Source organism: Pantherophis guttatus, chromosome 5 (assembly GCF_059756535.1).
Source record: "Pantherophis guttatus breed Tessera chromosome 5, ASM5975653v1, whole genome shotgun sequence".
Taxonomy (NCBI): domain Eukaryota; kingdom Metazoa; phylum Chordata; class Lepidosauria; order Squamata; family Colubridae; genus Pantherophis; species Pantherophis guttatus.
In genome coordinates this window covers 26,157,278-26,301,456 of record NC_142067.1, presented here as the reverse complement: position 1 = coordinate 26,301,456, position 144,179 = coordinate 26,157,278, and the positions used below count along the sequence as shown (strand labels likewise).

General features: G+C 36.7%; 1 protein-coding gene and 1 long non-coding RNA gene across 14 annotated transcripts; one reads left to right on the top strand and one right to left on the bottom strand.

Annotated features, from left to right (window-relative positions):
- Positions 1-1,573: 1,573 nt before the first annotated feature.
- LOC117662012 (uncharacterized) lies at positions 1,574-9,146 on the bottom strand. Its single transcript, XR_004590242.3, has 3 exons — positions 8,947-9,146; positions 2,521-2,660; positions 1,574-1,696 (listed from the first exon to the last, which is right to left on the bottom strand). It is a non-coding gene; the product is annotated as an uncharacterized LOC117662012 (long non-coding RNA).
- Positions 9,147-32,606: 23,460 nt separating this feature from the next.
- On the top strand, positions 32,607-143,753 carry STARD13 (StAR related lipid transfer domain containing 13). 13 transcript variants are annotated; one of them, XM_087894751.1, is made up of 15 exons: positions 33,716-34,068; positions 36,613-36,689; positions 110,481-110,552; positions 111,453-111,534; positions 113,444-113,507; positions 116,728-118,109; positions 120,880-121,053; positions 128,011-128,170; positions 135,252-135,450; positions 136,939-137,146; positions 138,031-138,145; positions 139,438-139,659; positions 140,889-141,106; positions 142,701-142,877; positions 143,591-143,753. In XM_087894751.1, the coding sequence occupies exons 5-15, from the start codon at positions 113,475-113,477 to the stop codon at positions 143,706-143,708; spliced, it is 3,006 nt and encodes a 1,001-aa protein (XP_087750877.1). In that variant the 5' UTR covers positions 33,716-34,068; positions 36,613-36,689; positions 110,481-110,552; positions 111,453-111,534; positions 113,444-113,474; the 3' UTR covers positions 143,709-143,753. The 13 variants fall into 13 exon arrangements, with proteins under 13 accessions (XP_087750878.1, XP_087750872.1, XP_087750884.1 ...); XM_087894752.1 differs by lacking the exon at positions 36,613-36,689 and having other exon boundaries at positions 32,607-33,721; XM_087894746.1 differs by lacking the exon at positions 36,613-36,689 and having other exon boundaries at positions 33,539-34,068.
- The last annotated feature ends 426 nt before the right edge of the window (positions 143,754-144,179 follow it).

Below are 144,179 nucleotides of genomic sequence, written 5' to 3'. Positions count from 1 at the left end.
GCTTGTGTAACAGGAGTGTAATATGGTCAAACTGTGGAGTGCCCAGAACAGTGTATACTGCTACATTTTTCCCAGTTGTACTTTCTGGTTGGTCTTCAAGGACAATGCCATGTACAGCATGATACAGTAGTATAAAGTTGCATAACATTCTCAGAGACTCTTCCCATCCTGCTTACAATCATTTTGGACTGTTGCCTTCTGGCAGAAGATACAGAACAATTAAAACTTGGACCACACGTTTTCTGAATAGTTTTTATCCCAGAGCTATAATTGCACTCAACAATGAACTAAAGGGCCACCACCATCAGTGAGCTGTTGGACAGTATTACTTGGTCTGTTGTGTGGATGTTTGGGTGGTTTAGGGGTGGAGAACTGTGGTGGGTGGAAGTGTGTTTGGGAATTGTTATATGTGTTGGACCTGGTCTTTGGGTGTTAAATGAATTTCGTTGTATGGGTATACTGTGTATACACATACAATGACAATAAAGTTATTTTATTTATTTATTTATTTATCACTGGGAAGTAACCAAATTATGAGTAACTGTGAGCAAGGCCTCCTGGTCCGGGAATGGGATAGTTGACACACCCAAAATAGATCTATGCAAAGGAACCCTTAACCATGGCTGCTACCCTCTCCTTGAGCAGGAGCCATAAGTCCAGGAGGATCCCGAGCAGTGGTGGGATTCAAATAATTTAATCGGTTCTCTGTCCTAATGACTGGCTGGGTGGGCGTGGCCATGGTGGGGTTGGCCAGGGGGTGTGAGAGGCAGCACTCAGCCTCCTGCACCCCCCTGAGAGCAAAAAAGGGGCCATGGGGGCATGCACCACCCCTGTGCCCCATTTTGGGCCTAGGAGGCCTCCCTGCAGCCTCCTGGGAGTGAAAATGGGCCATGGGGTGGCGTACCACTCCCCCGCGCCCCATTTTGGGCCTAGGAGGCCTCCCTGCAGCCTCCTGGGAGTGAAAATGGGCCATGGGGTGGCGTACCACTCCCCCGCGCCCCTTTTTGGGCCTAGGAGGCCTCCCTGATGCCTCCTGGGAGGGAAAATGGGCCGTGAGGTCTGCGCTGCACCCCCCCATGTCCCATTTTGGGCCTAGGAGGCTTCCCTGCAGCCTCCTGGGAGCAAAGACGGGCTGCGGGGGGCCGCTGCACCCCCATGCCCCATTTTAGTCCTAGGAGGCCTCCCTGCACTTACCTAGGAGCCAAAATGGGGCTGAATCCCACCACTGACTCCAAGTTATGCATCAGCTATGTCTACTGACATAGACAAGAACCAAAGACGATCTGACCAGACCCATATGCAAAACAACCGGAAAGATAATAGCCTTCTTAAAATACAATGCTCTGGTTTAAAAATCCAATTCTCTCATACTAGCAGCTGTCCTCTATGGTTGAGGAGGGATTAGCCCAGATGGAGCCTCTAGATGTGTGTGTGTCAACATAGCCAAAGTGATAGCTCATGTTTATCAGTGAACAAATTGACCTTAGATCAGAGCAGTTATAATGCTTATCTAAACAAAAGTATGAATATTTCACAAATTTGGGAAGGAAAAAACCCTCAAATGCAAATCCTCATGTTTCTGCATATTTATTTTATTTTATTGCACACTTTTAGACCCAATCCATAAAGAAGTGTTAATGCTTCTATGTTGATACTGAATTTGGAAATTCAAGAGGCCCCTCTTCTTCTGGAATTCCTTTTAATAAAAGGCACAAACAGATGGTGAGAGAATGGTGCACATGTCAATGGTTGGGGGAGACACTTTGTCAAACAATGCTAATTTGATTAACTTGCTTTTAGCTTCTGCAAGAGCCCTCTTTATCCTGACTGCTCAGAACACCCCAAAGCTCAACATTTCTCAACAATTAGACACAATTGAATGAAAGAAAAAAATAATATTATCCTAATGTCTGACATCAATCTGAATAGTAAAACTGATTTTTATTATTGCTGCTTTACAAGATGTGTGAAGCCTGAGGGGCCGCTATTATCCGTTTGTTTGTTTGTTTGTATGTTTATTTGTTTGTTTATTTATTTACTAGATACTGTCTTCACACTGTACCTCACCCCCAAAAAAGAAATGATGTGAGCCAGAAAAAAACTAAACTTGATTCTTTCTCTTTTACATTCCTTTGAATCCAAGCTAACTGACAGTATTGCTTTCTATCATATAAGAAATGATTGTCCTTTTTAATCTCAGTATTAGAACTGGTAATAATTTTTGAAAATCTATGGGAGCTACAGCCAAATCTCAAGTAAATCTATTATTTGAAATTTTTATAAAAGAATAAGATAGCTTACCCACGGTGAGTATATAATTGATCGGCCACCAACAGCTAGCTTATTGTATAATTCTGTGTCTTGCATAATACATTGTAAGCCTTTCATTGCTGGTGGGAAACTGTTCTTACACCCAAGCAAATAGTAAGGTGTTTTTGTTGTTTCAGCAGTTGTCTACAGTATAATACACATTACAAACAGACTTCAGAAGAAGGTTCATTGCCCTTATTCCATACTCACCACACCTTCTTTTGCTGGCTTCACTGCTTGAGCAAAGCAGACGTACAAATAAAAATTTGATGAGATATCTACAGGGGGAGCTCAATAGGTATTGTTTCCATTGGAATGGGACATCCCACAACTCATGTAATGCTCTCCACCTAAGTAGAAAACAAAGTTAGGTATACATTGCAATTTCTCTTCTAAATTAGAAGTTACATAGCCTGCACAGTATAGTAATGAAATGCATGTGATCCTGGACTGTGGGTATTTTTCTTTTCTTGGCAAGACATTAAATAAAAACAAGAAATTCCAGGTTGCTGTAAAGGATCACCTGGGGCCAGGAACTTTTTAATTGTCCTGGGATGAGAAGGTTTTGTTGTTATTCTGTTTTGTTGCTTGCTAAAAATAATCTTTCCCCAGCTGATTTCTTTTTTGCATGAAAAAAACGGATGATTTTTTTATAGGAAACCTGGTAGAGTAAATGAATTATATATTTTTTTTCTCTTTCCAGTCCACCCAGTGTTCTAGTACACATCCTAGATTGCAATCTTTAATATGTTTAATGGAGAAAAACCATGTGACGTATTGATTGGCCTTTAGCTGCAGAAACAGAAATGGAATACAATATAGTTGAAGCTGATTGGCTGTACTGCTATGATCCAAAATTCTTTAGCCTTGCTAGTTCATTTTAGCTAATCCACCCAGGATTAATACTAACCTGAATAAAACATTCTAGTACTAAAATACTGGTTGATTCTGAATGTGACAGTGGAACTAAGCACTGACCTTCATGCTATATATGCTACATGACTTAATATATCCTGCATTAGTCCTATTCTCCAGGCTCCTTTACTTATAGAACTGTAACTGTATGCATTATTGTACTTGTTCGTATATGGTTTTTTGCTTTTTAAATCCTCATTTAGTCTGTTGACCTCACTCAAATGTTTGCATTGGCATATCTCCTTCTCAACTCAGCATAACTTTATAATTCTGAGATGCTGCCATGGTTTGCATTATTTATTCAACTCTTGACAATTTTATCCCTTATTGCTTAGGCTGCTGGGAATAATTGCAAGAATTTGCAAAGAACAAAAATAGCCCTGTCTTTGTTTTACAGACAAATCAGCTATGCCATATGCCTATCTGGCCTATGCAAAACAAATTTAAGTGGCTGCTGTAAAAGGAGAGCTGCAAAGGAGTCAAACCATCATTCCATTTTAAAGACCTTGAAAGAATATTACAGTAACTGAAGCCTGGATAGCTAAGGGTTGCCATCTATGAGCAAGTGAGAAAGCCAACCATTTACAAACAGAACTTCATAGCTACAAATAAAAAAATCTCATTTTCTCTCTCTTTCATATATATTACATAGAAAGTATCTGGTCCAGTAATTCAATATAGACAATTCTAAGGGTACAAAAAGGTCCATGATTTATTTTAAAACTGTAATAAGATCCCACAAGGAAATCCTATGATTTTGGTCAGTTGTGCTGCCCTCAATTAGGGATTACACTTAGTCATGTACTTTACACAACAGAGTAACTAGAAATGGCAATAAAGGCCAATTTGTGAAAGCAAAGCTATCAAACACTTATTAAATGAATTTATGAATCCAATTCTAAATATTTTCAATGAAAGGTTTTTAAATCAAGGTCATTGCAAGTTTAAAATGGAGATAACTCTATTTGCACCAATTTAGCAAAAACTGATATCAGAAAGGACAAATATTACAAAAAAGTTATAATAAGCAGTTGTTAATAATAGCAATGATTATATGATAGTTACATTTAAAGTATTTTCAATAAACTACTAAAATCCTCAATGTGGGTCAAGGCCCCAGGTAAACCAAACAGAAACATGACATGATGAACTAATTCTACTTTATTATAACGCTACACTAAACCAATCTTACAAGTTTGAAAATACAAACTTTGCACCACCACTTTTAACTGTTTAATTCATTAGGGTAGGTACTTCATAAGTTTCTTTCTCTGTCCATTAATTCAATAGGGCCCCATGCCTGTATTGTCTGACTGTTTCTTAAGCAGCATCTTTCTCCCCAAGATATTCACACATTCCATTATATCTCTTTGTCTGTTTGCACCCTGAAGTTAGCCCAAATGATGCATTATACCACAACAATTATTGTGTTTCCCACTATTCCAGTGGAACCGAAATTTCCAGGATGATCAAGTATTTCACTTAGCTTTATTGAGTAGCCTATAGGCTGTATCAAAGCACAAGGTGCAAACACAAATCACCAATAAAATCTTATACAAACAATTTAAAATAAAAGTAGGGTAAAATACAATAGTTATAGGATAAGATACAATATAATTTAATACATAAATATAAAAAATATAATAAAATTACATAAAATTACATTTCGATGTCACCCTTACAATCTACCCCAATCAGTCCCACGTATGCAAATCTCAGCTGAACCATTTTGTTTAAGTACTGTGCTGTGTTAAATGTTATTTTCAGGTTCTGACCGCACATAAAGTAAGTTGTTTTGATATGGGATCCCAATGGGTCATTCAACAGAAGATCATTAGATCAGGAAAGCCTGAGTCAGAGAGACATATTCTATCCAGAATAATCTGAACTACATCAGAGGATAGAATGGAAATTTGGTTGGAAAAAGACCAAGCGGTACAGAGGTATAACTAAGTATTATGATTCTATCACACACTCTTTGTTAAAATCTGTCTTGAATAGAGAATGTCAAGTGTTTTATAAATGTTGCCCTTAACAAACTGTTCTCTTTTATTTTTCCCATCTCGTGCTTTTATTTCTTCAATTTATTGTTGGTTATTTCTTCCTGCATTCAGGATAATACGTCTTATCCCAAAAGGAAAAACATGCATGTCTCAGTTATAACAAGGCTACAAACATCTAGACAATTTGCTGTTATAATCTAATGATGGGGTAGAATGTTGCACTCCAGACCAGGTAACCCTAGTTATAATGATGTCTTCTTCATAAGGAGTGCAATGTGCAATATATTGAAAGTGAGATGGGAAAATTTATGCAGCCTATTGTTTATTTCTGAAAAAGTTGCATGAACCAGTTATCCCAAGGCTCAGTAGATACACTAGAGTATTGATAATTAAATATAACTGATATATTTAACTCTTAAGAAAATTTAATGGCATGAAATATGAACATATTTCCAATATATGCACAATGGACATATGAAAGTTTAAAATATTCAGTATTTTTAAGATGTCTATTTTGGAAATAAAGATAAATTCCACTTCTTCTGTATTCATCTTCTTTTAAATTAGTCTGGAGTTGGGAAGAAAACACAAATTAAAATTTACTTGATTTTGCACTGCAACTCCCTGGATTTAAACATTATGTTAGACCATAGTTGTTTTTATCCATGGTTTAAAGAAACCATAGTTATTTGCACATCACATTAAGCCATAAATCCTAGTTAATGAACCAAAATAGCTTGATTTTTTTCTCACCCCTGGTTTTGGTCCATCCAGTATTTCTTTCAAGCCTATTACTATTTGCATGTGGCCCCAAACATATTGATTCTGAGGGAATGCAGCATTATGGGGAGATTACTGGCTTTAACTCAGTTTAATGCAGTTTTGGGAAAGCTCAAACTTTCTATTTCTCTCAGAAATGCTGTGGTAAAGACCTCGCAGGGTGATACAGACCTGTAAAGCCAGTTCCCACTGAAAAAACTCACTAACAGTTAACATCCAGGTTTATAATTCCTTGAAACATTCTTTGTTTAATACTTCTCTCTCTGAAGCAAGACAAGGTACTGCCTTTTTAGATGATTCATCAAAAATAATGTTTCTTTTTATATCCCATTTCCCTGATATCCTCTCAAGAAGGCAAGCATTCTGTGTTCTTTAGCAATAAATCACAACGGGTGCTTCTGGGACTTGGTTATACTGATTACCCATCTGTTGAGAATTCAGTACATTCCCTCTTCATTATATATTTACTGTGGGGATACTTATTCTATCAATTACTATCTGGTTGTTTCCCCATGTGGTTTCAGTCATTTCATAAAAATGCTAAATCTCGTCTTGGACATAGATATTTCCAAGGTTTGAACAGAAGCAATATGTAAAATTAAATTTTGTTTCTCATGACCACATCAGCAGATGTGTAATGTCTAGGGAAACAAGAAATCATTATCTATCTATATAAGTTCCCAATAAGTGCAGTTCTTTCCAAAATCTACAGATGTTAGGGGATTTTGCGTGTGTGCACATATTAGAGGCAAGGAGAAGAAAAGAGAAGTACAGTATATGCAGTGCTAACAAAGAAGGCATTATCTCTCAATAGAAAATTATTTGCAGCTTAATTGAATTTTTCTGTTAAGCTTCTTCAAGTATTATGTGATGCATTCTTAGAAATATCAAGGTAATTTTTATTGCTTCAATTCACAAAAGACAGTTTTTTAAAAGTCAGATCATTATTGAATTGTACATTTTGCCCTCAGCATTTTTATGTATGAAAACCTTTATTAGGGAAGGAATAACATTTTACATAATTTGAATATTAATAAGGAAGTAAGAATATTATTAAACTTAGTCAAGTAAATAAAATCGATATTAGCATGCAAAAAATAAAACATTTTTAGAAGTCTGTGATTTTTTTCTTCCACTCTCTTCATCTTCATCATTTTAATTAGGCATAGATAATTTTGGAATGCCAAGAGATATAGCGTGCCTTTACAGATTATCTCCAATCCGGTTCTAATCATTGATTATAAATACTTTCTTAGCAAGTCTCACCAGCTCAAAGTTGACTTTCTATCCTTCCAAGGTCAGTAAAATGAGGACCCAGATTGTTGGGGGCAATATGCTGACTCTATAAACTGCTTAGAGAGGGCTGAAAAGTGCTGTGAAGCAGTATATAAATTTAAGTGCTATTGCTATTTTGATAAGGAATAATTACTACCTCTAAAGAACAGAATTCTCAACCTTCCTTTGGTACATGGATGATTGTTGTGGTACCGTACTAGTATTTAGGTGCACGTGATACTGGAAAGGAAATTATAATAATTCAGCTCTAAATGTTGGTCAATAATGTTTTGTTGATCATGTAATCCAGGACTGTTTCTTTATGGCTTTCAAAAGTCTTGCTGATTTTCAATTCCCAATGTCTTCAAAACGATGGGTAGTTTGCTATGATTCAATTACATCTGGAAGGCTACACTTCCTTCCTAGGCTCTTGGTAATCTGTGCTTCCTGTACACTACAGAAGTTTTACCTTTAATTTGAGTGGCAACCCATGCTGGGCTTGCCTTACATGGAAACACAGAAGCCTTGTTGCCAAAAAGAATGTTTGTTTCTTTCCAAGTCATGGGATGAGAAATTGCAGATGTTATAATCAGAAGCTGAAAAATTCAGGGAAGGAATGGATGCAACTTGTGCAATCAATTCTTTCCCAACAGTTACAGCACAGATCATAGATTATACAGACATGTTTAACCAAACTACAGGTTTAACCAGAAATGTATCTTTGTCAAGCACATGCCTGCCCAGAATGACTATAGCAGCAGTGAGAGATCTTTTCAAAGAAGAAAGGATGAGAAGGGTTCATCAGTCTTTCCTACTTTCCTACCCAGTTATCTTCAGCAAATCTTTCCTTGAATAATGTTAGAAGAATATCACGCGTTTAGGCATCTTCATAAATATGCAATTTATGACATTATTCTTTGTGTAGCAAATATGCTGAATTTTAAAACTATAAATTGAGAATCCTCATAATTGGGGGGTTATACTTAGCTCCCAAAATGCATATTTAAGAATGTCAGAATGAACGCAAAACCAAGTCAGAACATTACAAGGTCAAACAATATCCGTCAGCAATTTACCTTTCTTATTGGTGTTGTTTTTTGAAAGATCAACCTAATAGCTACTGTATGACACAATGGTCTACTCATCTTGAAATTGTCCTTTCATATTAAAGGGTATCTAGCAGATCTAGTTCAGGGTATGAAATATTAGGTCACCCCCTCACAATGTAAACTGGATATCTCCAGCCAGGACTTTAGCATGCAGATTTTCTTGTATCATAGCTGTCTGGAGAGCACCAAGATGTAGAACACAAAAAGAAAATAAGTTGATGAAGATTGATATATAGATATATAACCAATGGTCAGAGTGTATTATCTTTCCTATAAACGAAAAGGTTTCTTTGACTGTTGATGTAGTGAAATCAAGTAAATATTTATACATTGTGTTAAGGCATATTAGAATTTATTTGTTTTTGGCTCAGCATCTTCTATGAATCCTGCCTTTGTAGTTTACAATTTAATGCCTTATATAAACTCAGCCAAATATGTACAGTATTTGGAGGCACTGGCTTGTTCCAACCTGAAAATGGAAGCTTTACATTTCCAATCTTGATGTGCAAATGAGAAGAAAACAGGAATAGGAAGCATATAAGGCTGAAACTTACCATGACATATTCTGGAAGACCACACAGTAAAATCCATACGTAGAACAACAGTCTTGTGCTGGTTACAGCATTCTATTGTTGATATCAGATAAAATATATTTGCACTGGTGTTCTTTCTTTGAATGAAGACATTCCAAGCATTTGATGATGCTGGAATATTTCATCTTTTTTCAAATCTTGTTTTTCCTAAGCTCTTGCATTTCTGCACTGTGGTGAGATTTATAACCACCATAAAGGGGTCTGATGTAAGTCTCACTTATGTTGTCACAGGACATCAGAATGTTGCCAGAATTCTGCAATCATCACTTGACTTTTCTACTCAGGCCATCTGCTCTCATACAGCCTACTGATGGACAATGATAGGTGCCATGTTGCTCCATTGTCTCCTTTGCCTTTGGAAGAACAGCCATCACCAATTCTGCTCATTTTCTGCCACCGCTGCTGTCTGGAGTTTGATTCCACCAAATTCCATTGATGGACCTATGTCCAGTCCATTTCACCACTTTTCCACCATTGCCAGTCTCCCTCCTACCAGCATCTCTTCCCTAATTAGCAATTCCTTTCATTTCATATGTCATATAACACCCAATACCTTCCTAAACCTTATTCTTCTTAAAATACAATCTGCTTCCTTCCTCTCTAACAAAACATCAGCTACAGATGCTTAGAGAAAGCAAACATCTGGATACCTATCAACAGGATTCTTGCCCCAGTCATGGGAGAAAAACAGTAACGGTTGCACTGATGGATGACTTTTTCAAGATCCAGAGGTAAGGACTTTTGATATTTAGCAAATACCCCAGTCAAGAAACTGCCGAAGAGCCATCAGCAAACAGCCCAAATAATCTCTTAAGACTACCCCCACTGACACAGACAAGCAAGTCACCAGAATATAAACTGACAGCAAACAGCACTCTTTACTAGCACTGATGATGTTACCCAATTTGAGTAATGAAACGTCTGCAAGAAAACAAGCAAGCTCAGAGAGCACCAAGGACCCTTCATTTCAACCCTAAGCTACAAATATTCTCCTTTATTGGTACATGTGGTATTACCATATCATCAACCTTTTGCATGCCTGAAGAATTGAGAGTTGGGAGTATTGTTATGGAATAATTTCACTTCTACCTAAGTGATGGTCTTATCTGGTAGTCATTGGGGAAAAGTGGTCACGCCCACGGTTGCCTCAGTGTGGAGCAGTGTACCACAGGATTTGGTTCTCTTCCTCATGTTATATAAAACTGTGAGAAGTCATACATTGCTTTAGAATACTCTTGTTCAGAACTCTCAGTATACTATTCCCAACCCTGTCTGGGCCCATGATGTAGAAATTTGATGCAGAAATTTACAATAGAGATTGTAAGGGACTGCATTGGAGAAACAAGTTCAACTCAACCAAGGTAAAGATGTCATTCACCCATGAAACGTTGGTCTTGGTAGTTGCTTTAGATGGATTCACATTCTAATAAATAATAAATAAATAATAAATAACATTATTGTCATTGTACGTGTGTACACAGTATACCCATACAATGAAATTCACTTAACACCCAAAGACCAGGTCCAACACACATAACGATCTCCAAACACACTCCCACCCACCACAATTCTCCACCCCTAAACCACCCAAACATCCACACAACAGACCAAGTAAAACTGTCCGTCAGCTCACTGATGGTGGCCCTTTAGTTCATTGTTGAGTGCAATTATACAGTAGCTCTGGGATAAAAACTATTCAGAAAATGTGTGGTCCAAGTTTTAATTGTTTTGTATCTTCTGCCAGAAGGCAACAGTCCAAAAAGATTGTAAGCAGGATTGGAAGAGTCTCTGAGAATGTTATGCGACTTTCTCAAACAGCGAGATTCAAAGATGTCGCCCAGGGCTGGTAGCTGGAGTCCGATGATATTCTGGGCAGTTTTAATGATTCTCTGTAGAGCATTTTTGTCCGCTACAGAGCTGCTCCCATACCATGCAAGAATGCCGTACATCAGGACACTCTCAATGGTGCTGCAATAGTAGGACAGAAGTAGATGCTGAGATAGATTTATCTTCCTGAGCATTCTCAGGAAGTACAGCCTCTTCTGTGCTTTCTTCACAAGCATGTTAGCATTCATAGTCCATGAGAGGAGTTAGTAATGAAGGAGTTGATTAGTAACTTGAAATATTTTTTTTCAAATTGAAACTCCTGTTTGACAGCCGATGGAGGCCATGGTTGGGGAGGCCTTTGCCAGCTTCTACTGCTGCACCAATTATAGCCTTCCTGAACAGGATTTGGCAAAAATAAACCATGCTGTGATCAGTACAAGATTGGTGATGGTGGGAATGTCTGAAAAGAACCTGTAGGTGTAGCTGGTGAAGAATGAACAAACAAATTCCTAGCTCAGAAACCTGTTTTAATAAAGTCATCCTCATTTTATATTGAATACCAGTAGGCTTCTGAGCCCAACTTAAAGTGCTGGTTAAAACCATACAGAGTGTGGTGCCAGGTTACATAAAGGAGCACTTCACCAAAATTGACTCTGCATATCTGGTCCAGCCGTCAAGTGAAATCTTATTGAATTTCCACCCACTCTACCATGAAATAAAAGTGGTATGGATCAGACTGAAAAATCAGACTGTTACTGTGAAATGTGTTTTCCTCAGAGATGCATATAAACCTTATTTTTCCAACACTTTGGAAGTTACTTAAAAAACTAGTCTTTCAAAAGGATAAAACCTCAATAACTACCAGTCTAGTTCTCCTTCTGTTTATTTTTGTTTTTACTTGATTACTACTTTTAAAGTGTCTGCGGTCTGTGAATTCGAGTGGTTTATAAATGCTGCCAAAAAAATAACAAAGCAATCATATTTTATCATTAAACTTTGTTGCTGCCTTAGAGGTTAGGCACCACAGTCTGTCCCATCAGCCAAAGAAGCATGACATCACTACTAACTAAGCTAAACTCTGACCTAGGTTAGAGAGCCAAAGGAAGTATGATCAGGAAGTGAAGCGTTTGTGAGTCATGTCATGGGAATATGTGTAGCGAGCCATTCCTGATAAAGTTCAGCCAAACCACAATGTTGATGTTGGACGATTTGCCATGGGAACTATAAGTACAATCCTGACCCTTAGCATTTTATTTTTATTTACACGTATGGTAACATGGTTTTTCTTAGATGATCCTCTTTTTTGTTTTCATTTCCTCAGACTTTATTTATTTAACTGTTGTTATTAAAACAAAGGACCCTAAGGACTATAATGGCATATGTACCAGGAGAATCAACATTTTCCAGAGATCTTCTCCTGTTTTCTATACTGTAAATATACCATATTTTTGCGAGAAAGCCTAGTTTTGTGATAATTGCTTCTTGGTGAGCTCAAATCTTCATGTTGGCCTTTGTCAATCTTTGCAATTAAATACACATGGCTCTGTTTTGAACTATTGGTGTTTGTAGCATTGATTTTAAATATCCAAATTCAATTAGGAATATTTTTTTTATATTTGCAATTTCAGTTTACTATATTTCTCCAACTTCATTAATTCTACAAATTAATTAAACATTCTACTGTCTTATCCAATACTGTGCAGATTGCAGCATTATCAAAAAGTAAATGTAATTAATTTTTATTTATTTGACAAATTTGTATTTCATCTTTCCTCTTAAGAATTGAAAGTGGCATGCATATTATTCTGTCCTTAATTTTCTTTTCTCACAGCCTGGAAAGTAAGCTGGGCTGAGAGATAGCAGCTACCGCAAAGTCACCCCTTGTGAATTTCTATGGCTGAGAGTGATTTTGAACCTGGGTTTCCTCAATCTTAGTTCCAAATGGGGCATTTCACATTGAACACCACTGGACTCAATTGTATTGAGTCACATCATACAGGACTGCATATTTATATAGGCTTTACTGGCATTTTTAGAAAAAAAAAATCACCTACCGTAGAAAAGGTGAAAAGTAGCAGCCTAATAAAATAAGTGAATAATTTACCATGGATGTTTTGTGAATAGGCAATTATAGCTAAGTTCTGAGTTGCCTCTCCATTTTCATTTATCTGCATCAGTGGTGGGTTTCAAATTTTTTTACTACCGGTTCTGTGGGTGTGGCTTGGTGGGCGTGGCATGGCATGGCATGGCTTGGTGGGCGTGGCTTGGTGGGCATGGCAGGGGAAGAATCTGTAAAAACTTCATTCCCACCCCACTCCAGGGGAAGGATAATGTAAAATCCATTGCCACCCCAATCCAGGGGAAGGTTACTGCAAAATCCCCATTTCCTCCCGATCAGCTGGGATTTGGGAGGCAGAGAATAGATGGGGGCAGGGCCAGTCGGAATTTTTACTACCGGTTCTCCAAACTACTCAAAATTTCCGCTACCAGTTCTCCAGAACTGGTCAGAACCTGCTGAAACCCATCTCTGATCTGCATATATACAGTATGTATTCATTTTTCCTCAATATTTGCTTTGATGGGGTCTTCATGAACTCAACTGAATACTTGCACGAAATATGAGATTTTCATGAACTCTATTTGAGACAGTAATAGAGAGGGAAATGCCTTCCTCATTTAAAACTTATTGGGGCAGCCAGTTTGAGGAGGGGAGAGAAAACCAAGCCCTTTCTTGAAAAATTTTCCTCCATTCATCAGAGAAAACCAATAAAAAGAGTATAGTCCACAGTAGCTCAGATTGGAAGGCGTTAACCTTGTATAACCACAGAAAGGAGAAGAGGAAGTCCAATGCACCCACAAGACCCACAAGTATAGTTCTCAAGAAAACAATGGCATTTCGTAGCAACTATTGAAAATCAGAAAAAATGTCACAGGAATATAGGGACTAACTCTTCGATGGCCAACTTTTTTTGATTCACACTTCACACTGAAGAAACTATTGACTGAATTAATATGTTGTCCTAAGGCTAAGCTAATATGTAGTTTGTTTTCGACTTTTCATTTTATGGAACATAGCCATTAAGGTTTGAAAAGGACACATTGTGTCTTTAGATGTTGTATAAATACATCTAATATCTAGTAGATAAAATCTGAAGTTTGTGACTACCCCCATTTGATACCTCTGTACATGCTAATAAGGTCAGATTAACTTTATCTATAATGGGGGCCACATACAGTCTTTTAGCCATAAGGCAGCTTTTTGTTCCAAACGACGTATCCACTTAAGAGTTTCTTCAAAAAACTGTGCTGTTGAATTTTAATTTGACAGAGGGTGCATGTTGAATGAGTTTATATTAAAATGATTATAATATGTTTTGCATAGGCAATAATAACATTACTCAATGATTGGGATAAATGTTGTGAATGAATTTATTAAAATAAGTGTTACAAAAATAGTGTAAGTTCAGTGTCAAAGAATCAAAAAGGTCAGGTTGGCAACTCAACTATACATTTGAACCCCAATCCGTTCTTTTGTGTGTCACAATGGAAAGGGTGAGACTTTGGTTATCTTGACTTTTTTGATCCCACACCGTCTGGGGAAAAAATTCTTATCTATCTAAATTGCAGAAAAATTGTAAAATTTCTGTTCTGGTTGTTTATTCTCAACAAAAGTCATACAATTAAGACTACAACATTTGGGGTCATCAAATCCAAATGACAATAACATGGCAGCCATTTTTGCATCTTGTGTGATCATCTAAAACTTTACAGTTCACATAAAGTAGCTCTGTCAAACTATTATTTATGCAGTGATTTTTGGGGGGGAAGAGAATCAAATCAAAGTCTTTTGAATTCAGTGGGATTTACTTCCTGCCAAGCATTTGTAATTGATAATCCTGATTACTTATAGCATAAAGTCAGACTCAGACTTTGAGTCTTATTATTTTGCTCAAAGCAATATGCTGTTAAAATTCTGATATGGACATTAAGTGTGATTTTATGATGACTTCTTGACAGTAAGTGTGTTTTAAACCAAGGACCACTTAATAAATCAGGTATTTTGATATCATCCCTCTTCATTTTTCATTTGGATGTATAATGCTAATTTATAACTGGTATGTTTGTTTCCAGCTTGACATGATGGGTGAACTCAAGCATGATTTATAGTATAGTAGTAATATGTGAATTGTTGTAGCATATTTCCTCAAAAGGAACATGATCATGAATTTAAGATACTCCTCCCATAAAAAGAAGAATTTGTGTGGATGGGGAGTTCGTGCACTCATAAATATGTATGGGTAACCACAATGAGGAAGGAGTGGCAAAATGTATGTAATAATGACACCCTTTCATTTGTGTGTCCTGATATATGTATGTTGTCCCTTTAAGATAATGATATTCAAAGATAGCTGCAGGCTGTGTATAATCTGTTGTTACTGTGCTACCCATTACATCAGAGGCACAGTCATCTGATCAGGAGTGGATGGAATCAGAGAGGTGCTTATTGGCCATTTCAGGCAGATGCAGGCACAGCTCCCCTTTCACCATTCTTATTCAACTGTTGTCCTCCTAAAGAGCTGGCCACAATAGAAACCCAAAGAAAACTATATTCAAGGCTTGAAATAGCATACAGGTGAAATATTGGAGAAGTGAAAGAGCACACAGGTAAAATGGTCTATGTGACATGATGCAGCAGTGGAATAATGCAACGGATAGAAAAGGCCTTAAGCGTGAGAGGATGGGACCACCATCCCTATTGTTAGCAAACAAAGAAAAGGGAGATAAATTTGAAATATATATTCTGCTTCTAGCTCTGCAGAACCTATTCCCATTGATGGTGTCCAGAATGTATAGTACCATGGTAATAGTGATACTGTAGCACTTGTTGGAATTTAAAAAACTCTTTATAGTTAATCATATAAATACTTCCATGTGGTTATTTGATTGATTTATTTATTATATTAAATTTATATATCACCCATGTTGCTTAGAGGTGACTCTAAGCAGCTAGATTTATTCCACAAAAATGCAGATATGGTTGAAAAAGATTGATCATCTGGCTCTACCATATCCTAGTCCAATATGTTAGCAATTATTTATTTATTTATTTGATTTGTCAAATACATATTAGATAATATATATAGGTATAAACATGAATACATAAAATGAATTCAAATAAAGGGAACATTAGGACAGGGACGATAGGCACACTGGTGCACTTATGCATGCCCCTTACAGACCTCTTAGGAATGGGGTGAGGTCAACAGTAGATAGAATTAGGTTAAAATTTTGGGGTCTTGGGGATGAAACCACAGAGTCAGGTAGTGTATTCCAGACACCAACCACTCTGTTGCTGAAGTCATATTTTCTGCAATCGAGTTTGGAGCAGTTCACTTTATGTTTGTATCTATTGTGTGCTCATGTGTTGTTGTGGTTGAAGCTGAAGTAGACATTGACAGGTAGGACATTGTAGCAGATAATTTTATGAGCTACACTTACATCATACCAAAGGCGACGTAGTTCTAAGTTGTCTAAGCCCAGAATTTCAAGTCTAGTGGCATAAGGTATTTTGTTGCAAGAAGGGGAGTGGAGGACTCTTCTTGTGAATTTTACTACAATTGCACTACATTGCTTCTCTTGACAGCAGCATATAAATAGTTTGCCACTGCCTTTTTTCCAAGATGTTCTTAGATCTCTGGGTATAAACTGAGATATCCTGGTGGTCTTCCATCCAAATACCAATCAAATACCACCTACTTTAGCTTTCTCAAAACCAGCCAAAGTTGTTAGGGGCTGTCAGCAATTAACATACCCATAACTTGTGAGTTCGGTATACCTACTAGTATTTATCTGTCTGACCAGGCATCAAATGAATATGGCTAGTACTGATCTCATAATGTTAATTTGTATGAGCTGAGGATGAAAGGAGCTTATCTAAAAGCCAGTCGTTAAACCCGCAAATATTCTGCATGCCTTCTGCAGTATATCCATTTTTTAAAAAGTGCTTTAAATCTCTCATCTTGCCAAGGCTTGCTGTGCTAAATCTATCTAGGAAAAAAAATGGATGGTTCATTTAATTTGCATAAGATAGACTTGATTTTTTTAACGCCAAGGAGAAAATACAGTGTTTTCTTAGAAATGGGTTTTTAAATTGCCTCTGTCATTTTTCAGATACACATCTTTGTTAAAATGAACCAGCTCAGTACCTTTTGCTCCTTTGGGAAGCAGCTGAGTGACTGAATAATTTTATAGCACTCTGCAATGCAGATAACGTTCCTTTCTTTCTACCGTGTTTTTTTTTTTTTTTAAAGTGCAGCCAAACAACCTTGCTGAGAAGCATTCAAGAGCCCTTCTAGGTATTCATCAGTGTTTTAATTCTAGACAGGCATAAGACAACTCTGGTTTGTTTTGTGAGATTACGTGTTTTAAGCAATTGATATTGTGGAAATGAAAATAGATTAGAAGTTTCCAGAATCTCTATAGATAGCCTTTTTGCAAGGCTAATGTTCATATGCAGGTTGAATATTTTGAATGCAATAATGTGAGAAGAATGCAATAAGGAACTTGAATTTTGCACCTCCAGGACTTTAAATCACTCATTGCTGTTTTAATCTAATTCATCTAAATAGAAAATATTATTTATTGTTATGGTTGGTCACATAGTCAGTTAGGTGTTTAGATTTCTGGGCATTTCTGTCCACATATTGATTTCTTCCTAAGGACCTGGGATAGGCAAATGCTGTTTTTTATTTCTGTAATAAGGATCAAGAGATCATTAGATAAAGAGGCCACAATCTTGATGCCATAAATGCATATTGGCTGCATTTGTATATTACATTAAGGCAGGCTTTTAACCATGATTATTAAATAAATCACACACAATGCTAAGTCACACTGAGTGGATTGTTCACACAAATAAATTATGGCTTAGTATGATATTTGAACTCAGCTAATATTCTTATTTCTACCTATTGTTGGAAGAAATGGAGAAAGAGAGAGAGAGAGAGAGAGAGAGAGAGAGAGAGAGAGAGTGAGTTATACCCTCTCTTGCCCACCCCCCCTTTGGAACTTCCTGTTCCTGTATAAGAGCAGATATCCTTATTGGTTGTCAGACTCCCATGGGGCCATGCAGGGGTAACTTTGTAGGTTGTCTTGAGTCCCAGGCTTGGTTACTGGGTGATGATGTAACGAAGACGATTTTGGGCAATTCCTATTATGTCTGAGGGCTAATCCTACCTTTGTTGGATCTTGGGTGACGGTATTTGCTTATGAATAGACCTAGCCATCTCTTTATCTTTTAAGTGTTCAAATATGCTGTGGGCTATTGAGGAGGGTGGGGGTATTAAGAGTGAGTCTGCTTCCTGCTTTAAAAAAAACATGTTTCTCCATTTCTCATCCAGGGAAATATAATATTCTGCCTTTTTAATATTTCTTAGAATATTTCATTCTTCTAGGAGATGGGTGGGTGCTAACTTTCTTACACTATGATCCAGTATTTGTAATCAGTTGCAGCTTTCATCATCTTCTGTCTATCACCATTAAGGCAATGGTATAGCGTTACATCATCCTGCACTGTTGCTTAATCTTAGCAATAAATTAAATATTTTATTTTTAAAAAAAAATACATTTCAAAACCTGTTATGTCCCTTCTATTTTCTACTTACAATGTTGGAAGACTTTCTCTCAAGACTAATATCAATAGAGAAGTCAGGATTAACTCCTTACCTAACCATAAAATCACTTTATCATCCCATCACATACTTGCAAGTGACATTTAGCTCTTTGACCCCATACTAATTCCCTGAACTTAAATATTGTCTTCCTACTGGCTCTCACGGTTTTGGCAAAATTGACCATCCAGAACAAATGAATTTAAAGTGGAAGGCAACTATTGTTGTTGCTCTTCTGTTATTTCAATAAATCGGGTGGCAAACGGGCTCGGTATTTTAATGCATGGTCTTCTGCTGCTTATTTTAATTGTATCTAGGAAAATTAAGAATAGCATTAAATCCGGTGCCTTATCTCTAAATAGCAGTTGAGGCACTGAACTAGAAAACAAGTATAGCTGCATAGTTGCATAGTTGTATTGCTCAAAACTGCAGGTGTCCTGTCATCATTTTCCCTTCTCACCTGACTAAGACCTGTGCAGATATGCCCAGCTGGATAACAGGACCTAGCTGATCTCAGCCAGGGATGGACCTGGTTAGTTCTTGAGAGGGAAACAGACAAGAATTATTAATCACTTAAAAACATTAATTCATTAAAAATATTATTACTCTAGACTAGAGACATTGAGAAGTTGACGGCAAAGGCAAAATATAATACATAATTGCCAAGAGAATAATGTGATATGTTAAGTTACTGAAGTCAACCTTAGTAAAAAAAAAAAAAGGTCTTTATTTTAGACATGTATATTTATTGTGGTTTAGATTAAATACTTCCATATAGAATAGATGAAATGGTAGTACTCCATACATGTTTGTTATGATATCGTATACTGTAATAATATGCATATTGTTTCTATGTATAAAACAAGCATTCTGATCACCTTTTTAAAAAATAAATCATTTTTAAGCTCTAGGATTTGTGAACTTATCTAAGGTGCTTCTCTTTATATCTTTTGCTTTAAAATCCAAACATTCTCAATTATTATTTCATTTATAGTATTCGTATGGCTCTTAGTAGCAACCTTGGGCAGCAAAATTAAAAACAAGCAAACCCCCCCCCACAACATTCCCTCCCCCACCCCCAGTACCCAAGGATGAATTGTTAATTATTAACCTTCAATAGTAGCAAAATGTATCTCCCCCTAGCCTAAATGCCTTGGGGAATAGCCAAGCCATCAATGCCTTATGAAATGCTAACAGGATTGGATTCATCTGAACCTCCATGAGGATTTATATGAAAAGAGCCCTAGGCTATTCCACTTATGAGGCCCTTTCACCTATAGTGAAAGTGTAATTTTAATTTTGCTAACAATTTGAATGTAGGCCCCTCTTGATCTTGAGGCCCTAGGCTGAAGCCTAGTTAGCCTATAGGAAAATCCGGCCCTGGTGCTGCCACTGAGAAGGCATGACTCCAGGGTCCAACAAGATGATACTGTGTAATAGAAGGAGTCTGGAGCATGCCCTCTCTGCTATCTTGGTGGAGCAGGCAGAAACAATAGGAAAAAGGTTATCCTGCAAGCAGCTTGTTTCCAAGCCATGGAGGGCATTAAAAGCTATTAAGACTAAAATCTGCTATCATCTGGAATGAGTGCTATAAGTTTTCTTAGAGACAATCTGGCACAGTGAACTATGCTATGGAGTAGCCTCATATTGGCAATGTTGCAATGCACTTTACATGGGGCTGCCATCAGTGGTGGGATCCTCCCGGTTTAACAACTGGTTTGGTGATCGTGTGCATGCGCGCCTGATGTGCACTGCGCACGCATGCACAGTTTGAAGAAATCTTCACTTCCGCATTTCTTCAGAGGAGAAACACAGCTGAGGCGCCTCAATCTGCTCTGCCACGTGAATCAGCTGAGAAGATGAAGGTAGGAAAATAGTGTGGGCGGGCAGGTGGGCCCATCTGATCATTCAGGGTGAACCGGTTTGCTCCCAGATGATCGTCAGAGCTACTGGTTCACCCGAATTGGTTTGAACCGGTAGAATCCCACCACTGGCTGCCATCTTGAGAGCAGTAGTTCGAAAGTGCAGGATATTCAAATTCTTTGGTCTTTCATTTTGAAGAGAATACCTTGCTTTATGATGCCATGATCTCTTGATTTGAACTTGACAGTGATGTAGAGAAAGGTGCTGTTTTGTGCCCAGTGTGTGTACTTTTACCTTGAAATGTTTTCATGTACAGACTGTCTTCTTTTTTTAGGCATTAATTTAGGCAAATTTAGTTTAGTTTAAGCAAAACTAAATAGTTTGCTAACTTAGAACACTACTTCTTCTTCTTTTTAAACAGATCCTGCCTCAGGTGTTGGACAGGGAAAAAGCAGGTAAGAAGCACTGATGCAGTGAGAATATTCTTTGTTGAACAGTTCTTAGGAAAATTGATAGCTTATTTTGACAACCTGGAAAACCCTCTGAAAATTAGTGTACAAGGGATATGGGAGGTAATTTGGGGCATTGATTTTGAAATAACTGATAGAGTTTATCAAAGCAATTCTTGTACTTGGTTATTTTGATAATGGGAAATTTGGCTATGTTTTGCCAGAGATTAATGAAATAGAACACATTTTGTGCTACTGCTTTCATGTTTCTCATCCCTTACAAGAAGACTTGGTTCAGTTCATCTAGATAATGTAATTATTTATTTTTGAAATATATACACTAATCATGTGATTGGCTTGATTTTGGCACACTGAGTGAACCCAGCCAATTATAGTTTATTAAGTCAAATCACAAACTTTGGTAGCCGATTTTTAGAAAAAAGTAAAAAAAAAATTGCTTTAATTTATATGTATGGATGGTATATATATTAATTTGTATGCCATACTGTACTATGAATCAAATCCTCTTCAATATCTCTTCCACAACAAAAGTTATCCTGAATAATAAACAAAACTTGAAATGGTTTCACATTGTCTGATAAATTAAATTTCAGATCCTTAACTCAATAGATCAGAAAAAGAAGGGGACTCAGGGCAGCTTACAATGCGTTAAGCAATAGCCTTCATACTTTTGTATATTTATACAAAGTCAGCTTATTGCCCCCACAATCTGGGTCCTCATTTCACCTACCTTTGAAAGGATGGAAGGCTGAGTCAACCTTGAGCCTAGTGAGATTTGAACTTGCAGTAATTGCAAGCAGCACATGTTAATAACAGTGCTTAGTCCACTGTACTACAGGCTCTTGTTGTCTCTTCTTCCAAATGTCTCTTCTTCCAAGGATTCACAGATATTTCTTCTTCCAGCTTCCTTATTCATCATGTCAAAAAAGTAGGGATAGTAAATATTTGACAGTAAAGAATAATTTGCCAATATCCTTGTGAGTTTCTGGAAGAAAACCTATCCAGTATATCATGGCATAAAGTTCCAGGAATAAATAACCTTAAAACAAAATCCTGCCGTAGCAATGAAAAAACCTGATTTTTTAGTTTCTAAAAGCTACTTGTAATTCATGGGCTGTTGTTCAAAGACCATAGATTGATAGCATCTAAAAGTGACAAGAAATATATATCAGAAAATAAATGTGAGAGACAGTATGGACCTGAAAAATATGAAAAGAAAACTTCTCTGTTTTTCCTGAATAGAATTAAATAGCAAACAATATATGTCAAAGTAATGTAGGGAACAGAAAGTACCCACTTGGTTAACTGATAAAATAATGGTGGTGCAACTAACAAAGATTTAAATATTACCTGACTATTGCCACTAATCTGCAAAAGCCATGTTAAGAATTTGACAAATCAAATCTTATCATATATTTAAAAATTATTGTTTTTCAAGGTATGGCATGCTGTGTGTCAGGAAATGGTTTCAAATTCACTGAAAGTAAATTAAAACTATCATTTTAATGACTGCATTTTCTCATAATGTTAAATCAAGATTTAAGGGTGTTTTTTAAAGACATGCTAGAATGATTCTTTCAGGTAAGCAAACGTTTATCTAGCAAATTCTAGAGCTCATTTCCTTCTACCTGTATCTCTGACAGTATTCATTTGATATATAATATTTCTAGTAGCAGTAAAAAAATATTGCCACTGAATTTGTAGGAATGCCTTTTTTTATTCTTAATGCACAAAGTGAGTTTTTTGCATGCTTTTTGTGTGCAGGACTGCAAGTTTCCCATGTTTATAGTGAACCTTTTTGTGTTGTGCATTTCTGTAATTTTTTTTAGACCCTGTCAATATTTCACTTTACTTTCATGAAGAGCGATGTTTATGCATTGTTTTAGGAATGGGGTTGTAAGATTTCTTAGGGTGTTTTTTCCCCTAGTTGTTGTAAGCATATGTTTGGGTTTATGTGTTTAATTGAACATTGTTTGTGGAGTTTTGGTGAATTAGGCAAGATTTCTGTATTTTGCTTCAATACATTTTTCTTATCACTAATTCCATTTTTTTGTGCAGTGTGAGAGAAATTGTCATTTGGCATTTTGAGTTCAGATCCCATTCTCTGCCTTGTGCATGGAACCAGCTGCATATAAAAATAATATTGCCAACACAGAAAAGCAAACTCAGGAAATAGAGACAAGTGCAATTTAACTTGAGGATTGATCCCCTTTTTGACTTTTTCTGATCTATTGAGTTAAGGATCTGAAATTTAATTTATCAGACAATGTGAAACCATTCCAAGTTTTGTTTATTATTCAGTATAACTTTTGTTGTGGAAGAGATATTGAAGAGGATTTGATTCATAGTACAGTATGGTAGAAATATAAATCCTCTCAATCTAAAAACATGTGGATTGCCTCAGAAATAGATTTCCAATGCTAAAACAGCAACCAATTGAAGGGTAAAAAGCATTTGCAGTTTAGCTAGTACAGATGCTGATACCTGTTGATCACATTTCAGAAAGATGGAACTTCTAATCCATCAGATCACAAAGGAATGATTTATTGGATCAGGTTTCACCCAGGCTTGGGCTAATTACCAGAGGACTTTAGTGTTTAAGTGAATGGCTGAAGTAATTCATATGATTAGGACAGCAAGATTAAATTAGAAGGTCTGACGTAACATGCAAACAAATTGGCTTTGGGGATAGAATAGAATATGTTGCCTTGCATCTCTGTGAACTGGTGAGGCACTTGGTTGAGTTGAAAAATAGTATAAGACTCTTAACAGTGGATTTTTAGACTACTTTGTTATGTCAACAAACTAGATGAAACGTAACAACAGACATAACAAACTAGTTTAAAAAAATCAGACTTAAAGAACTAATCTCAAGTTATGGCTTTAAATTTGTATTTTTTGCCCAAATTGAACTTAGTTGGCTGTCTGAACCAGTTTCAGGTATTTACACCAATCAGAGCTGGCCTAATTGTGGTTTAGTACTAATATGTCATATCAATGCCACGTTAAACAGAAATAGCTTTGTAGAAAACTAAGGGTTAACCCTATCTGCCATTTATGCTTGGCAATATTATCATATTTAGGATATTACTTTTAGTAGCTAAAAAGGCTGTATTTGAAAAAGGGTCATAGAAAACTGAAACTCAATTCTAAAAAGCTAAGTATGCTTGAAATAATTCTTTCTTGGTTTTTTTAAGAGGTTTTTCTTGAGACATATACTTATACAGGTAGTTCTTGACTTATAACCATTTATTTAGCTACTGTTCTAAGTTATAATAGCACCGAAAAACAGTGTCTTATGAGTGGTCCTCACACTTGCAGCATTTCCAGAGTTTTGTGATCAAAATTTAGGCATCTGGCAACTGACACGTAATTTATGACAGCTGCACCATCCGATATTTTGTGATTGCTATTTGTGACCTTCCAGCCAGCTTCTGACAAGAAAAGTCAATGGGAGAAGCCAAAACAGTTTAACAACCGCATGGTTCACTTAACAACTGCTGTGATTCGCTTAACCATGGCAACAACAAAAAAAAATATGGGTGTGACTTACTTAATAACCATCTTACTTAGCAACAGAAATTCTGGTCCCAATTATGGGTAATAAATCCAGGACTACCTATAGCCTGAATGAGTCCTCCAGTTCAAAACTGCTGAGAACTTTTATCTAATACCAATTCATTCAATTCATCTAATACATGACACAATTAATCAGGTAATCCTTTATTTTAAAAGTTGTTTATGTTTAATTTTAAAAATTAGAAAATCTTACGAAAAGGTATTGTACTTTTATAATTACAGTATAGAGAAGGGATTACTTCTTTTCAGAAAATAGCTATTATAATCTATATTGTAAAGCCGTGGTGGCGCAGTGGTTAAAATGCAGTACTGCAGGCTACTTCTGTTGATTGCCAGCTGCCTGAAATTTGGCAGTTCAATTCTCACCAGTTTGACTCAGCCTTCCATCCTTCCGAGGTTGGTAAAATGAGGACCCAGATTGTTGGGGGAAACATGCTGAGAGAGGGCTGTGAAGCGGTATATAAGTCTAAACATTATTGCTATGCTATTGCTATATGCACTACAGTATTTGCACAAAGAAAGGTTTTTAAAACTAATGCACAGCTATTGTTGTAGTCCTCTGCTAATTCATGCAGTTTAATCTGTTAATTAAAACTAATTGATTCAACGTCTTTAGTTAGGTATTACTTTTAAATTTATTATTAATGGATTTAATAATAATGAAAGCATTCACTATTAATGGTGAAAGTCATATAGAGAATGTGAAATATAGGGTTAAGAAGAAATGAAGGATCCTCATGGGATAAATATCTTTTCTTGAGCAGCAGCTAGTTTCAGTTTGCAAACTATTTACTTAGCTAAAGTCAGGTCTCACCAGAGTGAGAAGCCTGAGGATTGCGACCAGAATCCCTTCTGTGCTTTCTATATAAAACTATTCCCATGTAGTTAGAACAAAAGTTTGCCAAGTTAGTTCAGTATCTTCTTCTTCTCATTTTGTCTAAAGGGAAATGTGCCTCTCTTTGTAGAGCATCCTGCCTTGTTTGTATTTCATTAAGCTTTTAAAAATAAACCAGCATGTTCAGCATGCCATTTCTTGAACAGTCCAAAAGATCTTCCAATGTATTTATCAGTATCCTTTGAATGTTTCTAAGAAAAGCTGCAGCTGCACATAACTATACAGCCAATCCCATTCCTCAGGGAAATCTTTTATAGTATACTTAGATTTAATGGAAAGGTGGCTTCACACTTGAAATTGATTATTTCAAAACAGAATTCCATTAATGCAATACTGGAACATGAAATCAATTAGTTAAAAGTGTGTATGTGTACTAAGTAATGATTTGACCTATGCTTCTTAACAATTACATAAATTAGGTCTACATTCCGCATTTCCTCCAAGAGCTTAAGGCATCTTACAAGCAGACCTCTCATAATTTTGTTCTCATAGCTCCTTGTAAGGTAGGTTGGGCTGCAAGAAAGTGCATTGACTTTCATTGACTTTCCATGGCTAAAACTACACTTCAAACTGGGTTTCCCTGGTCTGGTTCAATATTTTAGCTATCTAATCCTAACTCATTAACAACTTTATCATAGTGCTTTTCAAAGTTTGACAAATATATGGATATAATAGTTTATATCAGACTTTCGTTTTCAGTTATGGATGCTAATAGGTGATACATTGCTTCCAATGATATAGTTTGTATTCTAAGAATGTTGTAGCACAATATATGACTCACTAGATTTGTACATTCCAGTGACTCATGAGCAACAGAATATCCACATTTATTTGGAAAAGAATTCTTTGATTTCTTAATATTTGCTCATTGCATTTACATCCAACATATTCTCTGAGAACTCTGCAAATGGTAAATAATGGTCTATTTAATCTTATCTCCACAATAACATCCTTGTTAGTTTCTGCTCTTTTATTGAAATAATAAACTGTTCAGTTATACATTGAAGATTAGTATAGTGTGTTTATTTTTTCCTTTTTTATTTAAACTAACAGATTTTTAGAAAGTTAAAGACACAACCACAGAACTAAAAACACAACTAAGAAAAAAAACATTATAGAAAGACTTTTTAGTAATACTTTCTACCCTTACTTTCCATTTGTTTCCCAATTGCTCATCTAAATATTTCTATTTTACGTTGAACATTGAAGGTTATTACTAATAACTGTTGTACTCATTTCATAATTAGTGATCGCATAACTCTTTTCTTAGAAACCATATTCCAAATGTATAATTGTGCCTTGTTGTGTGATGGGTAGTATATAAAGGAGCCATTCCTGCTTACATTTGAAAAGGCTCCTATTACAGAGATATATATTGTGGGAGTTGAAATTCACACATCTTAAATTTGCGGAGGTTAAGAAACACTGACACAGACTGTTCTGTTCCCAAGAAGAGACAAATAGTGAAGAGATCCAGCATACATACATCTTAGAATACATACAATGTGTCTCGGGAATGTTATTAAAAATAAAACACAAAAGGCCATTCATATTACTGTTTTAGTTTCTAGTATAGCATTCAAACATTTTCTGTAGATTGACTTCCTCTCTAAGGTATTGCTTCAGCAGCAAAGGAAATATGCTCAACCCTAAGGCATTTACTTGAAAGGCTTTGGGTTTTATTTATATATTTCACACATTTTGATCTTAAAATTGCAGGGAGAATAATGTTTTCTTTTACATCTACCTGAAGGTTTATTTTCCTTGCTTTCAGTAGAACTAACACTAAAATTCACACTGATTTGCAAGAGGTACAATCTGTCTATTCTACTACCCAGATTTATACCGCATGGGCGTTCCAAGAACCCAAAACCCATTGAAATTACTTGGTTTGTATAAAATGAATGATCTATCTGATGCCGAAAAACAGCTCCTGTCTTTTTGGCAGAAAAATAAGCATCTACTTGTAGATACCTCTCTCGCACTTTTCCTGAAAAATAATACCCCCATTAAAATAAAAAAATACTTGAGAAGGTTTGGACCAGGAATTGAAGCTAAATATCATGCTATCTATTTTCATTGCTGCTTCGGAAAAGTGGGAGGAGAGGAAGGAGAGAGAGAGGGGGGAATAGCTACTGTTAAGATGTCCAGATCTGTTTTTCCATTATGGGCTACTTGAACGCTAGTGTGAGTTTTGCTTCTCTGTTTTTCCCACAGTCAGTAAGACTTATCTGACAATGGAGTTAGTGTCAGCTGTCCAAAACGAACTAGGAGATACATTCCTTTCACCACTGCCATTGCTTATCATCAACACCCTCATTTTTTAAACTCCAGTTAATTTACAGGCATAGAAGGTCTGGCTTTTTTTTTTTTTTTTTTTTTTGCTATTCCTGTTGCTGGTTTCTGCCTTCACTATAACTCCACAAAGTTTTATGGAATTGCACAACAATTAGATTAGGTTCAAAGAGCCTACTGTAAGAGGTGAACAGTAATATACTACAAATGTAGTAATACACGTTTATATTACATAAACAATACAGGTAGTCCTTGACTTACAGCCACAATTGAGCCCAAAATTTCCCATTGCTAAACAAGGCTGTGGTTAAGTGAGTTCTGACTCATTTTACAAAGTTTTTTTTGCCATAGTTGTTAAGCAAATCACTGTGGTTGTTAAATGAATTGTGGTGTTGTTAAGTGAATCTGGCTTCCCCCATTGCCTTTGCTTGTTGGAAGCCAGCTGAGAAAGTTGCAAATGGCAATCACATGACCCCAGGTTTCTGCAACCATCATAAATACATCCCAAGTGCCAAAATTTTGATCACATAACCATGGGGATGCTGTGATGGTCGTAAGTATGAAAATTGATCATAAGTCACTGTTTCAGTGCAGTTGTAACTTCAAATGTCACTAGTGAATAGTTGTAAGTCAAGGACTACCTGTAATACATTTAATAAACAAATGTTTATGAATCTATACAGTTATTTAAATGACAACAGAACTTTAAGCGATTCTGCTGGATTTATATGTCAGACATTAGCATGAAGCTACAGTATATTGTCAAAAGGAAGATAGAACTTTCTTTCGTTTAGGATCTTTAGTGTGACCCACGTTCTTGTGGTAGCGATACGCTGTCTTGCCAGAATAGCGATATATTGGGGTGATCTTAGCAAAACATATTTTGGAAGGTTGAGAGGCATGTTTTGCTGTTGGAAATTCTGGAAGGAAGTCACTGCAACACATCTGAAGGGCAGCCGTTGGGAAAAATGGAATAGAATTTCTCTTCTTTGCCACTTCTGTTTTATTTCAAATAAATTATTAAATGATTAGCCCCCTTCCAGAAGTATGTACCAAGAAAGGACAGTACATTCAGTGATAAAAGGAAAAATAGTCTCAGTTGAAGAAACATGAAAACATGTTGTCAACCTGCAAACAAGAGTTACACAATGGTAAGATGGGCAGTCAATGCATTTGATAAGAAATTTATTTATTTAGCGTATGGTTGGTCACACACAGTATTAAAACACTTCATTTTTACAGGTTAAAAACAATTAAAACAATAAAAAAAATCAGTAAGAAAACCTAAAAGGAAAACAGAAATAACATTTCAAAGTTTAATGTCGAGTTTGGAGATCCAGTCAGTAGCTGCCGTTGTTATGCAGAGGAAGTCCCTAGAATCTCCTGGATACCTTCTGTTAGGGCATTCCCTCACTATGTGCTGGATAGTCTGTCGAGGGGCCCCGCAATCACATTGTGCTGAAGGTGTCTTTCCCCATTTATACAGGGAGGCAGCACACCCCATGAGTTGATAAGCAAGCAAACTACTGACAGGAGGAACATCCTTCACTGGATTTTTAAGCAGCATCACTCACATTTTATTTGTAGAGCTGGTGTTTCTGTTCAAGAAATAGCTTTCCTTCTATCTTTCCAGAATTATCTTTCTGTCGTTTGAAGTAAGCCAACTAACGTGCTCAAGTCTTAATTGGAACAGGCCATTAAGCATGCAACTGAAGCACAATACAGAGTTCTCAGCTAAGCCTTAAAACACTGAGATTACATTTCTTTTTGCCGACTTGTTAATATAACAGAGGCATTGATATTTCCTGCTGACTATAAACAATGAAATGCTTTTAAAGCTAATGGAATACATATGTTGGAGTCTACTAAAAATGTTAGAGGAAAAGACTTTTAGAGATAGGAAAAAAAAACACGTTTTGATCCTTCCATGGTGCATTTAGAGTAAATTGACTTGGTTTTCTTTTTAGGAAGACCTTGATTTCTCATGTATTTCTATTTATTGTTTTATATATGTGTGTGTATAAACATAGAGCTCAAACTGCATGGATAATTTTTCTTCAGTCCTAATTCCAAATTAAATTTATAGAGTATGTGTGTTTTCCCCCAACATATTTGGATTACGCCAAATTAGAATAAAGCAGTAGGCTTAAAATTTTCACAGTAGGTATACACATGGATATTTGCCAGTGTGGTGACATCTGTTGCACTTCAGAATCACCTGACACATTCTCCAGCTTGTTGCCCTAGATTAGAATGTCCAATATCAGTTGCTGGGTGTATTGTGACATCACCTGTGTGCTCCAGGCAACAATGGAGCTTGCCAGGCAAAAATGCTCTTGTCATTCTGATAAATGGATCAAGATTTTGTGGATACTGCTGAACCCAGCATCTCTTTTTATACTAGCTTTGGAAGACAATTGAGTTTCTGTGTTCTTCCAATAATGTGAGTTTCAAAAATTCTGTTTAATGTCATAATGGGATTAATTAGAAGACTCCATCATAATTTTTTAAGGAACAAGAGGCAGACAGGTAGGTATGTGGAAAGTGATTTGTCAGCTTGCATGAATTTTGGAAAGGAGAAAAGTTTCAGGTCACTGAAAGCTGGGGTATCCTATACGGACAATAAAGTTTAAATTCCTATGCAGTTTTTTCAGAGATGTATTTTATCTGGAATTTTATTTGAAAGATATTTGAATCGTCCTACCCTTTCTTGGAAGCTGGACTGCATAGAAGTCTTAGGCTGTCCTACTGAAATACAGGTAGTCTTCGACTTATGACCGCAATTGGGACCAGAATTACCCTTGCTAAACAAGGCAGTTGTTAAGTGAGTCACATCCAGTTTTGTGACCTTTTCTACCACAGTGGTTAAGTCAATCATGCAGTTTCTAAGCTTCCTCCACTGACATTGCTTCTTGGAAGTTGACTGGAAAGGTCAAAATGACAATCACATGATCCTTGGACACTGCAACTATTGTAAATATATGTCTCTTGTCAAGTGCTCATATTTTGATCGCATGATTGTGGGGATGCTGCAAAGGTCACAAGTTGTAAGTAATTTTTTTTAAGTGCCATTATAATTTTGAAGAATCGCTAAACAAATGGTTGTAAGTGAAGGACTATCTGCATCAAAGGACGAAGAATCAGCAACAATGTTTGTCCTACTATTTCATCAGGCAGGAGATGCTCTTTCTTGAACCCAGCACTGGATGGTTCTTTGGGGACTAGAATGGGGTAAAGAGGTCATTTTAGCAGCCCTGCTAAAATGCCTTGCTTCCAACCTGTTTCCTGCAAAGACTGGTTGGCAAGAAAGCATGAGTCTTTTTTCTTTTGTTTTTGTAAACTGACAAATAAATGGGTATCAAATGGTCAGGAAAGATGATTAAATCTTGCCCATGTTTGCAGACAGAAAATTGGACTATAAAATAAGTAACTTTTACAGCAAACATCCAGCAGTAGCAATCATGTTGTCACCAAAATATATGAGCATCTATCATTTCCTACTTGCCCTTTTATAAAGTGTGTGATTCAGGTTCATAAAGTGATATTGTGTTGTACTATTTGTCATATATCTGGGATGCTGTTCATTTTGCCCAGAGGTCTTCGAACTTGGCAGCTTTAAGACTTGTGGACTTCAACTCCCAGAATTCTCCAGCCAGCTATACTATGCTGGCTGGAGAATTCTGGGAGTTGAAGTCCACAAGTCTTAAAGCTGCCAAGTTAGAAGACCTCTGGTTTTGCCAAATTATAGTTTTGTGCCTTAGACACTAAAGAGATCCCACTGTAGAGCCTGACTTATAATGCGTTCCTGACTTTATTGCTCAGGGCCAGTATTATAGCTAATGATCCATAATAACTTTGACCATATTTATGGTGCCACAACTATTATTTCTTAATCTTGAATTGGTCACTATCTAATGGCTTAAGCTACTTTCCAAGATTGTTGTAAGGATAAAGTTTCATGAATAAAAAGTGGAATAAAAAGCATACTATTTCATATCTTACAGAGATGTTGATCTTCCCTGCAGCACACAAACTAATCTTTTAAGAACTTAAATGTCTCCTTAAGAATCTTAGTTTTCCAGGAAGATACCAGATTTACTCAAGACATAACTTGATGCAATATATACTAAATTGTAGTCTCTAAAACTTGTGTGGTCCTAATGTTACTAATGTAGTGGTTAAAAAGTAGCTTTCCGATCTATGCCTGGACAAAGGCCTAGCAAATTCCATAATAAAACATGACATTTTTCCTACCATTTAGTTAGCAGTTTCAGGGGGAGCCACATGTAGAACAAATCACGGTGGTTATGTTTCTGGGTTATGAAGATTACAAACAGATCAGTACCATTTATCTGCTGCATTAATTGATTAAAGATGTTGACTAATTACAAAGTTTCTCCTTTTACATCATTATCGTCACTGAAACTTTTGAGGAAACTATAGCTGTGAAAAGAAAATTCATTTATTTGTATCTTTCAAATTAAGGACACAAAAATATAACAAGAATTTGTTTATAATGAGCACCATTATATATACATAGATGCAAGTCGTCCTAATTTAGTAACAGTAATTGGGACTGGAATTTCTAATTTCTTAGAGAGATTGCTGCTAAGGAATATAGTCAGAAAGCACAAGATCACATGATTGCATTGCTTAGGAATGGCAATCCCAGAAGTTCCTGTTGTTAAGTGAAAATCGTGAGTTGTTAAGTGAAGACATGGCAATTTCCTCCCAGCTTCCCACAAGCAAAGTCAAAGTCGGGCCAGAGGGCACTGTGAATTTTCCACTTTCTGGCACCCTAGAAAGCTGGCTAAAATGGTTTTGAGAACTGCATGACTTTACCACTGTTTTAGAATTCCATCCTCCACTGTCAAGGCTAGTGCAGAGCACTAAACTGGGCTCAAAACAAGGCTGCTGAACACATGCATGGAAGTTGGCAAGGAGATTCTTTCCCCTTTTTCCATGCTTAATAAACCAGGATATCCCCCCTATAAAAGCTTAACATCTCATTCCTGTATCACTGTCCTGATTAGTAGATGTTTTCCTGCATGATAAAAACATCAGGGAGGAAGGCAAATTCTGAGGATTTAACCAATCGTTTTCCTCAACATGCCTTTTGCACCCCAGATAGGATATTTTGTTTAGAGCCAGTCAGATTTAGTGATTAAGGCACCAGGCAGGAAACCATGAGTTCTAGTCCTGTTTTAGCCATGAAAACCAGCTGGGTGACTTGAGCCTGTCATTCTCCCAGCCCAACTCACCTCACAGGATTATTGTTTGGGAGAAAATAGGAGGAGGAAGATGTGTTTGATAGGTTTGCTGCCTTGAGTTATTTGTAACAAATAATAATGGCTGGAAACAAACAAAAGAATCACCATCTGATAGCAAGCCAAAAGAGAAGCAACAGATGCAGGATAAGGATCACCAATGGGGGCAACTAATTATATGCTGGTATGGTTATCGATTTACTCAAGGATGGTGGCTAATACTCTTAACATGGCAATAGCAAGGGCCATAGTATAATTTCTTGATTGGTATCCTAAGATTGAATTTTAAGAATTAACTTGACTTTTAAGAAAAGAATGGGCCAAATCCACCGGAAATTAATTTCACAAGATCTTTCTGCTTTCGTGTGACATTTCCTGAGTTCCTGGTTATTTTAGGTTGGCTGTTGCTTCCAGAACATTTATAATCGGGTGCTTGCATGTATGGCCAGAAAGGGCTGTTGACCCCTCACTAAATATAGGACCAGGCCTAGCCTTCTCTCTGTGTGGTTTGTGTCCTGAATCTTGAGTTTGGAGAACCGAAGAAGCTTCTTGGATGAGAAGCTAAAAGCCTTCAAGGAAAAAACAAAAGTCCAGTTGTGTTTTGAAAAAGCACTTTTGGGAGTTTGGGGATATTTCTAACCAAGAAGGAAGCCTAAAAGTCTGAAGTTGGTTGGGAAGGCGGGTCCCACGCTCGAGCGAAGCTTTCAGCCCGGCAGGAGAAGAGAATTTGGGACTGGAAGTGGCGCGAGGCTCTTGCTAAAAGGAAAGGACCCCGGCCACTATGGCAGTGACCCCTTCGGGGGCGGTTTCCTCAAGACGCGCTGGAAGGAGGCGACCGGAGAGCGCAGCCGAGAGAGGAGAAGCGGAGAGGTACTGAGGAGCTCCAACCCCGCCGCACATCTACCCGGAGCCCTGGCGGGACTCCAGAGCTCGGGCCAGCCGCCAACCAGCCGCTAAGGAAGCTTGCCGCGCGGATCTCTCTGGGCTTGAGTTGGCTTGAGTTAGGCGTCGGGGATTGCTTGAGCGGCTGAGCGTCTCCGGGATTCTGAGGTGAAACCCGGCGCGTCGGGCATGCGAGGCGGAGGCTGCTAGGATGAGCTGGAGGAGGCGAGCTGCTCAAGCCCAACTCCGGAGGACTTTCAGCGAGCAGCTCCGGGACTCCACGGCCAAAGCTTGGGATTTACTTTGGAAAAGTCTGGGCGAGAGGCGGCTGGCAGGTCAGTCGGAGGTCAGCGAGTCCGCTGCTCCTTCCTGAGGGACGGGGCAGCCCCAGGTGCCTGCTAGCCTGAGGCGGAGCCGCGCGCGTTGCGCCGCAAAGTCGCTTTACTTGTTTCTTTCCCGCGTCCGCTGGGTTGGGCGGCGGGAGAGTGACGGGGCAATGTGGCCCCCGCGGGTTTGAGTTTTGCGGCGATTTCCTTGAGGGGTTTGCCTTGCCGTCTTGAAAACGTTCAGAAATCCGGGGAGCGAGCGAGCGATCCAAACGGGCCAGTCGAATAGCAATAGGACTTCGATTTATATACCGCTTTTTACGCAGCTCTTCTCTAAAGCCCTTTACACGGAGTCAGCACATAGCAGCCTCTTCACCTAGGTGCGGGGACGGACAGACGGGGGGGGGGAGTCGGGTCGAATATGTAAGTCTCGGCTGGTGCGTTATAGGGCTACGCTGTGGCTGCGTGTTTACAAGCGGAGATGGCTCTGCGCTGCTCTGGCATGGAGGAGTAGAAATCTAGCAGCCGGTTTTAGGACACCCTGGATTTTTGGGGCAGGAATAGTAAGGTAAAGCTTTGGTTAGTCGGCTTATTATTACAATATTTTTCTCGACTCAAAAGGGTATATTTACTACCTGTGGACATATAAAATGTCTGTTATATATGTGGGTGTAAGCAATCTGATATTTTCTGGTCTTGTTTTTTTTCCTGCCTCTACTCGTATGCTAGAAGCTGAACATTCAGAGTCTGGCAGCACTTTTTCCAATTAGAAATGTTCGTTAAAAGGCATAAAGCTACAGCTCACAAAAAAGGTGCTTCTTCTTCTTCTTCTTCTTCTTCTTCTTCTTCTTCTTCTTCTTCTTCTTCTTCTTCTTCTTCTTCTTCTTCTTCTTCTTCTTCTTCTTCTTCTTCTTCTTCTTCTTCTTCTTCTTCTTCTTCTTCTTCTTCTTCTCCTTCTCCTTCTCCTTCTCCTTCTCCTTCTCCTTTTTCTCCTTCTCCTTCTCCTTCTCCTTCTTTTTCTCCTTCTCCTTCTCCTTCTCCTTCTCCTTCTTCTTTTTCTCCTTCTCCTTCTCCTTCTCCTTCGTATTATGGGTTACCATAACTTTTCTCCAATAATCTAGGCTGGGCTCTGTATGACTCTGGCTATTCATCTCTATTTGGAGGGAATTCAGACAACACAGGACACTTTTTAAACCACCTGTCCCAGAATTTGAGGAATATTAGCAGAAGAGGTGTAGTCCCTACATAAGGATGGTCACATTCTGGAAATATTTGTTGAGGGGTAATTTCTGTGTGGCCATGGCAGTTAAGAATAAAGTTGGATAAATCTCTACATATCCATGAAACATGAAGTTGGACTCTTGATATGTTTGCCTATGTTATTTTCAAATTATTTGCTTCAGTTGACAATCTTGAATTTCTGTCCATCTGTCACCCCACATGTGGGTTATGCACTTATGTAATGCCCTGTTCTAAACCTCCTATAGTTTAGGATTGTTTGGTGGGAACCCCACCCATGTATATTACTGACTAAGAAGAGCTGCTGAACCAACTTCAGTTTGTTTTTGAAACCTCACAGATCAACACACTTATCCTTCAGCTTGTTCTGTAAAATTCTTGTCCTTTTCTATCTAACTATACTGTAGTTATTCCTCTTGACTGATCCAATTTTATTTGCCTTTTTTTAAAATTCAATTTTCTGCTTCCAAATCAAAGTTTGTCTTTCCTTTCGGCCTGTGGTATTTGTTCTTTAGATAGTTGCAGACACACATGACAAAATAATCTCAGTTTCTTGTTTTGCAAGTTCACATAAACTAGAAGCAGACAAAATATCAGAATGTAAATATATAGATGCATTGATGAAATCAAAATATATTAAATCTGTATCTTCCTATTAAAGGAAATTTCCCACACAGACAAGGAAGAGTCTTGTCAACATTTTAAAAATAGTCCCTGCTTTGGATCATGATGGGATGAGTGGGAACAAAGAAGGAAGGGGCCTAAAATGGAGTAGCTTACATCATTCAGAGCCACTGTATATATATTTTTTTCTTCATTTGGGTCATTTTCAAACTTGATCTTTCTTTTGCTGGCTTTGGCTCCATTTTGTTGTTTCAGCACAAACAGGGTTGGGGGGTTTTTTGTCACAGAGAGAGACCAGCACAGTCCTGACCCTCTTTATATAATTTATTTTCAAGTTTCTATTGGATTAAAACACATAAGATTTGTCTGATAAGACTTGGTGTGAGTAGATCTACACTGGCCAATGGTAATTGCCAAATTGTTGTTTACTGTAAGTATTTTTGTCCTGCTCCAGCTCAAACAACTCTTGGCAGTTTACAACAGAATAAAAGCATAATGAACACTTCCTAAAAAAAACCTTAAAGTTAAACATGGGTGGCTGGTTATTACAGCAACCCAAAAAACTCTACCTCCAAATGACCATTCAAATAAAATAGTCTTTACTGCCTTATAGAAAACCAATGGAGGCAAGTTATTCCCCAGCATACAAGGACTCTGCCCTTAGATCCATTTTCGCTTGACTTCTCATAGGGACTGGACCTTCAGCATTCCTTCACTGCAAGCGTGTACATGCTGGACAGATTCTCCTGGAGAAGACAGTCCCCAAGGTATCCTGGAGCCAAGCCTGATACTTTTAAATCTATGCTAATCTTCATATTTTCCAATTTTAATACATGTGCTACTTAGGTTTACAAATGAACCTCTGTATGATCTGCTTTAGATTTTTTCCCAGGATCACCTTCAGACTGATTGATCAAGTAGTTTTATAGTATATCTCTGTGTGTGTGTGCACGAACACACGCAGTATGTATGAATGTATGTACCGAATTTTTCCATCTATAAGACAACCCCATGTTCTCTCCACTTTTCTTACCCAAAATTCAGAAATCAATATTTTAAGCAATCGGAAGTTTCGCTAGTGAGGCTAGATTGCAGAGATAAGGTATCGGTAGTTTGGCAACCGCAGTTCTCCTCTCGCCCCCACCCCATGTATAAGACGGCCCTCCATTTTTAGGTAAATATTTTAAAGAAAAAGTACTGTTTTATACAGGGAAAAATATGGTATGTATCTTCACAACACTTTTTCTTGAGATGAACTGGTTTCTTTTGATACCTTCTTTTAGTTTTGTTTTTTTTCTTCATTGGAACTATATGTAGTTATACTTCTGTTTTTTAGAAAGTCCTGCCCAATTTCCTTTCAAATTTGCTTCTCCTTCTCCCGAGTGGAATGCATACTACTTTCAAGCTAAATTTATTCTGTAAAGAAGACATACTTTTCCTTGGTTTCACGCATTACATTTTCATTGTAGCACTGAATTTTAATTTCATAGTTCAAGTCATTTCAGTCATATTATATTTAAACATGAGTCAACTATCGTTAAATGTCATTTGAGCCCTTAACCTAATTGTCAGAAACTCTATATATACACAAATAGATATTTAGGATACATTGAAATAGTTTCTGTAAAAATATCCTTAGGACATACATACATTTCATGGTAACTTAACAAAATACTCTTTTATTTAACATAAACAAATCTAATAAAATAAAAAATACCCTTAACTTTTATATAGAAAATTATCTAGTAAATACAGGTAGTCCTCGACTTATGACCACGATTGAGCCCAAAATTTGTGTTCCTGAGACATTTGTTAAGTGAATTTTGCTCCATTTTATGACCTTTCTTTCCACAGTTGTTAAGTAAATCCCTGCAGTTGTTACATTAGTAGCATAGTTGTTAAAGTGAATCTAACTTCCCCATTGACTTTGCTTGTTAGAAGGTTGCAAAAGGTGAGCACATGATTCCAGGACCCTACAATAGTCATAAATATCAGTGGTGGGTTGTCCCATGTTCGCACTGGTTCTATAGAACCGGTAGTAAAACCGGCGGGAGGCTCCGCCCACCGACCCCAATGTCATCAAAACACTTCTGCGCATGTGCAGAAGAGCATGCGTGTGGCCCTGCTGCGAACCGGTAGTAAAGGTAAGTAGAACCCACCCCTGATAAATATGAGTCAGATGCCAAGAATCTGAATTTTGATTGTGTGACCATGGGGATGCCACAGTGGTCATAATTGTGAAAAACAGTCATAAGTCACATTTTTCAGTACCATTGTAATTTTGAACAGTCACTAAATGAACTGTTGTAAGTCGAGGGCTACCTGAACTAAGAACTTGTCACTCATGCTTTATATATGATTAAGGTGAAGACATAAACATGAACTAGCAATTTTTTTATGGCTGACCAAATATTCAGTGGGTTGCATTAAAAAAGATATAATATTTTCACACTGCTATAAAAATAGTCCTTAAATTTATGGCCACATTTGGGGCTGGAATTTGCATCATAATTGTTTCTTGTCATAACTTGAATCATCACATGACTGGACCCATTTCACAACTATTTTTATCATTGTCGTAAGTCAAATCACACAGTCATAAGTGCAAATCCAGTTTAACCAATTGTGTTTTTTGCCAGAAACAGATGAAATAGTCACTAATTGTGATCATGTGGTTGCAGGATGCTGTAACCAGTCATAAAAATGAGCCAGTTGCCAATCATCTAAACTGTGATCATATGAATGGAGAGTTGTAACTGATTTTTCAGAGGCAACGGTTAATTTGAACTGTCATTAAGCAAGTGATGGTCAGTCAAGGATTAGCTGTACTGGGGAGACTGCATCGTTACAAGGATATTGTGGTCCAGTTGTGGTTGCTACAATACAGGATGGATATTGAGGAATTAAAAAGAGTAAGAGGAGAATGATAATAATGGCAAGAGACTTGGAAGCTAAATCACATGAACATTGGTTTTTAAAAATGGAATATATTTAGCCTGAAGAAGAGAAGCCTATAGGGAGAGATGTTAGCAGTCTTCAAATACTGTTCTTGATGGGTTAAGGTGAGGGATGTGGATTGATTTTTTTGTAAGTCCCAAGGATAGGACATGAACCAAAGGATAGAATCTTTAGATAGGAATATCCACACTCAAAAAAAGGAAGAATTTCCTAACCATGAAAGCGATTGAACAATGCAACAGCCAATCTTCTGGATTTGTGAATGCTCCAACACTGGAGGTTTTCAAGCAAAAGTTGGATGGGTGTTTGTCCGAGCTGGTATGAGAATTTTTCAACTTGAAACTTCTTTTCTTAAACTAATCTGTAGAAGCTATTTTGATTGCATTGATTTCAAACTGGCAGGACTGGGGCTAAATCCAAGAGGATGATTTGTTCTTTATTTCTCCTCCCTTTGAAGGTGTTTGTGATTGATAGGTTTGGCATCAACCCTGCTTTCCAAGTTCTGTTTTTGTTTTCTTTCATTAAAAAGATTTTAATTACAAAAATGGGGAAATCTTCCAAATAAGATAATACATGTGTAACAGGGAAGGGAAAAAAACCATGGTAGATGCTGAAGATAGTTTTTGAAAAGAGTATTGCTTGTTGATGTAATTCAGTACATGAAGATGTAGATCAAGGTGAAAGGTGACAGTTTTCACTTAAGCATGAAAGCTTTTAGTGTTGTAATGTTATCAATTGATTTTTTTTTTTCAATTCTATTAAATACATGAAGGTGGAAGTAGCATGACTATTACAGATTTAGCTCTCATTTCTTTCAAAAACAGAAGCTGATGGGACCAAATGCTTTCTTCTGTATTCATCTGTGTGCATGCTAAGAACATTTTTGCAAATTCTCCAAAAGTTTACAGAGGAGAATAAATTAGTTAAACAGAATTTTTCTATGGTGGGATTTGGATGTGTTTCAGAAAACTTACCTGATGCCTAGCTACTTATTCTTTTGGTATTTTTCAGACAAATTATATCTCTGACTTTTTAATGGATGTTATTAATAGGTTATCAAAATTGTTTTACATGGGCATTTTATCTTGTGTGTTTTTAATCAGATTGGCAACTTTACATTAGAATTACTGATATTCTGTTTTTCTCTACTAAATAATAATAAGTGATAATCTAAGTATATGATTTCAATTATGAAAGAAACTGAATGGCAGTGTATTCTATTCAGATTGATTTTGGAATTAATGTTAATTTTTGAAGCATCTGAATGTATTGATATAATGCGGTGGATGGTATTATGATATTACGTACATTGAGATGATATCAGAATCACAATGTGGAGGAAGAGCATCAAAAGAATCCTTCCCATGGGAAATACTTAACGCCACTCGTGTTTCAGATATTCTGCACATTGTAAGTGTGTGTAAATGTGCACGTTTTGTGCCTAATGTGGGACTAGAACTCATGGTCTCCCAGTTTTTAGCCTGATGTCTTACCTTCTACACTAAAATTACTGTTTACATGCCTTTCACTTAAATCAATGAAAATGAATTTTATGATGTGCAGAGTATAATAGAGAGGCACATAATGCATTAGGACTCCTTTGGAAGGAGTTACAAGTCCCAATAGATTTTCATCAGCATTTCTAGCCATATCAGTAGGCGTGAATGACCTGTAACTTTTTAAAAGGCTTAATAAGGGTACAGAATATATGTAAATTACAAATGAATTAATAAATGTGCAATCCATTCATACTTGTCTTTAATTTTATTTATTTACTAATCAAATTTACTCATCACACAAAAAGCTATTCTGGGCAGCATACAATAATCCAGTAAAACAACAAATATATAAAACAACCATATAAAATATAAAAATCCACATTACTAGGTAAATATTATCAAAACAAATATATATATATTTTAATACCTTCTTGATTGCCTGCATCATATTGACATTGATTTGTTGATATTTTATATGTTCTTTGACTGACCTTTTCATAAATGCAAACAGAAGAAGTAAAACTATTCTTTTCAGCGATTTAGTTGTTCACATATAAAATGAAAAAGTATTTCATAGCAGACACCATTTTCAACAGGGAACGTGGGAGCTGTGTACTTAAAACATGCTATTCATCATTGTGAACTCTGTGTACATACCCTCCTACATACCATACTCAATTATATCCATATGTTTTCAGGAAGCCAACCAAGGATATTTTGTTCTGTTTTCTGCTTGGTACACTGGGAACTTGGAAAGCTACTAACTCTGGTTAACTTCAATAGGAATTTAGTGTCTGAATTCCTTGTCACACCAGTGGGAAAAATAGATGCCCTTTGTCCAAGAGAGATCTTCTGAAAGAGTCTCATTATATAATCTTGGGTGCTTCTGGGAAGAAAAAGATTACTTATGATTAAGTGCTTTCATGCAAACAGCTAGAGAATGTATGTGGGAGGTTCAATCCTATCAGAATTGTCCTGATCACCAAAAGGTCAGTGATTAATAACATGCCACAGATATTCACAGATATGACATAATAATAACTTTTAAAACAATTCAATAAAAGAAAAAGCTCCACTTTCTATAATCATATTTCAAGAAAGTTACTGAGTAATGAAGAAGTGTTTACGGGATAGAAGAGCTTAAAGGACTGAAAGGAGGAACAGTGGTGGTAGGAGAACTGGAAAATGAACAGGGCAGGTAAGACATACAAACAATACTATTCTAATGCCTATGTAGTTGTTCATCTTTCCTGGCTCAGATATAATCTTCAAGCCTGGGCCACTGCTATCTCCCTAATTTAGCTTATTTATTTAAGGCTGCAAATATTGGAATACGGGGATCCCAAACATTCAGGAGGCAACAAAACATCATTAGTAATTCTTACGAAATGAAAGCCAAATTGAGCTCTGCCCTATGTGGGGAGAGCAGTGAAGCCACTGTTAATGCCTGTGATAGATTAAAGTTAAATAATTGTTTGTGTTTACTATGCAAAAGCAGGTTTAGTAGAACAGAAACAAAAGACGGAGTTCTTATCTCCATCTTTCTGAACAACAAGGTTAAGTCTATTACATTTTCAATATTTCATGGTTTTGTTTTGGATGCAAAGTAAAATGGGCAGAATTCAGATGAGACAAACGGTGTTCTAATTCCCTTTTACTACCTACTAAAAAGCATTAATGGGGTATGTGGAATGGCTTAGGAAGTGGTGTAAAAGACTGCACTGGAAGGAGAAATCAGCAAATGTATGTGAGCATCAATTTAGCTTTAGCCAATTATCTTTTTGTCCTCTTTCCTAAAAAAGGAAAGCTTATGATTTAGAGTAATGACTCTCTGAGCCTTTCCAAATGTTGCCACTAAGTTATCATTTGTAATGTGATGAAGGGGAAATTATTAGATTGCATTAATTAAATTTAATTTTAGTCCTGGCCCTGCCCAGTTCTGTCTTGGCTGTACTTGTATCGAGGAGGAGTACAATCTCTGGCATGCCTCCCAAGCTTAAGCTAAAAATGCTGTGTGCCCCTGTTAGACTACTTAACACTTATTGTAGCATGCATCAGCCTGGAGATAATATATTACATTCAGATTAGTCAGGTTAGTAAATATATCTGATCTCCTCTCAGGTAGCCTAGAAGAACAGAAGGAAGAATAATGACTGAGCCCAAGCCTTGATCACATATCAATAAAATATATGTGTGTGGTTAATTGAGAGCCTGTTTGGTCTAAATCAGAGCTGTTAATCTAGCAGCCCGCAGGCCGTATGCATCACGTGCTGGCCACACCCACACCCAGTTTAGCAAAGGGGGAAAATGTCCCGATATGTCACATGACATCATCATGATGCTGCGAGTTTGACACACCTGGTCTAAATATTAAGGCACCAAGCATTAGGAGACTGTGAGTTCTGGTCCTGCCTTAGGCATGTAAGCCAGCTGGGTGACTTTAGCCAATCATTGTCTCATAGCACATGATATAAGGTTCAGGTGACAAGTCAGTCAGTCAATTCCTGACACATCTATAGATAACACTCAATTGATCTGAAAAAAAGCAGACTCCGTGCTGGTGGGAAAATGCCAAGAAGGAGAGAAAATGTATGTGCAGTTGATGTACAAAAATGTACTTGGCAAGGAAACTAAATGGAATGAGTGGAGGAATTTTGTATTTTCAATTTATGGTAAAATTATGATATTGAAGGACTACAAGCACAATTTCCTTTGTCTGAAGTAAAATACAGTAAATTATCAACAACACGACATTTTCGTCTGCGTGTATTCTGCCTACAGAAAACATAATATTTTGAGTGTATCAGTACTTGTAGTACTTGAAGATATAGGCTAGAAGAAAGGGTCATATGTCATCCTTAGACATCGGAGGACTGATGTTACCAAAGGAGGAAAAAGTAGAGTTTTTCATGCTGATTTTGCTTTTTTGAAAAAGTACTGGAAAGTGAAATTAAACATAATATAAGTGAATTCAGCCTAACAGAAGCTTAATTAGGACTGTCAGGTGGCAGATGTTAGATGACAGGAAAGGATTAGAGGTCTCTCAGTCTCTTTTCTGTCAGTCCCATTCTTGCTATTCAGAACTGATAGTTCATTTAAGGCTCTCATTTTCTTGCAGTAGAATCGACTACTTAGACATTAATACTTTTGACCTATTCAGTGCAGTAGTAGAACAAGAACGGATTCTAGTATCAGTTTGTTTGTTTGTTTGTTTATCAAATTTGGAGATTGCCCATCTCACAGTGTGACTCAGTTCAATCTCATGTTCAGGGCTATTCCATCCACAATTTATTGCTTTTGCTTTTTCATCAACATTTTTCATTTTATTATATTTACTTTTCCATTTCCCTTCATTTTTAAAATCTCTGTGCCATCAATTGGTACCTAAAGGATAGTAAGATACTTTAATGGAATTTTCTGATGGCTAAAATGAATGAGTGATTTGACATCCAATTTCACAACAACTTGATTCCTCCACAAAGTTGCAATAAAATCTGTGGCATCCAAGTCACCAGCCATAAATGACATGCTTATTTTCAGGAGTCAGACAATCCAGGCACCAAAAGGGATGGAGGCTGTAGATTCCCTATCATCTTGCACTGATTCCCCTCATCAGCCTTTACTGATAGAACAGCAGTAAGTGAATATCTACATTTGTTTTGCCAGATAATGTTTCATCCTGAAGGCCAATGACTTTCCTTTCTTGTGAGATTCTTAGGAAAGATCATGGAGCACCTAATGTGACATCAGCTCTGATGGAGCAGGCCCACTCCTGTGTGGCTTATACCTGAGTTGCCTACCAGGTATAAACCACACAGTTGTATATTGCATCCTGATGGTAAAAGCATGGGAATATTTACTGAAAAAGTCCCCCCTTGGGCATATGGGAATTATTGAATTTCTATTTAGGTTGAAAATTCAAAATGAAATAGTGTACATCACTTACAGATAATCCATATCCATATTGCTCCTGCTACAAGCTTTTTTGCTAAGTTTATAGAGATGACTGCATTATATAACGTGCAAATGCCCAAAGTTTAGTTCCTGGTCGAGGACAGGTTGAATCACATAGGCTCAAATACTGAGTTCCAATAAGGATATACCTGTTGTACTTCCCAATGATCAATAATGTGTTGATCCCACATGTTGCTTGGGGCTAGCAAAGGAGAAGAAGGGAGTAAGTGTTTGGATACCAAATTTCAATGTGTGATTTTGGAAGGTTTAGGGAGACTAAAATAGGAGATTGGTGGTGGTGGGGTGTCTATTTCTATTTTAAACCAAATCTAAGGTAGGTAGATAGGTGGGTGGATGGATGGATGGATAGAGAGAGAGAAGGAGAGAGAGAGAGGTAGTATAGACTTTATATTAAACATAGTTTAGATAAAAGGGGATACAGCTTCTTCCATTTCCTCTTTCAATATTTTAAGTTTCCTTGCCCATATTTTCCATTGAGGCACTTAAGCACTGCACAGTGAATTGGGGGTTTATACATGCTGCACTTTCCCTGGAAAGGGTCTATCTGTGTGGTTGTTCAGAGTCAAAGCTGACTGTTGGCACATAATCAGTCCATCAGTATATTGCATTATATATATAAACCTTTTCACTTGAAAGCTTGATCGATTCTAATAGTAATTATTTCCAAGCAGTTATTTTTGAGCCAAACAAGGAGCCATAGGGATAGTGAAATGAATTACAAATAAAGACTTTAGAATGATTTAGAATGAAATGGAAATGAGAGAATGATGGTAAAAGTATTTTAAAGATTTGGAGAGGAATGGTTATGTCAGAGTGGTATTGAAACAAACATTACATACACATTAATTCATTGGATTTATTACCCACTGCAAGGCTCAGCAGATCATTGAAAAATGTTTATATTGTATTGATATAGAGAAAGCATATGATAAAATGAATAGATTGAATTATGGAAAGTTTTACACAGCTATGGCATTGATGATTGGTTACTGAATATGACAAGAGAAGTATGGATTGATTGCTGACATGACAAGGAAAATTGAATAAGCAACCAAAAGTGTACATAAATGGCAAAAAGTAAAGCAAGTAAATGAATATGGGTACTATAGTAGAATATTTACTAATAGGTGGATAAATTTGAAGAAGATTATAAGTGCTCATAGAAAGCAGGTGATTAATATGATCAGTTATGAAGAATAAATGTTTGTTGAAATAAATGAAAATAGCTGTGTATAAGAATGTCCTTCTGCCTGCTTTATTATACAAAAATGAGAGTTAGGTATATCAGCTGAAGCTGAAAAGTTGAGTGCACTAGAGATGAACAACATAAGAAGTATGTGTGTTAAGACAAGAGGATATTGTATGAAGAATAAATGGGCACTGAATGAATGTGAATATGTATATAAAAGTGAGTAGCCACTGCGAAAGAAGAATACCGATACTCCTCAACTTATGACTACAATTGAGCCCAAAATTTATGTTGTTAAGTGAGAAATTTGTTAAATGTGTTTTCTCCCATTTTACAACTTTTCTTGCCACATTTGTTAAGTGAATCACTGCAGTTGTTAGTAACACGGTTGTTACGTATGTGAATCTGATTTCCCTGTTGACTTTGCTTGTCAGAAGGTTGCAAAAGGTGTTCACATGACCCAGGACACTGCAACCGTCATAACTGTGAGTCAATTGTCAAAGCATCCAAATATAAATCACATTTTTTTTTAAAAAAATTGATTTATATGCCACCCTTCTCCGGAGACTCAGGGCGGCTTACAATGCGTTAAGCAATAGCCTCCATACTTTTGTATTTTTTATACAAAGTCATCTTATTGCCCCCACAATCTGGGTCCTCATTTTACCTACCTTAGAAAGGATGGAAGGCTGAGTCAACCTTGAGCCTGGTGAGATTTGAACTTGCAGTAATTGCAGGCAGCTGATGTTAATAACAGTGCTTTAGTCTACTGCGCCACCAGGCTCTTGACCATAAGGATGCTGCAACAGTCATAAGTGGGAAAAATGGTCACAAGTCACTTTTTTCAGTGCTGTTGTAACTTCGAACGGTCACTTTAGCAAACTGTCATAAGTTGTAACTGTGCAGGTAGTCCTTGTTTAACAAATGCCTCATTTAGCCGACTTTTCATGAATACGACCATAATGTAAAGTAACTTTACTTGTATTCTTGAAATACAAAGGAGTTGTGCATTGCCACTTCAAGAGTCATTTATGTATTGTATTCCAATGTAAGGCACTCATACTCCATTCTAAAACAAGCACTATTTCTCTAATCAGATATAGGTTTGAATGGCTTCACTGGCTGGCAAGCAGGTCTTCAGAGATTCATGCTAGAATAATTCTCATCGTCTGTGACTATAAAACATAAAAACTGAAGACTGGAAATGATATAATTTTTTCTCGTCCTATAAATTCTGTCCAGAACTTTTCCAAAAACTGGATTTCTATTAAGCATCTCAAGATTATGCCTCATTTTTATTTAGCCTCATTTTGAGAACCACTCTAAAAGCAGATTTTTATCTTTCCCTATAAGAAAACCAATTACAGATTGGCATCAGATCCAAATCAGGGGTGGGTTCTACTTACCTTTACTACTGGTTCGCAACTGCGCCCTGCATGCGCAGAAGCATTTTGATGATGTCAGAGTCAGTGGGCGGAGCCTCCCACCAGTTTTACTACTGGTTCTATAGAACCGGTGCGAACTGTGGGCAACCCACCACTGATGCAAATAGGTACTCTTTCCAACAAAAAACAAGGGGTAACCTCTGAAGTTAGTCTAGTGCAGGGGTGGGCAATTGTGGCTCTTTTACAACCTGTGGACTTCAACTCCCAGAATTCCTGAGACAGCCAAGCTGTCTGAATTCTGAATTCTAGGAGTTGAAGTCCACAGGTTGTAAAAGAGCCACAATTGCTCACCCCTGGTCTAGTGTATTCAATCAAATGGACTCTAGCAGGACTCTGAATTTACCACCATCTCATTGGTGGTATTCAGCCGGTTCTATCCGGATCGTGCGAACTGGTAGCGGCGACTACAGGAGGCTCCAGCCACCCGCCCGGACGTAATGCGTGACTACTGCGCATGTGCGTGGCCCACGTGCATGCTCACATTTGTGAACTGGTAGGGAAGGTAGGTGAATCCCACCTCTGCACCACCTGTATTAACAAATAACTCTACCACATCCTTCCTTCCATCCTTCCTGAAGGTGGACATTTGGCATAGGCTACATCCAAAGACAAGGTGAGAGAATGTAAATTTAAGCAAGCATGTCTTGAAATGATAGAGGTGTTCATTCAGGCACAAGAAGGAAATGCCCAAATGCCTGGTAATTACTTTTACTTTGTACAATCAACATTCTTTGATCAAAACAAAACAGCAGCAGAGAAAATTGGATGGAATGAAATGAGTTTTTCTCAGCAGCTGTTTTCTTTCCTTTCTCCCTTTGGCGTCTAAAATAACCTCCATGTAGAAAACATTATCCAAGTGACAAAGAGACAACATGCCCTCAAAATAGCTTCCTTTGTCTATGCATGGCTGTTGGAATAAAATAAATAGAAGGTGTTAGGAGAGTTTCTGGGAATGGCATTAACAAGCAGTGACAAGAAGATGCCTTTTCCATAGCCAAATTCATGTGTTCAATCATCCTATTTTTTATTTTCTGTTCTTACAGGGGGAAAAACAGCACAAAAAAGCTCTAATTCCATTCTCCTGCAGTATATTTATATGTTTCCAATACTAACATTTAGCAATTTATTTTTATTCTTTGTTCTTCTACTTACATTCCCATATGGCTACTTTTTATAACACAGTTTTTACTTGCCCTTTTTTTCCATGAGGTGTTATATATTTTATAAAGAATCTTACAGAAGGCTAAGCCAGTAGGCAGTTGTAGTTCTCTTAGTCAGTGTAATGTACAAATTCACAGTATGAGACAGAATACCAGGGGTGAAATCCAGCAGGTTCTGACAGGTTCTGGAGAACTGGTAGCGGAAATTTTGAGTAGTTCGGAGAACCGGCAAATACCACCTCTGGCTGGCTCCAGAGTGGGGTGGAAATAGAGATTTTGCAATATCCTTCCCCCAGGAGTGAGGAGGAAATGGGGATTTTGCAATATCCTTCCCCTGCCATGCCCACCAAGCCACGCCGACCGAACCGGTAGTAAAAAAAATTGAATTTCACCACTGCAGAATACATATGAACTGTATTGCTAAATTAGATTATATACAGTAGTTGTATTTCTTTAGTCAACAAGGGCCAGCCGTAAATGGCTTAGGAAAACTTCAGAGATGAAATGCATTTGCTACCCCAAGCAGAAATATAGATTTGACAAAATTTTCACAGCAAAAAGGATCTTTTCCCCTCTTTTTCTTCCTTCTGAAACCTTCCTCCCCTTTTTTATTAAGAGCCTTCCCTACTTTGAAGATATATTAGAAAATTTTAGAAGATTTAGAAGCTTAGAAGATTTTGACCACAGCAGTTGGATGGAATAGAGAGATATTAATATATTCAAGCAGAAAATGGACAATCGTCTGTTGGGTCTGGATAAAATTTAAGTTTGTGATGTAGTACTTGAACTAAATGGGCTAGATTTCCAGTTCCTGCTCAGAATACCTTAATGAGAATGGAAATAAAAAAGTTTGACTCTCTCATAAAATCTCTCTGCTGAGTACTAAAAAATGCACAGCAAGTATAATGCTCCTCTTGATTCCCATTTCTAATCTTTAAATTCCCAATCCATCTTGGATTCTGCCTTTTATCCAAATATACTTTTTTGTATCTTTCTTAACTGGGGAGAAAAAACACCATTCTTCATCTAGTCTCAGAGAATGAATGCACTGTAACTCTCCAAAGATGGAGAATGTGACTGCCCTTTTCTGTTATAGTAGGCCATTCTGTGCCAAGGGACACAATTTAATGCAATTCTTTATGCATAGAAAAATACAGTGTGATTTTACAATGGAAGAAGATATCACTCTACATGGGGCTAGCTTTGAAAAGTATCCAAAAGCTTCAATTGGTCCAGAATGCAGCCAAGTGAGCAATTTTGGATGTCCAAAGAAGACAAATGTGATACCTTTGCTCCGCAATCTGCATTGAATGCCAATTTGCTTTCAGGTTCAATTCAAGGTATTGGTTGTGACCCATAAAGCTGTACCTAGCATGAGGCCAGGCTATCTTTAGAACAGTCTTCATCCCATTGGCCCATCCCATCCAGTCAGGCAGGAAAGGTATTTTGCAGACTCTATCGGTTAACAATTTCAATTGGCAGGATCTAGGAAGAAGAAAGCCTTCTCTGACCTGTAGAATATTCTCCCTCTGGAGGTAAGGTAGGCCCTCACTCTCCTGGCCTTTTGATATGATCCCGTGGCTTTGCGTGGTGAGTGTTACAATATTTTGAGGATCAGACTCAATAATAAATTCAGAAGTATTTTTCTTCAGTTAAAGAAGAGTTTATTCATAACAGGCATTCTACTTGTTCTGTCAGATTTTTACAGTGAGAAGCAAGCATGAGGTAAAAGCATTCTCTATTTATATCAAAGGGGAGGAGTCAAGGGTGGGGGTGATTACATATGAATACATTAAAGGAGGAGGAATAAATTAACTCTTAATATCCTGTACATATATACATATCTCTTGTTATAGAATAAGGCATTTACTTATGACAAATCCCCCTCTAAATGCCGATTCGATATATAACAATGATTGCATTCGGATTCAGAGCTATATAGTACTTGTAATTTTGATGTCAAGTATTTGTGTTGTTTAGAAGGTAAAGGTTTAGTTAATATATCAGCTATTTGTTCTGAGGTTTCGCAGTGGATTGCTTTAATGAATCCATCCTGAGATAAATGTCTGACGTGTTTAAATTTGATATCTATATGTCTGGATCTTTGACCAATGGCGTCAGATCTTGATATTTCTATAGCTGCCTTATTATCTTCATGTATGACAAATGGTAGTATTGGATTTTTCCAAATATCAGATAATAAATCATTAAACCATACTAAATTATTTGAGGCTTTAGATAAACAGACGTATTCTGCCTCTGTAGTGGAAGTCGCTACTAAATCTTGTTTCCCAGTGTACCAGAATATTGGGCAACCATTTAAAAATAATACATAACCTGAGGTGCTCTTTCTACATTTGATGTCACCTGCCCAGTCTGCATCAGCGTAACTGGTGATAATAGGTTCTTTAATATTATTGGGTTCTAAGAGTAGGCAGAAATCTATGCTGTGCTTTAGATATCTTAGTATTCGTTTGACTGCTTCCCAATGATACATAAGTGGCTTACTTACATGTCTAGATAATAAATTAAGTGGCAGAGCTATATCAGGCCTGGTCCAATTAGATATATACAAGAGAGAACCAATAATTGATCTATACAATGTATTGTTCTCGAATTCAGGCGAAAATTCATCCATATTCCTTAAAAAATCAGTCTGCATAGGAGTATCGCAAGGTTTGGCATCTCTTAAATTGCATTTCTCCAGAAGTTCTATAATTTTATCTCTCTGAGATAATTTGAATCCCTTTCTTGTCTTATTGATTTGAACTCCAAGGTATTTGTTTACCCTTCCTAGCGACTTTAAAGAGAAATGTTCACTTAGTCTGGATACAAATAAATCTTTCTTTTCTTTATGTTTGCCTATATACAAAATATCATCCACATAGATTAACACAAATTCTAATGATTCACCTTCCTTTCTAACAAAAAAGCAATTGTCTGCAGTTGTGGCTTTGAAATCCATATTTTTAAGCACGCTGACAAGACATTCATACCAACGCTTGCCGGATTGTTTTAATCCGTACAAGCTTTTGTTAAGTAACCAGATCTCATATCTGTTTGTACATTGGCTATGAGGTGCCCTTACATATATCTCTTTGTCGAGTTTTGCATGTAAGTATGCAGTCTGCACATCATATTGAAAGACATCAAGATTGAGTATAGCCGCTATGACTAAAGCTGTCTTAACACTTTCAGTTCTTACAGTGGGAGAGTATGTGTCAGTGTAATCCTCAGGATATTTTTGAGCGTAACCTTGTGCGACTAATCTAGCTTTATATAATTTATTACCCTCTTCTAAATCTTTGATTTTGAATATCCATCTGGTGCCTATAATTGTCTTGTTCTTAGGTGCAGGGACTGGTGTAAATACACCTAATTCACGCAAGCTGTTCATTTCTTTTGTTATGGCTAATTCCCATTTTTCTTTTTCTTCCATGGGAAGTTTTAGCACTTCCTCATATGTGTTAGGTGTTGGTATCTCGTCATTCACACACATTATATAATCCTTATACTTATTAGGTAATTGGTTTCTGTTGCACCTGATTGTTCTTATTGGTATGCTCTCATTATCGTGTAGATATCTTGCTTCCTTTTTGGTTAATGAATCTGTTTTTATCCTGGTGTGGTTACCTGTCCATGTTTTGTTTTTGTCATCATGTGTGTTATGTTCATGTTTCTCTCTTTCTATTCTGTCTTGTTGTTTAATGTTTGGTTTAGTATTTTGGATTATCTCGTTAAGATGTATCTTAGACCAGTTGGCCTGTTCATGAAACACTGCTGTTCTTGAGACTATGAATTTGTTATTACTGTCAATGAATCTATATCCTTTTGTGCCTGTTTCGTATCCCATGAATCTAAGCCTTCTGGATACGTTATCTCCCTTACGCCTTAATTGTTTTGGTATGTGTACGTCTGCTGTAACCCCAAATATGTGCATGTGTGAAATTTTAGGTTTCCTATTGTACATCACTTCGTATGGTGTTTTATTTAGTATGCTAGACCAGGTCCTATTTTGGGTATAGTTTGAATATAGTAATGCTTCTGACCAGAATTGTTTTCCTAAACCAGCATCTTCTAATGTACATCTAATCATGGTTTGCAGTGTCGAGTTTTTTCGTTCTGCTGTACCATTTTGAAACGCAGAAAATGGGCTAGTCGTGAAGTGTAGCATTCCTTTGTCTTTTATCCATTGTGAGAATTCTTTAGACATGAATTCGGATCCCCTATCTGTCATGATTCGTTTTATTTTGATATTGTGTTGTGTTTCTACACGTTTGTAAAATTCTTTGAATTTTTGGAAAGTTTCATCTTTGTGTTTTAAAGTATAAACAAATCCATAACGGCTATAGTCGTCTACAATAGTTAGGAAATATCTTTTTTTGTATGTGATGGATGGTGTTAATGGACCAACCAGATCCATATGTACCAGATCAAAAATTTGGTTAGAGGTTCTTGTTGCCCTTTTTGGTTTTGGGTTAGTTCTGAGTTTTGATGATTTACATACTGAGCATTCTAAATAGTTTTTACAATCCTTTATTTTAACGCCATCAGCATGTTCAATCATTTTTTGTATTACAGGGAAACTTGCATGTCCCAATTTTCTATGCAACATGTGTGCACATTCATCATGAATTGGTTTGCCTATATTGGGCCTTTTGTTATTGTGTGTATCACTAGTGGGTGTGTCTTTGTGATTATAGTGTGTTTTGGGTTCTTCATTGTCATTGTTGTTACTATGTTCACTGTCTATGTTAATTTCGTCATCAGTGTTTGCATTAATGTTATGCAACCATTTATCTTCTGTTACAAGAAAGGGTAGACCCCCTTCGATAATTACACTATTCAATTTAGTCCCATTCTTTTCTAGTATTGCTTTTCCTCCAGAGAAGATTATATTTATGTTGAAATCTTGGCTTAATTTCACTGCACTAAGTATGTTATGTGATATTTCTGGTATCAACAATACCCCCTCTATTTTACCCAAACCAGGTATATTTACATTTCCTTTCCCTATGACTTGAACATTTTCTTGATTGGCTACTCTTATCACAAATTTATCATTTGTGAATGAAGACAGTATTTTCTTGTTATTTGTTGTATGATTAGTCGCCCCTGAATCTATGAGCCAAGCATTATTTTTTGATTTTTGTGTGATGACATCGTTATGTTTATCTAATCCATTTAATGATCCTGATTTCCTATCCCTTGAATTATCTCTATCCTTTCTGCGTTCTCTGTAGTCTGGGGAGTCCCTATATCTGTATCTATCAATAGATGATTGCCTGTCTTGATATCTACCCCTATAGTCACGGTTTTGTCTTTCCCTATGAAACATGGGGCAATCTCCCTTAGAGTGTTTTCTGGATCCACAATTGTAACATTCAATTGTTTTTTGGTGATTCTCTTGGAAGGCTACTCTTTTTGCCTGTCTGTGTTCTGTGTATGCATTGTATCTACTTTTCCTCAAATTATCTTCAGCTATTAACTTGTTTGACAGACTTTCTATGGATAAGTATCCTAGATTGATTGAGTCTAAGTGTGATATGTAGTTATCCCATGATGAATCTAATGAGTTAAGGATAACGCTTTTCATTGTCTGTTCTGATATTATTTCTCCTCTTAGATGTAATTCTGCTCTGATTTTGTTTAAGGATATTAAATGTTCACTTATGGTGGTTCCAGATCTTAATTTGGCTGAAAAGAAATCTTTAGACATCCTAGTGGTTGTTGCTACACTTTCACTGTGAAACAATTTAAACATGCATTGAATTATTTCTGAAACAGTAAGATTATGCTTAATACTGTAGTACATGGCAGGTGATATGCTAGAAATTATTAAATAGAATGCTCTGTGATGCAGGCAGTCCATTTTTAGAGTCCAAGGTCTTTTGGGAGGATTGGTTATAAAAAATAATAAATTTTCTTTCATAAAGACAACCTGAATTTGTTGACACCATTCCTGTAAGTTGATGCCATCAATTCTAAGTTTTGGGAAATCACTGGGTAGATTCCCAATATTATTATTCCCACTACTTACAACTGTGGGTAGTCCATGGTCCTGTAGATGTTGAAAATTGCAGAATGGTGTGGGTATTCTGCTGATGAGCTTGAGAGGTTCTCCTTCTTCATAAAGTTCATTGTAGTTCTCTGTGTTCATCTGCGCATGCGCGTTGGTCATTTCTCTGCTGAAGCCGCTGGGAGAGGTTCTCTTTGCTGTAGCTCCCTCGTAGTGCTCTCCTTCTGATGATTCGTCTGTATCTGTTTCTGACTCTTCAGAAGAATAAATATATTTTTTGTTATTTTTTGTGTTTTTTCGCGCCAGAGTTTTTGAATGTTGCATTCTGATTGGTTCAGCCGTGTTCATTTCTGTGGCCGGTTGAAGAAAAGATGGCTGCCTTTCAAAATTTTGAGCGGGACCTCTGGTCTTGCTTCTGGTCATTTTTTCTTTCGTTGTAGGTTCGCTCACCATTTTTGTATTTTCGGGTTTGGCTTTTTCAATGTCTTTTTCTCTCGCTGCTCCGTTTTCTTCCAAGAAGCCTCGGAGTTCCGCGATGAGTTTGTGGTCATCTTTTTGACTTTTTATTAGCCTCAGTATCTCCGATCTGAGGTCTTTGTCTTTTATTTCGTTCTCTTCTTGGTTGTCGGTTTCATCTGCTGTTTCTTCGATGTCTGTGGTGTTATCTTCAGATTCTTTGATTGTTATATTTATTGGTTCGTCGATCATTTTGTGATCTGTTTTTGTTTCTTTATCATTTGCCCTGGTGTTGGGTCTTTCTTTTTTGTTCTTGAGGTTTTCTTTCTTAGGCATGTTGGATTTTATTGAGTCAGTTCAACCATCGACTGCTACCAGTTTGTTACAATATTTTGAGGATCAGACTCAATAATAAATTCAGAAGTATTTTTCTTCAGTTAAAGAAGAGTTTATTCATAACAGGCATTCTACTTGTTCTGTCAGATTTTTATAGTGAGAAGCAAGCATGAGGTAAAAGCATTCTCTATTTATATCAAAGGGGAGGAGTCAAGGGTGGGGGTGATTACATATGAATACATTAAAGGAGGAGGAATAAATTAACTCTTAATATCCTGTACATATATACATATCTCTTGTTATAGAATAAGGCATTTACTTATGACAGTGAGTCCAAAGGAACACACAACCATGGGGTCGGTTAGTGCCTGATAGCCTTCTCTTTGCCTTTTTAACAAGTTTTTAACAGGGTTTAATCGTCCTCACCTCCTTCTAAATTCTAATTTTTTGATTTTTACGTGCTGTTTCTATATTTTAACATTTTATTGTACACCGCCCAGAGTCGGTCTCTGAGAAAGAGGGACAGTTCAAAAATGTGAAAATAAATAAACATTCAGTGGCCAGGTCTTTGACTGTAGGAGATGATTTTGGGGAGAAGAGTGGCTGTTCCCTGTAGGATATGTCCCAGTACCTAACCTGGCCCTTGGGTTGATGACACTCTCTCATCCTATTTTTAAATATGTTAGTGGTTCGCATTATATGTCCTTCCATATAATCCTAATTTTCACTAGAAAAGAAAATTTTACTTGTATCAGTCTCTCTTGACTGCAATATTGTCTGTTTCATATGAATACTGATTATATGCTGTATTAGAGCTAGCCAGACTACTAAATAGACTATTTTTTTTTCTTTCTTTCATTTTCATTTGCCCTCAGCTTACTACCTTCACATTTTATAGCTCCATTGCATTGCCATTTGTGTTGAATCAGTTCTGAAAGTTCATAGCTTCTCATTTGACCTATGGTTTCTGCAATAGAAAAAGAAATAATTTAATTGAAAAATAATGTACTTTTTATCTGAAAGGTTCCAAAATATTGTGTGATTATACTTTCAAACTGATCTCTCCTACTCGATATTTATTATATGGATTTATTATCAGTAGGCTGACAGAACAGTAACTCAAACATGTTTGAAAATGATAAGATATTATTGTTTGTCCTCAAAATAAAGCCCTAAAGTGTAAAAGTCTCTGTTGGTACATTATGTGTTCCCCAACCTTTTAACCTTACTGTTTGCATTCCTCCTTTCTCTTATGCATATTTGTGTTAACAGTCAATAAAGAACACATTTCGTGGTGACAGGGGCTATGTGCACAAAATCCGATACCAAAGTTTTGATATTTGCCCTTGCAGTGGGAAATTTCCTTTCCCCCTAGGGAATCATAATGGACAGTTGATTTCCTCCCAAGTTTAAGAAATATAGTTACAGATAATTGTATTATCTGCATTAGGATCATAATTCTATGCTCACTTCCAAGAAAAGTTGACAGTGCTGTTGTGATCTAGGCTTCCCGAGTCATTAAAACACAAGAGTAGTCCCAAAAACCTCTTTTATTGCAACAACTGTGAATTATGTTCATTCACAGCTGAGTCCCAATTAGTTGCAAAAAGTACTTCAGGAGAAGTTTTTCGGGATAATCACTAACCTTTATCTCCATTGACACGCTGCCAAAGACCTACTTGGCAAAGCCACACGGAGTCCAGAATCAAACAGAGATGCCAACTGGGAACAGAATTAACAACGTTGCTTTCCTGCAAAGAGGCTCTTCCTGTTCCTCTGCTTCTCTGATGTCTGACTCTGGAGGCTCCGGAGTCCGCCCGTAATTCCCAGATGGCCCTGGCTCCATCTCTGTCTCCGATGCAGAGCCCTCGTCCGAGCCTTCCCCAGACTCCAGGACTGGCCCATATTCCTTCCCAGCCTCCTCACTGTCCGACTCCACTGCCAACTCTGCAGGCTGCTGGCGGACCACAACAAGTGCTTTGTTGTGTATGTGTTTTCTTTGCTGCAACAACGTCATATAGCTATCTCAATGAAATAAATATATTCACAGCACCTCATCCCAATGACATTATGGAGGGCAGACTTTTTTTTAAAGCAAGCAGTCTATTGGCTGTCCTCTGAATTGGTCAGCTTTTTAAAAAATATGTCCATTGCTTTATTTCCAAGAATCTGATTAGAAAGGGGATATTTCTTAAATATGACAGTGGCATAATAAAAAATTAGAAAGGGTTATGGTAGATTATAATTCAATTTAAATCTGTGTATTGCTATTAGAACTATGTAAGTTTTTAAGCACAACAAATATGATTACTGGTATTGTATTTGCAGCAAAAGAAGTGATAAGAATATGGAGACACATAAAAAATAATATATTGAAATATTGAATAATTAAGGAAATATTATAATTCAACAAAAAGTGTATTATTACTAAAAGTTTATAAGATTGCCAATTGTATTAAATATGAAGAATATTTTATTATTTGTACTAAAATGTAAGACACTCTGGTCCCACGCTGTTCACACAACGATATGTTTGTAGATTTTTATTTTTTTTTAAAAAATGTCCAATTTAATGGCCATCACTAGATATTGTAATTTCACAGATATTGTATTTTCACAGTTTATGCAGCTTTCATGCTCCACAACACTATATTCTCATTAGGAACATGAATCTAAAATGTGACACAGTATTTTCAGAATGGTCATCTCATAGGTTTATGATCACCATCAGCATTTTTCCTAACGATCTCCGAATAGAATTCAACTGTTTTTTTTTACACACTGATTGTGCTGGGAACTACATATCACAACTCTAAAATTGCTTTTCGAATCTGTCAATGCTCCCTGGTCTTGATCTGAAGATAGATTTTTTTTATTTCACTGTTTATCACTTTGCACTTCAACAGTCACCATGCTTTAAAATTTTACTGTTTGGGGCCACTATTTATGAAACGCTGGATGTTATCTGATTAAATTTCCCATTTTATTGAGCCTTTGGGACTGAAATTGGAAGGCATCCTGTTAGGTGACCTGTGCGGATTTGAATTTCTTTGTTTAAATAGTCATGTATTTTCTTATTGCTATTTTTTTAAAAATTCCCCTTGAACTTGGGGGATTAATGTAAATAGAAAGCAAATTAAATAAGGATCTGTAGTTGGTTAATACTTAAATCTTTGTGTTATAAATATACATAATAAAACCAATTACTCAAAGCTCTAGAATATTATAGTAGCTGATAGAATAAATGTTATAAAGTTGGGGAAATATACAGTAATCTCACAATTGGTCATTTCATAACAATCCAAACATTCAGAAGGATTCTTAAATTTTACATGATGGATTTTAAATCTACATTTAGATTTCAAGCTCTCCTTCAAATGCAATTCATGTTTCTGTCTACTTAGCAGATGCCTTTAAAGATACAGAGTGTCCTTCCAACTCCCATAATTCTGAGGCAACATGGCATATATTTCTGGAGAGAGACAGTGTACAGAAAGCTGTCAAAGTACTGCTTTCTTTTGGCAGAAAAAATAATTAAGAGAGCAGTTTCTTAAGTGCTGTAACAGCATTGACCTAAGTTGATATGTCAGCATGTTTTTTATTTAAACTTTAAAAAATAGCTCCTGTATATGCCTATCATATGTTCACATATTTTCCATATCAATTCACCACATAAATGCTATAGCATCAGGGGTGAAATTCAGCTGGTTCTATCCGGCTTGGGTGAACCGGTAGTGCCGGCGGTGGGAGGCTCCGCCCACCCGCCCAGACATCATCACGTCCTGTTTTTACCCTCTGCGCATGCGCAAAAGGCGCATGTGAATTGGTAGCGAAGGTAAGTGAATTTCACCCCTGTAATACTTATTGAATGATACAGTATAGAACTTTGATCTATTTTTATTACACATTTTTAATGTAAGGACGAAAACTGTATAGGAATAGACCGCTGGTGTTATGGAATGTCTGGGACTAAGGGGGCACTCTGCCTCTTATACGATGTGCATCTATAACATGATCATGACAGTAGCCATTGGTAGCCTTGTCCTCCGTGAAGAGAAATTACATCTGCTGTACTTTCTTTGGAAGCTGCCCAAATGGGTAGCATTATTGCATCTTGTGCAAACAGATGTCATATTTTCCTGAAACTTTGTTTGAAGAATGACTTTCTTTGGTTATTTTGAATCTTCGACTATTCAACTTCACTGCAGGTTTTCTGGTTTGCAGAGAAGGATAAAAATATTTTGTATATCAGGTAGAGTTATATACATTTCTATCATGCCACATTTATTTTGGGTAAATATTCTATATACATTCTGAAAATAGTCCTAAATATTGAAATCAAAATCCATTTCCATATTTAGCTTACTTTTCTAATAGTAACAATCTTCCCCAAAAGCAGAACATAATTCTGAGTAAAAATGCTTATTATCTTGTAATTTATTCTTGCCCTCATTTTAAGATCACTTTTTTCTCAACCCTTTGAAAATTACATAAAGCAATATAGAGGTTTGTGTATTACAGGAGTGTTTGTTCTGATGTGTTACTGAATCTTTGGCTGTGTGATAGGAAGCCATTGCTGTTCTTCCGGAACCCCATCACCAAACTCAAATGTTAAGATAGACCCTAAAGAGACGACTGCACTACATTTTATTATACAGGCAGTCCTTGATTTATGACCACAATTAAACCCAAGATTTCTGTTGTTAAGTAAGACTCTTCTTAAGTGAGTTTTGCCCCATTTTACAATCTTTCTTGCCACAGTTGTTAAATGAATCACTGCCATTGATAAATTAGTAACCCGGTTGTTAAGTGAATCTGGGTTTCCCATTGACTTTACTTGTCAGAAGGTCGCAAAAAGGGATCACATGACCTTGGGACACAGCAATGATCATAAATATGAACCAGTTGCCAAGCATCTGAATTTTGGTCACATGATCATGGGGATACTGCAAAGGTCATAAGCAATGGTAGGTTGCTACCGGTTCGCCCTGGATAGGGCGAACCGGTAGTGGCGGCGGCAGGAGGCTCCGCCCACCCACCCGGATGCTTCTGCGCATGCGCAGAAGTGCCCCACAGAGGAAAGCGCATGCACGTGCATGAGTGAACCGGTAGTGACAGGATTTGAAACCCACCCTGGTTATAAGTATGAAAAACGGTCATAAGTCACATTTTTCAGTGCTGTTCTAACTTTGAATGGTTACTAAATGAACTGTTGTAAATTGAGGACTACCTAGGTTATTATTTATTAAATTCTGATCAGATCCTCATGTTTTAAATATGAAGAGAAATATGTTGCCTGCTCAGATAATGTAAAGATATTTAAAGAAGAAAGGAATCCGGGCATTTCATTTGAAGGCTGCTGTACCAAGCTAAAGATCTGAGATTGGCGATTTCAGAATTTATGAGTAAAAATTTCCTTGAATAGACGCATTATTTTTATAACATCTTTGTCAAGACAGTTTACATAGAGCAGCTGCATTTCGTCTGTAGCTCCCCGGCTTTCAAAGTTCTGTTGTATTTTAAGAATTTTATTCTGCCATTTATTTCCATGTCACCATTGTTTTGAAGTCCATTGCAATGCTGCTTATTCACTATAAAAAACAAAGTCTAAAAATAGCAAAAGAAAAGAAAAGAAAAGAAAAGAAAGAAAGAAAGAAAGAAAGAAAGAAAGAAAGAAAGAAAGAAAGAAAGAAAGAAAGAAGAAAAAAGTTTTCCAAAAACTTTTTATGGGTATATTTAAAAAAAAACCTGCATTCAGATTTAGGTTGCTATTTCTATAAGTCATCCTGCTACTGTTTTACTGTAAGACAGACAATGCATATTATGGTAGTACAGTACCTGTCATCCATGTAGAGCTGAGTACTAACAATAATAGCTACAGTATTTAGTTTTTACTGGAACCAGTATCTAGTGGTTAAGATACCAATCTTAAAAGCAAGAGACACTGATTTTAAGTCCCACCTTAACCATGAAAGCAAGCTGGATGACCTTGGTCTAATCATTCTATCCCAGCCCAACTCACCTCACAGCAGTGGTGGGTTCCTCCCAGTTTGGTCCAGTTCTATAGAACCGGGAGTAAAACCGGCGGGAGGCTCCACCCACCTGCCATAACGTCATCGTGGATGATCTGCATGCGCAGAAGTGCATGCAAGTGAGCGAAGCAAGCATGCACAGAAGTGTGTGTGCACACTCCCGATGGGAACCAGTAGTAAGGGTAAGTGCCTCACAGGGTTCTTGTAGTGAGGAAAATAGGAAGAAGAAAATGTGTTGGATATGATCACTGCCTTGAGTTATTTGTAAAAATAATAAAAACAGGATACAAATAAAACAAAGTAAATTTGCTAAAATTCTATTAGCCTAGATCTAGATCTCTAAGTAAAGTGTAATTGGTTAGAATAGCTGCTTTTCCAAGTAGATCTTGGTTCTTCAGAGTGAAGAAGCTACTTGGATCAGCAGGAAAAGAACCAACTGGAAAAGAAGTCTAGTTGGCATGACTCAACTTCCAGACTTGATTTGCAGTGCATTTACCCACTAATTTATGATAAAACCAGGAAATGTGGATGGTCTTCCTGACTAAACCAACTTTTTTTGGTTTTTTTGCCTTGTTTTTCATTTTATAATTGGTTAAAATCTATTGACTTTGGCATAGAAAAATTATTCTCATGAGAAATAAAGGTAAAATGGTTGTTAATGAAGCTTCAGTTACAAATGCTTTTAATTTAATGTGTTAAATTGGGATTTCTGTAAACTACATTGCTCTTATACAGCATTTATTTGTACACATCGTCAAATGTATAGCTGTATACTAAAAGAATATAAGAATTAAAAAATATAGATCTCAATAAACTTTCTGATTTATGTCATCCAGTTTATTGTTAGTGTTCTTGACCTCTTCAGTATTAACTGCTTTGTAATTTAATGTCATTCCCTTTAGGGGTATTGTTAACTAAGAACAGGCTGTTAGTTCTGTTATTTCTCTCTGCATAATTACTTCACTCCATTTAATATAAATTAGGAAAGAGCAGGATATTACAAGAATGCAAGGAAAAAGTCATCAGATTTAATTGATTTTTACATTTAGGTTTATCTGATGACTTACGGTACTTACACTGTGCATCTTATGTGGGTGTCAGCGATATAGAACAGAGGTTGAATTTATCTTCAAGCAGATTTGTATGGAATTGAATCTTTAGATTCACATCTTTCTGTGCCATCACAATCTTGCATAATGGATGAACAGCATATGCCTCTAGAGATGTGAAGGTCTGGAGGTTGTGGGGGATAGGAGGGGTGGGGGGAGAGAAGCTTTTCCTTTTCTGGGCCTTCTGATTGTAACTATCCCCTCACCACATGCATAAAGGTAATCTGTCATGCAGGAGCTTGGCCACTGATGTCCATAACTAGGTTCTCAAAAATGGCAGTAAAAGGGAAGGTTAATTTACCGCATGTTTCTACAGTGCTTATATTCCCAACATGAAACCCATAAGTAATAATATGCCCAGCAACATTTTGTAATGCCTGTCAGGAGGTGATACTACAAAAACATAATGATGGCTTGTTGTAGCCTAAGTACACTATATCTTATCTAATCAAATAAAAGGTTAAAGAGCAGAAGGTGGCAGAAAACAATTCCACTGATTTTCCTTCTGTGGTAACTGTTGTTTTGTCACTGGCTATGTCCTCTGTGGCAATAGTAGCCTTTAAGGCAGTGTTTCTCAACCTTGGAAGCTTGAAAATGGGTGGACTTCAACTCCCAGAATCCCCCAGCCAGCGCTGCTGGCTGGGGGATTGTGGAAGTTGAAGTCCACCCATCTTCAAGCTACCAAGGTTGAGAAACACTGCTTTAAGGAGACTCACTCATGAAATATTCTCAAAAGTCCAAATGTGCCCTTCTGGGAATCACTGCTGGGCACATATGTATTATAGGATAACTCATTCTGTCATACTTCTGATGAGACAACTCACCATATGCAACCATGTCATCTTCCAGAGAACAAGAATAGAGAATAACGGAGAAGACCTGGTGATACACTTAAACTCAAGGACATAAAAGGGCTAGATATAATCTTCACTCAGCTTTGGTTTTTGAGTAAATCCAGATCGTACCAGTGTCACTTCAAACCAACCAATGTGTCAACTAGCAGGCTTGCCTTCCAGTCCTAAATATGTGATGTATCTATTAAAAATAACTTAGTGAGAAATCAGCAGGTTGCAATAGTCACAACTACTGTAAAATGCAAGCTGGGAAAAGCTTTGTGTATATGTTTGGGGTGTGTATATGTTAATGACTATTTCTGAAGAGCTGTATAAAGAAGCTTTAAAAGGAACTCCTGAATAATGGAGGGAATTTTTACTGCCATCTGACAAAAGAATGCTACAAGTAAACTTCTGGACAAAGTTCTCTTAAGACTGTGCCAGAATGAATACCTCTCCTCTTTCGTTCCCACAAATTCTCCTATCACAGCTCCGCAGTGCCAAAGCATGCACTGTTTGTGTTTGCTTTTCAGTGTGATATGTGGCTACAAGTGCCTGCACAGCCTTCACTTTCCTCTGCAAGGCACGCTGTGTACTTTCACATTCTTGACTTTGACTGATTGGCCCTTTCCGATCATGTGAGGGAGTTGGAATCCTGAATTGTAGCTTTTTGGCACTCCTCTTTTTCTCTCTTTTAAATTGCTTGCTCTTTGCAGCTCCTTGAGCTGCTGCCTTCTTCTTTCCTCTCGGTACTTCAATTAGATTGAGGAATTCTCACCCAGGAAAACTGCAGCAGCATTTTGTTTTTGGTTTTGGTTTTGTTTTGTTTTAAAAAAACGGGGCACAGATGTTTAGGCAGATGGCTAGTACGTCAGACTCAGGCTGCCTCTGTGTGAATGCTATGTCAACAGAAGGCCAAGAGATGTACTTGCTATATGATCAAACTGCAAGACGCTCTCCATACAGGAAAAGTAGGATCCTAGCACGCCAACAGCTTCTGACTAAAATTCAACAGGGTGAGTCACTTGCCTTGAGTTTTTAACGGAAACAAATGTTTGGGTTATTCTTCTTTTTTTAACTCATCTGGTCAGTATTTCATATTGTGCTATTTATCTAGTTTAGTTATTTTGGTTCTTGGAAGCAGTCAGAATGAAACATTTAAATTTCAGCTTAAAATATACACGTGCATGTGCTATGTATGAATAAGTGCATTGTATTTCTGCAGTATTATCCTTCTGCCTATATCTGCACAGTCTCTCCCCCCCCCCCGCCAATCAGTTGTCTGTTTTTAATTGCTATTAGTGACACTTGTGCAGTAAATATGTGGAGTGGCAGAAACATACATGACAGATGGTCTCCCATACAGACATGAATGCTGAGATCTTTTTTTAATCCATTTATTGATTACTATTCCTCTGTGTACTTATTTCAATAATTTAGAAAAGGTAAGAAGAACAGATAGACCCATGTCTCCAGAGGACTCGCAAGGCATGTTCTAAAGCACATAACATTTTGTGGAAATCTCAAGGTCACTCAAGCACCCTCATTGGGCATGTCAATTTATTCTTCCAATCTATGTAATTGTGATGCTAACGGAATGGGCCATTTGCCAAATTGCATATAATCAAAGTGAACTTTGGAACCTTGGTGCAAAAAGCTGATGATGTGTACACCCACACCCACACAATCTGAACGAATGTTTCAGAAGTTAAGTGAAATATCTGAAGAGAGGATATCAAGTGCCCCATATTCCTACTTATATGTAAGAAACGGGAAAACCAGGGCACCTGTAATACTGCCTAGAATAAATCAACTAAATACCAGTAGCACATATTAAATCATGAAAAGTCGGCAAGAGTAACAATCATCTGTGATATTTCTTATTTTCCTACTTGGGTGCGTGATGTATGTTTACTCAGTAGTAAATCTCATTGAATTTAATAGGGAGTTGCAGCGAGAGCTGTGACCTTTGGAATGCAGATCTAAATTGTTATTACTGCTCAGTTGAAGTTGTATGTGAGGTGAAGGGAAATCCTATTATATTTATTAAGGAACCATGCATATTTCAGCAATAAGCCACTGATGAAGGAGATTATTCCCTTGGCAATGGAGCAAACCGTTGTTTTCAGTACAGTGTCAGGAACTGGAGATATTTGGAGGATGCTGCTCCTTGCTGTGGCTCTGCTTTCAGGAAGGATATTATGTCATGCATAATTGTGACCGAAAACAATTTTTCCTTTTGGGCTTATGTGAGTATTCCAAGCTGCATAAATTTAGTCTGCGTTTATAAGTGATGTTTCCAGGGAAAAAAGAAGAAAGACTTTAAAAACTTCAAGATCATATCCATAATGTAATGCAACCATGCGATGATAGGTATTTTTAATATTTAATTATATGCCTCCAATTGTATTTTTCCCATTAAAACTTTAAAAAGGGCTTAATTCCTCAAGAATATGTAAAATTTTAAAGTAAGGCTATAAGTCCTATCATTTTAAAAATATTCATTGTGATTTTGACTTGCTAAGATTTGCTCAGTTTCTGGGGGTCTTCTCAATAATACGTGGCTGACTTCTCTGTCTGCTCTGAAATAATCAGGAAGATGTGTTTCATTTCTAATATTTTTAGTTAGAAACATTGCTTTTCTGGGTTAGGTTGTTATGTTTTAAAGCCATACACATGGAGAGGATCAAATTGAGATGGCTATCATACTACTACATTAATATTGTTTGTTATATATGCAAAATATGTTTTTTCTAGTATTTATTTTATACAAAATAAATTTCACTGGCATTTTTGTTTAGCTTGATTTTAGTATATTTTTTATCCTGAATACTGCACTGTATGGCATTTTGGGTTAGAAATATAGAATATTAAGATTGAATACATTCTTAACCAAATTACCTAAATATCTGAATCAATAATACACTGTACAAAACAATAACATATCTACAAATTATTTTCTTATGTTGTATTGAATTTCTCTATCTGGAAAGCATTATGATGAATTTTATGAATCTTGAGGTTTTGTAGGTTTCACTGGAAACCAATACTGGAAACATTTTTCCAAACAAGTGTAATAGGGCTTGGACTCTGATACATTTTGATCCAGCTGCATATACAGTAGTAACTTGGGTAATGTCGAAGAAGCCATCAGCCAGTAGACATAATTTTGAATTCATCCCAATGGATGTTACCAATATGGCAGATCTTGTATATATAATGGCTTATTGTCCAGGTCAGGAAATTTTCTTTCTGGCAGAATGAAGGTTGTGTATGTGAGGATATGATAGTATGGAGGAAAATCCATTCTTCCACTTGAGCCAAAGAACTTACTATGTAGAATCAGCTGTTAAAAGCTGAAATGAGTTTTTAAGGTTGTCATTACTTGTCTTCAGTTTTCAAGAAGCAGTAGTGTATTTGAGACTATAATGTTATAACCAGCTGACAGATAAAATGATGTTGGATTAGAAAGTGCCAGAATGACTTTGATTTGTAGGAAAATCAACAAAATAATATGGTGTTTTGTCAGTCCATATGTGTAAACGAAGGTTTCAGTAGAAGAGAATACTGTATATGTAGCTCAAGGTTGAAGTCCTTGTTGCTCTCTGAGCCTGGCTGTTTGCTTGGAGAATATTTCATTATCTAACTACCAGTAGATAACATCATCAGTGTTGGTGAGTTTGCACCCTGTTTATATACAGTAGTTTGCCCTCCCAGTGTTGGTGAAAATGTGGTTTTCTCCTTACTGGGTCCTTGATTAGAGTATTATTTTCTGCTTGAATGTTTGGTGTTAGTCCATGCTTAGATGAGTGTTGGCTGCTGGAAAGGATGTGGTCTGGTCTTTTTATTTATTTCATACCTTTTTATGGGTCTCTTATGAATAGCATGTAAGCATGTAGTTTCCCTATTGAAACTATTGTTGAATCTGTCCATGTGCAGTGAGATTAAGAAGTTTTCATCATGTCTTCTGACTGCTACTTGCTGTTCATGGATGTGCTCTACTTATCTTCTGCCTATTTGTCCTATATACAATAGTGGCTCTTACAGTCATTACTGTACATTGTATGTTATTGATGATTCCTGATTTTTCTTGGACTACTCAGTCTTTTGGGATAATTAAGAGGTTTTGGGGAGATTTAGTAAATTTATTTGCAACAATGTTGCTATGTGGTTGTAATGGTCTGTTGGTTGTTCTTGAGATGTTTTGATATATGATTGTGTTACTTTTCATAGCTTGTGTTGGTTGTACTGTAGTAGATTGAGTGATCAGGAACTTTTTGATAAAGTTTTGTAATTATCAATTTTGTTGGAAGATATTGGAGTACTTCCTTTTTCTGGATTGCTGCAGTGTGTTTCTATTCATTTAAATTATGTTTTTAGCCAACTTCTCTTGTGAGAGGTTGAGTTGTTACCTTGATAATGAAGTACTTGTTTACTGTGAGTTGTTTTTCTTTAGACTTGTCTTTCTAATATGCTGTTGTTTCATCTGTTGATGAAAATATCCAGGAAAGGGGGTGTGCTGTTGTTTTCTTCTTTCCATCTGAATGTAATTCCTTTGAAGATGTTGTTAATTGTTTCATTGTCTTCTCTAGTTGTTCCCTTTTTATTGTGATAAATGTGTCATCTTCTTACTGGATCCATAGTTTTTTGGTTGTATTTGTGGAAGTGCTGTGTGTATGTGTGTGTGTGTGTAAGATGTTTTTAAATGTTATCAGAAATTCTGCTCATCCATCTTCTATCAGGGAGTTCACAGCCAAGCCAACTACATATGGTGATGCAGAAAGTTTTTGTTTTATAATTGTAAGAATTAGAAATAGGAGAGTGGACATTATGAAACATTTTATTAAAATGTATGTACCAAGGAGTTGTTTCCAAATTTTTAGGTCCCTAGAAAATACTCTTTTTGTGGAAATCCATTTAAGTAGGAAGGGAAAATGAATGGAAGCTGCTGTGTTGTGCCTTCCTTAATAAGTTCACTCAAAACAGATCAATGGCAGAATGAGAAAGTAGAATGAAAAAAAAGGCCACAGGGCTCCAGAAATCAACAGAAGATATTCAACAATGCTGTGTGCTGGGCTTTGCCCAACTTTCTCTTAAAAACGTATAAAAATTATATCACTTCTTCTTGGTCTAAATCTTTGTAATTAATAAATATAGAATGTTTCATTCTAAAGTTTCAAGGCTGAAGATTTAGCAAATGAATCAAGTAAGTAGCCCACAGGCTTTTATGACCCAGCATACCAGAAGAGCCATCTGACTACAAAGTCACATATCCAAGGTTGATACTTGTGTCCAGAGGTCCATCTTTATGCCATTATTTAAATGAGTTTGAAGGATGAAACTATTCCTGCCCATATCAATTGCCTTTTAAAAATTTATGATGTCAGGATTCATAGAAGCTGTTGTAAATTGAGTCTGTGCATGTATAACTGAAAAATTGAAGAAGAAAAAGAAGCACAGATGCTAGTTATATATAACTCTGAAATAATATACATATTAGGTAATTTATGCATGTCAGCATATGAACTTGTCATCAGTTGACTGCAAAGGCTTGCTTCATTTATTAAATTTCAAAAGATAATAACCATTTCTACAACAAAATTGTGCCCGTTCTCAAATGCTTTTCCAAGAACTCTCCAAAATATCTGTTTAAAACAAAACACATCAATTTTATTCTTGTTGTGATGGTCTTTATTTAAATGAATTTTAAGGATGAAATTACTTCAGCTCATATGAATTGCCATTTGTTAATTTCTGATGGTGGAAATATAGAAGCTGTTGTAAGGAATGGAGTATGTGTATATATAAGTGAGATATTGAAGAAGAAGAAAAGACAAAGATGCTAGTTATGTGATTTTTCTGAAATAATATGCATAGCCTTCTGAAAACCATATATCCCCAAGAGATTTCGTCCAAGATCAAAAAATGGCATAATTGAATAAAGGATGTAATATTAAGAGTCCATTGGAGAAGAAAGAAACTTTCTTTGTATGAACTTTATTTTAAGTTGCAGCCCTGATTTTGTGCAATTCTCTTGTCTTCTGCCCATCCTTCAAATCCCATTCCACTGTGTTCAGGAATGTTTTGAATCCTTAGAAAGATATTTGAAAGGGGCACAGCATGATGCAGTAAAAAAGAACGGCTGTAAAAGTTCTCTCTGTGAACTTCCCAAAATTCCTCTTAGGACTCGGGCTAGCATTAAGAATGCTCTGAGTTAACAGTTTCAAAAATACATAATGTCAATATGTAAACACTAAAAGCCATTATTTTTGCTTCAAACTGCAAGATGGATGGCATATAAATTAAATAAATAAATATTGACTCTTTCAATTTTAATATTTGCATTGACTTTTCCATTCATAAATATATAAAAAAATATTAGCATGCTTTTATAGCATAGTTTTATAAAGATCACAAGAGTTTTCATAAAAAAGACTTTTACATTGCAAAAAAGCAACTGTCCATTTACAAAACTCAAAACCCTTTTCATAGCTTACCAAGAAAGTTACAAGCCTTATATAACTATGTGCTAATCTCAAATGTCAAGAATAAGAGACAGTTCAGTTTTGAAGCTCTTCCAGAATGTCACCAGAAAGAAACACCACATTTGGGGGACAGCATTTGAAGTCTCAGTCCAGTTGTATTTCATACAAGATTTGTAAAAATGAATATTTTGTCATGAAGCTCTTGTTATAAAATGGACATGAAAATTTTGATGTGGCTTTAGCTCAACAAAGCACTGATGCATGTTTTTTAATTCACGGGTTCTCACATTATGCAATTATACCTCTCCCAAATTAAGTCAGTAGTTTTGCAAGACTTCCTGAGATTGCAAAGGTATAAAAAAGATGGACAGCAACTAGGTTAATTTTGGTTTTGCATTTAATTGATCAAAGAGAAACTTATTGCAAGCTATACAAACTTCTGATTTATTTATTTATTTATTCATGTTATTTATTGTAGCTTGCCACTATACAGATCTTATGGCATCTTACAATCCATTAAAAAGATTATATAGTAACAATTTAAAACACGCAAAAATAAAAAGTGACACTGACAACAAAGCACTTGAGGTCACATTGTAGGTATCAATTCTGAATATGAGAGGTTTAAATCAGGTCTTTATTTGGCTCTCCGAAACTGATGATTCTTGACTTCCTGAGCAAGCATAGAAGGACATATCTAGTGTTTCCACAAAACCTGTCTCTCCTATTTATGTGACTGAGATTTTCAGGTAGGTGCATACTAGCAGACTAGCTTCAGCAAACATCAGGTTCTATTTCATTAAAAGTTTTACATGTCATTACTAAAAACATGAATTTATTTACACAGAATGCTATCCTATAGATAAATTGATAACACTGTTTGGACCAAAATCAAATTGCCTTATTGTTTAGCATGATATGTGTGCCTGCCATTGTTGACATCACTGTAAACAAAAAATGGTATTCCTGTGTCAAATTCATGCCTTCTTGTCCATGTTAAGTTTTTCAGGATCTTAATATTTGAAGTTCAGATTTCCTCTTTGTATAACAATGATAGATTTTGTGAAGCAGAGAATACAGAGAATAGTGTGATGATAATATTGTGTTATTAGGATTAACTTGGGTGAGAAGAAATAAAGAATTTATTGCAAGAGAACTGTACTATGTCATTGTGGTATATTAATTGTAAAATGTACATATGGGTATAAGTATATATGAGGCTGGTGCATACTACTTGTCATTTTGTAAGTCGGATAGAACCATGCTATGAGTAATTGCAAAGAATAGAATAGAATAGAATATTTGGCCAAGTATGATTAGTCACACAAGGAATTTGTCTCTGCTGTAGAAATAGACTTCTTTCTTGATGTTTCCAGACAATGGCAAGAATATTCATCCATGGCTATGGTTATAGAAACTCGTGTATGCAAAGATGTGATAGTCTTCTTCAGGATAACTTTCATAAGTTATGATGGAACCACAGCTTCTAGAATTTTCAGTCAGCAAAACAAAAAACTACCTACACAGTTGTTAAAATACAAGAATGATTTCCATTATTGCAGAATTGCCACTTTTGCCATGCTTTAGCATTTTCGATTTAAAGGCACCTTTGAGTATGTGGAGCATTCACATAGCATTTACCTGAAATTCCTTTAACCATACATATATATTCCAAAGACCACACATATGATCCAAGCAAAGGATAACTTTGGTTTTAAAAGGTGCAACAAAGTGATATATATATGCCTTTGAATCTGAATTACAGGTCAGTCTTACTGTGAATTAATGGAAGGATGTGGTTCTTGGTTGCTTTGTTTTATTATATATTTATAATATTCTAATAGTAGATCTGAGGGCAATCACAAATGCTTGCCCAACACTAAATTTTAATAGTGTGAATTTGTTAAATATAACATTATTTAAGTGGTTAATTTAATTTTTATCACAGACACATCTTGATGCTTAACAAAATAAAAAATGAAAAGGTATATTTTTATACAATTATATACATTATATATTTATACTGGAATATTTATACTTTAACATTATTTAAACAAGTAACAGGTTTAAAATTCTATTCTCTGGCTGTAACACTGCCGAAGACCATTATAATATTTTCTTGCTTGAAATCAATAGTTATTAAACTATATGTACCACAAATCACCACCAAAACCAGGAAAAACAAATTACCATATCAATAAGAAAGCTCCAATCCAAAAAAAATTCCCTCTGGCGAAAAAACAAAACAAATCTGGCTATGTAGCTAACTTTAAAAGCCGCTACAAAAATATATGCCACCAAATAAAGACTGAATGCATTAATTACCACATCAAACAAGAAGAAAACCTTCTGTGCCTGAAATCCAACCACGCTTTCTATAATTTTGTAAACAACAAACATAAAGACTCGAGATCCATCCCACCCCTAAAAGGACCTAATGGTAAAGAATGCAATGATGAAGCAGTTAAAGCAAACATCTTTAACACATTCTTTGGCTCAGTCTTTGTAAACAGCAATAGCTCATGCCCAACATTCCCTAGTCATACCACTAATAACTACAACGATCTAACACAAATAAATTTCACAGAAGATAATGTTGAAAAGGCACTATGCAGACTAAAACCATCTCTATCTATCAGACCTGATGGACTATGTGCATACTTCTTAAAAAAGCTTTCCACTGCTATAGCAGAACCCCTAAGCATAATCTTTGAAAAATACTTCAGGACCAGTTCCCTACCCAACCTATGGTCACTAGCCACGGTCATCCCTATCTTCAAAAAAGGAGACCCCAGCCTAGTTGAAAATTACAGACCAATCTCTTTAGGCTGTGTCACCTGCAAAGTCATGGAATCAATCATTAACCAATCCATTACCCTCCACCTAGAAACAAACAACCTACTCTCTATTAAACAATTTGGTTTCAGAAAAATTTCTACACTGCAAAAACATGTGGACTACAAATCTCAATCAGGGCAAAGCAATAGACGCAATTTACATAGACTTCTGTAAAGCCTTTGATTCAGTGGTACATGACAAACTACTTCTAAAACTAAAATCCTACGGCATCTCCGGACCCCTACATAATTGGATAGCTGTGTTCCTGTCAAACAGACAACAAATTGTCAAAATAGGGAGCGCCCTATCAAATCCTGCACCTGTAAATAGCGGTGTCCCCCAAGGCAGCGTTCTAGGACCAACACTCTTCATACTATACATAAACAACCTTTGGAATCATATTGTAAGCAACTGCGTTCTCTTTGCCGATGATGTAAAAATATTTAACACCACTGACAATGCTGCTACCCTTCAAAAAGGCCTTGACTTTGTGTCGTAATGGTCAAACAAGTGGCAACTTCAAATCTCAACCAACAAATGCTCTGTCTTACACATTGGCAAAAAGAATCAGAACATAAAATACAAGCTAGATGGACATGACCTTATAGATGATCCTCACTCTGTCAAGGACCTTGGAGTACTTATCTCTAAAGATCTAAATACCAGAGCCCACCATAACAACATTGCCAAAAAGGCATTAAGAGTTGTAAACCTAATCTTGCGTAGCTTCTTCTCCAGTAATACCACACTACTAACCAGAGCATACAAAACATTTGCTAGATCAATTCTCGTATACAGCTCTTCTGTCTGGAACCCACACTGCATATCAGACATTAATACAATCGAACGTGTCCAGAAATATTTCACAAGAAGTGTCCTCCACTCCTCTGCTCGCAACAAAATACCTTATGCCACCAGACTTGAAATTCTGGGACTAGAAAACTTAGAACTATGCCGTCTTTGGTATGACCTAAGCGTAGCTCATAAAATTATCTGCTACAATGTCCTACCTGTCAATGACTACTTCAGCTTCAACCACAACAATACACCAGCACACAATAGATACAAATTTAAAGTGAACTGCTCCAAACTCGATTGCAGAAAATATGACTTCAGCAACAGAGTGGTCAATGCCTGGAATACACTACCTTACCGTTTTCATCCCCAAACCCCCAAAATTTTAACCTTAGACTGTCTACTGTTGACCTCACCCCATTCCTAAGAGGTCTGTAAGGGGCATGCATAAGAGCACCAGTGTGCCTACTGTCCTTGTCCTAATGTTTCTTCTACTTGTATCTATTTTATGTATTAAATTCATGCTTATAATTATATAAATTACCTAATACATTCTTGACAAATAAATAAAATAAATAAAAATAAAGCTTTCCTTACGTCAAGTAAAAGTACTGAAATCAGTGAAAAAGTACATTAGCCCTTATTAAAAACTTCCATTAACTTTTTGTATCTGGAATCAACCTTCCTTTTTGTAGAAATGGAAAAATATTTATCTAATATGAAATGCCACTTTTATTTTTAAAATTTCCCTTGACTGGAGTGCTGCCATTTCTCCATGTGGTTCTCCTGCCTTCATTCTTGTTGATGGTTTTCACATCCTGAACAAGATGTAAATATGCGTGATGTGGAGTATTTATTGACATTGCTTGTGGAAGAACTATGGGGACTCAGTAATGATTACTCATGTGTTCTTGAAAGTAAATAAGGTGGAGGCTTTCAAGAATTCATATTAGATGAGTCAGAAAATTATTATGCTTTTTGGAGTTTATAGAAATAGACTTGACTGTGTCATTCAGTACTTTGCCTCAGAGCCATGAATAAGTTCCATTGACACTGTGCACCCACGCTGCTGAACAATTCTACTTATTATGAACCAGAATTAGCATTCTTTTTTTTCTTTTTTTTTACTTTTTCAGACTTTATAGAATTAGCACAAAATAGTTCCAAGATTCTTTGTTCCAGGGGCAAATCTATCACAGCAGGTCTTTCAGTGTGACCCAAGAAGACCAGCATCCCTCCTTTTCATTTAGCACTTAGGATATGACATCCCTCTTCTGAAATAAATTCTAGTACATAAAAATGTATGCATAAGGTAACTTGATCATATTTGGACATTTTGGATTAACCTGCAGTGAGTCAAGAACACAGTGAATGTTTCCACATAGATTTTATAATACTCTATTGTAGCTTCCTCCTATTAACAAAAAGAACTCTAGGAATAAGCAGTTTGGAAGGAATGTGCATGACTCAAATGAAATATGTGTTCTAGGTTTTTGGCTAGTTACAAACATTATTAAGTTCAGAAGTTTGAACCAAAAATTAGAATGACATCTATAATGTAATGGTAGTTTAAACCAAAGACTGGCTACTTATTCCTTTCTCTTAACTAATTAAACTATATTAAGAAAATATGGTTCTATTGATCGATTAAAAAAAATATTTGAAGATGTTGGATATATGTAGCAAGACCAAAGAGCATAAAAATAAGTTCAAAGTGATAAGTTCTGAAGAACTCTTCATGATACCAAATATTACAGAAATGTTAGATTTAAGGAGCAAATTTGTTCTTTGTCCTGGAATGTTAGATACAATATGGATTAATTATACCTCTTACTAGCAGCAGTAATTCAACAGTTCAAATCTCACCAGCTCAAGGTTGACTCAGCCTTCCATCCTTCCAAGGTCAGTAAAATGAGGACCCAGATTATTGGGGGCAATATGCTGACTCTGTAAACTGCTTAGAGAGAACTGTAAAGCACTGTGAAGCGGTATATAAGTCTTAAGTGCTATTGCTATTGCTACTAACTACTCTATTTAATGAGAATCCTGTTTCACGGGACTAACTTTGAACTGCCCGCCCGCCATGACTGAATAATCTACTGAATTTTTTACTTTTTTGTTTTTTTATCCATACCCTGTTGGGGAACATAAAACTTAACACTTTTTTCTACTCCTAGCAGTGATTATCCTAGTCTTCGGGGGGGGGGGGGGTCTTTTAAAGCTCTATATTGATATACCAGGAAATAAACATAGAACTTTTTTCCATTAAAAAAGATATGCCAACGAGCCACAGATTTTCCTTGAAACGATCTTGGGTCTTCCTGGCCTGGCTTCAATAGTAGCAAATTCCAGAGCATCAATCAGATGGAGAAAGAACTAAGCCCCCTTTGCTCTTGTACATTCAGTTCATGGAATATACAGTGTTGCATCTGTTTAAGAAAGAAAGACGTATTCATAAGATTTCTCAAAGAAATTTCCTGTGACATTTTAAGACACTTTGTTTGTAACCGTTTTTAGATATTTCTGCTTTCAGTCATCTTGCCTCTTATGCAGGTTGGGAGTTTTAGCTGAATTGAGTATTATGAACTCAGCTCACAGGCGAGTAATGGCAAAGTTATTTCCTGAAAGTCTTTGGTTTTGTTTTTTTTTAAATTCAGATTGCCAAAAATTTCACGTTCAGGTCATCAGAGTTATTGCCTGGGGTGAGAGTGAAACTATTCTTGACACTGACATATAAAGTTGGAGTGGTTATAAAATGAAAACTATAGCCTGCAGTATTTTTGGGTGAGATTATACTTCTTCTCTAATCATAACGAAGCAAATTCTCTTTTTAAAATTCTAGTACCCAAGTAGAAGAATGAATTATTTAATATTACAGTATTATTGGTGGGAAAAACATCCAGTGGGCCATTCTTTTTTGACACTCTTTATGCATTCATTGGGATGCATAAAGAAACACTTTGATCCATTCCAAATGTGCTTTTTTCAAAAAGCAACTGGACTTTCTTTTTCAGGAAGACATTTCACTTTTCATCCAAGAAGCTTCTTCAGTTCTGACTGAATGGTGGAGGATGGAAGGATTTAAATCCCTTGCAGTCAGCTGGTCATTATCACTCTTTCTGAGAATCACTGAGGCCAGTTGGAGGTTTATCTGTGCCTTCAGGGTCACCTGAATAGTGCAAATGGGTGTGGAACTTTTTTGGAACTGCTTCAGGAAACAGTGATTCTGAGAGGGCCAACTTCTAAACATCCACTTTGGATCCACTTTCTCTCAAAGGCTTGATACTAGATGATCAAACAGTAGCTTAAAATAGAAAGGGATAGAATAATTTAGCTAATTTAAACAAATTCAGGACTCCAGGATTATATCATACAGTACTGAAAGTAATATCAGAGATGATCTCAGAGCTATTCTAGGTAAGTTTTAAGAATTCCTGGAGGACTTGTAAAGTACTAGATGATTGGAAAAAATGTCATGTCCATATTCAATAAGGGAAGGTGAATTCAAGAATCTATAGACTTGTCAACTTGATTGGGCAAAGTTTTCAAACTGATCAAGCAACTTGGAAAGGCAAGCTACATCTGTGATGATATTTTCCTTAATAAGAATAGAGTATGGCCTAAATTATGACGGGATGACAACCAATTGAATGATTGTGCCCAAAGAATGTGTCCAAATTGTGTAATAGCTGTATTTTACCTTGAAGATAAATCTCAGGAAGAATGCTATAAAGTTCCACCTTGTGTTTTTCAACATTTTATCAATGAGGGAGTTACCCAAGTTGCAGGTGACAGAAAGGTGGGAGGGTTGACTAATAGGAATAGCAATAGCAATAGAATTATATACAATCCCATAGTGCCTTACAGCACTCTCTGAGCGGTTTACAAATGTATTGCACCCAACAATCTGGCTCCCCATTTTATCAATCTTGGAAGAATGGAAGGCTGAGTCAACCCTGAGCACCATCAAAATCGAACTCCAGACTGTGGGCAGAGTTTGCCTGCAATACTGCATTCTAACCACTGCACCACCACAGCACTCTAATATTTTACAGGTGAGAAAGATTATTCAAAAAGATCTTGAATGTCTTAAGCCATGGACTGAAATGACTATATGAGATGCAAGTGGTAAAAGATGGTACAGGAAGATGAGGGCAAAACATATAAACTGCCCAGTGAGGCAAAACTATGTTGTTAAAGTCATCAGGTTCTTCTGAAATCTCCCTGAAAATTTTTAAAGTAGTCATATTTGAAATCATTGATCTCCTAGCAAAATCTATGTAAATTGTTGATGTTATAATTTATATTAGTTAAAGACTCTTTATTAAAATATGTCTGCTGGTTTAAAATCATCTGCCATGCTATAATTTGTGTCTCTATATTTCCTGTGCTCCCAAACGCGATTATCCATGTTTTTGCAAATATTTGCAGATGAGCCATAGGAAAACAGGAAGCTAGAGGACTTAAATGGATCAGAGATTTCGTTATGAATAGGAATCCTAGCTTTGATGAGCTATCCTGTGGAAGAATTGGTCACAGATTCTAATCTAGTTTCAAAGGAGACAGATTGAGTAATGCTTTATCAAATGATCTAATCAGTCATTTAACCAATTCTGACAAATTAGGGCCCTTTATATATGTACCTAATTAGTTATAATTGTGGTAATCTAAATTAGAGCACTTTATGTATGTGCCTAAAAAGGGACGCTGAGCTTGTCAATCGAAAGGTTGTCAGTTTAGCGGTTCAAATCCCTAGTGCCGCGTAACCGGGTGAGCTCCCGTTACTTCTCCTAGCTTCTGCCAACCTAGCAATTCAAAAGCACGTAAAAAATGCATAGGGACCACCTTTGGTGGGAAGATAACAGCGTTCTGTGCGCCTTTGGTATTTAATCATGCCGGCCACATGACCATGGAGACATCTGCGGACACTGCTGGCTCTTTGGCTTTGAAACGGAGATGAGCACCGCCCCTAGAGTCAGGAACAACTAGCATCGGGGACCTTTACCTTTTAATATATACAGTCTAATGTTTCTGTTTGTGGGTTTGGCATTTCCTAGTGATTTTATCTTAAATAAAATAGAGGAGACTAGCTTTTTACACTTCCACAGGCAGATAGAAGGCCATCAAATGTAGAATAGATCATTATTCATGTTAAAAGACAAATGAAATGCGAATCATAACTTTCACTATCTTCTTCAGTTATACTTTTCTTTCTGATTTTCTAAGCAGCTGGAAATCTTAGAGCTTGGAGAGCTTTGCATCCAAACCAATTATGAAAAAATAATAACTAGTAAAAACACACTAGCATATTAGTGCCTTACCTAACTCAATCTGAACCATAGCTTGAGGCTACAGTAGAACTCATTAAAATCTACTGTAAGAACACTGTGGACACAGCATGCATCTAGTCAGTACAGCAGAAAGGGCAAATTTCAAACAATAAAATAGTTATAGGGTTCAATACTTTTCAAGCAAATGGGGACGATTTTATGCTTAATAATAATAAAAGCAATAATCTCTTTATGATTAATCTGCATCACTTTTCACTACTGACATGTTACTGTACTTGAAACTGAAGTTGTGCTTCTCTCAGATCTATTTCCTACTTTCCTTCAGATCAGAGCAAACTTGCAAACCAATTCTATAATTTTGATTGATGCTGTCATCTGGTTGGTAATGACTTCTAGCTACCATACAGATAAGATTTTATCCATGAACATTATAATATGTAAAGCCCATTTCTACATTCTATTAAATCAGATATAGCCTTTTTTCAGGAGAAAGAGAACCATTAGTTTCAGTCTATACATACAGATCTAACATAATATGTAGCTTAGCCCAATAAGCTCGCAATCTCTTAGGGCTGCTTTTGACTTTCAAAGAAATTTATGGAGAAAATTGTACGATGCTACATTTAGTCCCTATTTTAATCCCACGTTAAAGAGATCGGCTATATCTGAGACACAGTGGCGCAGTGGTTAAAGTGCAGTACTGCAGGCTACTTCTGCTGACTGCCGGCTGACTGCAATTTGGCAGTTCAAATCTCACCAGGCTCAAGGTTGACTCAGCCTTCCATCCTTCAGAAGTGGGTAAAAAGAGGACCCAGATTGTTGGGGGCAATTTGCTGAATCTGTAAACCGCTTAGAGAGGGCTGTAAAAGCACTGTAAAGCAGTATAGAAGTCTAAGTGCTATTGCTATCTACCCTTCTCACCCCTCTCTTAATACTAGGGACACCAACGAAACTGCCTGGTTGTATATTAGGACAAATGAAAGGAAATGCTTGTTCACATGTTATTAAACTATAGTATTTGCTTCTACAATTATGTAATGGCTGCCAATTTAGACTTCATTAGAATCAATCCACCAATGGCTGCTGGTAATGGTGGGAGTGGAAGGAGTTTGTTTTTCAGTAGCCTTATTTAAAGAATACACAGAGTGCTATGATCATGTTCTACTTGTGAACCTTAAACCAGAATTTCCAAGAATTTTGAGGATCACCAAACTGAGATAAAGTGCTCTAGGCATGTACACTAATATCTGTAATTAGGACATATTGACAATCATAGAATCTGTTGGTTTCATGAATACATTCTAGATGAAATAATGCAGCAAAAGCCCATGCAGTAAGAAATCATTGCATAATTTTCTGGTAAAATCTAAATTTTGCTTTCTTGGTTAGATTTTTGAATCAATCATTTGTGCCGCAATACTGCCCTCTCTCATAAGCAGAAAGCACACTGTATATTTCTAATCAAATTAGCTTTTTAAAAAATCTGTAGCTTGAGGATATTGGTTTATTACTGATTTCCAGCTCTATTTTCATTTACCAAATGACATTTGGAGAGCTTCTGTTTTGAACATAATCACCTAAGGGCATATGCTGCATGATTCAATTATTGTAGAATGTCACTCCCTTCCCAGAACACATGGCTGAAAACATTAGCAAGTTTAATCGTTCCCAGTGGTGGTTGTTTTTCACACATCAGGTTTTTTTCCAGAAAGGTTTAAACAATAAAAAAATTAGTTCTATAGATGAAACGTTCTGCCTATTGTCTTTGTTCCTAGAAGCCCCTCTTTCCCATGTTTGCATCTAAAACTGTTTCACCCATTTTTATAGTGGTTTACAGTGTATTTAAATGCATCAATAAAAAAACTCAAAATCTATGTTTAAAAAAAAAATGAGATTTGAAAGATCATTTCAAGTTTATTTGAGGGGGAGTGGAGGTGGTTGAGGTTAAGATTCAAGCCCCAGCTCTTTTTTTATGTGTGTCACACATCACACACACACACATTTCTATTTTTGCTTTCAAACCTAACTCATGAGTTCCACCATGCTGCCTTTGTCAATGGCTTTGTTTGTTTTGTCACCAGCCTTCAAAAGGCATTGGTAGTTTTTAGTACTGCAATAGCACCATCTTTTGTCAGCTGCTTTTACTGGCAAAGAGATGGCTTCAAAACACTCTTATTATATATAGAAGGAGAATTTCTCACCTAAGATCACAAGATCTTGGGGGCAAAAGTACTGTAGTGTAAGGCTAATTACGTAAATCTTCTAGGCCCATCTGGAGTTCCATCTGACAAGACTAGGTGACGAGGCATTTCTGCCATGGCACCTGTCATTTGAAACAACATCCTGACTTTTATGGTCCTCTGGAAAGCCCTCAAAATGTGTTTTTTTCAACAAGCTTGCCTTGGTAATAGGGAGCCTATGTGCTGGTTGTATTATATGTCCTATCTTCCCTCTCTTGGTTTATCTATTGTTATTGTCTTAATAGATATGTAAAATGTTTTAATTCATTGTTTTATTGTATGCTGCCGAGATTCACTTCATGTCAGATGGGTGGCCATATTAATTTGGCCAAATGAACAAACAAATCAAACATGTAGATAATTAGCACCAAAGCTTTGGCAGGAGTCCGTATCAAGATTTAAGATAGGTTGTTGTATTTATTTTTATTTTATTTATTTATTTTATTTGTCAAACATATATAAGAAAACAGATAAAAGTATAAACATGATTATGAATACATGAAATGGATACGAATAAAAAGGGACAGGGACGGTAGGCACTTATGCACGCCCTTACAGACCTCTTAGGAATCAGGTGAGGTCAACAGTAGACAGTCTAAGGTTAAAATTTTGGGGGTTTGGGGAAGAAACCACAGAGTTAGGTAGTGCATTCCAGGCATTGACCACTCTGTTGCTGAAGTCATATTTTCTGCAATCGAGTTTGGAGCGGTTTACTTTAAGTTTGTATCTATTGTGTGCTCATGTATTATTGTGGTTGAAGCTGAAGTAGTCATTGACAGGTAGGACATTGTAACAGATAATTTTATGAGCTACGCTTAGGTCAGACTGAAGGTGGCATAGTTCTAAGTTGTCTAAGCCCCAAATTTCAAGTCTGGTGGCATAAGGTATTCTATTGCAAGCAGGGGAGTGGAGAACTCTTCTCGTGAAATATCTCTGAACTCTCTCAATTGGATTAATGTCCGATATGCAGTGTGAGTTCCAGACAGATGAGCTGTATTCGAGAATTGGTCTAGCAAGTGTTTTGTATGCTCTAGTTAGTAGTACAATATTACCAGAGAAGAAGCTACGCAAGATTAGGTTAACAACTCTTAATGCCTTTTTGGCAATGTTGTTACGGTGGGCTCTGGCACTTAGATCTTTAGAGATGAGTACTCCAAGGTCCTTGACAGAGTGAGGATCTTCTACAAGGTCATGTCCATCTAGCTTGTATTTTATGTTCTGATTCTTTTTGCCAATGTGTAAGACAGAGCATTTGTTGGTTGAGATTTGACATTGCCACTTGTTTGACCAATCTGACACATATTCAAAGTCTTTTTGAAGGGTAGCAGCATTGTCAGTAGTGTTAAATAGTTTTACATCATCAGTGAAGAGAATGAAGTTGCTTTTAATATGATCGCAAAGGTCATTTATGTAAAGTATGAAGAGTGTTGGTCCTAAAACACTGCCAGAGATGCCATAGGATTTTAGTTTTAGAAGTAATTTGTCATGTACCACTGAATCAAAGGCTTTACAGAACTCTATGTAAATTGCGTCTATTGTTTTATTATTCTTTATCTATTTTGATTCACCTTTTTTCCATTTTATCTCCATTTTATTTCTCCACTCATATGCCTGTCAGCCCTGTAAGGTAGACTAGATAAAGAAACCAATCCCATATAGGTCTAATACTACTTTTGTTGAAATAGCTATAGTAACAGAGTCTTGCATGTCTGAGTGTGCTTCACTTTAGCTTTGTGTGTACTAGGGAGGGTACTTGTGTGAGACATTTTCTCAAATTAGGTTGTTTGGGGTAAAAAATGGATTGTTGCCTTGGTAGTGGCTATTTCTCCTGTTCTACATGGCCTTTTCTTATGTTATCTACATCATCTGTCTGACTGGCCACTTCCTCACTTCAAAGACTATAAAATCACCTGATCATCAGAAAGGAAGATGAACCTGAATTTAAGAGTTTGCCATTGTCTTCTTCCTAGGGCTGAGAGAAAGTAACTGCCCACTCCCAATCACCCAGCTGGCTTTGTACCTAAAGTGAGACTAGAACTCAAGGACTTACAGTTCCTAGCCTGATGCTTTAACCACTAGACCAGACTGCCTCTCAATCACAGTAGTTAAAAATAAAATATGGCAGAAGAAATGAACAGATATTCAGGTTCAAGTACAATGTGCTATAGTCTTTTAACTTGACTTAATTAGTCTCATCAGCATTTTCTAGTTCAATATATGTATCGGTATGTACATAAAAGTGTGGGGTATACAGTTAGTCCTTCTTTATCAATAGTAATTGGAACTGGCAACTATGTCAGTTAGTGACAAGGTCATAAGCCACAACATCATGGGGCTCTGTCAATTTAGCGTGGCAGTTGCAGCTGTTCTAGTTGCTGTTATTAGGCAATTCCCACACAGTTGCAGTGTGGGAAACAATTGTAGCCTCAAATAACATTTCCTCAACATAGCCTCAAATTTGCATTTCAGTTTCCTGCCTAGTTGTTGTTATTATGGGAAAGCCCTACCATCAATTTTGGCAACTGCAATTAGAGATGGCATAAGTCTTTAAAAAAAAGGATTATGATATGCAGATTGCTTAATTTTAGAGAAATAAATTTATTGGAGAAAATATGTCTTCATAGCATTCTTCATCAATGTTAAACTCCATAATTTAGTTTGCATCTCAAATGTCAAGCCAGGGAAGTCAGGAGACTCAGGCAGTTCAAATGAGTATAAAGATTTATTGCAAGCTTAAGCTTTCTACAAGAATCTGAACTACTAACGGTTAAGGGAAATTAGTGGAAGTTAAGGGATTCAAGGTGGGCTGGACTTAGATCTCTTGTGAGCACACAGGGACTCATGACTTATGACGCATTTGACGCCTCCCTTGGGCTCAGCCTGGTCATCTCCTCCATCAATATATGTTAGACAATAGGGTTAAAAGAACTGTTTCTTGATAGATTTCATATTTCAAATATCTTACACTCCCATCAGTTATTATTGGTTTACTAAACTTAATTATAAGCATCAGTGAAATGGTACCTGGGGCTAACCATACTGAAAAGAATATTCAAATTCATCTGGCTTAGCCAGATAGTTTGTTCCACTATCCACTCCTATCCTATAATAATTTCTGACTGCTGTAATGTTCCTCCTATCCCTCCAAATATTTGGCAGCCGTTAACCAAGTAAAATAATGGAACAGTGTAGAAATAACAAAATACATTGAAAGAAATTAGAATCTCTTTTTATAGCTCTTCCTACAGTTCCATTAATACAAATTCATTACTTAAACACCATGACCTCATGTATATAAGTGAACATTTGTGCCTGAATTGAAGCATCCGTAAGAGGTCAAATGGGAGACTAGTGATAAAAGCACAGTTGCAATGAAAGTACCATCGGATGTTGTAACATCACATGCTTGAATGAAAGGGATGGAGTTTACAGCATGACACCGTTTTTGTTATTTTTCTAAAATCAACTGCTTGAGTTGAATGAAGAAATTACAGAGCCCAGAGCCTATTGCATTGTGAGCTTTTTTTCTCCCGTTTTGGTTTTAGCAGCTGATGGCTGCACATTTATAGCCCACTATGATATTCTCAAAGCCTGTAATGATCTATTAAAATCAGGACCCAGAAGATGAATTAGGTTCTGTCCCTCTCTCTTTCCATATCTGCTAATTGGTAGGATTCTGGCTATCTAATCAAGATTGAACGTGTATAGATGATGATCAGGCCTATAGAGTGTCAATGGGCCTTTCCTCATTTTATATTTTCCATAGTCTTCAATTATTTTAATTTAAGACTCATACAGCATGTGAAAACTAACCATCTGTTTCTAATAATCCAAAATGTATATCCAATACTAATGAACACTTTTGTATATTCGCATGCCTCCAAAACACTGGAGGCTAGTTTTCCCTCTCAAATGGAAAAGTCGTAACAGCTGCATGACACACAAGGACCGCAGTGCTTCCCTCTGGTTAGATTTCTGGCAGCACATTTCTAAGTGCAACACAACTTTCCAAGCTGCTTAATTACTATAAGCCTGTTAAGTGTAACTTCTTTGGTGGCTGAAAAATACGCTTGCTTTTAAAGATTTTTTTTAATTGGATTGCATAGTTTCTGAACACCTGTGCTCGTTCTCAGTCCTCATAACTCAATACAGTTAGATATGTTCTAAAATTAGGGGGGAAATTTTGAACAATGAGATGACATTCTTTCTAACCAACAGCACCCAGAGTAACCCGGAAGCATTCATTCACACTGACTCCCATGTAAGGATTTGTAGGATTGTAGCTTTAAACCAGTCGCCTGGGAAAGAATTCCAATATTTAAAATGCAACTTTGCATAGTATAATACAGTCATTATTTTTAATTGGAAATTTTTAGATTGTTTCCAGTCTTTACTACTTATATTTCAAGGTTAAATATTCATTGTATTCTTTAAAAAAGAGGGCATTTTTCCAAGAACTCTGAATGCATTTTTAATTCTGCCTTACATAGCATTAGTGACAAGTATGTTGTCCACCTTTTGTGATGTCTTCCAAGTATCAAACCTTTGTCTTGCGTTACTCTATTTTCTTGGCACAATAGGAAGTGAGATAACTGTCTTCACAGCATTGATGTTCTCTATCTGACACGATCAAAAATCTCCCAAATTGACAATCTCATACACTAAGACTTTTTAGCAACACAAGGCACATTTAGAAAATTATGAATATTGCAAGTTTACTTAAGCATAAATATCTAATTTCAGATATGTTTTGTTTGTGACAATTTTTTCTGTAATCATGAAAATGTTTATTTTAAATGTTTGCACATTTATATTCCATCCTTGCTTCTAAAATGAATATCGGGGGGAAAAACATGCTGGAATGCTTACTGAGAAAATGAGTTTCTCTTTTAATAATTCAAATGTGCAGGGCTTTTTCTAACACTCTGGAGATAGACAGGATAGTTTTATGTATTATCACATGCAAAACTGGCACAGATTAAAGGTAAATCCTAGGTGTGTTAGGATTAGAGTTGTTCAAATTTCTTAAAATTGTAGTCTAAATAAAGCTGGAGGGTTCCAATTTGGCAAAGATCGTATTTGAACTTGATATCACTCTCCTAGAGATGAAGGAGTGCCACTTCCAGGTTTTGAGGAGGGAGGCTTGGGGAAAATGTTCTCAATTGACTTTTTGATGAGTAGGCTCACCTTATTTGCCTGCTCTTGCTGCTTGGCTTCTTCTCCCACTCCCCTGCCGTACAGGCATTTTGTTTGAGAGGGCAAGATTCACTATTGACAGTGGTGGGATTCAAAAAATTTTACTACCTGTTTTGTGGGTGTGGCTTGGTGGGCATGGCATGGCTTGGTGGGTGTGGCTTGGTGGACGTAACAGGGGAAGGATACTATAAAATTCCATTCCCACCCCACCAATGATAGGATTCAGCCAGTTCGCACCACTTCGGGAGAACCGGTTGTTAACTTTCTGAGCAATTTGGTGAACTGGTTGTTGGAAGAAATCATTAGGGCAGAGAACTGGTTGTTAAATTACTTGAATCCCATCACTGCACCCCACTCCAGGGGAAGGTTATTGCAAAATCCCCATTTCCTTCTGATCAGCGGGGACTCGGGAGGCAGAGAATAGATGGGGGCAGGGCCAGTCAGAGGTGGTGTTTACCGGTTCTCTGAACTACTCAAAATTTCCGCTACTAGTTCTGCAGAACTGGTCAGAACCTGCTGAATATCACCTCTGACTATTGAGGGAATGCTGTTCCTCCTCTCTTCCAAGGAGGGGGAAAAAATAGAACCAGCATTCAGCCCCTCTCTGCAGTATATTAATGCTGCAGAATATAGATAACAACTATCCTATTTATGCCTAACTTCCAAAATTCTTCAGTTTTTAGTTCCAGCTTTATTTATTATGGGCATTTGTTGGCAGTGTAAACCTATTTAATATGGAATAAGGTTTCAGTATAGTAAATAAAACATCTGTGGATAATTACGTCACAATCTGTCAAAGACCTAGCCCAAATGATAATTGGTGTTCTCTTCATGTTAATACAACTCAGCTTATGTAAGTAATTTATTTGCCAAGATTTTTAAGTAGACAATTCTTTTTGTTCTTGCACGTCCATATTTCTTCTTCACAAGTCATCATTTTCTTTTTATAACCTATGAGATTACAGTTCATCTTTCTATAAAGAAAATGCTTTATGGGTTTATTATGGATTCAAGGGCTAAATCAGGAAGTCTCTGGTTTGAGGCTAAATTCTTGAACCTAATGAGAAGGTCACCCATAATAATCAGAAATACCATGAGAACTATCTGAAATTAAAGGTTTTGTTGCTGCATTTGGCAGACAGTGCTAAGCAGATATATTGCCCATATAATACCTAGCATGTGTTTTATACTTGAACAGTAGGGTAGAAAATTCTGATGAATTTCAAGTTTCATTTTTTAAAAAAAATTTCAATCTCTATTTTCACCCAGCTAACAAGAAAGGATCTGATGACATAGGAAGAAGAAAAACATAGTCAAATTAAACCACAGGCATAGGAAATATAACTTTAAAAGTAAATAAAACACATTCATTGTCTTTACAATTTGAGATCTAAAATTCCTTGAAAAGGAGAAGTGCTTCCACCTGCACCAATATAAAGGCAACTGTATGGATGCCAGGGAAATTTCCTTGAGGAATCATTCCAAAAACAACACAAATAAGAATGCTTCATGGTGGGAGATGCTTCTGGATCCAAATTGTTTAAATTATAAAGGTTGCCAACTGGATTTGGATCCAGTATAGTTAACAAAACATTGATGTTATATGATTACATTAAAACAAAAATCCCAGTTAGCAACTTGGAAGTTTGTGGAGCCACATAATTTTGTAACTGATATCAAGATAACCATATATGAATGATATTCCACAGTAATTAGTGTTTGTTTGTTTTTAAATAATTTGTTGCCCTATAGCACATTAAAGCAGGGGAAATTTCTTTATATGAAATTAGGAAATAAAAATGACTGTGAAATAATAAAATAATGCTTTAGTTTTCAAACTGAACTTGTTATGTAATACTTCTGAAAATCATGGTTGAACTCTAGATGGCCTCTAGTGGGCAAGATATAGAACTGCACAGATCTTTGACCTGCTGTCACTTTTCAGACTGCCGGCATTCTGACATGGTTTTGCCCATACTTAATCTTGACTTTAACTAATCTATTTTTCTTAAATCTCTTCCATTGCTTTTCAGTTCTGCTGATTAAATAAAATTAATGTTAGTTTTGCTGTGCAGAGAAAAAGAACTGATAATAATCTTATTTAGGCCCATTTTTAAAAAAATATATTTTCAACTGTAGAAAAATAAAGATGGCATCTGGAAAAGATGTTCTTCTGTCTTTGTCTGGAACATTTAAAATTATGTTCTCATTTTCTAATGGTTGAATCAAACAGCATCAGTTAAGTTATTCCTCATGGTGCAGCTAGGACTGGTTTGGGGTATGTCTGAGTAGGATGTCTGCAGGATAAAATCTAATAGTCTGCAATATTACCATGGCAGTTGATTGGGATTCTCTAGAACGAGTACCTCTAAACACAAAAGGACATGAGGTCATGGGGACAACAAACCCATCATCATCATATAGGTCACCTTGGACTTGAAAGTGGCAGTGATATTGCTCACTTCTGCCTGTTTCTTTATATAAACTGGATACAGTTACAAGTGCTTGGTTTGTTAACTCTTTTACATTGAAATTATATTTTCCATTTCTACAAAAAGTTAATGTTTACCCCAAGTCATAAGCAAAATTGCACTTTTCCTACAGCCATGATTTCAATGGTTTAAAATGCAGAGTGGCTGCATGATTCTGTAACTTAGATAAGCTCAGAAATGACTGTGTAATCATCAAGCATATCCATAATAGCATTAGCACAGGGGTGGGCCACTGTGACCCTTTTACAACCTGTGGACTTCAACTCCCAGAATTCCTGAGCCAGCTTGGCTGTCTCAGGAATTCTGGGAGTTGAAGTCCACAGATTGTAAAAGGGCCACAGTGGCCCACCCCTGCATTAGCATATACAGCAACATTTATAGCCGTGATGGCGAACCTATGGCACAGGTGCCAGAAATGGCACACAGAGCCCTCTCTCCAGGCACATGAGCCATCGCCCATTGCTCTTCCGGGTTCTGGTGCACCCGCCAGCTGGTCTTCACACGTGCGGGAGTGCTGAAAGAGCAGTGCGCATGCTCTTCTGGTTTCCTGTGCTTGCATGCACACCAGCCAGCTGGTCTTCACATGCAAATGCACGCCAGAAACTGGAAGACCAGGTGGCGATGCACATGTGCGCATCAAAAACCGGAAGAGCAGCCGCCCATTCAGTGCCGAAAAGGTTCGCCAACACTGATTTATAGGATCAGAAGATTTTGGACTCAGTTACATATAATAATACAAAATATTTTAAAGATTAATATATTCTTGAATCCAGAGACTTTTCTTTTGGAGCAGATGGATAAACCGCTGTGTGGGGGAAACTTATGGAACTTCGTTTTTGTATATGACAACTGCAGCAAGATTATTATATGCGCCCAGGTAGAAAGAGTCAACTTTACCCATAATAGAGGAATGGATGATGAAGATGATAGAACTTGTTGAGAAGGTCAGATTGACAGCTTTAACCAAACATACTGTGTATGTAGTGCTAAATTAATAGAGATAAGTTTAATCCTAACTGGAAACCTGACTTTTTAAAAAATTCCATATTTATTACTTTATTTTATTTATTAAACATATATGCAACCCCTCTCATCATTGAAAGTGATTCTGGGCAGCTTCATAAGTAACTCAAGGCAGTCAACGTATTTAATATTGTTTCCTCCTCCTATTTTCTCCACAGCAACCCTGTGAAATGTGCTGGCCTGAGAGAGAGTGACTGGCTCAAAGTCACCCAGACAGCTATCATGCCTAAGCAGGACTAGAATTCACAGTCTCCTGGTTTCTAGGCCAGCATCTTAACCATTACATCAAACTGATTTTGTGTGCGTCTGTATCTATGTATGTATGTGTATAAGAGACAGGAAAAAAGGAATTATGATACAATTTGGTTGATTAAAAATAGATTATAGACAAAATATAAATGAGGCTGTAACCAGAGGTTACATTTATATTTATAATGAAAAGTGATATTTCTCTCTCTCTCTCTCTCTCTCCCTCCCTCCCTCCCTCCCTCTCTCTCTCTCTCCCCTTTCCTCCCTCCCTCTCTCTTTCTCTCTCCGTCCCTCCCTCCCTTTCTCTCCCTCCCTCCCTCCCTCCCTCTCTCTCTCTCAACTTTTGGCTATGTTGTTTCTTATTTCCTTATTTGTTTCTTCTCTTTTTACTCTAAATATTAGTTCTTGATAGTTTTTATTTTTCTTTTTAAAATTTTAATAAAGTTACGCAAGATTCACAAAACATTTCATCATTTAACCTCATCTTTTCTTGCAGGATCCAATTTGGATCCGTCACCAGGACCAGAAGTTTAGTCTTCTGAGCTTTCATACTCACGTTGAAGCCCCTCCTCAGGGAACTTCTCTCTCTCCAGAATGGGTACACATTCTGGAAAGAGAGAAATTCCCTGAGGAAGAGCTCCAGCATGAGTCCAAAAGCTTAGAAGAATGAACCTCTGGTCCGAGTGACCGATTCAAATTGGATCCTGCAACTTTATCCTGGGACACATATATTTGCCTTCATTCATCTTTTCTTCTCTAGCAAGACTAGGTGGCCAATCTATTATTTCAGAAAATATTCATTGAAAAGTGACTTTTACTCCTGGATAAACAAATACCAAGAAAATTGCTTATTTCTTTAACAAATAACATAAACAAAGCAACTAAAAGAAACAAAATAAAATATACAATTAAAACATACATGAATATATTTAAATTTTCATGGCAAGCAGAATGGCGTAGCTCCCATTTGCCTTGTTCTAATTCTTTATTGTTTATTGGCCAAGTATGATTGGACACACAAGGAATTTGTCTCCGGTGCATAAGCTCTTGGTGTACATATAAACAATAAAGTGATATCATCATAAGATACCAATAGAAGAAGGTAATAGGAAAGATGAGAAGGGTAATATTAATACAGCCCTATTACATGGGTAAATATCTTTAGGCATAAGACATAAGGCTTTGCTTACAAGATTTACAAATCCATTTTTGATAAGAAATGTGGGCAATTTGAGGAAGGCAATAACACTTTATATGCTAAAAGCAATTGAGAAATCAGTAATCTAGGGATGCTTAGTGAAATATCTAAGATTGTCTGGAAGTTCTGTTTTTTCAATTTGGTCCTGACTGATTGAGGTTTGGTTCATCACTTTTATCATACATGCACACGTAACTCTAAAAAACAGTTGCATCTGTCAATACAGATAAATGCTAATCTCTTTCGGACTTCTTATAGTCTTTGTTTTATTGCTTCATAAGTTCAAGATCATATCCAAATAGCTACTATCCACTTGCTCCAATTATGCTTTGGGCTATTTTCCATGTTACATTTCTGTACCCAATACTATATATACATATTCTTACAAGGTTTATAAAGCATCCAGAAAATGGTTAGAGGCAGAGAGAATAATCGAACTCACCCCTAATAGGGCATGGGGAGAAACTAACTGGTTTTGCATTTTTAGAATGCCCTAATTTGCACACAAATTAAAATACAGCAATTGTTTGATTACTATAATATGTTTATGCACATTCTTTTTGTACGGAGGCCTCTTTTGTTTTCTCAGCCATATTACTCAAATCCCATAACTAAATATTCCAGGAATGGATTTTGAATTGAATTAAAAGGTACAAAGAATATGTACTTCACTATTTAGTATTCTAATTCGTAACCTGCGTTTTCTGCCTACCAAATCTCACATTGGTTTACAAAATTTTTGAAAAACAATCAGAATAAAAAGAACAACAGTGCCAGAGAGCAACCTAAAAATATTAAATAGTTTTACAGCATCAGAAGTTTTAAATTGGTAGGCCAAAAAATAAAGGTAGGAAATAGGGCTGTACAAAGCATTTGAAAACAGCATTTTAAAAAACATTTTTGCATTGAGTGCCCCATCCCCCTCAAACTGTTAAAGCACTGCATTATCTGAAAGACTCCCATGTCTGCTTTAAGGGGTCTCTAAACTTATACAGACAGCCCTTGACTTACCACCACAATTGAGCCCAAAATTTCCATTGCTAAACAAGACGGTTGTTAAGTGAATCACTGCAGTTGTCAAATGAATTGCACAATTGTTAAGCGAATCTGGCTTCCCCTCTTGATTTTGCTTGTTGGAAACTGAAAATATTACAAATGGTGATCATTAGACCCTGGGACAGTGCAACTATCTTAATATACATGCCAGTTGCTAAATAGCCGAACGTTGTCCATGTGATCATAGGGAATGGTACAACGGTCATAAGTGTGAAAACGGTCATAAGCTGGGGTGAAATGCTCTGAAGTCTGCTACTGGTTTGATTCGTGTGCACATGTGTGCTTCACATACGTACCGCAGGCGCTAAGAAGCCTTTACTGAGTCTGCAAAGATAAGTAGAACGGCGAGGGGGGGGAAACAGCTGTGCCGCGTGATTTAGATTCGCTAGAAAGCAGGATTTCCTGCTTTCTAGCGAATATAAATCACACAGCACAACTGATTGTCGTACAGCTGATTGTCGGAACTTTTTTTTTCCTTTTTAAGAATTTTTTACTACCGGTTCCGGCAAACCGGTAGTAACAAAATGCTTAAAAAGTTAAAAAAAAAAAAAAAAAGTTCCAACGATCAGCTGTGTGACAATCAGCTGTGCCGCACAATCCTCGGAACTTCTTTTTTTTACTTTTTTAAGCATTTTTTTACTGTTGGTTCTGATGAACCAGTAGCATTTTTTATTACCGATTCAGGTGAATCAGCCCAAACCTGTAGCATTTTACCCCTGGTCATAAGTCAGGTTTTTGCTTTTGCCATTGTAACTTTGAACGATCACTAAATGAATAGTTGTAGACCGAGAAGAACCAGTAGGTGAACGCACAGATAGATACTCTGTTTCAATGGCAGTTCTGACGGAAGAAGGCTCTGTATATGCACATCCAGGCTCAAACAATGTGAGACAGCCTTCAAAGCAACTGTGCAAATATCTCTACTTGATGATTTCTGAGGATATGCTTCGCTGTGGTAATGTGCCTATAAGGTGCCCCCTTCAAATGATAGTTCAGAAAAAATTGAGAAACACAAGTTCCTATTTCTTCCATAAAAGCTGACTGGAATAACAGTCTGATGCCTATCTTTCAAAAAAGCATGAGAGGCATATTTAAGAGCAATTTCCAATGTTTAGATTATGACCTATCAAGTACTTATTCTCTATATTTCTGATAATGGGAAAAATCAGAGTGAAAAATCAAAGCAGACACAAACTTAGTTAATGTGCTGAATAATGTGGAAGAAGTGTCTCTTGAGATATTCTGGTCCATGATAGTTTTAAACGTTCATGGTTAAAGTCAGTACCTTGAATTGAATCCAGAAACAAATTGGCAACCAAAAAGGCTGATACGTTAAAATACTTAACTGTTCAGCTGGGTTTAATTATAATATCGATAAACATGTTTCAGCCAATATAATTTTTCAAAGTCAGGTCTGCCGTACATAGAGCAACTAATTTAATCATGACTAACTAATCCATGGATGCCTGAGATGTCTGATTTCTTCTGAGATGAGATCCACTAACATATAAAAAGTGAAGTTTTGATTAAAAATCACTTCTACCAACTATTGCCATTTGGACATTCAAATATCAGATTGATACTGAATTCATCCAATAGGAATACATCCTGCCCTGGACAAGTTCTATACCTATTCTGCGCTCATAATATAATCCAATTTCCAGTTTGACTGAATCAAACTTCAGTTTGTTCATCCTTATCTAATACAGCAATGATTCCAGAAACAGATTCATGATTTCTACAGGAGTAGAAAATGGAAACAAGGGATTGCTTTTATTATATCTGCACATGTACATTTATTTTAAATCAACTTAATATAAAAATACATTATTTGGTTTGCCAGGTAGTTGTATAACAATGATGGCTAACCTTTTCCGGACCGAGTGCCAAAAGCGCCCGAACCCCCAAAATGCAATGCGCGTGTGCATGCATCTTGCTCCGGTGCATGAGTGCACAGCCCCCCGCATGCACCACACCCCTATACATGCACACGCATCCTTGCATGCGCCTCACCCTTACATGCACTTGCGCCCCCCCCCCCACGTGTGTGCAGCAGAGACCCAAAGACTAGCTGGCCGGTGGGAGGCACATGCGCATGCGTGGCAGAGCTGAATTGAGCCAACAGCTCGCATGCCCACAGAGAAGGTGCTGCATGCCACCTCTGGCACGTGTGCAATAGGTTCGCCATCACAGCTGTATAAAGTTAAGTAGGGCTTGGATAATCTTGATAGGCACTTCAGGCTTTGTTGGAAAACTACCAGCCGGGGCAAGGCTGGAGTTGAGCCTTGAATTGTTGCATAGCCACAAGAGACCTAGGACCGACACACACATTCCATGGAACTTTATCTGTTTGTTCTCAAGAGAAGGCAAGCAGTTTGGGGAGGTTCTTGTATTATAGGTAGAATATAATAAAGTAGTCAATTTAGACCCTTCACTGTGGTTGCTCTGGTTGCTTGTGCCTGACAGGCTTGAAGGTCATAGCTCTCTAGTCATTAGATATCAGTATTCATGATTGGTTGGCTTTTATATGTACCTCATTAAGATGAGTGATTGTTTTTTCCAGCGGGTTGCTTCATGGCCTGATTGCACAATTTACCCAGTGGAGCTCATGGTAAGAGAAACGGTTTACAGACAATCCAGCTGTGAGTTTTCATTTATACAAGAACAGGAGGCGGGACTAGAAACCAGCCAAAGCCAAGAGAGGCATTGATTAGTTCAGAAAAGATGTAGAGCACAGTCCTGCAAACAGCCTTGTGGAAATAATAGCTGGCAGAGATAAGCAAGAGAAAATGCTTAGTGGCAAAGTGAAACCATCTGTCAGATTGAACACTTCTTAGTAAGCAGTAGAAGAAATAATATTTCTAGCCGAGCCTTAAGATATTTTTACACAAAGTAAGTCTGCTTCCTCCAATATGTTTATGGTTATTACTATGCTAACTATCTCCATTTGCTCTTCCGATTAGAGAGTTTTAATGGTTTTAGTTGAATGTGAGATATGCAACCAAGTTTATCATGCAGTTGCTTATTTGAAAAAAATTGCAAACGAGCTTTCAAATTGTTCGTTTTTCAAATTTTTCAGTAGTTTTGTTGTTTTATTTAAGTGCTATTTTCTCTACTAGATTTTAGAATTTGTCAAACTACCATTAAAGATTAGTCCACTACATATGGTTTATTGACAGCTGCTATGGATGTGAACAAATGGAAGGAACTATGTTTGTATTGCTAAGAGAAAACTTATTCTGCCTAGCCAGAATAAGTTTAAAGCAGGAATTATTCCCCTGACTCTTTTACTTATATCAGAATAATGGAAAGAAATGACTGACTCCAAAATGCATTCAATTGTTCTTTTTTACTTTCTGTATATTCATTGAAAATTATAACTTTGGTACATATAAGAAATGTTAAATGTGTTTTTACTTCAATCCTAGAATAATCTTTATCTGCATCCAACTTTACGAAGAGTCACTATTTTTCGACTTGGGAGTTTCGGGGTGGCAAGGGAAAGGATCCGTATCTTCAACAAAGTTTTAAGTTGACTGATGTTTTTATTTTAATAGAAGTTGTGAGATGGAAATGACATGGACTGAGTTCTAATTTATTCAGTAACTTTGGAAATGATCCGTTTTCTAATTTGTACAGATATTAATAGGAAGCAGGAGGTGAGCAGTTTTGCTGTTGTTACTCTGTACAAGATCCTAGAGACTGAATTGCTTGACATCAATCAGTTCTACCACTCTTTGTACAGCAATTGAACTTTTACCATTCTACTTTTAAAACACTGTTTGCTCTTAGCCAGAAGTGGAAGCTTTAGCTGTTAACTCTTTGAATTATACACAATCTCATTCTCTCTCTCTTTCTTTCTCTCTCTCGCTCTCACACCCCAGACATTATAACCCAATATGGATAACAAAACATTGTAGCATGTGTGGGAAAATGGCTTTAGTCCAACATCTGGAATCATTTATCTTCTGGTAGAGTTTGGAAAATGACTGGTTTATGCATTTTACAAAACTCCCTGCTGATTGATGTCATTAATTCAGGGGGGTGGGAGTCTGTTCTTACCAATGGAGGAGGATGTAAATTAGGAAAGAGGCAACATTATGCCCTCGGTACTATTCAGTTATCAATAGTAGAGGCAGAGTAGTTGGATTCTGCCCAGGATTCTTGATGCCCTCTCCTTTTAAAGTTTTGGCAGATGTATGTATTATTCTTGACAGTTATAGTTCTGTTCAGTGACTTCTTAACTATAAAATACTAGCTTTTCAGCTAAGTAATTGTTGATTCAAAGAACCTATTTTTGTTACCATCATTTTTATTTAAAAGTTTTCTTTACAATTTGGGAAGATCTTGCTGCCAAGAATGGTGGGAAAAGGGAATTACTGAATTGATGGACTGTTTATGTAATATGTGTCCTTGCCATACAAATGAAGTCTCTCATTTTTAGAGTATTTATTTATTTGTATCCTACATCTGCTCCATGAGCTCAAGGCAGTTTAAGTAGGAATCTTCATTTGATATCTATAACTGCAATCGTGTAAGGGAACATCTGCTGAGGAAGACAGTTACTGCCAGCAAAGAGGTCTCTGGTGATATTTTCTTTAAATTGTAATCTTCTTGTATTCTTCTTGCTCTTATTCTATGCCCTTCCCCCGCCCCCACAGGGATTTTTTTCAGGAGGAAAAGATATAATGGTTCTAGTAGTAGTGCTGGGAGTCCATCATTTAGAACTTCCCCAAATCTTTATGTTCCTTATGACAGAATATGATGGATAAATTGTATCATAATAATGACTACCACACTAATAACTCTATTGGAGGGCTAGGTGGGACAGCACACATGGGATTTATTGCTAGTAGGATCTGCATGGTATATTTAGCGAAAAGCATATATTGGTTTAATAGCAAGATCTTGGCAATCATTAAGGCGCACACTGGTTGTACTTCATTGGGAGAACCATTGTAATGACTTTTCCTCTATTGTGCTGTCAATCTGCCCTTGTGATCATAGTTGCTTTGAGGTCTTTTGTTCCCTTCTCATGGCCTTCTTGTTTGATTATTTGTCATCTGCTGAGGCTGATGTTTGCTGTGCACTGGCTATTTCCACCCTGCCTGACTTTGATGTTACCGGAATCAATTTGAAGCATTTTTCAGCGATAAATCAACAGGCACTGTGTGATATATATATGTATGTATATTTGCTAATTAAATAAGATGCTTGTGTATTCAAAGGCAGAGAGATTAGATGTTTTATTTTAATTTTTAAATTAACACCCGGTTTCATAGCAACTACATAAATCTGAATGAGGCTCTAAGACACTTTGCATACGTTTGTAAGGGAATAAGGAAATAATGGAACAATTGCAAAGATAAGAAAAGAACCCCTTCTCTCCCCTCCACCCCCAACCCTGGTTATTCTTTCAAAAATACTTTTAAATATAATGAATGTTTAATCCTCCTAGCTATATTAGAATGCACCAAAGTAACCCAAGTGTCAAGCACGTAAGTGGCTGTTGTTAGAAGGTTTGAAATTGGCATAAAGCAGCCAAGGCTGTGAAACCACTACCTATCCACAGCCTCAAACCTACGATCAAGCAGAAGCCATGAATCCAGGAGAATCCCAGGATGGAGGGTGATCCGATCCGGATGGGATCTAGTGGCTTGCAGCTTCTGGACAAACAGCAGCTTCATCTTAATTTCTTGAATGCGTATTTAGGGTTTTTTTTATAAATATAAAGGTTGAACCCAAATACATTCATGGGTAAGCTTAACCCTAGCTCAGGGGTGAAATCCAGCAGGTTCTGAGAAGTTCTGGAGAACCAGTAGCAGAAATTTTGAGTAGTTTGGAGAACCAGCAAATGCCACCTCTGGTTGGCCCCAGAGTGGGGCGGGAATGGAGATTTTGCAATATCCTTCCCCCAGGAGTGGGGAGGGACTGGGGATTTTGCAGTATCCTTCCCCTGGAGTGGGGTGGGAATGGAGATTTTGCAGTATCCTTCCTTTGTCACGCACACCAAGCCACGCACACCAAGCCACACCCACAGAACCAGTAGTAAAAAAATTTGGATTTCACCACTGCCCTAGCTCTCTGTCTTTAATTACCTGCCTTCTGCCATTACCCTTAAAGTTCCTTTTTTGGTCAGTGGGTGTCCATATATTCTACCATAAGTGTATTTTGTTGCTGTTTTGATTTTTCTATATTTTTTTTATCATCTTGCTACGGTATGATGAATGTCATTCTGTGAAACCTATGAATCCTAATACTGTACACATAGGAACCTCCTTCCTATCCCTTTTCCATTTAAGGATGCACTGAATGAAGTGTGGACTATTTGGCAGTGTGAATCACTGCTAGATTTTGGACATCTAAATTTCCCCTTTTTCAGCTCTAATACCTCCCTTTCTTTCTCTTCCGTAGTATCTAATCTTCCTATAAATAGATTATAAATTAGCCCACTTTTTGTTTTAAGTGAGAAACATGCCATATTTTGGATTGATAATCCTCTAGCTTGCTTTTAATCCTGACGTCCAGTAGCCTTTGTTCTTTTCAGTTCCACCTTCAACTAGTTTTGTGAACAATGCTGTAGCAATTAAGATGATCCCAAACTGATTACTGTAGTGTAGCAAAATTATTTGCTTGAACTACAAAGAGAAACACTGTATTCATAAGATCAAAGCAAATTATTTTGCTACACTCTCCAAGGCCTGTAGAGCCAAGAAGGACTTCATAATTTACCTAAGCATATTAAAATTCAGGGTATTTTAACATGTGCATAGCACCTTAGTTAATATATGAGGCTCATACACAAATTCTGTTTCACTTTTCTTTTTAAAAGAAATCCTTTTATTTGTACAAATAAAAGCTGATATTTTTTCCCAAAAAAAGAAGAAAAAAAAAAGAAATCCTAAGCATGGAATATGTAGAGTCCATTTCACATGTTTCAGGGACTTTCGAAATAAATTTTCCATATATGAAAATCTTTCTAATATTGTATTTAAAAATTAGCTAGTTGCAGTGACTTACATGTTTCTCAGCAGTTATCTTGAAGACAAGTTTTCAACACTAACCATGACTGTTTCAAGTTCTTCTTGTGTTTTCTCATTTTTCTGGAACTGTGCTGTAAAATAAAGAAGAAGGAACAGATACCATTTTTAATAATCTGAATTATATTCCAGCCCAGGTAATGGAAAGATACATTTTTTAACAGCTACTCAAAACCACTGAGAAAAATCATCCATAGATTGACAGTAGGTTCTAAAGTATATGTACATACCTGCTCAGTATACTCTTTCCATCAAATTTTAGGCTGCTGTTGATCAGTGTTTAGAATCTGTATTAATTGGATTGTGGTGAAGAAGTGCTAACACATAATGATGTCTTTTAAAGTTCCATTAAAAATAGGTCTTCTCTTTTTCCTTCCTGCTAAACCATCTCAACAGATTTTATGTGCTCGGAGGCAGGAGTGGAGATAAGGACTTTGTTCAACTGCCCTTTGATATCATCATATAGCATTCAGACAGATAAAGTAGAAGTACATTTATTTAAGATTCAGGGATAGAGTATCAGACAGTTTGAAATGGAGGACTACCTTTTTTTAAAAAAATAGAATTCTTCTGATTTTTTAAAAATAAGAATTGTTTCTGCTTTGTCTGTAAACAGTATTTTTGGTGTAGTGTTTTAGTTGCTATGGCAGCAACTGCCCTTAAAACCCAACTAGAAACTTCAATTAATGCACAGTGTTGCTATTCAAAGTTTGATTGAGACAAATGATGCCTCTATTATAGTTTTTGGACTGACAGTTTGTTTCTAGGCGAGAGTCGTGTAGTTGGTTATTACCTTTGAAGCTTGAAACCATGATTCTTAAGGGAGCATCTCTTTGTATGTCATATGCCTTCCCTTTAAGAAATATACAAACTTTCTCTAGCAAAATGCTGCACTTTGCTTTTGGAGTGATGCTCAGAGACTTCAGTGTGGATGTCATTATGGCCAGAACTAATAAATGGATAGACCCAATATACAAGCTATTTTTGATTAATAATTAAATTTGTTCAAGGCAAATTATCAAGGTCATTCTGTATTATGTATTTTTCGTGTTCTCTCTATGGTCCTTTGCTTTCAGCAAATCAAATCAAGTGTTACATCCCTTTTGTGAGAGCCAGGTACATATGATTAGTGATAATATAGAAAGGAGGCCTTAAAAGTTTGGATAATCCTGAGAACATAAAAAAGTTTTCTCCTTTATTTTTGTTATGCTATGCTGACACTTGGAAAATATAACTCTGGTTTGGTTGCTGCTTGATTTAATATATTGCTTTTGCACATGTATTCTTTCTGATGTGGCCTTCAATTTGGTACTTGCACTTCAAAAGGTAGATTATTATTTATATATATGTTACATTTTGTAAGCTACTTTAAGAGGAAGAAAGCCTTCCTTAGTATTAAAAAATGGATATGAAATGAAGAGGATTATCAACCCAAGGAAAATATGTGAGGGAAGCAACAGTTCTGTAGATAGCATAACTGTGTGTGCACATGCATTTGTATGTATGTGAACACACACCTGGAATTAAATGAAACAGTGTTGTATTTTCAATGTTTTGCTGAAATGCAAAAACAGTACCCTGTTTCCCCCAAAATAAGACGTCCCCTGATAATAAGTCCATCGGGCTTTTGAGTGCATGGCAATAAGGCCAAGCGCTTATTTCAGGGTTCAAAAAAATATAAGACAGGGTCTTATTTTCGGGGAAACACAGGTAGTAAGTACAACATGCACATTCATTTCATTTTATGCCTTCGGTGTGCATTTATGTACTTCCTGTGAGAAGCGTTTGGTATTTGGAGTTTGCTTTTATGGATACCATTAAGAAAAAAAATTGCATGCAGCAACCGAGAGGGAGACAAATATGTCATTATAGAGACTGTGGTTCTATCAAACTGTTTCTCAGGCCCATCAAGGACTATAATTTGAAATTGCTTGGATAAAAAGAAATGAACAACTGGTTTCCCTAGTGAGAAAACTTTACAAAAACTATCCCTTCACATTTAGACAAGTCTTTATGGACATTATTGAGCAAGTGTGATGAAATGGCACCTTCATAGTCTTTAAAAGGATCTTCTTTTGTATTGGCTGTCCTCAAGATAGGCAATCATAGTTTTGGTAACTACCTGCTGTGTTATTTATTTTTTTTCATTATGTTTCAACTTTTGGGGTCTGCACACCCCTTTTCCTTTTCAGATCCCCAGATAGAAAGCAACTACAGTTCTTAATATGTGCTATTTAATCTGACCTATTTTGCTTTTCCTTCTTTTCCAACACATGCATAATTAATGGAATCTATAAGTGGTGTATTTTGGCTTAATATGTCTTAAAATCCTACCCATCATCAACTGAATCTTTCTATAATATTTGTTGATATAATTTAGGAATAAAAACTTACATGTAAAAGAAGGAAACAAAATTTCAACTTTTGTACCAGAAAGTTGTACTATACTTCTTCTAGGGTTCCAGAATCTTTTTGGTATTGTAGTGACAGAACTGGATGCACTATTCCAAATGTGAGCTTACTAGTGCAGTATAAAGGTAAAGGTAAAGGTTCCCCTCGCACATATGTGCTAGTCGTTCCCAACTCTAGAGGGCGGTGCTCATCTCCGTTTCAAAGCTGAAGAGCCAGCGCTGTCCAAAGATATCTCCATGGTCATGTGGCCAGCATGACTAAATGCCAAAGGCGCACGGAATGCTGTTACCTTCCCACCAAAGATGGTCCCTATTTTTTTACGTGCTTTCAAACTGCCAGGTTGGCAGAAGCTGGGACAAGTAACTGGAGCTCACCCCGTTACGCGGCACTAGGGATTCGAATCGCTGAACTGCCGACCTTTCGATTAACAAGCTCAGCATCTTAGCCACTGAGACATTATGTCCCTTAGTGCAGTATAGAGCGGTACTATCACTTCCTGTGGTCTTGATGATACAGCCTAGGATTGTGTTGGCTTTTTTTGACAGTAGCAATACATTGTTGATTCAAGCGCTGGTCCACCAGGACACCTAGATCCCTCTGTTGTGTCAAATACTGCCTATCCTGTACCTGAGCATATGGTTTTTCCTGACTAAGAGCAGAACCTTATTTTTCTCACCACTGAACTGCATCTTGTTGGCTAAGACCAAATGCTCAAGTCTGTCAACATCCTTCTCAATCTTGAATCTATCTTCCAAAGGGTTAGCAATTCCCCCGCCCCCACCCCAGCTTGGTATCATTTGCAAATTTGATGAATGCCCCTTTGATCCCCTCATCTAAGTCATTTATAAAGAGATTGAAGAGCACTGGACTCATGGTACAACTTTCTCTGCATGCTTCCCTCCATGTAGATGTAGTTACATTAGGGCTATATGCTGAGTGTGATTGGTCAGCTACCTGTAAATCTATCTGGTGATGGTACTATCTATTCCACATTGTTCCATCTTACCGAGAAATAGATTCTGGTCTACTTTATCAAATGCTTGGGAGAAGAGTCCTTTGGCCAGAGCTACACCTGCAAAACCAGCATAGCCATGAGCCCAGAAAGTATGCAAGCAACAGACCTGCAGTGACACCCATCCACAGTGAAAACCAGAGTAATAGAGAGCTAGATAGTTTGTAGACAAATTTAACTTCCATCTGTTTTGCCCCATACAAGTCCACATAACCTGTAGAGACAGGATCAAGACTTTGACAGCATTTCTGGTCAAAACCAAGGTGGAAATGTAGAACTGAGATTACCAATGATACCTCATTCTGAACCAACATATAGTTTCTTCCAATACAGGTAGTCATTGATTTACCACAGTTCATTTTGTGACCATTTCTGGTTACAATGGCACTGAAAAAAGTTGACCTATAACCATTTTTCACATGCTGAATTTTGATTCAGATTAATGACGGTTGTAGTGTCCTGGAGTCATGTGATTCCCTTTTGTGACCTTCTGGCAAGCAAAGTCAATAGGAAAGCCAGATTAATTTAACAATCGCTAATTTTAACAACTGCTGTGATTCACTTAACGATTGTGGCAAGAAAGGTTGTAAAATGGGGCACAACTCACCTAACAACTGTGTTGCTTAGCAACAGAAACTTTGAGTTCAATTGTGGTCATAAGTCGAGGACTACGTCTACTTTTAGGTAAATATATAACAATAGTGATGGAAAGACTAAACTTCATGGTTCTCCACATAAGAACATCCATTCCATTCTACAGGGGAAGATCAGTGATCATCCCTCCCTCACCAACACTCTCTACTTATTTATTAGTAAAAATATAAAATATTATTCAAATATAGTACTGTTCCTAAACTGAATAGCATTTTCTCTAATCTTATGGTGTTAAGATACCTAAATTTAAAATCCCTGGTAAGCATGGCTAGAATTTTTGAAAGACTGTTCCTAATTTGGTGCTTAATAAAGGCTTTGGGGGCCACATGTCTCTAAATTCATGTTAGGAATTTGCAGTCTTAACATATTTGGAAGGCATCACGTGGGCTTGGACAGGCAGTATCGACAATTTTAATTCACTTTAATTTATTTTATGAAGCTGAGTACTATAATAACACACTCAAAAAGAATAATTTACTGTACTTGGTCTTCATCCCAAATCCCTAATTTAGCTACTGTTTATAAGAAATTTAAACATCTTGCTTGAGTAATCGTTTCAGGAATCCAACTGAAAAGTCTGGAGAGCATCTCTCTAGAAAAGAAATTTTGTCGTCTCATAAATGAAGATGCCCTGTCTATAGTCTGTGCAGTTTTCCATGGCTTCTTCCTCAAGCTCCATTACAACAACTTTAATAACCTTGCCACATATTACTTTCCGGGAATTAACAGCCATTTAAAGGTTATTGGTCTGAGGCTGTACCTCAGGTTGTCATCTCCTCCAGGTTGCTCATTAATCCTTAGATACACAAAGGGCTGTAGACAGAATTTCTTAGTTAATCAGCTTGTTCCAATATCTTTTCCATTTCACAGCATCTGGACAAAGTTACTGAGGTCATCTTGCTCCTTTCCCACTAGTGCTGTTTAAAAAATCCACATGTTTGGAATTTTTCCTTTTTCTTTCTTCCTACCGGGAATACATTTTGAACAGAGAAGTTATTAAGTGCTTGTTTAAACCAAGGATATACAGCATAACTTGCATGACTCATCAGACTTAATGCAAACTACTAGCTGGCAGCCAGGACATTCATATTCCGGTAGGTGAAATACAAATCAAGAGTTTGGGAATCTGATTGTGAACACAAAACCCATTTACGCTAATCTCAATTTTTTTATAGCTGATCCAGTTTAATACCCATGTGTTCATTCTCAACATTATACGGTAGTTCATGATAATATGCATTTAATTCTAGTTTACGGCCAGGTTACAAATCTGTACTTCGTTGTGAGTAGCATTTTGTATGTGTTTGTGAGTTTGTGTGTGTGTGTTAAGAATGCTATTAAGGCAAATAATTGTGTGACTTTCTTGGATTTTGTATGTAATATTTCAAAATTAAATTTCTGTAGAGGCAAAAAAGCATATGTGGTTTACTATAACCTTACTGCATCTAAGTAAAATTGGTACCTAGTGGAAATTTTAGTCCATTTAGACACCAAATGGGCTTGCTGTCTGAACAGATTCTTTGTTCTGTGTTTACAGGGGATCAAAACATTAGTTGCATAAGAAAATGAAATTTAAGTTAACCTTAAATTACTCAACCATTTTCTCCATATTTGTGACTGTTATATCTAAAAAGAGACTTTACACAAGTTGTATACACTTATGTAGCATTAATACAATGACTTGTCCAGTTGACATCCTTTTTAATAGTATATCACATCTGGGATGCCTGAGCTCTCCTTAGCTGTCTTCTTTAATCTAGAACATTTCCTACTTGTATTAAAAGTATTTATCATATTTTGTCCATCTTGTGTATGTATTTCTAAGTGTGTGAATACAAATATTCTAAAACCCTTCTCAGCCAAAAATGGTTACATTTATTCATACTTGAATATATTTTTTTATTTTTTAAAGGTTGGAGTTTACAGTAATTTGTTACACTTTGAATGAATTAGAAGTTTTAAATATCCCCAATTTTATGGGATGTTATAAATAGTCTCTGTTTCTGTAACTTTTTTTGAGATCTTTAATTCAGTTTGAAGTTCTGATTTCTTAACATTAATTTGCAACCTAAGCAAATTAGAGTTTAATCTTACATAAGTCGTTATTTCAATAAACTATCCATATTAAACTATCCATATTTACTTCTGTTTTCCAGGAATTTTCCAGGAATTAATTAGGAGATTCTGACATATATGTTAAAAGATATACGTACAGATCTCTCTCATACATGTACGCACACATGAACATACACACCAATGCAGAAATGTCAGATGTTTTAGGATTTGCAATACTCGTCTACAGTTTGGTTTCTTTAGAAACAGTTCCTGGAAATTGAATGGTATTACAGCAATAAAAAGCTTATCTACAAAGTAAACTTCATAGAACTGAAGAAATCATATGGGAAATAGGAATCTGTACTGTTAGTACAGAGGATGACTATTTCCCATGTGACTTCTAGAGAGCGCAGCATCCCTTGGGATTTATTATAACAATCTCTGCTTCCTTTTTAGATCTAGTTGCCGCCTACACTAATTTCCCATTATGTTCTAAGGTCTTCTTTATTGAAAAATAAATTCATAAAAATTGGACCATCCTTGTTTATCTTCTATTTTTTCCAAATTGTCCCTTCACAAATGTATTAAGACTGTAGTTCCCAGCCACAGCTTGGTTGGAAATTTTGGCGTTTCATCCAAAGAAGGAGAAAGGGTACCAGGTTGGGCCTCTTCAGGCCTTCTCAGACAATTCTAGTGCCTGTCAGGTTTTAAGAATGAAGACATAGCTCAAACTGTAAAATCATTCAAGAATATTCTTAGCCAACCTCTTTAAGATATAATAATATTATTCTCATGCAGAGTCATTACAAATATAAATCAAAATCATACATGTTATTTTGTATCATTTGGGTTTGTGTTAATAAAAGTATTGTACAACAATATATTTCAAATAATCCAATTAAAATTATTTAAGTTTAAAGAAATTTTTAAAAGGAATAATTAAAATGAAGTTCATTACAGTTGAGGGGTCTTCTTTTGACTGACTGTTACCTGAAATGCTACAGTCCATTCTTTCTAAAAGGAATACAGGGGAATTATTATGTTATATTTCTCTCCCCACCTGGTAGATGTACATATGACTGTCCTCTGGAATAAACCCTCCTCTGCGCTTTAGACCTCTCCCACTCTAATCATGTTCCCAAAGGCCTTAGATCTGGCTTTCTCCCTTGGGGTAGGGTGGATAAAATTCCTCTATACTTAATCAGAGGTATCTGATATTTGTTGCCTATATATTGATGTCAGTATATAGATTGCCATTCTATTATTTCCCTTATTATATTTCCTATTTATTATAACCATGTGACTGCTATGAACCAACAACAACTTAATGGCATGTAATCAATTAATCAACCAATTGGTTTTTGTTGTTATTGTTGTGAGCGACCCAAAGACATTCTGAAGTTGGGAGGTACTAAAATCTAAATTCAGATAGTCCTTGAGTTACAACCATAATGGAGCCTGTCTATCAGACTTGTAAGTTAGTGACAGTTGTAAATCTGATCACCCACGTGACCAACCTGATTTTACAACCCTTTTTGAAGCAGCTGTTAAGCAAATGTTGTGGTTGTTAAATGAGCCAACAGTTCGCTATAGGCTGGTTTTGCCAAAACCAGAAGTAAATGTCTTTCAGCAAAATCATCATAAAACCTGGTCATGTGACCATGGGACACTGCAATGGTCATAAATGCAGCCTGGCTATTGAGTGCCCTAAGTGCGATCATGTGAATGCGGTGGGGGGCTGACCATCATAGCTTTGAATCTAAATTTGAATCTGCACTACTACTAATCTTCTCATCGTTCCTATCACCCATCTCCTTCCACTTATGATTGTATGACTGTAACTTTGTTGCTTCTATCCTTGCGCTTTATATTGACTGTTTCCTAATATGGTTTGATTGCTTATTTGTACCCTATGACTATCATTAGGTGTTGTACCTTATGATTCTTGACAAAAGTATCTTTTCTTTTATGTACACTGAGAGCATATGCACCAAGACAAATTCCTTGTATGTCCAATCACACTTGGCCTATAAAGAATTCTATTCTATTCTATTCTATTCTATTCTATTCTATTCTATTCTATTCTATTCTATTCTATTCTATTCTATTCTATTCTATTCTATTCTAAATTAATAGCTAAATCCCCAGGGAGGCCTAGGATTACCCATAAATAACTACTGAGATTTTTTGAATTTCAAAAAACATAATTAAACAAGTAACAAATTATACAAGTTCTTACAAGAACTCTTTATCAATGTTTGATAATATCTGTGATGTCAGAGGGGATTGCCTCATGAAGAAAGGTTTCCTTTTTTTGTTATGATACACACTGAAACATTTATTGTACTCTTATTTGCCTCTAAAAACATATAGAAATATGGCTTTGGAAGTTTCATTACCATCTGATCCATACATTAGATTCAATACTAAGCTATCATCTGAAAGATATGAATTGTCTTAATACATTATGTGAAATGTATTTTACATTTTGTGTAAAAACCTTATTAGCATTGTTCAATACAGCATCTATAAAAGAACATACTAATCAGTGGTGAAATCCAAAATTTTTTACTACCTGTTCTGTGGGCGTGGTGTGGCTTGGTGGGCATGGCAGGGGAAGAATACTGCAAAATCTCCATTCCCACTCCACACCAGGGGAACGATATTGCAAAATTCTCATTCCTCCCCACTCCTGAGGGAAGGACATTGCAAAATCCCCATTCTCACCCCACTCTGGGACCAGCCAAAGGTGGTATTTGCCGGTTCTCCGAAATGCTCAAAATTTCCGCTACCGGTTCTCCAGAACCCGTCAGAACTTGCTGGATTTCACCCCTGATACTAATCTTGTGTAACATTTACATTCACTCAGGTATTTATACAATATCTAACTAATTAACTATCCTCCATTACATACTGATTATCATCTTAGAGCATTTCTGAACTATTCATGGAGAAAGTCTAATGAACTGAGCCTGAGTTGTCTTTGCCAGGGGTCTCCAACCTTGGCAACTTTAAAGACTTGTGAACTTCAATTCCCAAAATTCCTCAGCCAGCTTTGCTGGGAGTTGAAGTCCACAAGTCTCAAAAGTTATCAAGGTTGGAGACCCCGGTCTATGGAATCTAAACTATTGTATTCTTCCACGTTGAATCCATCTTAGAAAAAAAACAAAGGTTCCTTCACATAACTTTAGAGCTTGTCAATGAGCAGAGCCTTTCTTTTCAGTCACATTTAGTGTGCCGAAAAGCTTTGCCCGCTTTTGAAAGAGTAACATTGCATCTCTAAAAATATGGTATTGACTATATAGCCTTTAAGATTCAGTGCACAGAATTGTGATAAAACTATCCTTTCTCCTGTCTTTGTTAGAAAAGCTATTTAAACATTAGATTGATGGCACTGTGGGCATTCTTTATCACACTGCCTTTTCTTCAGTAGTCATTATTAATTTTTATTTGTGCACATGGATATAGCCTCACATTCGTGTGTATGCCATACTATCACTCTTTTATTGCTTAGTTTGGAATTAGGCAGGACAGTATATTTTTGCAATAAAAAGTTAATGCGGAGAAATTTATACACATTTTCACCTGCTCTAGATAATAAATCTTACGATCACACAGTTGCTCATATGGGAAAGATTTATATAACTAAGTCTACTTGTGAGGCACGCATGAGTAAGTTGAAAAACATGTATATACCTGAGCTTGTCTCATCAAAAGCAGAGGAAATAAAACAAGTTTCCATATTTCAAGTATATTTTCATGTCAAACAAGGATCATAAAAGTCTTCTATGAATATACTTGCTGGGAGTTTTTTTTAAAGTATTAACAATTCATTTCCTAAATATGCACATTACATGCATAAAGCACTATTTAACTTTTTGACTAATAATGACATATTTGATGGCAGGTGACAACACCTGATCACAGATATTGACAAACAACATGCTTTTGGCAAATGAATAATGAATGACATGTTACTACCCAAAACTAACTGAATTTATGACTGGTAACTAATAGAGATGAATGTATCTATCCATTTTAATTTTACCAATTTCCCATTTTTCATGTCCTTAGTTATTACAGTTTCAGGGTTTTTTGCCTCTTTTAAAAGACAGCACAATAATTGCCATGCATAGTTTTTATTTCCCATAATGTTTGTAGTGTATGCATATTTTGGTAAAACAAAATTCTTTAGAATATGCTTTTCAGCAATATTTTGTGCATATTTCCAGTAGTATATGCACTTTTCCTAATGTATAACTACCAGCATGCTTTGTATTTGATCTTCCAGTCCCCTCTCCTTACCCCCAAGACAGAGGTGGTATTCAGCAGGTTCTGACCAGTTCTGGAGAACCGATAGCAGAAATTTTGAGTAGTTCGGAGAACCGGTAAATACCACCTCTGACTGGTTCCACCCCCATCTATTCTCTGCCTCCCGAGTCCCAGCTGATCGGGAGGGAATGGGGATTTGGCAGTAACCTTCCCCTGGAATGGGGAGGGAATGGAGAGTTTACAGTATCCTTCCCCTGGAGTGGGGTGGGAATGGAGATTTTACAGTATCTTTCCCCTGCCACGCCCACCAAGCCACACCCACCACGCCACACCATGCCACACCCACCAAGCCACGCCCACAAAACCAGTAGTAAAAAATTATGAATCCCACCACTGCCCCAAGACTACCAAATACCTTAGCAAACCTTTGGTAATAGGTCTATTTGGACTTGGCAAGCACCTCCTTCATCTCCCTTACCGCATGTGTGTTTAAAAATTGCCCCCTTAATACACAATCTGTTCCTGTTTGACCATCATTTATATGTCATAGTTTGACTGGGTTCTTTCAGAACAAGAGATGTCTTTTGGTTGGCCAGGATGACAAATCACATTCCTCCCTAGATTCCTCCCTCTGTTCTAAATCTCTCCTATCCAGATGGCTACTTTTTTTCTTTTTCAGCTCCAGCACAAGGTCTTGAAAGTTCTCGCCTAGCTTTTTAATTTTCCTCCCCGTTTCCTTTGGTTCTGCTCAAATTCCTCACGAGAATCATTTAGGACATTCTCCCATTGTTGTTTCTCATCCCTTTGAGATACTACAATTTCAAAATCAGCCATCTGTGAGAACTGGAAGCATAAGATTAAACATTGCTATTTTTAATCAAATAGTATTAAATAATATAGGTGTGATACCATCCAGGAAAATGCTGATTACAATCAAAATACTGTCACACTGATTTGGGGTGCACTCCAGGGAAGTTGTATGATTTCATGTAGTTTTTCCACTGCTCCCATTGAGTTGCTGAAATTGTGCATGACGCCTGGTCTGATATAAATGAGGTATGAATTTGAAATGAAAATATTCAAATGCTTAGATCCTAAGTATAAAAAAAAAATTGAATATGTTCCACAGAAGTTGCTTACTTTGTTGGACTAGTTTTCTGAACAATTGGCTAAAAGACCAAAGTTATAAAATTGTGTATTAATACATTGTTTGGTGTGTGTTTTTTCTTTATTTCTCAGAGCGTGAAGCAAAAGAGTCCTGTGCTTGGTTACGGGCTGCTGGATTCCCTCAGTATGCTCAACTTTATGAAGGTATGTTTTAGAAATCCTTGTTTAATCTATAATCTTAGTTACAGCAAAGACTATTGTGTTTGTTTTGATACTACCTATATTGTTGAAGGGGGAACACCTGCACCTTCCAAAACACTAGAACTAAATCTGGTAGATTTCATCAACAGGAACACTAATCTTGGGTTAAGTAGAAGATCACATTGAATTAATTAAATCTGCATGTTGAGATATTCTTGGGCTCAGTATTGTGTAGATGTACCTAAGCTAATGTGCAATGTTTTTTTGCGGTGTATTCTAAACTTGAAAAAAGGAGAATCTAAAAAGAACCTAACAGTTTGGCTGGCACTGTCAAAAATGTTAGGTTTTCCCTGGGCTCCACCCACAATTTTTTGAGTGACCACCAGAGTACCTTTCAAAGGCCAAATTGAATGCTTAGTGTTATATGCTCAAGTTATTTTATTGGCAAGTAGTATGTATGATGTCACTACACAATTTACATGTGCTTTTCATTAAAGACAGTGCTAATAAAGGTGATATGGTAAATATGGAAGAGTAAAAGTGCTTTCTACTGGAATAATGTAGCCTACCCTAACTCCTTGTCTTTCAAATATGTTGAACTTTTACTTTCTATCTTTATTAACCAAAGTGATGGAGTGTAGAAAAATCAGGCGGGGAAGAACAATAACTGTTTTTTCTATACTAGTGATCAGAACATTAATATTTACTGAATGTTACTTATTTACAAAAAAAAAGGTTGAAAAATGAACCTTCTAATTTTGTATTGCATTCAGAACAGATTATATTAACATCATTTTAATGAATAAATTTTATTTATTTTGTACATGTTGTTTGAGAATGTATCCAATATCTCTCGAAGTCAAGTTTTTGTTGCTGTGGAAATAAATAGTTCTTCTCTTGTAGATTACCAGTTCCCTATTGATATTGCTGCTGTGAAGAAAGATCATGATTTCCTTGACAAAGACCTTGTAGAAACTCTTTGTAGGTAATGTGCTTTCTGTTTCGCACTATTCTTTTAGTATACTTAGCGAAAGTTATAGCATTTCACGCAGTGCAGAGGATTCTGCGAATTTTGGGCAGATATTGATTGTTACCAGCCTCCTTTCTCTGCTGGAAATCATGAGTTTTATTCATCCTCAGTTTGCAGCAGCTCAACTGGTTCCCAAAGTTGGGCCTCAAGTAAACTTGAGCTTCCTGAATGGATCAGAATTGGAAAATGCAACCTTAAAAAATGGCCTTTAAAAAAACCTGCTAGGTTTTCGAAGAGTGTTAGTTATGAATGAGTTCACCAGACACTTATATGAATTGTTGCTTCTGTGGGCAAATTGCAAGGAAACAATTTCACAACACCTTTTCTGTAGAAGATTGCTGGTGTTCTAGCATTTTAATTTTATTTAACTTCTCACACTCAAGGCGTAACAAGATAAAAGCAGCTTGTCCTGATATGGATCAAAATATTATTGACTAGTGTTTCTTGGTCTTGCTTTGGATCTGACAGATACCACACTCCATGATTCACATGGAGAATCATGTCTTCTGCCACTTCAAGGGGGTGTAAGGAATCCAAGTGCGCTGGATTTAGTCAGAAAACTAAAGACTTAATTTTTTTCAAAGCTTTGGCAATCTGTTTCAAGGTTTTGGAAAAACCCCAGAAGATAGGGCATCATTTTTGCTTAAAACCAATCAGCTTAAATTGGCATTGCCTTAATTAAAATATAAGCATTCACTTTGGGGAAAAATACAACTCTTTTTAAAAAATAGATTCTGTCATTGCTTAAATATCTAATCTTGAGCAGATCAACTCATGGTTAAAAAATGACACCAAGGTAGAGTTTATAGAAAGCAGGTGTTATGGAATAATAATTCCAGGCCAATCAAACAGAGAAACCTAACACATAAAGAGAAAAGTTTATTCAGCAATGAATTTTGGACCTGCCCTCAGGAACAGATACCAACATTAGAATGGTTACACTACTCATAACAGGCATGTCTCTATTTCTCAGTGGTTTAATGTATGCTTTTGTGCTTTATATGGTCTATATTTCATGCACATACAAATGTACTTTGCCTCCTACATGTCTTTTAAAATATTCTAAATGATAAACTATTCTGACACAAGTTCTACTGTACTACCTTGCTTCCTTGTATATAACCTGTTCGTTTGGTATTCTTTTAATTACTTACAGTCTTTAGATTTTACTGCAATCAGAACAGTGAAGCACAAATATTCAGTCTTTTTGTGGGAACTGTTCAGACATTTTTGTGATGTATTTTGATACATCATTCAAATTGTCATATGGGAGGCTAGTGTCCAAGTATTGGGGGTCCAGCAACAAGTCTCCTCAACAGTAGCCCCCTCATCTGGAACAGACTTCGAAACCAGCCACTTTCCTTTGGGCATCCAGAAAGACTGTTAACACAATGCTTTTACAAAAATTCTGAAACAAGAAGTGTCAGTTAAATGGAGACAGATGTTTGCAGGTTTGGTAATCCCTGGCTCAGATGGTGGTAGAGGTTTTTTTTTTTCCTTAAACAATATATAAGCTGCCTAAAATCACAAATGAAATGGAATATACATTTAGACAAATAAATAATTTTATTTCTAATGGAGGGCTTTAGGTGGAGGGCTTGATAGAGAGGATGCATTCGTGCTTAAATTTTGCTTAAATTTTATATAAAAGTCCATTTCTAATTATGATAACAAATACCCATTTTTTTTCAAACCATCAGACTAATTGCTAGATTATATGGGCTTCAAGATAGTCTAATTTCCTATTCCTGTCTCATTCATAGGAATTAACCGTGCATCTTGCATTGAAATCAAAGAAGGAACTAAATTTGATATTATGAAGAGCCAATCAATAAGTTCAGTATGATTCTTGTTTTATTTTTAGACGATTGAACACGCTGAATAAATGTGCCTCAATGAAACTTGATCTGAACTTCCAAAGAAAAAAGGCAAGTACATGCGCATTCATATATTTTTATGTAAGTGAAAATACTTAAAATCTCCTGAAATCAAAACCCCAGATGATGTTGTATCGAATTGCTGAACCTCAAATACAATTGTTATTTCCCTGTAATTTTTGTACCATTTATAAAGTCCAACAATAGCCTCTATTGAAAATGAGAAAGAAAGAATGTTTCCAGATGCAGTGTATAGAAGAAATATTTTTATCATCAATCACCACTGTGTTTTTGAAGATTGACTATGATGAAGCAAGGTTCATGACTTATCAATATGCTTTTCCTAATGCATCCTTAAAACTTAGTTTCTGTTCTGTTTATACCTTCCTAGAGAAATTTCGCATGGAAAGTCAACATCCAGATTGTGACAGTCTCCCCCAAGCCCATAGAGAATGGCTTTCTCGAACTCCTTTTTAACTGCTCACAAAGAATGTGGGGATTTGAACATATCTGCATAGTAGCAAATGAAAGAGACTGTATTGTAAGAGAAAACAATTCCCAAGAGTCTTTTCAAAATACAAGCAAAGCCCTGTTTGGTTAACTAGGTAGTCTGGGTATGACCCTACACTATGATTCCTTGCCAGATAAAAAGCAACAGACATTTTTTTGTTTTTGCTTTATTTTCTTTCATTTGTGCTGACTTATTAAAATAAAGTTTGCCATGTTTACAGCTCATTGTATAACACAGGCGTTATCTAAGGCTTAAGGGGTTTTAAGAAGGAATGTAGAAAATGCTGTTTGATATGAAAACTTTTGTAAAGGAGCCAATAACATTTTATTTACAAGGCACTCCTCTCCCTGGGGCACTTTTTAATCAGGAGCTTGCATAGTACAGATCATTGCTCCAAGGAACATTGTACAGATTGGATTCTCTCTCAAAATGCTTGACAAATTCTTTTCATTGGTGCTGGAGTAGTCATTGCCAGCAGTGCTTGAAGCAAAATAAGAAGGGATAGGATGCCGATGCTGTTTCATTTCATTCCTTTTCAAGTAGACTTAAAGCAGGCATTCATGCCATTTGTCAGGCTGAGGGCTGCACTCAAAAAAGTGTGATCCGTATTCTGAAAGCACTCAAGCACAAAATGCCTATAGATAGCATTCCCTCAAATCTTGCAACCTCAGGAAGGCTTTCTCTACTAAATCTCATCAGAAGGGCAGATTCTATTTGGAGAAGACAGAAAAATCTAGAGCCTAGGCCATGTTGGGCTTTAAAAATGAGTATCTGGTGGCTTGAATCTCAATGACAAGCTGACTGACAGCATGCAATTGCAGCAATAATGGTGTTACATGGGGGGATCTAGGTAATACTTTAGCCAGTGCATGGTGAACTAGCTGAATGGTCTTTGAAGGCAGCCCCATGTAAAAGCCAATTACAATAGTCTGATTATATGATGACAAGGGTTCAAATAACGAAGAGCAAAACTTTTTGTTATCATATATTTGTCTGTGAATTTACAGTCTCCCAATGACTCACATCTCAGAAAACACACCTCAGTGTTTTTCACTTTTCCTTTGTTGTCTCTGTATCAACAGAGTGAAAATTCCTCAGGACAAAGAAATAATTTTCTGCTTTCGGCGTAAATTACTTGGGTGATCTTGCTAATCAGGGATCAGGTATAATTAGGATGATGTCATGATATGCTTTTCAGTCCAACAGATCTTTAATCTGAAGTCCCATTCTGTTCAGTAATAATTGCTCATAGAAAAATATACATAATATTACAGCTTTGACAACATATGAAGGCAAATACAGACAACTAAAAATGAGAACTAAAAATAATTAAGAAATGAAATCGTTTTTTCAATAAAAAAGGATTTTTTCAGAAATCTAAACACTTACAATTTAAAGTAAAGTTATATTTTTATTTCCTGTGTGTATGAAATTATTCAGAAATTTTATTTCTTTGCTTCATATGATCTCTAATTTTTATGTGCATCATAACAGAAAGACCTTCAGTAACTTTGCTTCTTGTGAATAATGTAATTGTACTCTATTTTCAGATGCCTCTGGGGAAGTAGACAGATGTTCAAAGCACATTAAGACATTTTAATATTCTGTCATTCAGTAAATCATTATTTTACTGCATTTGCCTTTATCCCTCTCCGTATGCAGGTCCCTTACTACTATTTTAGCATCTACATTGCAATTCAATATGAACCGAATCTTATCTATTTTGTCATTATACCAAAACATATAGAAATATTGAAAACGTACTACTGTAGCACATCCTTTCTTAAGGTAGTGCTTCTAAAAATGTTGAACTCTACTTAGCTAGTACAATACTTTGTCATCCAAGCTTTGGCACTTCAACTCTTGTTTTCAGTTCTGAACTGAAGAAGCTTCTTGGATGAGAAGCAAAATGTTTTCAAAGAAAAAAACAAGAAAGCCCAGTTGCCTCTTGAAAAAAGCACCTTTGTTAGCCCTTATACTCTTGTGTTTAGGGAGGTAAGTAGACGGCTGAAAAAGTCAGACCCCTATCAAATTAGTAATGCAGAAAGCTAATAATTTACATTGTGTAAAAGGTAGAAATAGAAAATAAGGCTTGTCACAAAGTCAGGACAACTAAACTAGAGTCTGAATGTCAAGAGCCAAGATGTCAGCAAAAATAGAAAGTTAGGAACACAGCTCAGACAGGTTTCAGTGCTACATTCTGAATACCATGAGGTCTTAGGAAACCAAAGTTCTAGGGTACTGTCTAGGCTTCCATTGCCATTTTCAAAAAACTTATAATTAAAATAAAACTAGTCGCTAATCCAAAAAAACCCTTAGATCTTTCTTTAGACAGTAATACATTTTTGAGTTTGAACCAGTAAAACTTACAGATTCCTTAGAATTTGATGAAGTTTCATTGTGATCCAAGACTGAATCTTCACCCTCTATTTCTAAGACAAACAGAGCCTCTGAAATGTTCATTGATTGATATTTATTTCTTATCTGTCTCTCCATAAATGGCAAGACAAATATATTTTGCTGGGACAGGATGAGAAAGTATTTTGATTATGTATGTATGTATGTATGTATGACATGTGTTTGGTTGAATGTAGATAAAAGGGTATGCAAATGCATATGAAAACTTGCATGTCATTATTAACCATTAGCCTGAAAATCAAAAGTGATGAAAGAAAAGATGAAAAATGATCTGTTAGGCTTGTTATCAGTGGATGGAGGGGTGGATGGACAAACATTCCAATGTTATGTATTGTTTTTCAGAGTGAAGACTCAGATGAAGAAGACCTTTGTGCCATCAGTAATAAATGGACTTTCCAAAGAGCAAGCCAGCGATGGTCTCGAGTGGAAGACGCTGATGCCTTGATTCATCAGTCAGGCAAACATGACTTTCAAGGGGACATTAAAATGAAAATCACAACCAGCAATGAAAGTGTGCTTACTGATTTGAGTGAGCCTGAGGTGTCATCTATTCACAGTGAGAGCAGTGGAGGAAGTGACCATAGGAGTCAGTCTGGAATCACAAACCTCCTCAGGGAAACTAATTGTTCAGGACAATACTGTGCCAAAAACACTTCTGTGCAGGGCCCCTCTTCAATTGGTGGTCCTTCTTCCCAGCTTTCAGAAGTCCCTCCCAACTTCAGGAATGAGAAAACAACACGAACCAGAGCAAAAACCTTTCTGAAGTGTATGGAGACATTAAAACCCAAAGGACAACACGGAAAATCAAAAGGGTCTGGATTGACTAGTCTCGCAGTCATTGGTACACCTGTTCTGCAGCATGAGCCCAGAACCTTAAAGGAAATGCAATGCATGCAAGTAGAAAATGGAGACTTCCAAAATAAAACAGTTGCACTCCAAGATCTAGTCAGACAAGGATCTCCATTTTCTGCCAAGTACGGCAGTGAAAGCAGCCAACTGGAGATTAGCAACAGCACCATAAGCACTCCTTCCTTAAAAGACCGCAAACACCATGAAGCAAATAAACGGGGTGGCATGTACCTAGAAGACGTAGATGTTCTTGCAGGAGCAGCACTGAGACAAATGATAGATCAAAACTGCAAAAATGAATTTCACTCCCAAGAAAACCTAATATTTCATATTCCCAAAGACCACAAACCAGGAACATTTCCTAAGGCACTTTCCATTGAAAGTCTGTCGCCTACAGACAGTGTCCTGAACTGGAAGAGAGACAGTGTTTCATTAACCAACAAGATACCTAAAGAACACAAACCCCTTGTTTCCTGTTCAAAGGAAAGTAGAGTTAGCATTTATGACAATGTTCCAAGTTCTCATTTATGTGCCAGCACAGGAGATCTTCTGGATCTGGAAAGGGAAAATCTTTTTCCTCATTTGGATGATATCTTGCAACATGTCAATGGACTTCAGGAATATATTGATGACTGGTCAAAAAATGTATTGCCAGAACAAAAAAAGAATGCTTTATCCATTGGTGAATTGGAGTCATTGTCATGTCAGTCACCAAGTAAAATTTCTTTAGAGTTTGAACAAAACTCAATGTCTGATGGCCACACAACACCAAGTGATATCGACCGAGACGGGGCATCTCTCAATGAATCAGAAGCTCCTGGTGTCAGAGAAAGAAGAGACTCTGGTGTTGGAGCATCCCTTACCAGACCAAACAGGTTTGTACCAGATCACACTTCCCTCTAAGAATGGGAAACCGGGAAATTAAAATACTTCAATTATGTAGGAAATTAAAATTTTTCAGTTAGGCAGTTGATCCTGTATTGAAATCATAGGAATAAATCGCAATTCACGATGCAATATATAATTTAAATTTTAAATCAGAGTAATCCCATAAAATCTTCCATTAAATTCTCTTGCCAATTTACCGGTAAATGGTCAAAAATAACAACAATTACAACATCCTCTAAAAATAAAGTCTTGGAATAACAGCTGTTTGAAATTTTCTAGCTGCTTGAAACATTGTTTTAAGAGGATTAGATCAAGGATGGAGAATTTTGTTTACTTCAAAGATTGAGAGTAAGGTTTAACTATATGATGAACTGCAAACAGCGGATAATGCCCAAAGCAAAAGTGATTGGGAGGATTTGATTGAGCTGAGCAAAGACAGAAAAGGCAGTGCTGAAATTACATTGTTTGATATGGGGAAAAAAGCCTTTGATAAAAGGCATAGACAGTATTAGTAAATTATATAGCCAAATGTGCAATACCAAATAAGTCCAGATTCTAGAATAAAAATACTATAAAAATATAGTATTTTTAATACTATAAAAGAAATTCTTCTGTTTAAAAATGTCCAATTTTCAGAGAGTGCCTGGACAGGTACCTGCAGTTTTCAGAAGTCATTTCTCATTACCTCCTCCTTAGGGCTAAGAGAAAATGATTAGACCAAGGTAACCCAGCTGACATTTGCCTAAGGCAGGATTAGAATTCATGGTTTTCTAGTTTCAGCTTTAATCACTACACCAAGCTGGATCTACTATCTGTAAAGATACTGGACAAATATATATAATTTCCACTTTGATATTTGTTTAGATCAGGGGTGAAATCCACTTACCTTCGCTACCGGTTCGCAAATGTGAGCACGCGCGTCTCCTCCACGCATGCACAGAGGGTAAAAAACGGGACATGATGACATCTGGATGGGTGGGAGGAGCCTCCTGCCACCGGCGCTACCGTTTCGCCCGAGCCAGATAGAACCGGCTGAATTTCACCACTGGTTTAGACCCCTTATTTTCTGCTACTATACTAGATCAGCGGTTCTCAAAGTGTTCTTCTTTCAGCAGATCTACAAAATCAAATAAATATATTACAATTTCTGTTTTTAATTCTAATACAATAAATATCGATAGGTAACACACATAAACCAAACGTCTTTGGGTTCTCAATCAGTTTTAAGAATATAAAGAGGTCTTGAGACTAAAATATTTGAGAACCAGTGTACTAGATCGTAATATCCATGGTTTTTTGCACTATTCATCAGAATAAAATTTGGTGTTATTTGCTGATGGCATTTTATTGTCTATTTCTGAATTTCATACTTTGATTGTGACTCTGATAAATTGTGGGATATTCTTTAGCTCGTTTAATTTAGAATTGATGCAAAGAGCAAACACAATTATCATCTCATATATGCACAGAATGTATTAATTAGTATTATTATTCCACCTCATATTTCTCAAATCAATATAATTCTTTGGATATTAATAGCCTGACCCTGAGGGAAGGGGATAAATAATATTAAAAAATAAATATAATTTCTAGGATACCTTATATTTTGCATAAAAATACACTTATCAAAGAGACATTTTTAAACACTCAGTGCATTGTTCTGTACATTTCTATGGGAGTTTTCAATTCCCAAGATTACCTAGAAAAAATTGCAGTTAAAAATAGAGGCTTGGATTTCTTGACTCTTGAATCAGACACTCATATGCATAATTTTTTAATAGGTATCAGATTTTGCATAACCACAATTAGATGGACTGCTCAAAATATAATGAATTTGCAATATTTTCTGTCACTGATACATCAGTTCAAAACTATTTCTGGAATAGTATAAACATACTATTACTGAAAAATTGCATTTTGAATCTTTTTCTGACACCAAATTGATACTCTGTGGTAATTTAGATGCTAAAATTGATTTTTTTAAAATTATATGGAAGATCTTGATAGATGCTGGGATTTTTATTTTAGATCAATTATTGGATGATAATGATATTATCATTTTTTTATGTTAAAGGATAAATACAATTTGGCTGTTGCCACCCACTGGTAATATTAATAACTACAACTTTTATTGATAACTCAAATTGGATCAGTGGGTTTTTAGCTTGGGAGATACTTAATTTATGAGAGGTAATCACTAAACCTGTGAGATAAGAATCCCCATATTTATTTATAAATACATGTTATTGATAAATCAAGGTGATATGCAGACTGATTGGAATAAGAAATTGGAGATCCCCTTTTTTGTCTAAGCAATATAAAGTTGTCTTTCAACAGTATGAAAAAATTCCCTTTATCTTACATTATGCTTCATTCATCAGAATAATATTTTTTGTACTCACTGGATCCATTGTACCTGCATAAAATCTTGATGCACAAGAACATTTAAGTTCTTGAAGGTTCCATATCAGTTTATTCATCTATAAATGTCCCAGAAATAGAATGGCATCTAGAGGAGCAAATGGAATTTAGTAGAGATGGCAGTTTTAAACTTTTATCATTACTATAACACGTCTAAAACAAATAGTTTTCTTAAACAGAATCTTGTTAAGTGGAAAGCAATTTTTAGACTCATGCTGAAATTACATTCTTCTGATTGTAGGACAAAGTCGTCTAATCCTTCACAGATTTCATAAGAAACAAATCTATCATGACAATCAGACATTTTATTCCATTTTTTTTTGTATTTATATAAAGGCGATTACGTTGGCACAGTTTCCAGATCTCTCACCAACTTAGCCATGCCCTAGGATCACTCCAGATCAGCAATCAGTCAGCTGCTCAATTAAATCTGCTACAAAAATTTTCCCTGCTCCGTCTTACAGCAATTATGGAAAAATACTCCATGTCAAACAAGCATGGCTGGACATGGTAAGTATGTTTTATAGTTTATAGTTTACATGTTCTTTAGTTATAAAGCCTGAAAATACCCGTCATAATTTTTTTAAAAAATCATTAGTATAACATTTGGCGTGGAAAATCAGCTTAGCCAAAGGAGGTTTGTAATGATTGTGTCAAAGTTCAGGAAGAAAATGTTAAAGAATGGTTATTTTACAACTGAATTATTTTGAATTGACTTGAGGGTCATATTGGAAAGCATGTTTTGCACATATATACACATACATTAATTATCTAGGAGTGTTTTAGATTCCAAAAGAAAAAGTAACTTTCAAGCATGCAATGTGATATGCTCACATCACAGCTGTCAACACCTCCTTAAATCAGCTAGTTTAGTTTAGTTTATTTGATTTGTATACCGCCCTACTCCCGAAGGACTCAGGGCGGTGAACAGCCAAACAATAAAATACATAGATACAAAAAATTTAAAAACCAGATAAAATCAAATTAAATCATTTTGGCCCAGACAGATTAAAACACCCCAATAATTTAAAGCTGGATTTGCTAATAACCAACAGACTCACTTAGTGATCATGTGATTCATTTAATAACTATGATGCGTTACTTAATGTTTGCAATAAAAATAGTTGTAAAATCAAGTTTGGTCACATGATGACCTGCTTAACAACTGCATCACTTTGTGACCAAAATTCCAGTCCCAGTTGTGTTCGTCAATCCAGATATTTATATTTGCTTGGTAAACTGAAGGCAGCAAACCTACTTAATACTCCTGCCTCCTATTTTTCCCATAACAGCCCTGTGAGCTGGATTGGACCGAAAGAGAATGATCGGCCCAAAGTCACCCAGCTAGTATTCATGCCTAAGCCAGGGCTAGAACTCACAACTCTCCTGATTTCTAGATCAGCATCTTAACCACTCAGAAGAAACTAGCTGTTTATTTTACAGCAAACTGCTACAACATTCAGAACTTAAAATGGCCAACATCTAAAGATTTTTTCTTCTATCAATCTTCAATAAAATAATCACATAAATAAATAAAAAAGTTTCCATGAATTGATTCTTTGTCTTATAAAGGAGGGGGTGTTTTTTTGTCTTATAAAGGAGGGGGTGTTTTTTGTCTCCCTATAAGTGAATTTTAAACTGATGCTATCCAGAGAAATTCTGCTGAATTATTTTAGTGTCAATTCTCATTCGGTCTGCTAAAAAAAAAAATCTGTCGCATGTTTCTAATATCATAACATTTTAATTATGCATTTCATTCAGTGCACTGCAAGAATAATTAGCAAGCGTAAGGCAGACCTATCAGTCAATCAGTTCCATTCCCATCTTTTCTTCCTCTCCTCATTGTGGTTGCTCTATAGAGAAACAAAAGGTAAAAGCAGCATTTTTTTCAGCTACGGTGCCTGTCTTTCTACAACACTCATAAACTTCCAATCACATATGAAGATCTTTGACCTGATTCAGTGTCCTAATTCAGTTTGAGTTCCTTAGTATGGATTCTGTTTCTGTGCTGAGAAGCGAGAGAATTGGTTCAAAGCAACCAAATCCAGCTCATGCCCTAAATTAAATCTTATGTCTTGCACCAATCTCTTATCTCATGTCTTCAAGATGCAAAGGCATTTGATCCCAGAAAATTCATTGGGCATACACCACACTACACAATTTGGCAATGGGGATTATACAGCGTAGGCTCCCTTTGTAACACATCTTCAGATTTGACATACAAAATTCAGTATTTGCTCTACTGTAGCATATTTCAGCTAAATAACTTCACCGCATTAACTGGCATTTAAGTAGGCCATGTGAAATGCTAAGGATTATTGCCCTCATTTTACAGCCAAATGCAGGCAAAAGCAATAAAAGATATTTATCTCACAGCATGAAAAGTAATTCTAGAAGTCTAGCTGGATTCCTTTGTGTAAAGCTCTATCAACAGAAAAAAAAACCCATCAATAAATATATGCAACATTTAATCAACACTACCTGAATTAATATCATGGGATTTTAATTAGTGACTTGTATCTCCATACAAGTAACTAATTACTTTAGTGACAATGAATATCACAAGATTACGCTAGCCGATAGCTGTACGATATAGAGCTGTTCAGAGTAAGATCCATAAAGAGGCCTTACTAGATTTCATCCATTTAAATCCAGAGGAAGGAAATGGAAAACACTGAATTCATTGCTGTGTTCAATATGGCATATATGACTAGAACTGATGGTGCACCATTTTGTAGAGTTTTTTGCAGAAATGAGTGGTTTAAATCTGTTAAACTAGAGGCAGACAATTGTCTGGAATAGTAGGGACATCTAGAATGGTAAGGACAAATCCTGGCAACCATGATTGGTGTGGCTGCATCTATTTCTGTAAAGATGTATTAAAATATACAACTACTACTTCTAACTTTCCAGGATGCTCTAGTTCAGGGGTCTCCAACCTTGGCAACTTTAAGACTTGTGGACTTCAACTCGCAGAGTTCTAGGAATTGAAGTCCACAAGTCTTAAAGTTGCCAAAGTTGGAGACCCTTGCTCTAGTCTACATCATCCTACATGATGTACATTTAGCCTTTTCCTTTATTTCTGGGTAAGTCAGCATTCATCCTAATAACGTATCTGGCTTTGTATCCCACCGCTTTTACTTATAATGGAAATATAGGATTATATGGGGAGATACAGCATTATTGATTTATTACAGGTAGTCCTCAACATATGACCACAAATTTCCATTGCTAAGCAAGACAGTTCTTAAGTGAATTTTGTCCCATTTTATGATCTTTCTTGTCACAGTTGTTAAGTGAATCACTACAGTTGCTAAACTACTAACGTGGTTGTTAAGCGAATCTGGCTTCCCCATTGACTCTGCTTGTCAGAAGCTTGGAAAATGTGTTCATATGACCCCAGGACAACTGAACCATTATAAATACATGCCAGTTGCCAAGTGCCCGAATTTTGATCACATGACCATGAGGATGCTGCAAGGGTTGTAACTGTGAAAAACAATCATAAGTCACTTTTTTCACTGCTGTTGTAACTTTGAACAGTCGCTAAATGAATGGTTGTAAGTCAAGGACTACCTTGACTTATAAGTCAAGGTTGATATTTTATTTTATAACATACCAATTTCCAGTTTTAAAATTAAATGTTAAAAAAATAAAAGATTCTAAAAGTAAAATTAAAATCACATCATTTAAGTGGACACATTCTCTGCCTAATATTAGGAATCACATTAGAGCAAATAATTTTTTTTGTACTATTTGCTTAGACATATTTACTAGTTGGACCTAGATGGTAATTTTGAACAGTAACATCCCAAAACAAGATCTTTGTCATCATCTGCTTCTTTTTAAACTGGAAATGCTAGTACTAAATTTGAGATGTTCTAGATGCGAAACATGGTATCTCTTATCAAATATACTTGTTTCATTAAAATAAAGGTGAATTTCTCTGGATATCAACAGTTTAAAATTCATGTATAGGCAACGCTTGGAGACAAATGAGAAATTACTCTCTTAAATTCTTTTTCTGGCATGGCAAGAATAGATATTGGTAGTTCATCATCTCCATGTGAGCCCTCCCATACACACCTCTTATTGTCTGTACGTATTCTTAGCCTAAGGGATGTGGTGGCTCAGTGGCTAAGACGCTGAGCTTGTCGATCGAAAGGTTGGCAGTTCAGTGGTTCGAATCCCTAGTGCCACGTAACAGGGTGAGTTCCTGTTACTTGTCCTAGCTTCTGCCAACCTAGCAGTTTGAAAGCATGTAAAAAATGCAAGTAGAAAAATAGGGACCACCTCTGGTGGGAAGGTAACCATGCGCCTTTGGCGTTTAGTCATGCCGGCCACATGACCACAGAGATGTCTTCGGACAGCGCTGGCTCTTCGGCTTTGAAACGGAGATGAGCACTGCTCCCTAGAGTCGGGAATGACTAGCAAATATGTGCAAGGGGAACCTTTACCTTATTCTTAGCCTGTTAACCATCTCCACAACTCCTATGGCCACTACATTGGGTTTTGATAGCTCACAACTGTTCTTTTTCTCATAAAGTTTAGATTACATTTCTCATGAGGGCATGAGTGTTTGTCAACCTTTGTTATTAGAATAAGTGAACCAGAGCACAAAATAACTCTGAAACTTGATTCAAAACCCATCCTTTTAAGCTTCATCCAGGATTTACTATATTTTTACAAATGATAGCTAAATCATGATAGATCATGCAATTTGAGATTATGGACATAGTGAGACACTTTCAGATAATTAATTATACATCCTTTCAAGTTTAATCTTCTGCCATTACTTACTGAATTTTAAGTTGTCACACATGTGCTGAAGAAGTGAATTGAACTAAATGGTGAATATGTTTCATTGCTACAAGCAATTATTGATGAAAAAAATGTAATGTGTAAAGTGTAAAACCTGCATATATTTTAGGGATAAAATACTACTTTCCTGAAATTGCATAAAATAAGACAGAATAATAAATATCTAAAGTTTCATAACTAGTGGTGTATAACAAATACAAGCATCACGTACTTCTATGTTCCCACAACTACTTGTGCTTCAAATCTGTTCTAAACGTCCAATAATATCCAACCAGCATAAAAGGCATAGAGAAGAATTAAATTTATGAGCAAGAGCTATCTGATATTTCATACGTATAAAGCACTTATAATCATGTGCTTAATAAAAGCTAAATTGGATAATAAATAGTTCAATGCATTTCACATACTTCTTTTATGGGGGGAAAAAGTCTGTTACAAACGGGATCAAAAAGAATTTAACCATTTCTTCCAAATCCACTGTGCCTTCCATGAATGTAGTTGTGGTTGCAAACTGAAGAGAATTTTAAGAAGGTTTTCGATTGGCACTCCAATGGTTCAGGGACTAAAGCACTCTTTATCCTTATCTCTCTGCCATAACTACAATTCTGTGAAAAAGTATTTACTCCCTTATCTATGGAGATTCCCAGTCACCCAGGTCATGGTTGTCCCAAAGATGATTTTTCAAAAGGCAACTGGGTTCTACTTACCTTTACTACCGGTTCGCAATGGGACCGCACGTGCTTGCTTCGCTCTCACACGCGTGCTTACTCTTCTGTGCAAGCACAGAAGTGTTTTCATGACATCAGGGTCAGTGGGTGGGGCCTCCCACTGGTTTTACTACCAGTTCTATAGAACCAGTGCGAACTGGGGGCAACCCAACACTGAACTGGACCTTGTTTTTCCTTGAAGACATTTTGTTTCTAATTCAAGAAGCTTCTTCAGTTCTGAACCAAAGAAGCTTCTTGGATGAGAAGTGAATCGTCTTCAAGGAAAAACAAGGTCCAGTTGCCTTTTGAAAAAGCACTTTTGGGATATTTACTCCCTTTTGTATTGTCTGAATTTTAGCATATTTCTCCCACTGAATGTTATTAGAGCTTCTTGTTAAGTCCTACTGATCTAAAGAAGGAATGAAAGTGAAAAGACAATCCCAAAGTTTAGTGCTTATTTCATTTATTTCATAAACATCCAGTAGGCAGCATGCCAGCATGAAAGAGTAATCACCCATGTACTTTCAGTCAGATCAATTAAAGGAATAACTAGGGCCAGGTGTGTCTGAGTACTACCTTAATCAATCACAAGTTATTTTGTGCAAGCTTTGCAATATATACCGATAAATATCATGAACTTTGGATGTCCTCATCATACAAAAGTTCTAACCATATGGACTCCAGAGGCAAGTCATGCCCCATTCAATATAATTGAGAAGGGTGTGTGTGTGTGTGTGTGTGTGTGTAAAAAAAAAAGTAATCGAAACCTATTAGCCAAGAAGAGATTATAATTTTTTTCTGAAGTTCTGAATCTCTATTAATCCATATTTTTGGAATGGCAACTGAGAATCTTCCAAGTGGCTGCCCTGTAAAAACTCTTTCTAAAACTCCAGGATAAAATTGTCTAGGGATTGCAAGTGGGTCATGCAAGAAAATGACCCCAAATTTCATCCCAGTCACTGCCCAAAATGCCCTCGACTTATCCCCCGTTCCTTCCCAGCCTTACTATAAAAGACCCTCAATGAGGCTGATGCGCCCGACCACCCACCCACCCAGGATGTGTCGGAGGCTCTTGCGTCGCCCACGGGGGCCAGGAAGCTATCAGATCGAGGTTCATAGCTGGGAAGGGCTCCAGCTTCGGTCACTTGGCTGCCGCCAGTGCCAAAACGATATGCACCCTGCCAGACACAGCAAAAAAACCTCAAATGAACATGCGGGGGAAGATAGGCTCTGGCCCGGGATTAGCTGGGTGGGGTGCTCCCAACAGGGTGGGATGCTCCCCCCGCCCGCCGGCCGGAGGAACAGTTTGTTCCTCAGCTGCTTTTCACTCTTCCAAGGTGGAGGATGGGGAAGACAGCCTTGCGCAATAAGAGAATTGATAAAGAATAATTTCAACATGTTGGGGTTTTCCATCTTTAATTCTGCGTTGGGGTACATTTCAGAATGGAGGAGGAGGGTTTCTCTTGGACTCATAACTTGTGCTCAAAAAGCAGGTGATAGTCATGAGTAGGGAGCCTTTGCACAGGTACATTTTGTGTACCAATTGTACTCATTCCATACCCCATACCCCAGATACTCCACTTCATCTTTGCCCCTTTGAAGAAGTGAGCCAACTACTCTCTCATCAACTCACCCAAAAGAGAGGGTTGAGACTGGACAAAAGTTGTCTAACACAGCTGGTCCAAGGATGGCTCTTGAGATGAGAGCACACCACTGCTTCCTTCAAGGAAGACAGTACTAACCATTCCCTCAAAGAGGCATTAGTCACCATTTGGACCCAGACACATCCCACTTCCCAGGAAGCTAACCAGGAGGGACATGAATCCAGAAGACAGGTGGCTGAGTTTCTTCAAGATCAACTGGCTCAAATTTGTCTGAGATATCAGAATTCAGACAATAATCATATAAATAATTTGCATATATAATCATTGTTTTTAAGGTCTGTACCGAAGTTCATGAAGTGGATGAAGGTTCCAGATTACAAGGATAAGAACATATTTGGTGTACCTTTAATAGTCCATGTGCAAAGAACAGGGCAACCGCTTCCACAGAGCATACAACAAGCCTTGCGATATTTACGTAATAATTGCCTGGATCAGGTAGGTTCTTTGCTTTGATAGATGCATATGTGAGTACACAAAAGTACACCTGAAAGCTTTATCTGCAACTAATCTTCCAGGTGCTGTAGGTTTTTAAAATGACTTGGACTTTTATTATTTTGATCTTATTTCTGTTGGGGATATTTAGCATACCTGCAGTACAAAATATACACAAAATATAATATATGTGATGGAGAGCATCCTATTTTGCCAATCCACAGTGCTATAGATAAATATTATAACGAAATGATACTGTACAAAGTCAGGAATGTGATCATTATCAGAATGACCAATTTTAAGATGATTAAATGTATTGTTTACTGATTCTGTTGCTACCATACTCAAAATGGAGCTTCTTTATATATAGGATTTTATAGACTAAAAAGAGCACTTCAGTTAGACATGCAAGCAGACTTAGGATCAGTCTTGGGGAGAAAATCACTATCTCCCCCACTCCCCAGCAAAATAACAGTTCCCAACCTCCACTTCTATTAGTTTCCCTTTCCTCCCTGCTTCCATTATATGGGAAGGGATTCATAGCTAACATATCCAACCATTTCTGTCTGATTATTTTGTTTCGGTCTATTATACAGAAAATATGCTTAGAGCAGAAATGAGTTTTAAACCTTTGGAGAGCTAGAACACCTGGAGCATTAATTTTAAGAACTCAAAAATACTAAACATTTTGACAGGATTTAATTATGTTCAGATGGCTGAAGAGTAGTCAGTAAGATTTTTCTCTCTCTCTCCTTTCACATATCTAATCCTTCTCTTCTTTTCCTTTTACAAGTACTAATTGTGGTTATTTAACTTTCATCATGGGCTTCTTTTCCAAAGGAAAATGTAACAGTTGTCTTGCATATGTAGAGTGGACCCATACTTTTTCTTCACATATAATTAATGGAGCTCAAGATCAGAAACAAATGCTGCAATACTTTTTTTTAATTAATTCTTTTATGCAGTTCTTTGATACAGTTACAAGTTCTCTGCTCTAAGATGTAATGGCAAATTAGTACTCTATATCCATTTCCACATGTAGAAACAGACTGCTCTGTCAGTCAACCCATATATTTTTTTTATTACATCTGTGCATTGAAATTCCCTGTGGGTTTCAAGTATGCCTAAGAAAGAGCAGAGAAGTCCCTCGTTCTCTTATGTTTTTTGAAAATTCTGAAAAGGAGTGAAGTCCATCTCAATCGCTCATAATTGGAGACTTGTATAACCTTAAATAGAAAAAGAGTTAACATGAATAAGGTATCACCGAATATTGTAGATGTGACCTGTTCAAAACACTTAATGTAATCATTGCAACTAGAGAGTTGTGTGATTAAATAAAGCCATCTAAGTGTAATAACTGCTTGGTGTTGGTGGCATTTCTGGATTGTAGTTTTCAAAGAAGATTTTTTAAAAGGAATGGTACTAATTAAAAAATGTAATACACTAAGAAATATAGTTATTTTTTCCTAAAATTTGACTCATTGCTTCTGATTATTAAAGGCTGTATATAGTATGAGAGACTTATTTTAAAAAGCATCAACTGCCATATTATATTCTGAGCCTCTCTCTTTTTTTTTAAGATCTTAAAAAAGTATTGAATAAAAATCCTGGTCCTATGCATGGCAGGCTTCTTTCTTTCACTGTCAGTGTTTCACACCAAATTTAATCCTAAATATAATGTCTGCCAAGCTGGATTTTGTGACCAAAGGCTTCTGTGACAGTTTTATCAGTACAGGGTTTTTTTTACCCCTTGAATTGGATGTGGTTCTGCAGTAATTTAATAATAATTGACTCCTCGGTTTATTTTTTGTCGTGAAAACCTGCATTGCTAGATCCTCTTTTGAATATAACATCCTATTTTATTCAAATTTCCTTATATTCTTGACCATCATTTTTATGCATTTTAGATTCATAACCAAAATTATTATTTCCCCAATCTCCATCTTTCATATCTCTGCTAAATTTATTAGTGTGCTTGTTCATCTGTTAGAAACACATTTTTTCACACTGCTGTATTGCCTATGGGCATGCATGTATTTAAAATAAATTTACTTTTACAAAAGTTCTGAGCTTTTTATCCAGCATTCTAGACTATTAACAGAGCATGGAGCTAATGTTCCTCTTCTAATGATAAGGAAAGATTTATATTTCAGTACTGGCGGTAGTTCAGAAGAGCACTGCTTCCTGTCAGTGCCAAACTGCAGCATTACCGCTCTCATGCCATATTATTAGCAGTTCTATAATAGTCCCAAGTGTGATGAATCAGCTAAAAGCTCTATATAGCTAGAGCATTATTTCTAATTTTTGTCAGCTGTGAGCTTTTTGGTAGCTTAGACATGTATTTGCTAAAGGTGGCTTCAGTGATACATCCAGTAAAGAAGAAAAATACAATTGTGATTGATCTTGTGCCACCTACTGGTTCCTCATCCTGGTGCAATATATTAATTCTTCTCCATAATCTTTGTGACACCCTCATATAAATTCTGTGCCTGCCCAATAACTTATTTTGAACAGTCGTGTCATTGATTCCATCTTTGAGAGGGAGGCTTGAGGTACCATATCTTCCTGAGTTTTAGTTGAGGTCTTAGTCCTATATGTAATAAGCCTGCATAGGTCTTTCAACAATTCTTTCATCATTTCGTCTTTTTCAAGTGCCACATTATAGACACTACCAATTTTCAGAGTCTTGGTACACTCAATCACCTAATTGTTACCATTACCACTATGATTGGTTCAGTTCTCTATTACAGTTTATTCATCTAAAATATGGCCTTTCCATCCATAAAGGCTGCAAAATATTCAGTGCTCTTATTCAATGAAGTTTTCTCTTTTCATTTTAATAAACCATCATGCTTCCATGTCATGAAGGAATATAGTAGTTCATAATTGTTATCAGCCCTCTGGAGACTATATCTTAACCAGTCATATTAGCGCATGTTCTTGTGAAATCTTCTATTTTAAAATTTTATTGTTGTTTTGCTGAGTCAGGTACGTTTTGCTATGTTTTAACTGTGTTTTAATTACATATTGGATATTTTGGAAGCCATCTAGAGACTTTTTGGAATCAGACTAAACAATAATAATAATAAAGCAGATAACAAGACCTGGCAATGGTTAAAAGCAGGAACATTGAAGAAAGAGACAGAGGGCTAATTCTGACTGCACAAAACCCAACAACAAATGCATGCAAAGCCAGAATTGAGAAGATAACAGACAGCAAATGCTGCCTTTGCAAAGAACCTGGAAAAACAATGGACCACCTAGCTACTATAATGCTGCAAGAAGATTGGACAGACTGACTGCAAACATTTAACAATGATATGACAAAGTACAACAATGGTACATTGAAATTGCAAGAAATACTGCTTGCCTACAAGCAAGAACTGGTGGGACCACAAAATAGAAAAAGTAATATAAAAAAAGAAGAAGTTAAAGTGCTCTGGGATTTTAGGATTCAAACAGACAAGCACCTGCCACAAAGCCCCCCTAGACTTAACAATTGTCAATAAAAAAGATTAAAAAAGAATCTGGATAGTGGACATGGAAGAGAAGTGGAGCAATTGGAAGAGAAGTTCCAAGTGGAAGAGAAAGAACTGGAGAAAATCACAAAATACAAAGATCTGCAAATAGAAGTTAAACAACTATGGCAAAAGAAGGCAAAGATAATACCTAATAGTAATAGATGCCTTGGGTTCAATCCCAAAACATCTGGATTATCGAACATCATTGGCATTGACAAAATCACCTTCAGTCAATTTCAAAAGGCAGCTGTACTTGGAACAGCTTATATCCTGCAACTATACCTTTAACACTATCAAACAACAACAACTGCCTGTCACAGGTCCTTGGGAAGGATTATTTAGGTAGATAAAAATGCCAAATCCAGTCTAAACATCTGACTGTGCAACCAATATAATAATAGTATTTCTTTAGAAAGATATGATTCCCTGGTTCCTTAGACGACACTTCTCCATATTGTTGCTGCAATAATTAAAAAATAATAATATTCATTAAACTTTGCAATAATGAACATTAGTATGCATTTTTGCTACTTAGTTGAAGTAATTGCAATAACATTTATAGATATTAGTAATATTTGTAATTTGAAGTTGTAAAATTTTAATGTATTTATCATGATTAACATTTGGCTATTGGATTTATGATTGTTAAATGCTACATACTTATGTATGTCTTTATTTATTTCTACACTAATTTCCTGTATTAAAGTATCTTAAATGATTTACAGGAATGCAAGGAAATAAAATTACTATAATTCGAAAACATTCAGTAATAATATATGTCCGGGCACGTACACTCACAAAGGCACTTACAATCTGAATTATCAGGGGAGACGTTATTCCAGGGAATGGACCCTTCCTAGAAAAAGTCCACTTTCCAATTTATAGGAGGAGGAAGTAATAATAGATATGTTTGTCACCTTGAGTTACTTATAAAAATATTTTTATTTACTTTTATTTATATAGTAAATATAATTTACTATTATAATAAAAGGTGAGTTAAAAATGAATAAAAATAATGTTGATAAATTTTGTTATTAGCCAATATAACTGACTTTAGATTATCAGACTGAAATCTTGGATTTGTTTACTCCCTACACCCATCTATATTCCTGCCTGAAACCACAAACTGATCAGTGAACTGAGACTTCATAGAAATTCTAACAATATATTAGAATAGTTGTAATTTCATTCCAGCAGCCAATTTTCTTCTGTTTCTTCCCCTCATTACTCAGTCAAGATTCTGTAACCACAGAAGATGCTCCGTCATCATTAGAGGCTATAGGAATGGTTTTGGTTTTTTTCTCCCCTAAAGGCAGTTTGTACTTCTGCAAACTCACACACTGCAGATGTGTGATATATTTAATGAGGTAGCACACACAGGAGGCAAAGAAAGACTAAGTACTGTAATTTGGAAAAGGAAACGTGCCTACTTTTTTCATAGTTTTTTCCTCTCACTGTGCCATCTCTTCCACTATGAAATGAAGAGAAATAACTTTAATACATCCCATGTGTTATAACTCTGCTTCACTTTAGAATAAAATTGTGATTTGTGCAAAGGAATTTGCTTTGTAGGAAATTCCATTAAGAGAAGTGTTATAAAAGGACAAAGTGGTATAAAGCTGTGAGCCCACACATTTGAAGAAACATTTGTTGAAGAAAACACATATTAAATGTATATTCCATAATCCTAATCCCTTCATCATAAAAGACCAGGAAGACATTATTAGACAGGTGAAACTTTTTATGTCCGATAGGCCTGTTCCCATATCCTACAATTATATTTTTGCAGCAGATACTCTGTTATTAAAAGACATGGAGGAGGGGATAAAATAATGCATGATCAAACAACACCCTTGAATCCTCTTTCAAGGAATTGGGGCAAATAGTATAATTTAAACTAATAGGCAGCCTTTTGGTGGCTTGGAACCACATGTAGCATTTAATGGGGTAACAGACTACAGTGAGCAAGGCCAAAAGAAAGTGAGCAAGACTGTAATTATGTCCACCTGTAGGATTGGAACTGTATAGGTTTTGGTACTGTTAAGCAGAGATGGGATTCACTTACCTTCCCTACCGGTTCCCAAATGTGAGTGCACGCGCCACCTCTGTGCATGCACACGGCCTTCTGCGCATGCACAGTAATTGTGCATTACGTCCAGGCAGGTGGGCGGAGCCTCCCACAGTGCCACTACCGGTTCCCGCGATCCGGAGAGAACTGGCTGAATCCCATCACTGCTGTTAAGCCAGTTTTAGGGCTTAATAGTAGCATTTTCTTCCTCTTTTTTTTTCCTGTTTTCAAGTATAAAAGAATGAAAGCAGATCTCTGGTTTCCAACAATACTCAGGGGGATTCTATCAGAGAATATCTGAGTTTGCATGTTAGCCATTCTGGCTTAAGCTAAAAAAAAATAAAATTGGCAAACTCGGACTTCATGCTCATGTTCTCTGTAGTGTAAAGTACCAGCTCTCTCATGTGAACAACTTGTCACAGACAAATCAGACTAGGCAGAGTCCTGTAACCTAAAAGAGACAGTTGGTATAGTTATTATACCTCCACAACCACAAAGCTCACTGGGTAACTTTGGGTCTGGAACGTCTGCCTAACCACATAGGGTTATAATACTATAATACTTGGGTACAATGTCCATTGGTTATATGATGGTTCAGAGAGGTGGAAGAACTCTTATAATAGCAAAGACATGAATGTGACCTGATTGTGCAACTTCATTAACTGCTCGTGTTAATTCCAGGCCAATTTAAAATGGGAGAACAAGTTTCAATGATCTTCAACACAATACCCATTTTCAGAGGGATCATAAGGAAGTTGTGAATGTCATTGATACAGAACCAGAAAAACTGTGAAATGAGGTCAGAGGAATTTTTGAGGATGAATGTGATAACAGACTATCAAAGATGAAGAAACAAACCAATTGGATAGTGGAAATTGCCAACAGGAGACGAGAAGTCAAAACCAGGAAAAATAAAGATCTCTGAAAGGAACCTAAAAAAGAACCATGACAGAAGAGACATGAAGCAGTATTACGACATCTATAAGGACACTGAATATAGACTCATACACAGCAAAACAAGTTTTCCGAAAAAATATTTGAACTGAGAAGGTTCCAACCACAAATTGTTACATTAAAGGACGTCAATGGATAGTTAGAAACTTATTTAAAGAACATCAAACAGAGATGGAAAGAGAATATTGAAATAGGGATGTCAACATCCAAGACACCCAAGAAGATATTTCTTACTTACAAGAACAAGATGGACTTCATGTGAGGGCCAAGGCCAGGCTTCTTGCTGGCTTCTTCTGGCTAGCAAGACATCCTTTGTGAGAGGAATTGTGGCTGGATGCTGGACCAGCCTTGTTTGAGTAATTATCTTCTGAATTGAAATAACTTCTTGGCCATACCAAGCCTGTTGCTAGGTGTATCACTGAAAACCCCATATTTAACTATCAAAAGATAAGATGTTTTTTTTAAAGCTTGAATTAACTACTTATTTTGATTTAGCATAATGATGATGACATTATATAATCTATTATGGTATATATTGTAGGTGGGCCTTTTCCGTAAGTCAGGCGTGAAATCACGAATACAAGCACTGCGTCAGATGAATGAAAGCTCTCCTGAAAATGTCAGCTATGAAGACCAGTCTGCATATGATGTAGCAGATATGGTGAAGCAGTTTTTCAGAGATCTGCCTGAACCTCTTCTCACGAGCAAGCTGGGAGAAACTTTTCTCCACATCTATCAGTGTATGTATTGAATTTGTTTCATCTGGCTAGGGAATAGTTATGGAATATTAAAGTCTTTCAATCTTTTAAAGAGTCTTCTTTTGCAGTTCCCAGAGCTCCCCAAGTTTCTAATGAAATCTAACAGCAAACGCCTGAATAATCGTCATATAGTTTACTCAGAATCTCAATGGCATCAGCACTTTAAATATATAAAAAAATATTAATAAGTACATGAATATGGTACTAAAGAATATACCTTGTGGCCATGCTAGAGATTAGAGGATTTATCATCCAACATATTTAGAGAACACTGTTTGGAAATGCTGTTGCTGTTCAATAGAGCAGTAGATGTCAAAACATTGAGAATGTAAATTTGCTGGATAATGCAGTTTAATTGCACTATTACATGTAGAGCATTTACATACAAGGCAATAAACAGTTTCTATATATAAGAGCCTTAACATAGGATTAAATTCAAAATGATATTCTGAAATAACACATAATGGATATTTTCCCCAGGGCAAATATATCTATATATACATACATACCAGTGGTGGGTTGCCCCCGGTTCGGACCGGTTCGCAAGAACCAGTAGTAAAACCGGCGGGAGGCTCCGCCCACTGACCCAGACCTCATCATAGGTGTTCTACGCATGCGCGAGCGCAATGCGAACCAGTAGTAAAGGTAAGTAGAACCCACCCCTGATACATACATACATGGAAACTGAAAAGAAATAGGAAGGAATCTCCTGGTTCAAGGGATCTTATGCTAACAGGATGGGAATTTTTCTTGATCTCTCTCTATATCACTCCATGCATGCCCCAGTTCTGCTTCAAGGACTGTGTCTCCATACGTGAGACTCTGTTCCATAAGTAGTGTTGATTCCACTGGCAGATGATAACGCTGGAGAAAGCTCGGACTATCTGAATATGTTATAGAAGTCCCTTTACAGGATACTATCTCATTATATCCGATCTAAAATATGCTATCTTTCATTATATGCTAAACTAAAGGTTGTCTCTACGATTAAATCCCTTTCAGTTTTGAACCAGGATAATCCTCTAATCCTGAACCAACCAGATAAAAGCCATATATCTTTGCTCTAGATCTTAGCACATAATGCAGCCAACTAATTTGACTAAGGGAACTTCTAGTTCATACAAAAGTAGGGAGACATATATTTTCTAAGCTATATGGAGCAGTTCAAACATTACACTATTCCATAACATGGTTTAATTTTGTCTTAGTTTTGATTTTGCTTGTAAATCCGAAACAACGGTTTAGCATTATAGACTAACCAGGCTACTGGGTCTTGCTCAAATAATGACATAAAATAATGTATGAAATAAAATAATGTATGAAATAAAATAATAAACAACATGCAGAGTTTTTTTCTATGTGAACAAGAAAAGTTTCCCTGATTGGGAGATTAAATTCCGCATGATTTTCTAGTGATCCTGTTTGTACTTAGAATCAAGTTTCATTAAACGGCACCTTTTTTTTCTACAGATGTTCCAAAAGAACAACAGCTTCGGGCAGTTCAGGCTGCCATAATGCTGATGTCAGATGAAAATCGGGAGGTTTTGCAGACCTTGCTCTGCTTCTTGAATGATGTCACCTCTGTGGAAGAGAATCAAATGACTTCCATGAATATAGCAGTGTGTCTGGCCCCTTCTCTTTTTCATCTCAACATCATCAAGAAAGAAAGCTCGCCACGGTGGGGATTGTTTACTAGTTATCTCTAATTCTTCCATTCTGGGCTTGAAAGTAATTCCATTATTGTCCAATATTCAATCATGTTTGAAGTGGTGTTTATATTCGCCAGAGTCTCCCCTTGGCAAATTGACTGTTATTACTGCTCAAGAATATAAGCATATATATTGTGAATTAGGAGTAAGGGAGTATGGTTTCAACAGAAGACCTTATCCTGAGTTGCTATGGAGCAAATCCCTAGTGACAATTCTGACAAATATAGGGCACTTTATCTGTCACAATAATAGTAATAATGATAAGCTTATTAAGATACTGTTAGATTACTTATTGCATTTCATCCTTCTCCCTCTCTCCCCCCCCCCCACATTAGATTACCTGTTCAAGACTAAATGTACTCATCTCGAGAAAACCCAGTCTTTTTCAAAACAGGCTGTGCTTTTCTATTATTGCTGCTTAATTAATATAGTAATAGCAATCATTCATAGATAAAGCAAAATTGTTCTTTGATTTGCCCCATTAAATGGTCCCAAACATTTTTTTTTCCAGCAGAATGAACATGGAGGTCAGATTCACACTTCATACTACGCCTTAATGCCTTTTGTTTTCCCCACGGGTGCCATAGTGCTGACCTTCCTTGTGTAATACACAAAGGAGTCTATTTTAAGTGCTTTTTTATTACTTTGTACTTTGAGAATAGTTAAGGCATATCTTTTTCCCCAACAATAAACCGGGTGTTTCTTCTTTTGTATAATGTGATAAAAGAAGAATATTGCCTTGAACTGTGTGCAGCTTGATACCAAAAAAAAGGTATATGCATTTCAGTTTTTACTGTCAACTCAAGAACAGCCTTTGCTTTTATCTTATTTAAAACATTGAATTTACTTGCAGAGTAATGCAAAAGAAGTACACAACGGGAAAGCCAGATCAGAAAGATCTCAGTGAGAATCTGGCAGCTACTCAGGGACTGGCACACATGATCACTGAGTGTGATAGACTTTTTGAGGTAAGTGAAAGACTTAGGTAACATTATTCCTAAGAAAAACTGTCATGAAGCACTAAGCTTTTATACTAGAATATGTTGGTGTATTACTTTGGATATTTTTGTGGCACATCTGCATAAATTGATTTCAGATGCATTATAGTACTGGTTGAGATTCAGTTTGTGATCAATTACTATACCAAGATCATTTTTGATAAGTATTTGTATCAAGCCAGGTATTCCCATTATATATTTGTATACTTGATTTCTATAGGTATATAGAATATAGGTATATAGGCCCCGCCCACCTCACCGCACCCCTCCTAGGAGTCCCCACGTGGCCCGTTTTGGATGCAGGTAAGTGCAGGGTGCGCATGGAGGCTTGGGGAGGGTGAAAAATGGGCCTACCGAAAGTTCAGGCTCGTTTCTGGCTGCCAGAGGGCCTCCAGAGCCTGGGGAGGCCATTTTTGCCCTCCTGGAGGCTCAAGAAAAGCCTCCTGAGCCCGGGGAGGACAAAAATGCCCCCCCACCATGGTGCAGGAGGCCGACTAGGCCATCCCCACCATGTCCATGCCCACCCAGCAACCAGGCAGAGAACTCCTTCCTAAAATTTTTGAAGCCCACCCCTGCCAACACCCCTTCCACACACCTCCCTCTCATCCCCATGCACCCCCTGACCAATACTGCACTTTCCTTGAGCCAGACTATGCATCTCTACAACCTTGTGCACTCTTCATAATTTGCAATGTGTCTTATCATATCCCCCTTGTACCCTTGTGCATCCTCATGCACTCTTCCTGCATCACACTATGACTCTTGCACACCCTCCTCCACTACCCATAGTCGGTATGGAAGAAATGTATTGAGGTAGTTTGAACATATAAAGAGAATGAATACAATCACAAAACAAATATATGAAAGAAGTGAGTCAGAATGAAGGGGGAAACTATGAAAGACATAATTGGCTGGAGTTCATGTAATCTTGATAGGAAGTATGGAAAGTTTAAAAGAGTTAATTATATATATACAGATAGTCCCTGAAAACTTGCTGAGAAAGCTTAAGGGTCCCAGATTTGATACCATTTGCATGGGCCCTCTGTTTAAGCATTTTTAGTAATGTGAATTTAGTAAATTTCCATGCCCCATGTCTGAAGGATTGTTACATATTGGGGTTACCTTGTGGATGTATTTGATTTTTTTCATGTTATTACTTGCAAGACACTGAGAGGTTTTGGAAATGGTGCAACATAGAAGTCAAAGTAAGTAAATCAATAATAACATTATTTTTTCCTCTATCCTCCTTTTCTTTGGAGCAGATTCCCCATGAGATGTTTTGCCAGTCTCGGAACTCTTACATTGAGGCTGAAGTACATTCTCCAACTTTGGAGGATCTAGGCAAACAAATGGATGAAGAAAATGGGAATTACCAGACCTACATAGAAAGTCTAATACAGAATCTTTGTAAAGATGCTAAGGACAAATTCAAAGGATGGGTCACTTGTTCCAGCATGGAAAATACAGACCTCTGCTACAAAAAAGTAATTTTGAAACCAAAATAATGTGTTTACTTCTGCACAGTAACTTTGATTAACAATAGTTTCCATCTTTACTGAAAAACACTATCCATTCTGTACACTGAAATGGGTTTTTTAAAATATGCCATTTTAAAAACCATATTTTATCTCCCCCCCCTCCCAAAAAAATATTTTAGGTGTTTTCAGATATAGGACTTCTGTATTATTAAACCAAACTTTTGATGCAGTTTTTTAATGCTTTTTTAATGGAAGACACGTGTACCTTGTTAGTGGGGTATGATGTCTTTCAGCTCCTGTGTACAATTACATAAACAAGGCTGCAAAATGGTACAATATTAAACCTTGTTTGGAAATGCCCTTTGATGTTGCCATTGTGGATTAGAAAATGTAGAGTTAAGGCCAGTAGTTGGTTTCAAATCCTGTCGCTACCAGTTCGCTCGTGGGCACTCACATGTGCAAAGACGTCTGGGTGGGCGGGCGGAGCCTCCCGCCATTGCCGCTAGCAACCCACCACTGGTTAAGGCTCAATAAGAAAAGTGATCCTGACTTAGCTGATATATTTGCAATTTCTCCATGTTCACTACAGATAGTCTCAATTTACAAGCACAATTGGGACTAGACGTTCAATCATAATTCATAGCAGTTGTAAGTCAAGGCACCATGTGTCTGTTTTTACAGCCGTTATTAAGTGAATCACATAGTCATAAATCTGAATTCATTCTTCCCAAAGGTTTTTTTGTTTGTTTGTTAGCAAGTGGCCAAAAAAAGTCACAAATCACAGTCATGTGACTGCAGGACACTGCAATTGGTTGCAAATGTGAGCTGGTTGCCAATGCAGTCAAATGACCCGCTAATATGTTTTGTGACAGCCAGAAGTATTTTACAGGCCATAAAGCTTCCTTCCTAAGGCCATCATAACTTTGAAGGGTGATTAAATGACCATGCTTGTTCTGCTTATCTTGTGTTTCCAGTTGCAGATCCATGTCATATCTTGGCCTGAGATAAGCTGTCATGGAATTGATTTGCTTCCTGGAATTAAATTCTCACATTTCAATTAGTTCCTTAATTCAGGGATCCCACACTTAACTGGTACTAGAAAATGTCTGCTCCTAACCCAACATAGCTTTAAATGGAGAGAGAAATTAGTGGGTCACAATAGTGTTTCAGTGCCTTCTAACCTGTATCTCAGCTGTATGCTTAACATGCAATCTCTTCTTTTCCATTTCATTGAGGTTGGAGATGGAAATCCATTAAGACTATGGAAGGCATCTGTAGAAGTCGAGGCTCCTCCATCAGTTGTCTTGAACCGTGTGTTAAGAGAAAGGCATCTTTGGGATGAGGATTTCTTACAGTGGAAAATAATAGAAACCTTGGATAAGCAGACGGAGATCTATCAATATGTTTTGAATAGTATGGCTCCCCATCCGACTAGAGATTTTTTAGTTCTCAGGTAATTTAGAGAAAGAAGCAACTAATTATAATATAATGGCTAACTTACAGTCCAACATAGCCTTTCTGAAGCTGTTATCCTCCAGATGGACCTAAACTCCAACAATTCTCAGTATAAAAAGTAGCAATCTCGGGAATGCATCCAGTTAGGGAAGGCTGATACCAGCATATGTCTATATCTGTGCTTCCTCTGTTATGTATGGTCATCTCTTTTGGGGCTTCATTGATTAATTTTTCTTCCAATTTATTTTAAAATCAAGACATTGTGTAATCTATGCATTATTTTGGAGTGTTCCCATAAAATCCTGTTAGCTACTCAAACCAGGTGTCTGACAAAACGTATTGTTTAATCTATATTGTCATAAATAACATCAATGCAGCTGTCTCAAGTTTTTGGATTTTCTCTACTCCCTTGAGAATAGCTGTTGTTTTCCAGGAAAATAATTCATTTTGACAGGAAGCAAATGACTGTGTAAAAAAATATTCACATAACAGATCACTAAAGAAATAAGAAGTGTATCTATTATCATTCTTAATATGGGTATAGAAGTGTGAGACAAATAGAGGAAACAACCTGAAAAGGACATTATGCAATAAAATACATATTTTCCATAATAATTATTAAATGAATTTATATTATACTAAAATACGGTAACTATATTTTCCTTGAAAAAATCAAGGACATACATGAAAAAGGAACAAATTTGAAAGCAATTCATAAGGAAGTAATTTTTAATTATGCTTATAACTTTGCTTTACAAAGGAACATTGAAGAGCAAAACCAAGGAAAATGTTACAAAAACACATATTCCAATAAAAATATCTAAAATCAAATTGTATATGTAAATTAATTTTGAAAAGACAGTTCAGTTTCCATACTTTTCACATGAATGGTACCATTCGTACAATAAAACCCAAAATAAAGGACAAATGTGAGTTTTTGAAAAATAAATAAATCTGAAGGACAGCTTATTGAAATAAAAGACTGTCCTTTATAATAAATAACATATGGTCACAGTCACTGGTGGGATTCAAAAATGTTTACTACCAGTTCTGTGGGCATGGCTTGGTGGGTGTGGCATGGCTTGGTGAGCATGGCTTGGTGGGCATGGCAGGGGAAGGATCCTGTAAAATCTCCATTCCCTCCCCACTCCAGGAGAAGGTTACTGCAAAATCCCCATTTCCTCCTGATCAGCTAGGATTCGGGAGGCAGAGAATAGATGGGGGCAGAGCCAGTCAGAGGTGGTATTTAGCAGTTCTCCGAACTACTCAAAATTTCCGCTACCGGTTCTCCGGAACTGGTCAGAACCTGCTGAATACCACCTCTGGTCACGGTATATTTAAGGACACTTAAAATAATTCAGCAACTTTCCATAACTTTGTGCCCTCCACTTTCCAGACCTGATGAGACTCTAAGATACAGAGGATCCCATCAGCTTTGAGGCTGACTGATTAAAAGTCCTGAGAAATGAGTCCCATCACATCTGAACAGCCGTAGTTTGGGAAAGGCTGGAAAACAAACATACTCGCCATTATTTTTATTGCAGTGATGCCCCTCCAATTATCATTTTCTTCTTAAAACCCCATCTAAACAGGGCCTGGAGGACAGATTTGCCTAAGGGGATGTGCGTGCTAGTGGCTATCTCTGTAGAACACGATGAAACTCCTTTGATGGGGGATGTGCGAGCGGTTGTCCTGGATTCCCAATATTTGATAGAACCTTGTGGCTCTGGAAAATCTCGACTGACACACATCTGCAGGATTGACCTCAAGTAAGTTCTATAAAGATCAATGCCAACATCTTTGTCAGCAATCTTTTTGCACAACTAGCATTCCTGAGCATTGTTTGGCAATATAAGTAGGACAGTATAATTACTAAAAGAACGTTTATCCTTTAGCTGGAAATGAAAATATACACATTGATCTTATGACTCTTTACTCAAGAATACATTCATTAAATCCAATAGAATATACTCTACAGTAATACTATGTATGTAGCTGACTAGCCTTGGATCAGCGTTCTGAATTATGTCATTTCATGATTGATTCTAGTAGTTGGCTGTTTCTTCCCAAATTATTTTCTTAATTTAGTTTTAAACAGTTATGATCGAAGAGATCAGTACTCAGATTTAAGCAATTGCTATGTCAGATTTATAATTGAAAAAGTGCATTTGAAAAATATATAACCTCAAGCAAGTTAGAAGTTACAAATGTTTCCTCCCTCTCCAATATATGCACACCTGCACTGATTTGGGTAATTGATACAGGGCCACTTATACAGAAAAGACCTATGTTTTACTGCAAATCTGCAGGCACAAAACGAACTCTAATGGCAAATCTGGCCCATTTCCAATGTCTGGAAATTTCTGCACAGGATCTATGGGTGTATCTATTGTCAGAAATCTGCAAAGAATTTCTTTTTATGTTCAGGTGAGACTGAGAAATTGGTAATTTGACATAATACTTTCTCTTTGTTTTCCTTCAGAGGTCATTCATTAGACTGGTACAATAAAGGCTTTGGACATCTGTGTTTAGCTGAAGTGGCTAATATCCGAAATTCTTTTCAGCCTCTGATTGCTGAGGGACCAGAAACAAAAATCTGAAAGATGGAGAACCTGTGTGTATAAAAAGACATGTTTACCTGACAACCACTGGATTTACATCTTTGTTTGCATGCCAGCTATAGAAGAGCTGCTTGGAAAATTCTGCCATTATTTGGATTTGTTACATACCAAAGTGGTCCACATTTATAGATTGCCTTCCCTAAAGAATCCTTTTTTCACTGCTTCTTCTTTCTGACTTTAAAAGTAAACTTATGTCCTGTATAGTTTTGATATTTAAAAGCTTCTGGGAAGCTTATTGCAAAGTGTTAATATGTAATTATTATTATACAATATAAATATTGTATATCTTTTATTATGTATAATATGTGTATATATTTACATCTATCTCTTTATAGATAGATACTACTATACAAAAAGAAGTTCGGAATATAAAATGTTCTCGAAAAACAATTCACCTGTTTGGCATTTATTTTCACTCTGTTAGACCCCAATATACCCTAGCTTAAATTA

Bases quoted from the DNA above. Each gene is read 5' to 3' on its own strand.
- STARD13 (XM_034411264.3), top strand. From the start codon at position 63,781: ATGTTTAGGCAGATGGCTAGTACGTCAGACTCAGGCTGCCTCTGTGTG. The intron at 135,451-136,938 runs GTATGTATTGAA...TTTTTTCTACAG, and splicing joins TTTTCTCCACATCTATCAGT to ATGTTCCAAAAGAACAACAG. The intron at 137,147-138,030 runs GTGGGGATTGTT...ATTTACTTGCAG, and splicing joins AAGAAAGAAAGCTCGCCACG to AGTAATGCAAAAGAAGTACA.